Source organism: Pinus tabuliformis, chromosome J, assembly GCF_031772625.1.
Source record: "Pinus tabuliformis cultivar Carrire ecotype Pingquan chromosome J, CPIR1, whole genome shotgun sequence".
NCBI classification, from domain to species: Eukaryota; Viridiplantae; Streptophyta; class Pinopsida; order Pinales; family Pinaceae; genus Pinus; species Pinus tabuliformis.
In genome coordinates, this window is record NC_142295.1 from 1,509,223,164 (window position 1) to 1,509,367,342 (window position 144,179).

The following is a 144,179-nucleotide window of genomic DNA, read 5'->3' on the forward strand; positions in this document are numbered from 1 at the left end:
TATTCCTTGACTTTCTGAAAAGACTGCCCCGATACGTAAACATTTACATTCTGGTTGGTCAACTGAGGCCACAAAGGCAGTCCAACTACTAAAAGCTGAATGTCAGAATCTCCCTGAACTCAAACCACCAGGTAATGGTTTCCTTATTTTACAGACTGATGCCTCTGATAATTTTTGGGCAGCAGTCCTTTTTGAACGAAAGGGAGAAGAAGAAAAAGAAGAAGTGTTATGTGCATATGCCTTTGGCGAATTTTAAATTCACCAGAAGAATTATTTTCCAGCAGAAAAAGAAACCCTTGCCATATTCAATGGTATATATTACACAAAAATTTGTCACTATGACTATTTGCAGTTAGTATGGCTCCATCAACTGTCATACTATCCTCCTTGGCAATTCTTATACCTCTTCTCCTCATGTCAAACTCCAAGAAAGAGAGAAAGTCCTTAAAAAGTCAAATAACTCTGGTTACGCAGTTTCTCTTAACCTTACCTGCGTGTACGCACCCCAAGTTCACAATACCTGTGTACTTGTACGCTATGTTTGTAAAGGGGTGGGTGCGTACTCCTGTAAAGGTCAAAAGGTGCGAGTTTTACTTCAAAAAGTTACTTGTGGTCGATTCTAGAGAATTCTAGAAGTTGGTTTGACGTGTATTGAGCGCCTCCAGATGGTTCATGTATCCCTATGAAAGAGGAACTTATCCCATCAAGAGGGGAGCTATCCCATTGAAAGAGGGGCTTATCCCATTGATGGTGGACCTGATTAACTTCCTCCAAAGCATTATAAATACAGGCATTGGGCCAGAGGGAGGGGAGGTTGAAAGCTGAACATTCCTAAGGGTAGATGCTGCTGAAATTAGGACTCCCTTATAGAGCTTGAGAGGAGAGATTCCCATCCTTTCTTAGCTTCATTTGGAAGTGGGTGAGCTGATCAAAGTAAAGGAGAACTCTTGCTAGACCCTGGGAGGGACCCGCACAACACCAAGGCACTGGTTGTAATGGTTTCTTTTGTTTCCACTTAATACAATTAAGTTCATTTTTCTCAACAAGTTGTTATATATAATTTGTTTCATATACTCCTTGGTCTTTATGATGAATATGTTTTATTTTATGAGTTATTCAGGTGCTATGTAATCGTTTGCTTGTTAGTGAATGCAGGTTTCAAAGAGAAGGAGGAGCTCATCTGGATCAAAGAGGCTGGACTGCTACAAACAGCGTTGGACTAAATGTATGCTTTAAACACCTGGTTGCTTGTATTTTAAATGCATATTTAGGGAAAGATAGTGGTTAATTGTCTTGTTTGTCACTAGAAAACCTTAGCTTCTAGGGAGGTCAGTTTTGTCCGCAAAATTGACTCTTTCCACATGACAAAATGGCGACTCCACTGGGGAATCCATGGATTTGATTGATTTCTCTTTTGATTGATACTTTGATTTCAGAAAAGTCGATTTCTTTTTGGTTTTTGACTGATTGACTGTGAATTTGGGTGTAATAGCTTAGGGTTAAGTTAGATTTTATTTTTCTTGGTTTTGCTAGCAGTACGCACCCTCTGCGTTAAGCACAGTGCGTACTTGTACGCACTGCAGCTTTGTACACAGAGCGTACACGCACCTGTGCAAACAGGCTGCCTACGTACCCTGTCAAAAGTTGAGAAATTTCCAATTTTTTCCTTTTTGCCTCTTAGATTTTGTTTATAATTTGTTTTTTGCTGCCCAGATCCACTGGTTACCTGTCAAAAGTTTTCATCTCAGCTTGTTTCATTAGTATCAAGGGTTTTAGTGAAGTTCATAGAAGTTCTGGCCCTAGGTTTGATTTTTGCATTGGTCCTGTAGTGACTTTGGCTTTAGAAGTTGTAAAACCTTGGATATCCCTGGTCTTTTCAGTCTTCTTAGGAGTCGGACCTTTCATAAAATCCACCTTTGTGAGAAACCTACCTTTGTGTTGTCTCTTTGCGGAATTTCGAGAAAGCTTGTTGGTTAAGCTGTGAATTTCATTCTTAAGAAAAAGAACAAAAGATTTTGATTTTTGTTTTTGACTGGTTTATGATTCTGCATGAACTAGTCCTTGGTTGAATTGTAACTGAGTAAAACATCCTGGAATTATACTTTGTAGGCTTTTGCCTCATTAGATTTGCTTTTAGGTGAATTTCTCTTAGATTTGATTTTAGGTAAAATTGATTTGATTGTCATAGATTTTTTAAATTTGATTTTTGTTAAGTAGTTTTACATGCTTTGTTAATATAGGAAAAAATACAAAAATCTCTTTTGAAGAAAAGTTTGTTTTAGTAGCATTTGAAGTCTTTGAAAAGAAAAAGGAATTTTCGTGAAATAATTAGTGGTCATGCGTTGTATGCTTTGGAAAAGATAAAGAGATTGTTTCTTTGATTTTCATTGCCAAGAAAGTTGTCTTTATATCAATTTTGCATTCTCCAACTCTCTTAGCTAGGGAATTCATTGAAAAAGGAAAGATAGTATAAATCATCCTAGGTGCATCTTTTTAGTGGATTTGAGTCGAGTCTACACACCATCAGTTTCATCTCCACTACCTTTTGTCCTAAAGAAAAGCCATAAAATTAACGCTTAAAGTAAAATTTACTTAGTAACTTTTTATTTACTAGGGCTTTGAAACACCAATATAGATCAGGCTAGTGTCTTGGAGTAGGAGAGTAATTAACTCTCCAAGACAACAAAACCAAACAATTAGCTCATCTTGTGGTAGGATAAATCCAACTGTTACATTTATGCTCTAGGAAAGCTCCTCTTAAAGGAGAAGCATGAGATCGTGTCTGAACCAGTGAGGGGATCAATCCTCCTTCATTGGGAACGACGCTAGATACGCACGTACTACAAATGGTAAACCTCGGATTATTGTCGAGGAGCCTGGGGTCACTTGTCGGTAAACCTTGGATTATTGTCAAGGAGCTGGCAAGGGGATTGAGCTTGATACTCTGCCCTTGTGTGCTATCGGATCGTAGACTGTTCCCCCAGGTATATTTGTTGCTGTTGGTGACCTTAGTGACCATTATATTTAGGGTTCTACCCAAGGTGACGGTGGAGGGAAGATCCCACTGTACCTGGAGCAGACGTCGGCTAGACTCACTTGGATTTTCCGGGGGGTTCACTTCACTCGATACGGTTAAAGTGGAGGAACTTATGCCGGTCTATTCATTAAGCAGGTTGCCGGGGTAACTGTTCCACCCGCCACTTCTGTACTGAATTTGACGATGTTGGACTTCATCACCAACTAGTGTTTTCGGTCCGGAAGGCTACTGTTTGTGTATGGTTTGACGCCCTAGATTCTTTAGGCGTGTGATTCGAATTTGTTTGGTTCTTTAGAGACTTTAGGCGGTTTTCTTTGAGATTTTACTTTGTTTGCGTGTGCAGTAGTTAAAAGTTTTTAACTGTGGCTGAATTACCGAGACAGTCCCGTAGACTTCGGGGCCAGTCTCCTGAGATTGTAACCGTGGCCGATTTGTTGAGGAAGTCCCGTAGACTTCGGGGCCAACCTCCTGAAGACGTCCCGAGTCATTACGAAGGTTTGAAAGTCCTTGTAACTCCTAGTGGCAGTAAAGTAGGTTCACCTGAAGAAGGAGAGTCTTCGTTGGTAGTTCATCCTGATTACCAAAGTCTAGAAACAGGTTATAATCCCGAAGCTATTGCAGTTTCCGAGCTTGCTGGTAGTTTTTCATCTACTAGTGATATAGGTGAAGAACCTGAAATATCTGAACCTGTTACTCCAACTTCCAGTGCTCCTGATTCACCTAGGGTAGAAAGAGTCATCACCGAAAATCTTCCTTCTGGTTTGATAGCTATTGAAGAACTTGTTCCAGAAGAAGAAGTAGGCGTCCCTATCCCTAAAGATCAACCTACTATTGATCTAAGGGAGCGTGAATCCATTTTTTACAGTCCACCTAGAAGTACTACTTGGTATCTTTCGTTAACTAATTATTTGGACAACTCAGGGTCAAGTTTTTCTCCACCTCGTGCCCCTTATCCTCCTGGAGGTATTTATACTCCTGTAAATATGTCTGGTCAGTCATCCATGTTTACTCAATCGTCTGAATCTTTCTTGTACGGCGGTCCTTCTGTTCCCTCTGGGTATCAGTCACTTTCTGGTACTTTTGCGGGAGCATCTCCTCAACCCATTGAACATGGGTTATTAACTGGAAACAATGGTAATAAACCGTTGGGCTTAGGAGACATTTACATGATGTCAGGTTCAATTCCCAGTTCTCAACCTCAAGGTGGCCAGTTACCGCCTGGGGGGCAGCCTCAATTAACGCCTAAGGGGCAACCTCAAGGTACACAAATTTTGTCTGGGGGGCAACCTCAAGGACAGTATGTACCCGTCGTGCAATACATTCCTCAAGGTCAACCCCAGCCTCAATATGTACCCCAAGGTCAACCTCAGTATCAATTTATACCTCAAGGTCAACCCCAGTATCAGTACTTACCTCAAGGGTATCTACCCCAAGGTCAGTACTTGAGTCAAGGTTATCAACCACCCCAAGGTCAATCTTATGTTCAAGGTACGAGAAATGTACCTTTCAATTATCAATCCTACCCTCAATCCGGTTATGGATCTCAATATCCTCAACCTGTTATGGGTCAATACCCCGGAATGAACATAGTGTGGGATCCATCGCAAGTTAAATAGGTATTGCAGCCAAGTGTACAGTTGTCATCTCAAACTAGACAACCCTTAGTTTCTGGTTCACCCCAGCAACCAGTCCAGTCTAATGTTCAAACTTCTGTACCTTCGGTAGTTTCTCAGTCTGGGCCTATTTCACCTAGTACTCCATCTCAAACGACTGCTGCAACTACCGCAACATCTGTTCAATCTACCCCGCTTACTTCTGGAGTATCGATAGCTCCGGTTTCTACTGTCTCTGTAACTACTCCTCAGACATCTTTACCATTGTCTGGATCCACGATTCAAACTACGGTTTAGATGCCTATAGGACAACCTGGTTTAAGTATGGTTGTCACAAGTCAACCACAATTCACTTATCAACTGTACCAGGGACAGTACCAATACGGGCCTGCTATCCAGCAGCCAGTTTACCAGTATCAACCGTATCCTGGGTACACTTATAAACAACCTCAACAACCCCAGTACGGTCTGGTTAATCCTGGTTTTCCAAGAGGATACAATCTACCGAATGCGATTCCTATTCCTAGTTATCCTGGATATCCTCCTCCTGGGACTGGTCTCGTGACCCAAAGCTTTAGGGATCCTAATTGGCAATTACCGTTTATCGCAACTTTGGATTTACCAGACTTGTCGCGCCTAACGAACGATCCAATAAATTATCTTCCGTTTTGGCCGCCAATGCCAAATAAGTTGCCCAGTGACATACCAAAGTTCGAAGGTAAGTCTGGAGAGGACCCGTCGAATCATGTGATGACTTACCACCTCTGGTGTGCCTCTAATTCCATCTCGGATGATTCGATCCGCTTACGTCATTTCCAGCGTACTCTCATTGGTCTCGCGACCAAGTGGTACATTGAGTTACCATGGGCCTCTTTTTATAATTTTAGCCAATTAGCTACCTCATTCTTAACTCATTTTTAGTTGCCGGTCAGATATGATAATGGCACAGAGTTACTAACTTCATTAAAACAATCGACGTCCACGTATATTTCTGATCATATTCATGAATGGAGACGTCGAAGGCGGTTAGTGAAAGTTTTTATCCCGGACCAAATCCTAGCTGAATGGTTTGTTAAATCATTGTTACCGAAGATTACTGAAGATGTAGCTAAGGCCGGAGTAGTTACTGAGGAGCAAGTGATTGCTCAAGCGCAGTACCTTGACTTAGTTTACACTCAGTCAGGTACGTTACACGAAAAGATCCCAGATCTTCCTAAGTCAAATCAAATTGCTGCTGCTCCTTCGGGGTCTCATGCCGCTGATGGCATGATTGGTACGGTGAATACTAAAAGTAAGAAGAAATCCTCAAAGAATTCTTCTCCGATTATAACCTTACCAGACTCCCCGACAGGAGAATCTTCTGCTGAAGTTTCCACCGATATTCACGCTATCGAGTCATCTACGGCTAAATTAAAATCTGGTGGGAAAAAGAAAGGTAAGAAGAAGAATAAGGCAGACAAAACTCCAAAGGAGAAAATTGAAAAGTTGGAAACCAATGACGAAAAGCGCAAACCTCGATATCCTTGTCTTATTTGTGAAGAGGATCATTTTACAAGAGATTTCCCTCATCGGGCCGAGGTTGTGAAAATCGTCAAGGGTTCCCCAACTCCTATTGTTTTGAAAGATCCATTTCCAAAGCAGGAGAGTAAGATGATAGGTTCTTCCTCGAGTGCCAGTGAAGAACCCATATTGATGATGTCTCATGTAAGGATTGCGACTCGATCGCAAGATTATGGTGGTAAAAGTCCTGTTGATGGAAAAGAAGCAGAATCTTCTCATTCTCATCCATTGACCTCAGCTCCCGGTTCCGATCCACTACAGATCGAGAAACCTAACCCGGACTTAGTAATCAAACCGCCCGCCAAGGGTGTACTTTGAAGGTCTGCTTTCAATCCACATGCGAGAGCGGCCCAGAATTACAACATTGTTGAGGATTTAGCTGTTTCACCCTCAGCAATGTCGGCTTTGGAAGTGTTGCAATCATGCCCAGTACAACGCAAATTACTTTTGTCGGCTATAGAAGCTGTTGATGTTCAGGACCCGAACCTAATAATCTTTGATCTAGAAAATAGTACACCGCGTTTACCTCATCAAATGGCTTTCCAGATCCCAGTGATAGTAAAATACAGGCCTATTCATCGGACTGTAATTGATGAGGGAGCTTCCACGTGTATTATGTCGATACAATGCTGGAGATCGCTTGGTTCTCCTTCACTAAATCAATCCCCGACAATTCTTAAGGCCTTTGATGGCCGTGGGCTTCATCCGTTTGGCATTCTACAGGATTTGCCTATAGGGGTTGAAGGAAAAACCGTTAGTCTAGATGTGGAGGTGGTTGATGCCCCTCTAGACTACAACCTTCTCTTGGGTCGAAGTTGGTCTTACGCTATGACAACGGTCGTTTCATCGGTCTTCAGAGTAATAAAATTTCCATATAATGGCAAGATCGTAACAATAGACCAGCTGGCTTACTTTTCATCCGACCCAGCCTCTTCAGAGAGTATCCAGCATGTCGGTAAAACGACTATCCCTTATAAGGATGTTGGAGTAGGATTAGTTAAAGATGCCGGTTTACTGGGAACTTTTCCTTTTCCTCCAATCCACGCCTTGTCTTCGTTTGCATCCATTCATATGATTACATCAGATACCATTGTTTATGACGATCCTTGGATCGTTCCTTCTAAATCTGAGATAGACTCATTTGGTATTGCTATGCCTTTGAGTCCATATGAAATTGCCTATGAAGCCGTGCAGTCTTTTACCGACCCGAGTTCAACCAAAATCGACCAAATGAATGTGGTCTGTGAGGAATCACTTTTCACGTCAACCTCGGAGTTAATAACGTTTCCCGAAGTTGTGTCATCTGACGAGAAACTTCATGAAGTCCTGTGTGTAGATGATTTACCATGGGAAGATCTCCATCACAGATCTTCGTTTTTACCTGAGGATGATCGTTTTGAAAACGATTTCTCATCAATCTTTACAGCTGAATATGTCAAAGAAGCTCAGAATCCAATGAAACATCCTGATTCAGAGCTGAATTTGGGAAACATTTCTCGCACTATTCCCATTGACATTTCAGTCAAGCCTGGAATTGTTGAGCACATTCATATAGGTGCCTCGTGTTCAGATGACGAAATTCAGACATACAAGGCCCTATTTCAAGAATTCCGCGACGTGTTTGCCTGGTCCTATGAGGAAATGCCAGGAATTGATCCCGCGATTGTTGTCCATGAGATCAAGACTTACCCGGACGCTAAACCCGTCCGGCAACGTTTGCGTCAGATTCACCCACAAAAAGCGGCTGCAATTAAAGCAGAAGTCGAGAAGCTGTTGAAAGCAGGTTTCATTTATCCGATCCCATTAACGGATTGGGTATCGAATATTGTTCCGGTTAACAAAAAACAGGGAACAATAAGAATATGTATCGACTATAGGGATATCAATCGAGCTTGTCCCAAGGACAACTAGCCAACACCCTATATCGATCAAATAATTGACGATTGTGCCGGCAGTGAAATATTTTCCTTTATGGATGGTTTTTCCGGTTACAATCAAATCAATATTCTACCTGCCGATCAACCAAAAATGGCTTTCATTTGTCCATGGGGGACATTTGCTTATTGCAAATTACCTTTTGGGCTTAAGAATGCCGGAGCTACTTGTCAAAGGGCGATGTCTTATGCGTTTCATGACATCAAACACATTGTGCAACCGTATCTCGATGATTTTCCCGCTCATTCATTACATCGAGCTGACCACCTTGTCCATTTACGAGCAATCTTCATGAGGTGTAGGCATTATCGTATTCGGTTGAACCCACACAAATGTGTCTTCTGTATAGAAGTGGGACGATTGCTGGGATTTGTAGTTTCGAAAGCCGGCATTCGCGTCGATCCCTCGAAGGTAGAAGCTATCATCAAATTGCCTCCTCCTTCAAGTCTTCGCCAACTCCAAAGTTTGCAGGGGAAAGCAAACTTTTTACGACGATTCATTCGTAACTATGCCGAGATTACAAAGGGTTTTACCCGGTTGTTGAAACAGAATGCTCAATTCTCTTGGGATGAGATAGCTCAGAAATCTTTTGATGCACTCAAGCACGCGTTGACCCATGCACCGTTGCTGCATCCTCCCAACTACAATCAGGATTACTTTTTGTACCTCGCCGCCGCTCATTCCATCATTGGAATGGTCTTAGTTCAGGAAGACGAATTCGGAACGGAACATGTGATATATTACCTTAGTCGGACGTTAAACCAAACTGAGCTAAAATATTCACATGTGGAGAAATTGGCATTGGCAGCCATTCAAGCTGTCCAACGTTTTCGTCACTACATTTTACTCCGTAAAACTACAGTCATTTCGGATTGCAACCCTATGATTTACATTTTGACTAAACAATTGATAGGGGGAAAGTACTCTAAATGGATTGTTATCCTGCAGGAGTTCGACTTAGAGTTTGAGAAATCTAAGTCTAAGAAATCTTTAGTTTTTGCAGAGTTAATGTGTGACTTCCCGCGTGCTGACACAGAAACTGTGGCAGAGGAACCCATTGTGGACGAATCTTTGTTTCTCATCAGCACTTTAGATCCGTGGTATGGGGATATAATCGTTTATCTCCAGACCCAATCCTTTCGGCCCAAAGTCTCAAAGTCAGAACGTCGGAAAATTCGATTCTAGTCCCAACAGTACAAAATTATTGGAGATACTCTTTATCGCCGTGGGGCGGACTTGGTTTTTCGACATTGTTTAAATCACGAGGAGGCTGAAAGGGTTCTGAATGACTGTCACTCTGGAGCGTGTGGCGGTCATATGTCTGGGTATGCCATAGCCCAAAAGATATTGTGCGCTGGCTACTTCTGGCCGTCCTTATTTAAAGACTGTATTACTGTGGTCCAGAAATGCCACAACTGTCAAGTGTTTGATGGCAAGATGCGCACTCCACCTGCTCCTCTCCACCCTATAATTGCCGTTGGTCCTTTTGCCAAATGGGGTATCGATTTTATTACATGTAACCCTCACTCAGCCGGAGGGCATTTGTATATCATCCTTGCGGTAGATAATTTTACTAAGTGGGCCGAGGCGATGCCTACATTCAAGGCAGACGGCAAGACAACTGCAATTTTCGTATTCAATCACATTATTGCTAGGTTTGGTGTCCCACAAGCGATAATCACTGACCATGGGCGCCATTTTCGAAACGTTATGATGACAGAACTTACAGGCCAGCTTGGTTTGCGTCACGATAGCTCAACTCCTTATTATCCACAAGCGAATGGTCTGGTTGAGTCCATCAACAAAGTTTTAGTAATCATGATCCGACGAATCATTGGTATTCATCGGTCGAATTGGCACAACATGTTATTTTCCGTGCTTTGGGCGTACCGAACCTCAGTGAAAACATCAACAGGGTTCACTCCTTTCCAACTAGTTTATGGTTTGGAAGCTGTGCTGCCCATTGAATGCGAAATCCCGTCACTTCAAATGGCCGTCGAATTACTTCCAGCTACTTCCGAAGTATCCACAAGTGAATTGTCTGGTTGAGTCCATCAACAAAGTTTTAGTAATCATGATCCGACGAATCATTGGTATTCATTGGTCGAATTGGCACAACATGTTATTTTCCGCGCTTTGGGCGTACCGAACCTCAGTGAAAACATCAATAGGGTTCACTCCTTTCCAACTAGTTTATGGTTTGGAAGCTGTGCTGCCCATTGAATGCGAAATCCTGTCACTTCAAATGGCCGTCGAATTACTTCCAGCTACTTCCGAAGAGGAGAAGCATTTATTATACTTAGCTCAATTAGATGAGACTCGACGTGATGCTGCATTGGCGATCGAGACTCATGCAAAATGTATGAAAGCTCAGTATGATCGAAATGTGACCCCTCGAAATGCGTATATCATCCTTGCGGTAGATTATTTTACTAAGTGGGCCGAGGCGATGCCTACATTCGAGGCAGACGGCAAGACATCTGCAATTTTCATATTCAATCACATTATTGCTAGGTTTGGTGTCCCACAAGCGATAATCACTGACCATGGGCGCCATTTTTGAAACGTTATGATGACAGAACTTACAGGCCAGCTTGGTTTGCGTCACGATAGCTCAACTCCTTATTATCCACAAGCGAATGGTCTGATTGAGTCCATCAACAAAGTTTTAGTAATCGTGATCCGATGAATCATTGGTATTCATCGGTCGAATTGGAACAACATGTTATTTTCCGCGCTTTGGGCGTACCGAACCTCAGTGAAAACATCAACAGGGTTCACTCCTTTCCAACTAGTTTATGGTTTGGAAGCTGTGCTGCCCATTGAATGCGAAATCCTGTCACTTCAAATGGCCGTCGAATTACTTCCAGCTACTTCCGAAGTATCCACAAGCGAATGGTCTGGTTGAGTCCATCAACAAAGTTTTAGTAATCATGATCCGACGAATCATTGGTATTCATTTGTCGAATTGGCACAACATGTTATTTTCTGCGCTTTGGGCGTACCGAACCTCAGTGAAAACATCAACAGGGTTCACTCCTTTCCAACTAGTTTATGGTTTGGAAGCTGTGCTTCCCATTGAATGCGAAATCCCGTCACTTCAAATGGTTGTCGAATTACTTCCAGGTACTTTCGAAGAGGAGAAGCGTTTATTATACTTAGCTCAATTAGATGAGACTCGACGTGATGCTGCATTGGCGATCGAGACTCATGCAAAACGTATGAAAGCTCAGTATGATCGAAATGTGACCCCTCGAAATTTTTCGAAAGGAGACCTAGTGCTATTATATGATCAAGCTAACGATAAATTCGATGCTGGGAAATTCGTTCCTATGTGGCATGGGCCCTATATTGTCAAGCGAAAGCTAGCAAAAGGGGCCTATGAGCTGGTAGACTTTGACGGGGACTCTTTGGGTAAACCCAGAAATGGACTTTACCTAAAGAGGTATTATGCTTAAATGATGGGTATGGAGATGTTAGTTAGGTTAGGTTTTTCTTTCTAGCTGGCGTGTTTGTTAGTTTAGACAGTGTGCTTAGCTTAGAAAGTGTGTTTTTCGTCGTTATTCTGCTTATCTTGGTTTTACGCTTGATGTTTGCAGATGTCGATGCCTCTCCAAACATACATTGGATTTGCTGATGGTGCTTGTCGTAGTACACGGAATATCTCTTCCGCAGCCTGGGTTATCTATTCACCCTCTGACGAGTTAGTTTCTATGCATGGGGTGAGCCTCGGTCAAACAACAAACAACATTGCAGAATACAGTGCAGTGATTGAGTTATTGTCTGAATCTATTTCATTTGGGATTCGGAGTTTGATAGTGAGGTTAGATTCTGAACTCGTTGTATTACAGCTTAATAGAGTGTATGCCATTAGAAATCCAGTGTTATTAAGGTTATTTTTGAGAGTGCATCTCTTGGAACGTGAATTTTATTACATTGAATATCAGCATATTCCAAGGTCTTTAAATACATTAGCAGATGCAATTGCTTCTCGAATGTTAAACAGACATTTGCAATAATCATACATGTAAATTTAAAAACATTTCATCACACATGTTTAACAAGATAAGCCAGTAATAATGATATATATAGATAGGAGTGTGTCAAAAAATACATCGTCTTCGATCATAGGTTGAAAAACACCTTATGATCGGCAAAAATGATAAGTACAAAAAACCAAAATGTCACATGTGTCTACAAAAGTGACCGTCCAATCACTGGTGATGCTCCCTATACGACACCACTGCACGAGCCACCCTACACAAGAACCTCCTAAAAGGTCCTGGGACTACGACTACATAGCGCTAAAACCTGATAGGAATATCATCTATAGTAGTCTCTGGTATGTCTGCTGTAAGACGCTCTAGGTCTTGTTCCAACTCAGCCAGGGTCTCTGTGGCCTCGTCCCGTGGGGTCGGTGCCGCTGCAACTGGTAGTCTCCTCTCGAAAGGTCGGAGATTGGTTGGACGACGTGGGCCTACATCTGCATTTTGAAAATTATTACTATCAGTTTTGAGACGATATAAAAAACAAAAAAATATAGATAATTTAAAAACTTGTGAAAAATGAAGTACCTGTGTCATCCCATTGTTCTCCTGGTGGAAGAACCATGTCCGGATCTCCACGAAATTCAACTCCGGCATAAGGAAAATCCTGTATAGAAAAGATCTGGTCCTCCAACCAGTGAAAATACTCCGGAGTAAATCGGACAACCTCCGTGCCCTCGTCAGGATGACGGGCCATAACCACAACCCATCGCATCAATTTAGGCTCTCGGAGAGGCCCAACCTCAATAGTGAGCTGCTGTGGGATTAGCATCGGAACCCTCTCTAAGGAAAAACTCACAACTAAAGGCCCATAACCAAAAGTCTTTAGCTGTCCGTTTTTGGTCCTAGTCAGTTGGCCCTTTAAATTGGCCAACACAGCATCACACCAGTTGAAAATGGTGCCCCGATAGCAATCAATCGCCATCCGCATCTGGGATCCAGTGGCAATGTGTAAAGCGGCAGCCCCGCAAAGTCTGGTAACTGTAGAAGAAATCACCATAAGTTCAGGTCGGGATATAGTTTTGATCTCTATCCCCTTCTCCTGAGACTGAGTTTTACACCACTCTTGTCGGAGACTAGCGATGGACTGGCCACCCGGCCTAGTCCCGAACAGAGTCAAGTGTTCGCCTCTCTTGGGCAAACCAGTGAGGAAATAAATATCTGAGGGCTCTATCTCGAGCTGGTGCCCTCCAATGTAAAAGCACTAGTCCTGGACGTTCCATCTCTCTACCAGCCACTCTAGAAAGCGCACCTGGGCCCTCATGCCAGGTATGGCCCAGTATTTGTAAAGGCCGCATGCCTTCAAAGAATCAATGGATGGTTGATGATTAATGGCGGCCAAATCAACATATTCGTGCTCTCTCTCGCGCCAATCAAGCATGGTGGGCAATCTACACACCAAAAAACATCTGTTAGATTCAATGAAATCAAAAAATTTTGGTCCATTTTGAAGAAATTGGGGTTTGAAAATTCGTTTTGCGGGGTACGCACCCTGCCTTTAGGAACAGGGCGTGGGTACGCGGCTTCCCTTAAGGCAAGGTGCGTACGCTCGGCATTTTCCCAACTGAGAAAATGTCGGGGTATGCGGGTCACCAGTGGAGCACTTGTGTACCCCGAAAGGCGGACCTTGAAACCCCATAGCCTCCAAAAAATAAAACTAGGGCCTAAAAACAAATTCTAAACGGATGAAAATGAAGAGGAGGATGTTGTAGAATACCTGAAAGAGACGGCGTTCGATTTCGACGGTCGGATTCTCCGCAATGTCCACGGGAAGTTTCTTGCCAAAAGCCCTTTTTCTCTCCTCAACAGTAAAATGGTAAAAATGAATTGGTAAAAGCCCTTTTTATAGGTTTTTTGGGTAAATAAATGGTAAATTTGTTTATTTTTCACCATGAAAAGGTATTTTTCAAAGTATTTTTATCTATCTTTAAACAGGTATGAGTAATGTGTTGGTTTTTGTGCAGGATAAAAGGATTTTCAGGGAAAATTGTCATTTTTCACAAACAAAAACATCAGAGTCATCTTTAAGCCCTTTTTTGACTCCTAAAACATGAAAAGATTGCCGAGCGTTTCTTTTACACTCGTTAAAATGGAATTAAAAGATGGTCCTCTTATAGCCCTTTTCTGACCATAAAAACAGGAAAAGATTGCCGGATTTTTGTCATTTCAAATTCGATACTAGAAATAAAACGACGTGTCCTTGATCGCTTTTTACTTTTCAGGACAAAGAAACTAATTATGAAAGTACTCCTTGGTCGTAAAAGATCAAGCGATTCTCTCAAGTATTATTTTATACTTTTTCGGGCTTGGGAGACACAAATTTACCAAAAAGTTCAACCCTGGAGTCTTCTTAAGTTTTTCAGACTCTCTAAAATTGAAAAACGCCGAGTTTCTCCTAGACTGGACTCGTTAAAATTTCACAGTAAAGGACCTGTTCGATTACAAACAAGAACAGACCACTCCTTCTTAGGGTTCGAATCTAAACTAAGTTGGACTCATTCGAAGGATGAGCTTATAATCAAGCATATGTTATCCTCCTCAAGCTTGTAAAAAATAAAGAGGTACTTGCCAGAAATGGTGGGGGAAAAGAGAGAAAAATGAGCCTATTTGTTATCCTTTGTCTCAGAAGAAACCTTATCACCACTCTTGAACACGACACTTTTCATTCACCTGGGTTGGGAAATCCTTTGCCTAACAGTTGATCAAACCACATTGAAAATCTTCAACTGGTTCTAGGTATTAACTTTGGGTCAATTGTCACCAAGCCATCTGTCGTGTCGTTATGTGTTCAAGAGGTCACTGCAAATAAACCATTCATCTGCAAAATACCTGTCATCCATCTCGACCATCCCTGAGTAAGTCCTTACAGCTACATTTCTTCAACTTGATCTATGATTTTGTGTTGTGGGCTTGCCTGCAACGGGTCGCTTTCTATCGACATCAGCACATTATCTAGAAAGATAACCTAGAAATCATCAATACCTTGAAATCTGCATGCATCAATGGCAGGTTTCTCGCCTTTGACGACAGTTTACATCATTGACTTTCGATCGAAGGATTCCGTGACATGTTCGACCTCAACGCATTCATTCACATCTCATGGATTGTACTCGATACTTTGAGAACCATTGACATCACTGGTGGTCTCTCTCACACTTGTTAACAATTTACATCATCGACTGGTAATCAAGTGGTTTCTACCATGTTCGACATCAACTCATTTATTCGCATGGGTAGAATCGTACCATTTTGGGAAGTAGAAATGAAGACCCTGGATCTAGTTTCCACCATCCAGGCTGTGAGGAGTTTTGTATTCATTATATAGTGGACTAATCATAAACAGGTGGCTGCGTCCATACCGTGTCTACAAGGGTCTATGATTATGATGTACTGCGAAATCATTTCTATATCAGAGCAGTAGTTAGTTTGTTAGTTAAAGTTTTCAATCTGAGTATGGGAATGCCTACCTCAGCGATGATATGATCTTATATATGTATTTTGTGTTGAATATTTACAGGTTCCGACTGGGCTCTCCACAAGATAATCCTTGAAATGATAAAGTACTTCACCCTTCCTAGATGATATGAAACCCTAATCTACTACAGGCTTCGCACTTTAGGGGGCAATCTGTTACACTAAAATTTGTCACTATGACTATTTGCAGTTAGTATGGCTCCATCAACTGTCATACTATCCTCCTTGGCAAGTCTTATACCTCTGCTCCTCATGTCAAACTCCAAGAAAGAGAGAAAGTCCTTAAAAAGTCAAATAACTCTGGTTACGCAGTTTCTCTTAACCTTACCTGCGTGTACGCACCCCAAGTTCACAATACCTGCGTACTTGTACGCTCTGTCTGTAAAGGGGTGGGTGCGTACTCCTGTAAAGGTCAAAAGGTGCGAGTTTTACTTCAAAAAGTTACTTGTGGTCGATTCTAGTGCATTCTAGAAGTTGGTTTGACGTGTATTGAGCGCCTCCATATGGTTCATGTATCCCTATGAAAGAGGAACTTATCCCATCAAGAGGGGAGCTATCCCATTGAAAGAGGGGCTTATCCCATTGATGGTGGACCTGATTAACTTCCTCCAAAGCATTATAAATACAGGCATTGGGCCAGAGGGAGGGGAGGTTGAAAGCTGAACATTCCTAAGGGTAGATGCTGCTGAAATTAGGACTCCCTTATAGAGCTTGAGAGGAGAGATTCCCATCCTTTCTTAGCTTCATTTGGAAGTGGGTGAGCTGATCAAAGTAAAGGAGAACTCTTGCTGGACCCTGGGAGGGACCTGCACAACACCAAGGCACTGGTTGTAATGGTTTCTTTTGTTTCCACTTAATACAATTAAGTTCATTTTTCTCAACAAGTTGTTATATATAATTTATTTCATATACTCCTTGGTCTTTATGATGAATATGTTTTATTTTATGAGTTATTCAGGTGCTATGTAATCGTTTGCTTGTTAGTGAATGCAGGTTTCAAAGAGAAGGAGGAGCTCATCTGGATCAGAGAGGCTGGACTGCTACAAACAACGTTGGACTAAAGGTATGCTTTAAACACCTGGTTGCTTGTATTTTAAATGCATATTTAGGGAAAGATAGTGCTTAATTGTCTTGTTTGTCACTGGAAAGCCTTAGCTTATAGGGAGGTCGGTTTTGTCCGCAAAATTGACTCTTTCCGCATGACAGTATACAGAAATTTTAGCTTTACTTAGCTCTCGCCAGATTTTTAATCAGAATTGATTCTATGAATTTTAAATATTTTCTGGTAGCCAAGATTTCTAAACAGCTTGCACAAGGACGACTCTTGGCATGGAAAATGTGGTTCCAGATGTATGATTTTGATATTGAATGGGTTCCTGGTAACTCCAATTATTTAGCTGATGCTCTTACCAGAGAAATGAACAAAGCTCATGTTCACAGAGATATTTTTGATCTTCCTGGTAAGACTCCTATGGATGACAGCTTTGAAACCTTTGTCAAAAGATTCCAACTTCTTGATTTTGTTCTTAATGATGTTGTTAAAGAAATCAAAAAGGTTGTTGGTCTGAGACTTAGAAGAAACCAATGGATACAACAATGCCAAGCATGGCAGACTAAAAATGTTGGTATTCTTTTAGGCCTAGATGAAGATTTGGTGAAGGTATATCCTTTACCCAATATGAAAGTAAAGCTGTTTTTCAAGACTCTTGATGATTACTGGACCAAAAGCTATACTGATGACATGATCAGAGTTTTGCAGATTTTGAATTATTATCAAATAATTGGAGGAGTTGATTTTGCTTTTGCTGTATATACTACTGCCAAGATGTTAGATTTAGAAGAGATTAATATGAATGAGAAAGTTGAAAGATTTTTGAAATCATTAAGAATTCCTAATCTTTTTGAGGAGTTGGAAGTTGCATTTCTTCAAAGCAATGACGAGAATTTTGCAGGAACAAATTCATTTCCCTAGTATGAAATTTTTGCACCCTTTGCAGATTGGGAAATCCGAAATGGCTTATGTCAAAAGAAGATGCAAACAAGAGCTTCTCAATGTGTAGAAAGATCATTACAGTATTTGAGAACTTTCTCTGCACCATGGGATTATCAAAGTATGGAATTCAGAACTCCTATAGTGCCAAATCCTTTTGCACAGGTATATGGTTCGCACAAAGTTGAGGCTTCCATGATTGCTAATAATCAAGAAGAAATCAAGAAAATTACATCGTGGCTTAAAGAATTCCATACCCTGAAGCTACCAGAAAAATTGTCATTAATCAGAACATTGGAAAAGCTTCAAGGAAGATTTGGTGTTATTAAATTGTTAATTAATCAAAAGACTTTCATTACGATCAGTGTAATGTCTGGAAATTGGACTGATGATGTAGTTTGCCTGATCAATTTGTTACTATCAACTTCAACATGCTCCTCTATGATTTTTGAACTTGGGTGGCAACAGCAAGAAAATATCAGCCATAATTGCAAGCTATGGGTCCAATATGCCATTGAACGATCGGTTAGTATGTTCCAAATATTCAAGTGGGAATTATTAGATGGAGTGGAGTTGTCAGTTCAAACAATGCCCGAGTTTCGTAAAAGTAAAAAAGATTCTTTCCTTAACATAGAAATCGATCCACTTGCCTATGTTAACAGATGGACTAGCGCTGACAATGAATATGTTTTCCCTCAAAAGAATCTTTATGTCACGACAGATACGATAAAGTTTGACACAGGACAAACTTCACGGGCACCACTCAAAGGCGAATCTTCTATAGTCATGGCCAGCTCAAAAGGAAAAGAGAAGGTATCCGAGGAAAAGGAAACATTGTTCATAGACATGTACCAAGATGCTCAAGAACAGAATAACCCCACAGAATGACCCCACATGGGAGGACGAGTATTTGAGGTGGCTGAATACTTCTTGGTTAAAGCAAAAGCTTCCATCTCAATCATCTGAAGATCATGATCCAGGATCAGATTACGACAGTGACCGAAGTCCGAAAGGACCTTGGTAGCATCTTACTTTTTGTTAGTGCATTTGTACTCGAGAATATTGGGTAGACACCGTCTCGGCTAAGAAATGTTGGACAAGGACCCTCAATAATTCTCATATGCTTTTAGTTCTATATATAGTGGATTTGTGTGAGTAGTTAGGCATCGAGTGCGAGTGTGTGAGTGTAAGAGTGTTTGTATTCTGAGCTCTCAGAGACCAGAGACTAGAAAGCTCTACTCTTGAGGCTTAACTTGGTATGTAATATTTTGCTTGAATTAATACTGAAGCCTGTTGGGCCGCCTGTCTGAGGACAGTTTGTTCCAAGATCATCTCAAAGAAGGAGATTGTAAAGCGCGTTGAGGAAGCGAAAGGGTCGCGTGTGTCCGCGTATATCTCAGGTTGATGTGAGGAAGTTCTGCTTCAGCACACCTTTCAGAGGTTCAAGTAAGTTACGGAGTCCATCATCTTTTAGTGCTCTCCTAAAGTGAAGTATTGTAAATAACCTTGATTACAAATAAAATTTTTCCATTTATTAAAATTACTTAATTTTTAAATTTCTTTCTCAACATTTAACCATGCTTATGGTCATTCCATTTAATTTTAATCATATTGCCATAAATTATGGAACATGGTATATGTTATTTTATTATATTATTATTTAATTTGCCATATAAATATTTTTGTTGTTATTTTATTTTATTAATGGAATGAAATTTAAGTTATAAAACTTTGAAATGTTAAGCTAAGTTATAGTATAGAAATCTTGGAATATGATTGATTTTGTTTCCTAGTGTATAATTAAATGTTTATATTTATTGATTTTGTTTCTTATTGTATAATTAAATTTTGTGTATTTTGAAATGTTTATATTTATTTATTTCAAATATATTATATAAATGGTGTTTCTTATTTCACTTTAAATTAAATGCTTTTTCACAAAATTATATTTTTTAATTTCTAATTTATTTAATTTAGAAATCAAATTTTAATTTTTTAATTTTCAGAAAATTAGTGTTTGTTTTATTCTTGCAACTAATTTACTAGAGCTAATTTATGATATCTTTGATTTTTATAATCATGTTTATAAATAATTCACATTTGATAAAAACAAATTTAAATAAGGAAAAATTGTAATTTCCATTGGATAAAGATGAAAATTACATGTTGAAGGTGCTAAAAAAACACATCAAAAAGATTGTTGACTATTACAACCATATCACGAGTTCATGTACATATATATAATTTGCATATGCTTTTGTACTAAAAACAAAAACTGTAACAAGGCATAATATCCAACCGATTTTATAAACAAAAATAGTTAGAGGGTCTCCATCAGGTGCATAACACTATCCAAAAACCAAACTGCTTCGAAATAGAAAAAATTGTGTATCCATATCTTTCATGAACAACATCCACCTGAAGATCATCGACAAAAGGTCTATTATAATACTCATAACTGTTGTTCCCAACGTGTTCTAGAATCTTCTATACACCCCATGCTTGCTGCGCACCTTCTTTGTAAAGTCCATCATAAATAATGTTTCTTTGGACCCTGTAAATATGATGACAAGTGATAATATTAAAATTCCTTTTAATCATCATAAATTCCTCTAGGATAGGACCGAGTGTGTGCACATGATAGATACAATGTTGATAAAACCAATCTATAGCCACTCAGGAATCAACAAAAACCTGCAATATTTGACATCCTTTCTTAAAGGTGAAGAGAAGAAGAAATTTTAGGATAACAAGCTCAACATGAATATTGGATCCATGACCCAAACCACTCTTTATATTTGATGGGCCCCATCAATAGGTATATCATAAGGCCCATTTTTCCATCCTCTAGCCTATAATTTCCTCTTTCCTCGCATTTATTGACATCTTTTTTACTATAATGTGCTTAATAGGGAGACTGAAGGATGTTTGTTATACTTCATGGCTTAATGTGGTTAATGTTTAGGAAAAGAATGATTTTGAGTGCATTTACTATGCAAAGGCACGTTGGAGGAAACTAGAGGAGATGTAGGAGGCTTGTACGTTACATTTACTCACCTACAACTTAAGGATCTACTAGCAGCCGATGCACCCAAGGAATTGCAAGGATCTAAGGGAGCTAAATCCATTTTTTTAGAGGTTTTGCAGGTGCTACACAGTAATTTGTCACTACCTTCCTCCCAATCTTCCTACTATGTCATGAGTCCAAAATCATTCATGCTCATGCTCTCTGATGTTGCCAAATGACCCACTTTGCCAAAGTTTCTACCTCATCGCGTCTGTTGGCCAAATAAACGCACTGATGAGCACTCCAAAATAGTCAAGAAGTGCTGCCATCGCGGAAGTACATGTCATTCCCACGATGGTCGAATTTCAAGTGACAGTGCAACCGTTGCTGGTATTTTCCCGCAATGACATGACTAGCTCCATTATGCAATAGTGATGTCAGCGCGGCAGACCAGTTATGTTCCCATGATGATCCAGTTTGGGCGAGTTTGTTCCAACATTCGGCCTTCCAGATGACTCCAGACCTGGTTGTTGGCCTTGTTTATGTCGCCCTCCTTTCTTTGGCGTGGCTATTCCGTCATTTGTGCTACCCTCCTTGGAGATAAGCTCATCCTCCCACCATTCATGGAGACTCCTTCTCCTATTTAAGCTCACACCATTGCTATGAGCTGCTAGTTTTGGAATTCTTAGTCTTGGGAGTGTTGCTGATAGTATTGTGAGCTTGTTAGATAGCTGGTGTGAGTGTGACGAGTGTGGGATTGTTTAAGAGCTTGAGGAAGGTTGTGAAGTGCCTTTGATATTGTGTGAAACTTGTGTGTGAGAGAGACTTGTAATTTGGGAGATCCATCTCTAAGAGTGAATGCTTGAGGAACATGCTGGTTGGACCCTCATGAGAAGGCTTGTGACGTCAAGACCTGGGTTGTAAGCTTACTCTATTTCATATTTAATGCAATCAATGAAGTTTTCCTATGGCTTGTATGCAATGTACTAGATAGCTCATGACTTCTTGAATTTATGGGTAAATAGTTCTTTGTTGTATTCGGTTACGTGCTTTTTTGTATTTCCTTTGCTTTGTTTCAGGTTGATTACTCATTAGGAGAAGAAAACGGAAGCTGGAGCAGCGCAACGGAACTCCATCGACCACCGGTTGAGGTAGGCCTCCAACTTGAACTATTTAAGGAAAATTGTTGTTGATTTGTCCTTGTTTGTGACTAGACCCACTCTAGGGCTAGAGGGGTTGCCTCTGTCCGCAGAGGGAACACTTTCCTGCATCACAAATTGGCGACTCCGCTGGGGAGCTGGCCTTTGTTCTTTTCTTGTTCACTCTTGCCTTGAGTTTTTGTTTTGGTCTCTTTTCAAGTTTTTGGGGATTAGTTGTCTGTTTTCTGAGTTTCCTGGCCTGATCTGGGAAATGTCCTTATTTGCTTAAAGATTGATTGTTTTTGATTTGGGAATTTTTGGTTCGCCTGTGGCTGTTTTTGAACATCATCGCGTTTTTTAACTTAACAGTTGTGCTGTCATCACGTCACCCTGTTTGTAATTTCTTGTCGATCGCGTTATTACACCTAACAGTCACGACAGTTCTGTAAATCGGACCATCGTGGGAAAGGCGTGTACTTCCGCGCTGACATCACTTTGTTGCGACGTGTTGTTCTTTATCAGTGCTTTGTTGCTGTGTATTGCCCGTGCTGATTGTTGTAGAATTGAATTTTTTCAATTTTGCCTCCTGAATCCGTCAGTCTTGCTAGTCCCTACTATTATCACTTGGTTGATGACTTGTTTTTCACTGTCTAGAGGTTGAGGCACTCTCTTGTGAGCTTTGTTGGACAAATCTTTCCTTTTTTCTTTGTGACCTAGTTTTATTGTTTCAAGTCCTTTGGATAAGTTTTGCTTCGTTGCTTGTTTGCAAAGATTCGTTTGCTGTTTGCTGTTGGTTTGATTGAGCCTTCCCCTTTGCTTACTTTTGGTTGATTGTTTAGTGATTGTTATTGGACCAATCTTTCCATTGTTTCGATTTATCTTCACTACTCGGACATAGATTACAATTGTTTGGATCAACCGTTTTTCCAAATTTGTTTGTTGCTTATTGGTTTCTTTAGATTAAAGGCATCAAAATCAAAAATATTGCATTTCATTTAGCATACAAAAGTGAAATTAAATTTACATTTCAAGTTGCATATTGAAAAGAGAATGATTAGATCTCTAATTAGTAGTATCCGTGCTTTTTAAGACTTGATGTCTGCTTGCATTGAGTGACTGTTTGCTGCCTTGGTTTTCTTGGTTTTGGAATGATCTCTCTACCCTCCCATAGGTAGTTGTTCATCGAAGAAAAAGGATATTTCATTCATTTTAGCTGCATCCTAGGCTTTGATATATACATACGGTAAGGCTTGAAAACTAAAACATAATCCAAGATCAACTTTAAAATGAACTGAATAAATCTAACAACGCATTGGAACATAACGCACACATTTAGAGGTCTAGGCTAGAGACGTGCTCCGGCGTCGTTAAACCTAGTCACTTTTGTTTCCACTCAAGGTTGGGTGATTCCTCCTTCTGTGACTCAATAGTGGTCTAGTACGGATTTGTGCTCCCATGTATTGTCGAGTATATGGGGAGACCCCACTAGGTTATCATCCTTTATCCATAGGAAGCTGTGTCTGCCACCTTACAAGCTGTAATGCACCGAACACAACATTCGGGAAGATTGACTACCATACGGAAAGTCCTTGGTTTTCATATGACTGCCAAGGTGTATATGCAGTTTTACGGATTTGTTTGGTAAACCTTTTGCCTAGTTCTCCAGAGTAGTCACTTTCGTTCCTTTTTGGACTCCCTAAAAGAAAAGGTCCATCTGAGCACTTGTCACTTCAGGCTCATTAAATATTCGAAGGCGACTAGAGTCATCTTTTGTCCTTTTCTCGACTCTTTAAAAATGAAAAGGTCAAGTTTTGTTCCTGTGTCTTAAAACTTATTCGGCCACAATTCACATTTACCCGGTTAGATCTTGTTTGCATTAGCTTGAGTAGGGTCCTTTCTCGTTAGCTTGCCTAGGATATTTTGAAGTTGTCATCCTGGCAGATTCACCGATCTTGTCTCCCGTTCCAAGTGACCAAGGGTCTCCTTCCTCTGTTGCTCCCGAGCTACCGGTTGTGAGTGATACTCTCCCTGTTATTCCGAGTATCCAACTGATTAACTCTCTTGCTCCAGACTATGAGACTTACGAGCTTCATTAGAACCCCATTTGGGAGCCTTCTGAAGAAGATATCCATCCTACTCCTCCTGGTGTTTCGGTTCCAATGTCTTCTTTTGATATGGAGGACACATCCCCTGTCACAAGTGAAGAATCCGTTGCGATGAGCGGTGAAATTACCACCTCAATGGAAACTACACCTTTTCGTATTACCTCTCTTGGTGTTACGCTGCCTTTACGCTATAAGGCGTTAAGGGATGTTATGTCTTCTAGGACTCCCTCCACGAGTTCTATGTGGTCACACACCATCACTCCGACCTCAGAGTCCTTTATTCCTCAAATTCACAATGTGTCTGTCACTTCCGTCCTGACTATTCCAACTGTTTGTGTGGCTTCTTCAACCCCCGTTGCCGGTGCCGTTACTGCATCCTCAGTTGTGACCGCTGCAGCTGGACCTTCTTCAGGGTCAGCTTATAGTGGCCCATCGGCATCCGTACCTGGAGTTGTTAATCCTACGTTAAATGCCCCACCTTCTTCTGGTTCCATTCCAGCAGGGGGGGCATACGATCAGTATTTACAAGTTGTCCAACATCTGGGCTTGCAAGGTCCGTTCCATTACTATGATCCCGTAGGACATCACCTTTATCTTGCCGAATCCTTGCCATCTCAGCCTACCGTTGAGGTCTCGGTTCCATTATCAGTTGCTTGGGGCACCACCACTTATCATGGTGGCCAAGTATCGCCTGCACATATTCAAGGACCACCTAATCAAGGCCAACCGTCTTACGTGCAAACCTCTCAAGGGCAGCAGTATTACGGGCAGTCTTATCCTGGGCAACCTGGAGGCCCACAAGGACAACCCTTTCAGGGACAACCTTCAGCCTCTGGTGGTCCGTCTTTTACCTATTTTGCGCAACCTTATGGTAATCTGGGACAACCTTACATGCAAGCCGGTCAACCTTACGTTCAACAAGGCCAACCCACTGTCTAGTATGGTCAAATGTCTGGACAAGTCGGTCAGCCTTAAATCCAATCAGGTCAACCAACTGTCCAGTTCGCTCAACCATCCGGTCTGTTAGGACAACCCTCAGTTGTGCAAGGACAACCCAACACCTAGCAAGCTCAGCCTTCTAGGCAGATGGGCCAATCTCAATCTCAACTGGGTCAACCTTCTGGCCAGATGGATCAGCCTCAGCTCTCTCAAGGACATCCTTCTGGGCTTGCTCAACCGGGCACTCAAATGATTGTTTCTTCTCAAGCCTAACCCAGTTTTCAGCCCCAGGCTAGGCCCCAGACCCAAGCCGGTCTTCAAATGTAGGTTGGATTTCAATATCAACCAGCCTATCAAACGCAACCTACCTCTCAGGCTCAGTTTGGAACCTAGCCGCCTTATGGTTTCCAGCAATCCCAAGGGAAAACTCAATTTTCCCCGTATCAAAATTATTAACAACTGCAGGTGAGTCCTTATCAGAATTACCAGCAACCTTATGTTGCTCCTATAGGCCAAGTTGGTAATCAATGGAATGCTGGGGGGAAAATCCAGGGTCAGCCATCCTATAACCCCTATGGACAAAATACTTACGGACGAAACCCTCTGGGGCCAAATCCGTCTGGACAAAATCAATGGGGGCAACCGCCAACTGGCTAGAACTCTGGTACTCCTTCCTATCCGTAGCCCCAGATGTCCTTTAACCCTCAATTACCCTTTTTAGCGACGTTGGAATTACCGGATGTGTCCAAACTGACCAATGATCCTATTCTTCATAATCCGTATTGGCCACCGGTTCCAACTAAGATTCCTGGTGATTGTCCCAAATTCGATGGTAAAGCTGGAGAAGATCCCCAAGCTCACATCATGACTTATCATCTATGGTGTTCATCGAATTCGTGGCTTGATGGTTCGATTCAGCTTCACCTTTTTCAAAGGACTCTCACCGACTTTGCTGCTAAATGGTATATTGAGTTATCTCGCGGATCTTTTCAGGATTTTAACTCGTTGGCTATGGAATTTTTAACTCATTTTCAGTTGCCGATTCGATATGAAACGGGCACACACCTCCTGACATCCTTAAAATAGACAACAGCTACGCATATCTCTGATCATATCCATGAATGGAGACGGCGTCGTCGTTTGATTAAGTTTTGGATTCCGATCAGCTTCTCACCAACTGGTTCACGACTTCATTCGTCGGTCCGATAGCACAAGACATTGCTATGGGGCATGTGTAACTGAAGAGCAAGACATTGTGTGCTCTCAGTACCTTGACTTGGTTTACTCCCAGTCTGGTACATTATATGATTATTTTCCTGATGCCCCGAGACCAGGAACTTCCAAAGCCCCGCTAACACCATCTGTTGACGGTATCATTGGTTCCATTAATCCGTCCTCAAAGAAAACTTCTGTGAACCCTGGGAAGCAAAAGTCGAATGCTCCGAATGAAAATACTTCTTAGGCTGTATCCAATTCTGGTAATACTTCTGAGGTTAACGTCGTCCAGTCCACCACGGCGGACAAAGCCTCGAAAGGAAAGAAGAAGGGAAAAGGGAAGAATAAAGTGGATCAACCTAAGCAGGATTCCCCTAAACCTCTACCCGAGGAAGGTGCCAAACGCAATCCCAAGTACCCTTGTCTTATCTGCGACGAGGATCACTATACCAAAGACTACCCGAGGCAGTCTGAAGTTAGTCGTTTGTTGAAAGGTGCTCCCGGGACTCTTGCTGTGCTCAAAGAACCTTTTCCCTCACAGCAAATGCAAATGGTGGCTGATCCATCTCAACCCTCTTCTTCCTTTGGTTCTCAAGTATTTATGGCTGGGACAATTCCCGTCCACATCAGTACTCGGGCAAAAGAATATCCGTCGCCTGCCAGGAAAGAGACTGAGGTCCCCTTTAGTGCTCCCCCGTCCAGTTTTGGTCCGCTCCATATCGAGAGACCTAGCACTGAGACGCCCATCCGACCCCCTCCAAAAGGTGTACTCCAGAAATCTTCTTACAACCCTAATGCTTGTGCTACCCAGCACTACAGCATCGTTGAGGACTTAGCCCAGGCTTCGTCAGCTATGTCCGCCTTAGAAGTACTCCAGGGCTGCCCCTCTCAGAGGAAGTCCTTGCTATCGACCATCGGTGGCATAGACCCGCCTGACTCGGATCTGATTACTTTTGACCTTGAAATCCATATACCGAGATTGCCTCACCAAATCACCTTCCTCATACAAGTCATTATCAATTCCAAAATGATTCATCGTAGAGTCATTGATGAAGGCGATTCAACTTGCATCATGTTTGTTGCTTGTTGGAAGGCTATTGGTTCTCCGACGCTGAGCCAGTCTCCTACAACCTTGGAAGCCTTTGATGGGAGAGAGTCTCGCCCTTATGGTATACTCCAACGTTTTCCCATTACTTTGGAAGGGAAGACGGTCGAAGTGGAAGTTGAAGTTGTTGATGCTAATCTTACCTACAACCTCCTTCTGGGACGTAGCTGGACATACGCCATGCAAGCCGTGGCTTCATCTTTATTTCGTGTCATTCATTTCCCTCATCAGGGGAAGATCATCACCGTAGACCAGCTGTCCTTCTTCGCCTCCTCTTCCGAAGGAAACGTGCCTTTTGTGGAGCATACCTCCAAACCATATGAGAGTGTGGGAGCTGGACTTTTTAAAGATCCTGCCCTAATGGGTGTTTTTTCACTCCCACCTCCTAACGTCGCTCCTATCAATATGATTTCCATTCTCTCTGATCCGTGGGTTCTTCCCCCCGCTAATCAGGTAGAATCTTGGGGCGATGAGATGCCGTTGAGTCCTGCCGAGCTCAACTACGTCGAAATCGTTGCTGCATCGGCTCCCCCTTCTGAACCTGCTCCTTCGAGCAGGGCTCCCGACTCATACGCTCATTCCCCTTGGCTTGGAGATGACGCTTCTTCGGATCCTTTAAAGGAAATATTTCCTTATGATGAAGCCATTATTGAGATCATGTCTCTCGAGGAATCTCCTTGGTCTAATCATCACCATCGTTCCTCGTTTCTCCCTGACCACGAGGAAATGCTTACCCGTCTCGAGTGGTTTGCTCCTTGTCTCCCATCTCAACCCCTTCAGACACCCATTCAAGTTTATCAAGTGTCTTCTGATGGAAATATGGGAAACATCACACAGACCCATCCCATCGACATCTCTGCGAAACCAGGGATTGTCGAGCATATTCATATTGGAGTCACTTGCACTCCGGAGGAAATTCAGCTCTATACCGCTCTTTTTCGCGAATTTCGTGATGTCTTTGCTTGGTCCTATGAAGAAATACCCAGCATTGATCCTACCATAGTGGTGCATGAGATACCTACGTATCCAGGTGCTAAGCCTGTTCATCAACGTCTACGCCCTGTGCACCCCCAAAAGGCTGCAGCCATTAAAGTGAAAGTTGAAAAGCTTCTTAAGGCTGGTTTTATTTACCCCCTCCCACTCACAGATTGGGTCTCCAATATTGTCCCTGTGAATAAAAAATAGGGTACCATTTGAGTATGTGTTGATTACCATGATATTAACCAGGCTTGTCCCAAAGATAACTTCCCCACACCCTTCATTGATCAGCTCATTGATGAGTGTGTTGGGAGCGAAATGTATTCATTCATGGAAAGTTTTTCTGGGTATAACTAGATCAATATTGCGCCTTCCGATCAGCGCAAGATTGCGTTTATCTGTCCATGGGGCACTTTCGCCTACAAAAAGCTCCCTTTCGGTTTGAAGAACGCCGATGCTACCTTCCAACGTGAAATTTCCTATGCATTCCATGACATTCGTCACATTGTACAACCATAACTGGATGATCTACCAACTCATTCTGCAAAACGTCAGGACCATCCCGCTCATCTTCGCGAAATCTTTCTCCACCGTCAACACTACCGCATCAGGGTTAATCCTCACAAGTGTGTCTTCTGCGTTGAGTTAGGCAGAATGCTCGGGTTTATTGTCTCCCGAGAGGGCATCCGTTTGGATCCCCTTAAAGTTGAGGCTATTCTGAATCTTCCTCCCCCTGCTTCTTTGCAGCAATTGCAGAGCTTGCAGGGCAAAGAAATTTTTTTAAGACGATTCATTCCGAACTATGTCGAAGTAGCTAAAGGTTTCACACGGTTACTGAAGCGAGATACCCCTTTTCATTGGGATGTCGTCGCTCAAGAGTCCTTCGAGCGTCTCAAGGGTCTCCTTGTTTCTGCTCCATTGTTGCGTCCTCCGAATTATCATCGCGACTATACTTTGTATTTGGTCGTTGCCGATACCACTATCGGCATGGTTCTCTTTCAAGATGATGATGATGATACTGAGCATGTCATATATTATCTCAGCCGCAATTTTTTAGATACGGAAACTCGATACGCTTACGTCGAGAAGTTGGCATTGGCCGCCGTTTGTGTCGTCCAACGTTTCCGCCATTATATCTTGTTGCGCACTACGACCGTGGTTTCTGATTGCAACCTGATGACGTACATTCTGTCACGTCAGTTGCTGGGGGGCAAGTACTCGAAGTGGATCGTCATCCTCCAAGAGTTTGACTTGGAATTCACCACTGCCAAGTCTAAGAAATCCCTTGTCTTTGCTGAGTTACTTTGCTCTTTGCCATCTCCTACCGCGCCCTCTCGGTCAGAGGACCATATCTTGGACGAAACTCTGTTCCTAATTAGCACCCTCGATCCTTGGTACGGGGATATCATTGTATATCTGCAGACGTCCTCTTTTCGTCCCGATGTGTCTAAGGATGCTCGGCGACGGATTCGTCATCAGTCTCAGCCCTATCGTATCATTGGGGACACCCTGTACCGTCTCGACGCTGACTCCATTCTCCATCGATGCCTAACTTTCGAGGAAGCTGAGCGAGTTTTGAATGACTGCCATTTTGGCGCCTGTGGTGGTCACATGTTCGGATATGCTACTGCTCAAAAAATCCTCCACGCTGGTTATTTCTGGCCCTCCATCTTTAAGGATTGCATTCTTGCCATCCGCTCCTGTCACGAGTGCCAGATATACCAACGAAAGATGCGTGTGCCTCCTGCTCCATTGCACCCTGTTATTACCGTTGGCCCTTTTGCAAAATGGGGCATTGATTATATGACCTGTAACCCTCGCTTGGCCGGGGGGCATGGGTATATTATTGTTGCCTCGATTACTTCACAAAATGGGCCGAGGCGATGCCCACATTAACTAAAGACGGTCACACAGCGGCGCAATTTTTGTTCAACCATGTTATTTCACGGTTCGGAGTCCCTCAGGCCATCATCACTGATCACGGAAAGCATTTCTATAATCACATGATGACTGAGCTAACAACCCAGCTAGGCTTACGGCATGATAGTTCGACTCCATACTATCCTCAGGCCAATGGCTAGGTTGAAGTCGTCAACAAGGTTCTTGTTACGATGCTTCAACGTACCATTGGTATGAATAAGTCTAACTGGCACTTGATGTTGTTCTCCGCTTTGTGGGCCTACCGAACCTCTGTGAAGGATGCCACCGGTTTCACTCCATTTCAATTAGTTTACGGACTGGAGGCTACCCTTCTAATCAAGTGCGAGATCCCTTCATTGAAGTTTGCCGTCGAATTACTTCCCAACACTACTCTGGTAGAAGAATGCCTTCTTTACCTAGACCAGCTAAACGAGACCCGTCGGCTAGCCTCTCTAGCTATCGAAGCACAGAAGAAGAGAGTGAAAACTCACTTCGATCATACTGTCCATCCTCGTTCTTTTGTTGAGGGAGATTTAGTCCTGCTTTACGATCAAGCGAATGATAAGCTGGGGGCAGGAAAACTCGAGCCCATGTGGCTTGGGCCTTATATTGTAAAGAGAGTTTTGCAGAAAGGGGCCTACGAGCTAATTGATTACGAAGGGAATCCTCTCGATAAGCCCCGAAACGGGCTATACTTGAAAAAGTACTGTGCATGAATTCCATGCACTTTGGTTTGTACATACATGTGTTTTAGCAGGTGTGTCATGTGTGTGTGTTTTCATGTTTTTGGCTTGGTGTGAAGGCGTGATTGCTGCTTATTGTGTCTTTTGCTTCTTGTGCAATTTTCTGGTGCACCTTACGTTGGTTTTGTTGATGGTGCTTGCCGCAGTACCCACAACTTGTCCTCTACGGAGTGGGTGATCTACGATCCTCACGGTGAGTTGTTCGATATTCAAGGTGTGTGTTTAGGTTGTACCACAAACAATGTCGCTGAATATAGTGTTGCGATTGAGTTACTGGCCGAGGCGATTAATCTCGGTATTTGTACATTGGTTGTGAACCTAGACTTTCAACTTGTTGTCCACCAGCTCAATGGGCGATATTCCATCAGAGACCATCGCATTTTAAGGTTGTATTTACGTGTTAAATTGTTAGAGAGGAATTTTGATTTCATTACATATCAACATATTCCACGACAATTGAACATGTTAATTGATGCATTGGCTAATCATGTTTTAGACAAACATTTGCGTAACATGTAATCAAAATATCATACAAAAAAGCATGTAAAACACAATAATAGACCATAAGAATATATATATATATATATATAGTGTGGTGCACCGAGGCGCTCAAAAATAAGTGTACATGTCCAAATAGAGTCTGTGTTCTCTCTACATCTGAGACACATGTCTCTCAAAAATCACCAGCAGGAAATAAAAACCTAGGTGTCTATTGCGGTGGGTTATGCTCCCTATAGTGCACCGCCGCTCATGCCACCCGCCTCAACAGGCGGTGCATCCTAGGTTCCACTCCTACTGTGTGGATTTGGGACGCTCTGGGGACCTCCTCGATACCCATGTAATCTGGAATCCTTGCTAGCAGGCCCTCAAGGTTCTGGATCACTGTCTCCATCGTATCATCTTCTAGAGGAGCCAGGGCTAGTGCTCCAACGCCTTGCGCGTCCCTCCGCGCCTCTGGAGCCAGTCCAAGGGGTCTCACTAGTCCTACATCTACATACCATAGCGTTCGTCATTAGGACATGTACATGAAAAAATAAAAAACATCATAAAAATAAAAATAAAAAAATGTGATCAAGTGTCTTACCGCCGTCATCCCACTGCTCTCCAGCGGGCAGCTGCATGTCAGGATCTTCGCGGAAGTCCATGCCGGCATATGGCCAATCCTCCACGAAGATCGTCTATTGCTCTAGCCACTCTCAGAAAAATATCCCCCACGCCACTGGTCGTCCGCCACCTCCTCATGGCATGACGTGAGCCCATCACGTGGCCCTCGTCTCACGTGGCCTGGGTAAGTCCAAATCCATGTATTACAAGTGTAGTGCCGGCACCCCCTCCAGCATGAGCGGGACTAATATGGATCCATAACCAAACTGCTTCGTCTCTCCTCGACGACAGTTGGTGAGTTGCCTCTTCATGTTTGCCGCTACTGCCTCTGCCCAGTTAAACATGGTGGGATTGAGACACTCGAGGGCCAGCCGGAGATGGGTCTTCGAAGCCTCATGTTGGGCTTGGGAGCCCACTGCCCGTGTCACCATGAAAAGCATAGCATGAAGGATTACATCCTCCACTGTTGGGATTGCCACCTTCCCACTCCTTGACTTGCATGCCTGTGGGCACACTTGAGCCATCAACATATCTAAGGTATCACCCCCGGGTCACTACCCCTCCAGAATGGGCCTCTCACCTCGACAAGACAGCCCGGTCAAAAAATAGATGTCTGTAGAATCAAACTCGATATGGCCTTAGATGATAAATTTCCCATCTGTGGGATTCCAGGCCCTGATCAGTAGCTCCAACAAGTCAGGTTGTGCCCGCAGGTGTGGAGTTAGGACAAATTTGAGCAATCCACATGCCCGTAATGCGTTTCGGCACCCCGCATCGACAAAAGCTTCTATATCATTGTTATCATGTGCACATTCTTGCCAGATGACTGCCATTATAGCCTGCAGAATGAGAGAAATTGAATTAGCACTTATTTTATAATTTTCAACGCTGAATTTGCATAAAATCTTAAGTTCACGACGTCATCGCAACTATTTTAAAACAGGCGCGATGATGCGATGTAGCCAGTTCAAATTTTTTGTGATCATCATGGAAGTACATCACTTTTCCACGATGATCGGAGCATGCCCAGTGTAAAAAATCTTCGGTCATTGCGGACCCGATAGGGAAAACCCACGATGACCGAGCGGCGGAACGCAGTTTAAAAACCTGCCTAAACTACCACTTGGAACATTCAAAACACATGAAAGAAGCATCAAAATGAAGCACAGGGCAACGTGTGTCTACCTGGAACGAGTTTCGGGACGAATGATGCACGGACAGGGCCGAATTTCGCTCGCCAACCTCAGTGTTCCAAAGTGCTCCATGGTAAACTGAACAGTGCTATGGTAAAAATGAATGGGTTAATTCCTTTTTATAGTGATTTTTGCAAATTTAAAAGTTACATTTTGTAAATGTGGGTTTTTCTCATTGTTTTACCATATGGATAGTCAAAATATGCTTTCTAACTATGTTTTAATATGCATTGTTCATATTATCTCGAACGGGTTTATGTGTGATGTGTTCTTTGTGCAGGATCTCAGATAGTGGAATTACGACAGTTTTATACACACTTGATCCCGAAAAGTCGTCTTTAAGCTCTTTTCCAACTTGAAACATGAAAAGATGGCCGAGTTTCCCTCTTGAATCGTTAAAAAGAACAAGAGGTGGTCGCCTTTAATCTCTTTTTACGACCGTTTAAACATAAAAAAGATCGTCGGGCTTTTGTCGTTTCAGGCTCGTTATTGGTTACGAAACGACGTGCTTCTGACTGCTTTTTTACTTTTTCGGGTTGAAGTTACTACTTACGAAAAGTACTCCTCGATCGTAATGGTCAGGCGGTTCTTTCGAGTATTGTTTTATACTTTTTCGGGCTCGAGAGACACAACTCTACGAAAAAGGACCCCCCTGGAGTTTTCTTTTCCGTGTCTTTTTCAAACTCTCTAAACATGAAAAAGACTCCGAGTTTCACCTATGTCGGACTCGTTAAACCCTGACGACATTGGACTCGTCACCATGACGGGACTTGAGCTTCTCCTTCCTAGGGCTCGTTAAACTATTACTAGGTTGGACTCAACAACAGGTTTATCATTGATTGTCTATGGCAGCTAGTCACTCTTGAACATCGACACTTTTGCTTCTTGTTGGGTTGGGACATCCATACATTGTCATTTGGCCTTCCGTGGGTTTGGGTTATCTTTCTAGCCTCATTCCAATCGATTCATGCCGTCTCCTTTGAGCCTCTGATCCATTGATGCCTGAATGCTGCCGCATCCCCCCTCGGAGTCGTGTCACCGACGTGTTCAAGAGTATAATCCTTCTGCAGTTTACACCCTCGCCTTCTCCTTTGGTACTCTATTTCGCCATCTACCACTTGTTCCTTATCTCGTGTCATTGATGGGGGAAACATTATGGCTCTCCTGCGATGGGTCGTCTCCTGTCGAGTTCAGCTCATTATCCAGGAGATTGATCTAGAGATCCCCTTTGGTACCTTAGAGCTTGCGTGCCTCAATGGCAAGTTCTTCGCACCTGACGGTCGACTTTCATCATTGGTCGTCGATTGGGTGATTCCACAAGTGTTCGACTTCAGCTCCTTTTTCACACTTCGTGGATTGTGCTGGACAGTACCTTGAGAGCCATTGGCATTATTGGTGGTTTCTCTTGCGCTTGTTAATGGTTTTCATCATTGACCGGTAATCAAGCGATGTTCTATCATGCTTGACCTCAACACATCTATTCGCATGTTAGGATTTGTACTATGATCGGATGGGTTCAAGACCCCGAACTCAGCTTACACATGTTTGGGCTACGTGGATTGGTTTTATGATTACATGACTCATTGATGGATGGCTGCGACCATACCTGAGTCTTCATGGATGGTTGCGACCATACCTTTATTATCATCATGGTCTCATTAGCTGGGTGGCTGTGTCCATACCACAGACCTATTTCGTATGTCTTTTGGATGGCTGCGTCCATGCCTAGACTACATGTAATTCATTATCAGAGATATCAGTTGTACTTGCGTGCAGGTTCTTCCGGATGGTGTTCCAGTTCAGTCTGTTTCATAAAGCATTTCACCCCTCCCTCTCTCTCGGGCTTCATACTTTAGGGGGCATATGTTACACAATAATTTGTCACTACCTTCCTCCCAGTCTTCCTACTGTGTCATGAGTCCAAAATCATTCATGCTCATGCTCTCTGATGTTGCCAAATGACCCACTTTGCAAAATTTTTTGCCTCATCGCGTCTATTGGCCAGATAAACGCACTGATGAGCGCTCCAAAACAGTCAAGAAGCGCTGCCATCGCGGAAGTACACGTGATTCCCACGATGGTCGAATTTCAAGTGACAGCGCAACCGTTGCTTGTATTTTCCCGCGATGACATGACTAGCTCCGTTATGCAATAGCGATGTCAGCGCGACAGACCAGTTATGTTCCCGCGATGATCCAGTTTGGGCGAGTTTGTTCCAACAGTTGGCCTTCCAGATAACTCTAGACCTAGTTGTTGGCCTTGTTTATGTCACCTTCCTTTCTTTGGCGTGGCTGTTCCGTCATTTGTGCTACCCGCCTTGGAGATAAGCGCATCCTCCCACCATTCATGGAGACTCCTTCTCCTATTTAAGCTCTCACCATTGCTATGAGCTGCTAGTTTTGGAATTCTTAGTCTTGGGAGTGTTGCTGATAGTATTGTGAGCTTGTTAGATAGCTGGTGTGAGTGTGACAAGTGTGGGATTGTTTAAGAGCTTGAGGAAGGTTGTGAAGTGCCTTTGATCTTGTGTGAAACTTGTGTGTGAGAGAGACTTGTAATTTGGGAGATCCATCTCTAAGAGTGAATGCTTGAGGAACATGCTGGCTGGACCCTCCTGAGAAGGCTTGTGACGTCAAGACCTGGGTTGTAAGCTTACTCTATTTCATATTTAATGCAATCAATGAAGTTTTCCTATGTCTTGTATGCAATGTACGAGATAGCTCATGACTTATTGACTTTATGGGTAAATAGTTCTTTTTTGTATCTGGTTACGTGCTTTGTTGTATTTCCTTTGGTTTGTTTTAGGTTGATTACTCATTATGAGAAGAAAATGGAAGCCGGAGCAGTGCAACGGAACTCCATCGACCACCGGTTGAGGTAGGCCTCCAACTTGAACTATTTAAGGAAAATTGTTGTTGATTTGTCCTTGTTTGTGACTAGACCCACTCTAGGGCTAGAGGGGTTGCCTCTGTCCGCAGAGGGAACACTTTCCTGCATCACAACAAGGAAGCAATCCTCTTTCTAAGGAGGTTTCCCCTCAATAATTTTTGTATAAATAAGCAAACCTAAGGTCTTAATAAGATTCAAACTTTTGGAGCAAATAGGAGTTACTAAGAGCTAAGAGCTTGAGATTGTCATTTTCATTCCCTTTACATGATATATTTGAACCGTGTTTTATGTAAATGAGAAGCTTGTTTTTACATTTCATATGAGTTTGTTTGAAAGGGTGGAATCCCATTGGGTTAGGGCCTAACCTAGAGGCTCTAGTCTCTCTCTTTGTGTATTTTATCCCTACATTACCTTTGTTAGCAACATCTCTTTTCTTTCTTGATAAAAAATTGCTTATAAAAGTTGATGGTGTAGGAATATCTACCACCTAACTTGTGGGAAGTGTGGTTGAGGAATATTTATTGGCAAGCCAAAAACATATGGTTACTCTCCTTTGTGATGGTTAGATCTTAGATTAATTCTCTTTTACATGCTCTATTTTCTGCATAGTTAGGGACTAAATCACAATATTCTTTGAGATTTTATGGATGTAGGTCATATTCTTGTTACAAGTTAGATTGTATTTTGATGAAAATAAAATTCAACTCATCCTTGTTTAGTTCATTTTGCTGCAATTTGGTTATTAGTTTGGCATTCTTTTTAAGTTGAAAAAATGATTATTTTTTTGGTGTAGGTACTAATAGTGATTTGTACGGTTGGCATATTCATCCTTCATTCCCACTACCATCATCAACCTCTTTCTTCTCACCTCACAACACCCTCAAAACTCTGCCACCAAAAGTACATTTCTGGGTCATTGAAGGAACCGTGTGCCTTTGTTTTTGTGAAATATGGGCCTCTGAGAGGTGTTGAGATTGGAAAAATCTTCATATACCTTCATATACCCTTTCCCACCTTTATATCACATTTTCCACCCCCAAAATGCTGACGGATCCAATCCTGTAGCAAAATAGGGCAATCTTGTAGCACTATGTAAACTTGACTGGATTTGCTCCAAAATATTGATTTTTTCCTCTTAGCCTTGAATAATGTTCCCTAGGATATGAAACCATGATTGAGGAGGACCAAAGACCACTTAATTCCTGCCTTTTATTCACTGCAGCATAATTATGCAATTAGGGCGAGAAGATAAATTTCTGAATTTGAAGTTACAGAGATGGCTTTCTTGATTGTCCCATGAAATGCGTAATGAACTATGCCACTAAAGCTAAATATCCTCGAACGCAATGAATAAAGGTAGATTTATCCATACAAAGTGGATCAAGACTATTTCTTTTGAATTTATTCTTCTTTTAGGGTTTTAGTTACAAGCACTGTCATTGCACAAGTTAGTTTCCTTTTCAATGCAACATTTTACATTCTAAAATTAGATTAATGTTTATAATCCTACGAGTAGTATAGGATTTACATTTTTCAAGTAGATTGATGTTTCCAATTCTGCAAGTAATATAGCCTTTACATTCTTGCAACTAGGGTTATCATTTATATTTTCATAAGCAACATCTTCATTCCTTTTGCAAGTAGAATAGTATTTCCATTTCTGCAATTAGAATATAACTCTCTTTTTATGCAATTTCCTTCCTTGAGTCAACTGATAGAGTGGTATTTGTATGGCTTGGTATGGTTCGTTGCTTAAAGGTGGCATGAGTATAACTTAACTTACTGTGCTTATAACATTGCCACCTCTTAAGTTTGTATGAACCCCAGGTTGATAATTAAAGCTGGTAGCCTTGGGAGTTGCAACACTCTTGTTGCAATACTGAGGCTCATCACTTTTTTGGCGCCGTTGATGGGGAGGTTTCCAAGTAGGTGTTTTTTCTACTTAGAAGTTGCCTTTATTTTTAATCTTTCTGTTGTTTTGCATCAACAATTTTTTATTTGAAAAATTAAAAAAAGAGGAAAAACACAAATTCTTTCATGCCTCGTAGGATTAGGGATAATCAAGGAAATTTCTACCAAAAACCCCCACCACTTCAAGTGGTCAACCATCCATCTTCTATGGTTACTGTGAACTTCCCACTCTAACCATATGGGAGTTAGAGAATTATTTAGGTGAGCAACCAAAAATCTTTGAAGAACCCACAGGGAAGGAAGAACCTATATCACCTATGAAAAACATGGTTGAGAATAGGAAGAATGAGATATTTCGTATCTGAGAGATGAATGGGGAGGCCAAGATGAAGAATATAATCCCCACTGCTCTTCCACACTTCCATGGACTAACCTCTAAGGACCCTGACAAATTCATGTTCAAGTTTGTTAATGGTTCTAGGACCTATGAGTATATTTCTAATGAACGAAGGTTGAGATTGTTCCCCTCCATGATGACAGATGTATCCTTGCGCTAGTTCATGGGCCTACTTAGAGGTGGCATCACTACCTAGGCACAAATGCAACAAGCCTTTAATGAAAAGTACAAATATTATTTCATGTATAAGGAGACAAAATAAGAAAACCTTAGGATGATCCTTGAACTAGATGAGTCCTTAGAAGATTATGAGGAAAGGTTCCAACTTAAATTAACTATAGAATGGCTAACAATACCCTTCACCTTGAATCTTTCAAGATTGTACTCCTTCTAGGGATTAGGGAGGATGTAATGGAGACCCTCAATATGCTGTTTGGTGGAGATATTTACCAACTAACCTATGATGGCATTAAGACAGTTTTCAAGAATCATTCTAGGGCTACAAGGAAGAGAGGTAGGTCTGGTGAAGGCCTGGTCAACTCTTCTGCCTCCACCTTGACCATCAAACATGAGATAGGGAGCATGCTAGAAGACTTCAAGAGTGAGATGTTGCACACTTTTTCCTTACAGATGCATACTATGTAGATTAAGAGGAAGCAAGAGGAATTAGAAAGGGCATTAGCTATCTTTTGCCCAAGATGCTCCAAGAGGCACCCCAGAAATGAATGTCCAAAGAACACCATAGAGGTCTACTTTGTGTGTGAGGAGAACCATGAAACAGATAATGTCACTCTCTTCCAGGCCTGAAGGTTGTACACCAAGGGGCGTATAATGGCTTAGAGCAACTTTGATTCATCAACCAAAGGAGGCCAAAAGGCCCTCAACCATACCAGCAATGCATGTAGGGTGTCGAATATCCTTTTTACAATCTAAATCAGAATGCACTCTTCCAACCTTGGTATCCTTCAACTCACTCATCATGGTCCATTCCCCCTCCTTGGTCCTATACTCCTCAATACCTTCCTTAACTTGTCAATCCACCTTTCTAGCCATATCGGCCTCAATTTCCTCAATGGGGAAACCATTCATAAGGATGGAGGCATCAAGCAACGAAACCTCCCACCTTAATGCCTCCTCCTCCACCTCAACCACAAATAACCCACGATAACCCACCAAATAAACCTTAGATGCCTACCAATCCAAATATGAACTCGAACAATAAGCAGGCACACCAAGTCTATAGTGGGGGAACATTCTATCCTGCTTATGTTGTGGAAATCCAAGAGATCAACCTTTGGTTTGAGAAGGTACTTCCAGATGCTCACCCACATTCTCCACTTGAAGATCTTGAATAAGAGAAGGAAGATAGTGCCCCTCAACCCAATAAACCTCCCTATCCTGAAAAGTTGCTCCAACCTAAACAACACACCCAAGAAGAGATTGAAATTTTGGGAGAATTAAATAATTTGTGTGTTAATATACCCCTTCTCCAGGCCATCAAAGATGTCCCCATTTACAACAAGCTCATCTGGGAAGAATGTTTGAAAAGGACTGGAAGAATAAAAAGAGATGCCCACACTATCAATGTTGTTGGGAAACTGTCTTATCTAATGTTGGGAAGAGTAATCTCCCTAAAGTACTTGGATCCTGGTATCCCAATAGTGGATGTGCTCGTTAACAATATTGTAGTCCACAACACCTTGATTTATCTTGGGGATGCAATCAATGTCATGACCAAGGAATCCGTGCTAAAGATCAACCTCCAAGGAGCCTTGAGGAAGACAACCACAATGTTGTAGCTTGCAGATAGATCCACAATATCCCCCGAGCGAGTTATTGAGGATGTGATGGTGATCCAAAAATGAAATGAAGGTATTACTGAATGAATTGCATGTTAGTTTATATATTCTTATGCAACGAATTGAAATTTAAAGAACATGTAAACTTGATAAGAATTTTTAGCAAAATAAAAGAATGGAGACTGAAAATAGAAGCAATAAAAAGAATACAAGTTGATAATGGAGTTCACCTCTCCTGGGCTACGTCTCTGGGTCTGCTTTGAGTGTGACCACTTTATGAAGATGATAAAATTATCAATTATATCTATTTACAAGTTCCATCTCGTAAAAATAATGCTCCCAATGCGTTTAGAAGGCCCAAAAACCCCTGTTAAGGCTCTTGAAACGCTCAAAACGACTACCATATGATCTCAAAAAGCCAAAAATACTCCCTATCTGCAACTTAAAACAAAATGGTTCTATAAACTATTCAACAAACCCCCACCTGCCCCCCCAATGGCTCAATAGTTGGGTGCTCTGGTTATATAGGTGGAGGTCAGGTGTTCGATCCACAATAGGTGCTATCTTGTTGAATGATTTTTGGTCAGTTTCAATATATATGGTAAAGATTGTTTATAATATGGCGGCACTGCTATCCAATATTGTGGATATGGAGGGCTCCGCCATATCCATTTCCCCAAACCAGTGCCAAACAAAATTTAAATAGAACATTTCTCCCATATTTCTCAAGCAACACTGTAAGCATAGTGGTAAAACGAGATATTGTTTGTCGGCAGGTCCGAGGTTCAACCCTTGTTGAGTGCATTTCAATAAATTTTGGTTCACTCCACAGGTCCATGTGTCACCCTCTAATTGGGCCATAAGGTATCAATCCATTCGTCTACATTCCACCAACCATACAATTCCATTTGTAGAGCTTTGGAAGCGCCACATGTCAGCTGGAACCGTGAGCCTGAAACCCTAATTTAATTGTTGACCTTGAGCGTTCACCATTGACTTTGACCTGTTGACATTTTGACATTTTGCCTTGTTTGGACCTGGAATTTGACTTGCTGTAACTTTTTCATACAGTTTCCTTTCTCACCCGTTCAAGTTGTGTTGGAATTAGAGCGATGAGAACTACACATTGAACCTAGTTTCAACTGCATCTGAGAAATTTGATTTTTGAACATTTTCTAGAACTTTGAGCATCTTTTGGATCTTCTAGATAACTCCTCTCCACTGGAAGCTTTTGGAACACCAAAATTTTGGTACTACATAGCAAATAGGTCAGGATAAATCTCCCTCACCTTCCTAATCTCAATCCATCGTGCTTTTCTTGGATTGGTACCTTTCAACCCCACACAAAGGTACTCCACATCACCCTTGCGTGAAGTCCTTGTCTTCCTATCAAGAATGGTGTCCTACTGCAGCTCATACATGCATTTAGGGAAAAAATATTCTATGGAAGGTACTGTTAGTTCCTGTCAGTCATGTTAGTCACCAGCGATCAAATATGCTCTTTCAAAGTTTTTTGCTAGGGAGTTAGGTCAAATTTGTATGGTTTCAAATGAGTTTTTAAATAAAATTTTGATCATTGGTTGGTGTGTCTAGGTCAGTTAAACTCTCTACAATATTCATGGTTATCATCATTCATCACGGTCATGTCATCATTTAGGTATTATAGGTCATGGATTAGTTAAATAATCATATAGGTCTTGGTCTAGGTCATCACTTGTAATTGTCATCATTATGTCAGTTTTAAGCTAAGAAAGCCATGTTTATGGTCTTGAATCCACACATAAGGGAGTTAGCATCTTAGGAGGCACATGTAATAAAGATAAAGGTACTACCTTAGTTCATAAAGGTATTTCTTCAAAACACCTCATTTTTGGTTTCAAAATGAAGGATGATCTCATGTCATGACATATGCAAAAAGTGAATTTAACTCTTATAAGAGACCATACAAGTATTTATTTCACTCATTCCATTGGCATTGAGAACTAATTCAATATAAAAGGCCATATTAGTACAACAAGCATTGAAGGACACTCTCAAAAGGTGATTGGCACCCCCTTCCAAAGCTCCCTGCTTTGTTTTCGGCCAATCACGTTGCGTTTTTTACCCTTCGTTATATTTTCACTTCTAGAGGAAAAGAATACATCTCCAGAGGTTTTTTATGGCCAATGAAGGTTCCATCAACCTATTGAAAAGTAATTTAAAGCTCTTTCCACCTCCTATCAACATTTATTTCATCTTTTCAGTGGAGAAACCCTCCCACAGTCCCCATGCTACGTTTTTGGTGGGTGAGCTCCATAGTTTGGGTTGAAAGAAAATATACCTAGTTCACTACATATTCTACCCTTCTCCACACCCAAATAAACTTCCCACAACCTTTCTTACCCTTCCTCCCTCATTTCCCTAACCCCTAGACCTAACCCTAGCTTCTACACTGCATTTTTGGTAGTTTTAGGGTTAGGACTATGTTTAAATTCCCTACAACAATCCCTTCACTATTTTCATCATTTTCCACCTCCCTAAACTTCCTAACACATCTCCCTACCTCCCCAATTTTTCTTACCCACATATCTCTTCCCTAACCCCTTCATTCCCTCACCTAAATATACTAATCCCAATCCCCTACTCCCTCCAAGTACTCTGTTTTTACCATCTCTTAAACTAGGGTTTTTCTTTGAAATTGTAAACAATGGAGGGAGGAAAGAAGCCATACAAAAAAGGAGGTAAGGTGTCAAGGTTTGAGCCACTTGACACCAAAGAATTGAGGTCTTCAACATTTTCCATAATATGTTTCCAAAAGGTTGGTTGTTTAGGGTTTTGTGAGCAAATTCAGCAAGCGGGATACCATGCCAAGTTGACAAGCCTCATTGCCAGCAAATTGAAAAGAGGAAAAAACACAATATCAGGGATAGACTTCATCATATCAACAGACATGATTGGCATAATTTTAGGGTTTTGAGGTCATTTGCCACACATAGGGACAATCTTACTTCAAAATCAGTTTCTGAAGTAAGGAAGATGAATTTAAAAAAAAACGAAAGAGGGTTTTGTCAATAATAGACCAAGAAACAAAAGAATCCTTTAGTTTTTACATAGGTATCATATATTGGGAGATATGCAACTTTCTTGGAGACATATTTCAGAAAATCAAAAATTTCCAAGTTAATTTTCTATTTTAGTCATGATTTTATGGCACGGATTTCGAGAAAATGAAAATCAATTTCCAAATCCCGAGAGAGGTTTTTATTCACAAAATCCTTATCTACAAAAAATTCTCCCAGTTTTGCAAAGAATTTCATGGTTAGAGAGATATTTCTCTATATTTGAGGCCTATTTTTGCAGAAAACCCATAAATTTTACATAGTTTTTTGTCCAAAAAGGTAGCGTGCCCCATGCTATGTTTTTGTTGGAGGCCTCCAAATCATGAAAATTTTGCATTTTTGTATTCCTTATGACTTGAACATTAAAGTTATGTAACCTAAGATTCATTTTAGTAGCTTTTTCTAGGTCAAACAATATAAAAATTACCAAAAAAACACCTTTTTGCCATGTTTTTCAGAGGCACACTACATTTTTGGAGTAGCTGTGGGAGAATTGAATTTTTGAGGTCTTGGAGTAGTATTTTTTAGTGCTTGAGGATCCTATGATGTAGTAGACATGAAAATATCTCTCCAACATTTTACATATCTTGATTTGGAGCACAAGAACCCCTCCAAAAGCCTTTTGCAAGCAACATGCTATGTTTTCAGGCAATTCGCTACATTTTTGCATGGAAGTTTTTTTTTTTTACTTTCCTCTGTCAATTTCGAGTTTTCTTGATGGAATTTATCATTTATGGTGTTGTAATGATGTATTGGGGTGTAATTATGTTTGTTAAATTAAAAATTGAGTAGATTCATGCTTGTAAAGGTTTCCATGGTCAAATGAATCAGTTTTAGGCCAATTTGGGAGTTTGTTTTAACCTCCCTAGTCATTAGGTTTGGTTAGAGAGATTTGTGTAAACTGATTCTATATTGAGGAATTCGACCCCTGAGAGAGGGGGATGTAGTTTTTGGTCTATATGTAACCCAATCTAAGCCATAGAGAGGGTTGGATGCTTGAGAGTCTTTTGGAGCCTTTGTACTTGATCACTTTGTAGTAATACAAGCCAGTTGTAGCTATTATTCAGGAATTCATGTGGTATGATCTTGTGGTAGTGTTTTTCTTCTGTGATTCACTTTTATGAATTTTTAATGTATCTTCTTTCCATGTCTATGCTTTCAATGATCTTCCTATGAGTTTGATGAACATAATTCTTAAAGTTTAAGCTCTGTTTTGATAGGAATTTCATCTTTATGTTATCTATCTTCTGATGAATGAACTCATGCTTGCCATGCCCATTTTTACCTTATGTTTTTCGACCCTACACTACACCGAAAAATCCTTGAAGTGCCATTGAGACATACCTACCTTTCTCCTTTGTATTTATGCAACTGAGTTTTTCCTAAAACCCTAGCCTCGGTTCCTTGACCCATGCTTCATCTAGAAAAACCCTAAATTTCAAAACCTTACATGAGCTAAAATATCTAGCATAATCTATTTTTCCCACTCCAGTCATATTTGGCTGTGAGCTTTATAGAGAGAACCCTCTCTGGTTTAGTAGGGCTAGCTACTAAACCCTAAGTAGTTTGAGGTTACCTCCGTCGATCTCCTTTCAGCCTTGGGATATTGTGGAGGATAACGGGTACCTCAATACTTTCCTTTTGATCCATGATCATAGGAGGCTCATATAATCTCAAGTTTTCAAAATTTATAACAAAATAGATTTGCATATAAGGAGGTAAATCTGATAAAAAAGCATTATTACCAATCTTTTCTAAGATTCTAAATGGACCATATCAGATCAATTTGAGCTTTTTACCTTCTCCTTGTAACCTTTCTTTGTTGATGTATAACCAAACTTGGTCTCCCACCTGAAAATTGTGATCAACATGATGCTTATCATGCCTGACTTTGTACTTGGCTTAGCTCTTTTCCAACTATTCCTACACTATTTTATGTACCAACTAGATTTGTTCAATGAAATGCTTGGCTTTCTCCACATCACTATGTCCATCAACTGCAATAAATTTCCCAAAGATTAAATCTAAAGGAGATTTTGGTAAATAACCATAACATGCTTTGAATGGAGATGTCTTAGTCTATGAATGCTTGGCATGATTGTAGGCATGTTGAATGTAGTGTAAGTGCTCATCGAAAAGCTTAGGATGTTTCCTACAGTATCCTTAGTGTAGATGTGCCACTTTCCTATTCACCACTTCTGTATGGCCATCGGTTTGTGGATGAAATGTTGTTCTCTTCTTCAACTTGGTGTCCATCATTTCCCATAAAATTGACCAAAATTTCCTAATAAAATGAGAATCTTGACTAGATACAATAGATGTGGTGAGGAGCCTCAGCATTGCAACAAGAATGTTGCAACTCCTAGGGCTACCAACTTTACTTTATCAACCCAAGGTTTCATACAAACTTGGAGGTGACAATGCTATATACACAACAAATGCATCATTCTACTCATGTCACTTATCAACTGGGGCACTTGACCATTAGGGTTCTAGACCATTCCTCTATTGGAATAAAGGGAGTCTGACTACTGACAGTGGAATGTAAAACTAGTTCTAGTGTAGGAAAAGTAAATGATGGTCAATTCAGGAAATGAAATATGCTAACTTGTAAATGCTATGATATGACATAAATAATCTAGCTATGAAATGACACAAATTTCTTACAGGAAGGAAACTATGCTAACCTTGCACTTGATCATCTAGTTACCAAGGCTGCTTGAAAATAGAAAGTTAATCTATCATTTCAGAATTTAAACATTCACGCATTAACTATCTCATTCACACTTGCAGAATAAATGAAAGTTTTAATTGCTAACTTTAGAAATATAAAAGCTAATGTTATCTGATCTTGCATAAGGGAAAGGAATGAAAATGTTGGTCTAGGTGGCACTTCTGGTCATGGAGTCCAAGTTGAGGGGTTAACCTACTCCTACACTAGGCTATACTACCATTTCAGGTCAAAATAGGGTCAAAACATGCAGCTACATGTTTGCTACAGGAAACTGCTACAAGATGTCCTGAACTGCTACAGGATGTTTTGTACTACTACAGGAAGTTGGCTGAGCGGTTTTGAAGGGAAATATTGGTGAGAAGAAGTGTTGGAAAGGCACATGATAGTTTTGTAAGGTGTAGGGGAGGTGAACATCACCCAAGGAGAATCCCAACACTTAAAGAAGGTCGGATCTACCCAAGACAACTTACTCATGGTGGCTGGAAAACAGAGGTTCGGAGTATGGGTTGGTATGCTTCAATAGAAGGTGGAGAAGATCTAGGTGGAGTTGGTTGGAGGTCTCCCTTCCTATAGATCAACAATCTCTGCAATAAAACATGTTTCTCTTTTCATTTACAAATTATTTCATGTCAACATGGAAAAGATGAGTTGAATTTAGAAAGTCTAACCTAACTATTGTTAAAGACTGGATCTATGGAATGGACTACCTTCTAAGCTACAACAATCCTAAGAATCAAACTAACAATTGCAAATATTTCCAAGGAATCATAAAAAATTATCTAGCTAAGAATTAACCTTAACGTAGGCAATGAATAAAGGACAAACTATGTTTTTGGGTTGTGAGAGTTGGGTCCCCTAATCATGACCCCATAAGGGATATGGGATAGGGGTCATGTTCATAATATTTTCTGGTATATTTTCCTTCAGTAGACTGTGACACTAATTTGCTCTTCAAGATAATGAAAGCCCGGATAAGCAATAACTTAATCAACTTTATAAGCTAAACATAAACATAAATAAACTTAAATAGTAAATCAACATTCTAAGCTAAGAATATAGATACAAAGGAGAGGAACTTCTGCTGCTAGGGTTGGGCCCTAACCCAAGAGCTTCAGCCCTCTGAGTCAACTCATTGCTAGATCAAAAAATAATTTCTCATTATCATAAAAATGTCAAATACATCATAACAATAATAGTCAAATGTGCTTCAACTTAATGGCCTCTTGGCTACAATAAAACTTTGAATCCTAATGAGTCCCTTAGCTTTCTTATTTATACAAAAATGGAGCTACCAACAACTCCCTAGAAAATAGGGATACTTGGCTCCCTAACTCGAGAATAACTTTTCCTTGATTGGCACTAGCTTGGCTGCCAGTGACACTGAGCTGATGAGATAGAGTGGGAGAATCTTCGAATGATCTGAGGAGTTAAGGAGGGAGACCACTTCCTATAATCTCTCTTGCTTGTCTAATCCGAGTCCCTGCACTCAAGTCAACTCAAAACTACTTCAATTTCTTGCATTTAACACACATTAGGCCATATGACATAGTAGCTCACTTTTACTATTCTCACTAAGAAATATATAATAAAAGCTGTAAATAAATGTGAGAAAAGACAATTTAATAAGACGGAGATTGGAATTGTGACCCATAGAGTTTACTTATTGATGAGCCTCATCATCACCCCCCTACTAAAACTGTTGCTCATCCTCTGAGCAACCTAGTCATCTATATCTATATCCTTCATAACCCTAGTGGCCTCCATGACATCCCAATATTCTATGGATGGTGTCTCTTCCTGAGGATAGAACCCTTCATTTTTCTCTATCTCTTCTCACTGCTTTATTTTCTCTTCTTACTTCCTACCTTCCAGCGAAACCAACAACAAATTTGGACTAAGCTTATGTCCAATCCAATTGATATTCAGTCTTTGCATGGCCTTTTTATACATGGGTGTTCTCTCTAATGCATTCCTTAATCTCTCAAGAGAGAGATACTCCCTGATCCTAAGACTGTGTGGCATGTTATTCCATCTCCTTTGGCATGATTGTTGGCTCTCAATCCAAAATAGTCTTCGAGTGTCCTCAAAATGGGATATGGCATGTTCTTGGTTAGCTGGGTATCTTGGTGAAAGTTGAGCATCATTGGAAAAGATGTTGTGGTTACTGATTAAAGCACTTGAATTTATTTTCTATGACCTAATGTAGAGGGGTTCCTTTTCCTCTTTTTTCTACTATTCTCTTCACCTCCTGAGCTTGGGCTTCCTCATGACTCATCCATGATGCAAGGGCCATCAGCTGCAAGTCTCCAAAATTTGCATTAGGGTCCCAAAATTTAGGTCTGTTAAGGAAAGGTTGTGCAGATAGAATTTAGATACCTTGGCCTTGTCCTCAAGGGTACTCTTGTCACACCAATCAATGAACTGCATATAATCTTGGAATGACATGGTCCCCTACTATGCCAATGTATTAATTTTGAATTGCATCCATTGGTCCTTGAGATAAAGTGCATAGGATTTGGATGGCATTTTGCAGTGAAGTGCCTCCATGGAGAGGCTTGCCATGGTGGCCAATTGGGTCTCCTTTTCTTACAATTTTCTCCTTAGCCATGTGTTTTCTACTCGCAACTATGTTTTCATGGTGTATTCTCTATCTCTCAATTCACTCAACTCCTTATCCATATCTAGGATTTTTAATTCCACAAGGCCCATATCTTCTACTTTCTTTGATTTACAATATGCATCTATCGATGTGTCCTTCCTCTTTCTTTTTCAAGTTCAAAGAAGAGAGGGATTGAAAATTTTTATGGGATCACTGTGCCTCATTCAATGAACTTGTAGTAGGAGCTCAAGTTAGGATGTGGGCTAGGCTCATGTAGCAGTATAAAATCTCCCTCAACTATTTTTTGAGAAGCTGCCCCCCTCTTGTGCTTGTGGTATTGCTTATTTTCCTCCTTGTTGCCCCTGCTGCTCTTCCTGTAGAACTTTCTACCTTTCCTATAGCATTGCCAGTGTTTCCTGTAGCACTGTTTGGGGATCCTGCAACAAGCCTTTTCCTTTATGTTGGAGTGTTACAGGTGCCTTGGGTTACTTAGATGAGGCTGACCTGGTGAGAAAATTCTTGACATAGGTAATGGTAGTCTTTGGGGTTGTTCCTGGTGATGTGAATTTCTCAACCTTCAGTCCCAGGGATTCTAACTCCTCATGTTTACTTGGTGATTCTTCAATTATAATAGGGTTTTTGTGGGGGTTTGTGGCCTCCCTTGCTTACTCCTAGTTCTTCTTCTTGTTTTGAAATAGAGGGGAGTTTGCATCTACCTTTTATTTGTGGATTTTATGGGTGTTATCAAAGCAACTAAGGCAGTATCTCCCTCCTTTTCAGTGGGTTTAGGAGACAACCTTCCCTGATCTAGGGATATCTTCTCCTCTTCAAGTGTAGTGGTCTTCTCAAGGTTGGTCTATTTTTGCTGTTCCTCCTCTTCTTCTCTCTTTTCTTCTTCCTTCTCTTCTTCCTCTGTTTTGTATTTCTTTGCCTCTTCTTCTTCTTCTTCTCCTTCTCCTTTTTATTATTCTTCTTCACTTGAAGTTGGGTTCTCACCAAGTGCAAGGACTTGGTCCTTGAGGAATGCTTCTCTGTCCATATCTCTGAATGTGGACCATAGGACAGGGACTCTTGATCTACTCAAAGCATCCTGTACTATCAATTTGATGAGACCATGGTTTTCTAACTGTTGTTGCTTTCCATCCTTCACCTTCTGGGTCATGTCTATGATTGACTGTAGCATAAAATAGGTCACACTTAATCTTCAGGCTATGGGAAAATTGGTTCAAAATCTCAATTCATGGAGCAACCTAAACTGGTAGCCATAGACTACACTTAGTCTCCCTTCACAAGAAATGTATTTAATGATGTGGTAGGCTATCTCATCCTAGGGATAGGGAAGAATCTCCTTTCTGATCCCATTTTTGTCTTCAATTGGTCTCTCATCATTGGTGAAGAAATTTTTCTTAGCAGAGGTGTTGTTGGCCTTGTATTCCATTCTCCAATTGACCCCTAGAGGAAGTGTTGCCACTCTGCTGATTAACTCAGGATTGATGGTAGTGGACAACCCTATTACCATAATTATAGCACTTGTTATTACTTGAGGATTTAGTGCCATGGAAAACTCATAAGTTTTATCATCATCATATCCCTTGAGAAACTCAAAGAAGCCTAACCAATGATGCCTCGTGAAGATGTCTACCAAAGGGGGATGAATGTGAATTCTTGATGTATTTGTGGGCTCTCTTCTATTGAACCCCCCTCCCATTTTCTTCTTTGGTTTCAACTAAATACATGAGGTTTTGTAGGATAGCTTCAGTATGAATTTCAGGGTAGCTGAGAGCTAAAATTTTTAGTGGATGAATGCAATTACTACAACTCCTTATAGCCACACAAATTTTCCGTTTACACTACCAAACAATTTTTAATTCCCAAGCTGACTATAATTACTAAGATAATGCAGAGTGTATCAGTTATGAAAAACATGAACAGAGGAGAGATAAGCCAATCACTTCTCACTGTAATGCCTGGGATTTTGAAAACTTAGGACCAAGTTGACCCTAGGCACACCCTTGAAGACTTCCTATGGAATTTCAGTGGTTCCTGCAGCTTCTTGTAGGTTTCATTGCTTCCTGTAGTTGTTTCCTGTAGGATGGCCATAGTAGGGTTCTACTATTTCGATGGCTTCCCAAGTTGGTCCCTATCTCCTTGATTTCAAAATGAGCAAAGAATGCATGAAAGTTTGGGGTTTTTATGCTATTTATGGTCGAGGCTCGGAGTGCTGTGCTGGATAGAAGTGGTACAAGATTTTCTAATTGGGACCATTGGCCCACCATTGGTGATCATTCACTTGCTCCTCGTAATCATCACCCACTCCCTCTTAACTAATTTTGACCACCTTTCTAACTGATTCCCACTGATGTGACATCCTTATGTGGTATGCTTACTGAAAGACCAATTTTTGATCATGAGCTGAGGGTGGCCAAGTTAACAGGCCACCTCTAGCTTATATAAAAGACCTTTCTTCGACATTTACACATTTTTCATCATATCGTACCTAGGGAAGAGATGAGTAAGCTACCACACCTGAAACTACATTTTTCTAATTAGCACATGCTTGATCCAAATGGAAAATGGCATCAACCCATGGTATTCATCCACCCATGGAATTTACCCATGGTATTGTAAGTGGCATCCACTCATGGTATTTATCCACCCATGGTATTCATTTACCCATGGAATTGACCCATTGTATTGTGACATCCACCCATGGTATTCATTCACGCATTGAATAAACCTATGGTATTGTGACATCCACCCATGGTATTCATTCACCCATGGAATTGACCTGTGGTATTGTGACATCCACCCATGGTATTCATTCACCCATGGAATTGACCTGTGGTATTGTGACATCCACCCATGGTATTCATTCACCCATGGAATTGACCCGTGGTATTGTAACTGAAAAATACTATAAGTAACAAGTCGCATTTTGTAAAAGGACAGATTGTCCACCACAATGTAGTCCTTACAATTATTATCTATTTTAATAAAAAGTTTCTTTATGGTTTTTTTTATTGGGAATTATCCTATTTTTCTTTTGGAATTTCAATTTTTCAGATCTTGGGGGCCTCTCCCCCATGATCCATTTCAATTTTTTAGATCTTGGGGGCCTCCCCCCAAGATCCGGATCAGTGGTATCAGAGCAGGTTATGATTCCATGGGAATGAGGGTTTCATGCATATTTCAGTTTCAAATTTTTGCAGCAATATTCAACAAACTTCAGGCATGCGCTGCGACCTCCACAGAGCACTTTCTTGGGCCAAGCAGGAAGAATTTTTCTTTTTTTTTCATTTTTTTGCAGGATTTTTTTTGGGCAGCGAGTTTGTAGATCAGATCTGAAAAATTTGGTACAATATTTACAAAAAAAAGATCTGGATTCCTTGCGAAAAATACCAAAATTCAAATAAAAATAGGCCAAATTGGAGTCTCAATGAGGGAGATATTGTTGATTTAAAATGAGCTATGTTGTAGAATTTTTATCTGATGACAACTGGTGGACGATGACTCTCCTATCATTTTTTGAAGTTTTTGTACAAAATTTCAGAAAAAGGATTATAAATATGATCTCCTCTTGAAAAATCACCCAATTTAAAAAAAAAATGGTCGAATCGGAGTTCAGATGTGCGAGATATCTGTCATTTAAAATCAACTATTTTTTCAAAACTTTTGTGATGGCGGAAAAAAATTACAGCGTGAATTGGAGATTCTAGGGTGTCCAGATAAGGATTTCCAACACATGGGAAGATGCAAAATGGTCCTTCTGCTTCCAAAAAATGTTTATAATAAATATTCTGAGTTATATTGACTGAGTTATGTCCATTTTAATTCTGGAGCAACATTCGGAGCGGCTTCCCGTTGGAGATGTGCCCTCCCACCCCACTTTAGTAGAAGCTTGCTTCACATTCATCAGTTTCAGCATAGAAACATTCGGCTTGGGTTATTTGGAGATGTGCCCCCCCCACCCCAAGCTATGTAGGCACATTCTACTTTATCAATAACCAACATCATGGTTATGGGTCAACTGCACAAAATCCTTGTCATCGAAGTCCATTTGCTAGGACTAACACTGTTAGTATCTGTAACAGCCCAAAGTAATTATAAAATTATTTTCCTAATTAAAATCAGAATCAACAAATAATTACATACCTATTTTACTTGTGATCGATGTCTACTAGATGACAACAAAGTTTTGGGGACGACTCTCCACCCAACAGTAGGCTCAATTGTGCAAGGATTTACTACAACTGGCCACCCCCGAGCCCTCAATCAAATAATACTGCCAGTGACTCCTAAGTCTTAGAACACCATTCTCCCAAGAGACTAAAAGATAGAAATTTGGAAAGATGGAATGCATGCATGCCTCTCATCTCCCTCCCATCTATTAAATAAAACAATATTGAAAGGGAAACCACATGCACACACCCATGTGTCTACATGCAACTTTCTTTTGATTTTTAGTTTTCTTGTTTTATTTCCTTATTTTTTGATAGTTTCCTTTTCTTGTTTTATTTCCTTCTTTTTTGATAGTTTCCTTTTCTTGTTTTATTTCCTTCTTTTTTGATAGTTTCCTTTTCTTGTTTTATTTCCTTCTTTTTGATAGTTTCCTTTTCTTGTTTTATTTCCTTCTTTTTGATAGTTTCCTTGTTTTATTTATTCTTATCTCGAGCTTTAGTATGGTTATTATTATTATTTATTTTCTTTGTATATATTTTTAATCTTATTTATTATTTAACATTTATGATTTATTATTTTTATTATTATTAAGTGATTTATTTATTATTTATTAATTATTATTATATTATTATATTATTATTTATTATTAAGGGGAGGGATATTACATACTCTCCCACTTTAAGGAACTTCATCCCGAAGTTAAGTTGAATTTTTTATTATTTATTATTTAATTTACTTCATGTTGTCAACACCCTCTGCTGAACTAGTATAAACAGCAAGCATCGAAAGTCCCCAACACCCCGAGAAATCTCAAGGAATCTCTGTCCTTTTTCCCACTTTCGGCACCAGGCATAAGCCTGACTTGGTCTGTATCCTAGTCCAAGGCTGGCCCCAAGGCTCGCGCCTAACTCAGACCTCATTTGCCCCAAGGCAGGCATCCGGTCCGGTACTCAATGACCCCGGGCATCTCGCAAGGCTGGCCCACTCCCTCCACAACTACTAAGGTGCACAGCCCCAGGCATCGAAGTCCTTTACATCCCTTCTAGACTTCGGCATCCCAATCCAATAACAGGCACCTAGCCTAGAACATCAGGCACTTGGCCTCCTCAAGATGGTCCCATAGCCCTTCAAGAGCTGTCCATCAAGAGCTACACAAGACAAAGGAACCATTGGCATATGTAGTGTTGATTGAGTTTTGTCCCCAGTCCATATGGTGTTACTTATTCTCCCTCGTGCGCATGGGCTCGCACGAGATCATCAAATAAACTGGCCCTTTCAACCCATTTGTGGAGTCCTGTCAATCCTCACACCTCAACATGCAACCAATGCATTAGCTATACCATCATAGTATCATAGAAAATAATCCACATGCCAAGTTTTGCATGTCATCATGAGAACATTCATCATTTTAATCGCAACATTATGAATGATAACGAATTGCATGCTCATGCATGTCATAAATTTGTACACAACTATCACATGAATTCCATCATAAGTTAGAACATCAACATATTTGCATCAAGACATATCATGACTTCACATAATAACTGAACCACATGTCAATAACCTCATATTATAGCATCATAATTCCTGTGCCACGTTATGCATATCATATCCATCATGAGTATTCAACATTAAATATCTATAATCACGTAGTAAATGAATATAACATCATAATACCTATGCATATCACTATCATCATAAGGATACATCATCACTATAAGAACCACATGTACATCATTATCCTCCTACCATTATATCACGAAACATCGTCAATATGAGAAACATCTCAATACTTATCAAATATAGAATAATACTCTATAAGAATTCTTATCACGATTCATCAAAAAAATCAATTTCATTTACTTTACAAACATTCAACTATGAACTAAGATTATTCAACATCCATCTAGGCTCTATGTTATCTCATCAGTGTTGGAAATAATACTGAGAGGGGGGGGTGAATCAGTATTATCTAATTCTTTTAATAAATCTTCTTTATTTGTTCTTTGAATTGTTTTTGCATGTCAGTACCATAAAATAATGAGCATGAACAAAAGAAAACAGATAGTCACACCAAAGAACACAAGATGTAAGGTGGAAACCCAATGTGGGTGAAAACCACCTGCTGCAATATGTCTCTATCTTCTTTCAAATTAGAAACTCCTTTTACAATGGTTTTGTACTGGTGCAGTCCTTTACTAGTACGCAGGCTGCAACCTGCAGAGAGCTACAACTCTCTCTCTCATTTTCCAGTCTCTCCTGGAAGGGAGCTACAACCCCTTACTTCTTTTCTTACAAGAACCACTTTTCATAAATTTTCAGACTGGATCCATAAGCATCAAATAATCATCAAGTATAAGAGAATCACCCAGTCAACTGTAGTAACCAGATCAACAATAATAGGACCAAACCCAGAACACAACAATGATAAACAAAGATTTTAAGAGAAGTAAGCACCCTGCTCAACTGCTCGCCTCCTTACGTAAGCACCCTGCTCAACTGCTGGCCTGCTTACAGTACTCACCTTGCTCAACTGGTTGCCTGCTTACAGTACGCACCCTGCTCAACTGCTAGCCTGCTTATGTACGCACCCTGCTCAACTGCTAGCCTGCGTTCCTCGCTCTGAGTCCATTGAACTGCCTGCGGGCCTCCGCACCTGCAACCCTTCTGTGCCTGCGTATCGGCGCACCTGCAACCCTTCTGTGCCTGCGTACCGGCGCACCTGAAACCCTTCTGTGCCTGCGTACCGGCGCACCTGAAACCCTTCTATGCCTGCGTACCGGCGCACCTGAAACCCTTCTGTGCCTGCGTACCGGCGCACCTGAAACCCTTCTGTGCCTGCGTACCGGCGCACCTGAAACCCTTCTGTGCCTACGTATGTACGCACTTTTCTCTCACTGTACCTGCATACCTTCGGGCATAGATGATTTTAAGACTTTAAAAATAACCCAGACAGTTAGATCTACAGATCTGAACATGCGCCGAAGAGATCTCGGTCCATCAGTAGATTCGCCTTCTTTAGATCTAGACCAGATCTAGCCCTCATAAGATATTCAACCAAAAACATGCTCAAGCCAAATGATCTCCTTTTCTTTATATAGGAAATCTCTTCCTTAAAACATGGATCAATACCACGAGCCGACACCATAATAACCCAATACCGTCGGCTAAATACCAAGAGTAAAACATAAGAAAACCCCACATGTGAATTTCTTTTCCTTGAAATGTGTGCACTGGGGGTACGCACCTCCTGAACGGCTGACCTGTGGGTATGTACGCACTCTATGTAACTCCGACCTGCGTGTACGAACCTTATGTAAGGTGTACCTGCGTACCCCTTATTTTCTTCAATATTTGATAGCTGATCATCAATCTCTGCTGCTGACTTGAAGTACTGTGATCTATCACCTGAATGGGTTGCCATCAAGGACAACACTTTAGCCATAATGCCAACAATCTCCCCCTTTGGACTTGATGGAAACCTCAAAACATCAGCTTCATTCTCCCCCTTTGACATCAAGGGCAAAGGGTTATGCTCCCCCTAAGAACATGCTCCCCCTGAATATGAACCAGATCTACAACGAAGAACCATAATCCACCATGAAAGAGATAGAGACATATTGCAGCTACTTCCAAGATCTCCTTCTGCACATCCTCCATAATGCCAACAATGCATTATATGCTCCCCCTGAACCTGTACCATCAATCAGAAGAGGTTCAGCAATAAGATGATGCATCAACAACCCCCAGCTTTTGCCTGAGGTATTCAAAAGTGTCTCTGGGCAATGGTTTGGTGAGAATATCAGCAACTTGTTCCTTAGAAGGAACATACTCCAACTTGACCTTCTGTTCAAGCACTTGTTCCCTGAGAAAATGATACTTGATTGGTATGTGCTTGGTTTTTGAATGCATAACAGGATTCTTTGAGATGCTGATTGCACTTGTGTTATCACATAAGATGGGGATTGGTGGTGTACAAGTGATTTGAAAATCCTGCAAAGTCTGCATCATCCAAAGGAGTTGGGTGCAACAAGATGCAGCAGCAACATATTCCGCTTCAGCTGTAGACAAGGCAATCGAACTCTGTTTCTTGCTGAACCAAGATACCAGTCTGGAACCCATAAAGAACGCACCACCACTTGTGCTTTTCCTGTCATCCACGCTTCCGGCCCAATCTGCATCTGTATAAGCATGAAGTGTAAGATCTGTATCTCTAGGATACCATAAGCCATAATTTTGAGTCCCTTGAAGATATTTGAAAATTCTCTTCACTGCCTGAAGATGAGTCTCCTTCGGATTTGCCTGAAATCTTCCAACTATTCCAACTGCATGCATGATGTCTGGTCGGGTACCTGTCAAATAAAGTAAACTTCCAATCATAGATCTGTAGGTTGGTTGATGTACTGCTGCAGATTCATCATTTGCACTGAGGCTACATCCTGTGACCATGGGTGTACATACTGGTTTTGCATCTTCCATACCATATTTCTTCAAAATCTGTTTGAGATAAAAAGATTCCTCCTTCTTTTTGTTGGATTTGCAAACCAAGGAAATATGTCAGTTCTCCTAGCAAGGACATTTCAAATTCTTTCTGCATGACCAAGGCAAAGTTTTGACTCATAGCTTCTTCATTGCTCCCAAAAATAATGTCATCTACATACACAACAAGTATTAGCAATTTGTCATTTTCAACTTTTATATAAAGATTGCTATCTGCCGATCCTTTTGAAAATCCTTGTTGATGAAGATATTTGTCCAAACGGTAGTACCAAGCCCTTGGAGCTTGTTTGAGACCATAGAGAGCCTTTTTCAATCTGCATACAAGATTTGGATCATTTCCAAGAATGAACCCATCTGGCTGTTCAATGTACACTTCTTCTTCCAAGTCTCCATTCAAAAAGGCTGATTTCACGTCCATTTGAAATACTTTGAAGTTTTGAAAACTTGAGAGAGCAAGGAACATTCGGATGGCCTCAAGTCTTGCAACAGGAGCAAAGGTTTCTTCAAAGTCTATTCCTTCTTGCTGCGCATACCCTTTACAAACAAGTCTGGCTTTGTTTCTAATTACTTCTCCATTTTCATTCAATTTGTTTTTGAAGACCCATTTTGTCCGATAACATTCTTATCTTTTGGTCTAGGAACCAGCTCCCAAGTGTTGTTCTTTTCGATCTGCTCAAGTTCTTCATCCATTGCTTTCACCCAACATTCATCTTTGCATGCCTCTTTCACATTTTGTGGTTCAGTAGAGGAGAGTAATGCCAAATAGCTTGAAGCTTCTGCAACTGTTCTTCTTGTTTGTACACCTGCTTCTTTCTGCCCCATAATCTGAGATTCTGGATGGTTCTTCTGAACATATCTGGATGGAGTCTTTTCTTCTATTCTTGTTTGCTCCTCTGGTTCTTCTTGAGGTTCTTCTTCTTCATCATTCTGTCGTTGGGGGTAGCCTTCATCTTCTTCGATGTCTTCATGATGTACTTGCCTAGGAATGTATCCCTTCTCATCAACCACTACATCAATGCTGTCAACAATTCTGCCAAGTCTTTTATTGTAGCATTTGTATGCTTTGCTATGTGGAGAGTAACCAAGAAGAATGCCTTCATCTGCTCTAGGTTCAAGTTTTCCAAGCTGCTCATCAGTATTCTTGATATAGCATTTGCTCCCAAAGATTTTGAAGTGCTTTACTGAAGGAGTCCTACCACTCCAGAGCTCATGAGGAGTTTGAGTGCTGTTCACCCGGACATTTGTTTTGTTGAGAATAACAACTGCAGCATGTGCAGCTTCACCCCAGAAAGTTGCGGGAGTTCCTGACTCATCAAGCATAGCACGAGCCATTTGTTGGACTGTTCTGTTCATTCTTTCCACAACTCCATTTTGCTGAGGAGTTCTTGCTGTAGAGAATTCTCTTCTTATCCCATGTTCTTCACAGAAATCGAAAAATTCATTTGAAGTAAATTCCCCACCTCTGTCGGATCTGAGGCACTTAATTTTGTGACCTGATTCATTTTCAACCAAGGCTTTGAAGGATTTGAATTTTTCGAATGCTTCATCTTTGTGCTTCATAAGTCCTAACCAGACAAACCTGGAGAAATCGTCAATGAATAATATCAAGTATTCTTCTCCTCGAGGTGTTCTTTTCCTGAAAGGACCGCATGTATCTGTATGTACTAGCTCAAGAGGCATGCTAGCTGATCCTTCTTTCTCTGGAAAGTTAGTTCTGGTTTGTTTTCCAAACTGACATGATTTGCATATGGTGTTGTCAGGAATTTTGATATCTGGAAGATCGCGAACTGCCTGATATTTGCATGCTTTCCTTATTTGTGAAAAGCTTAGATGTCCCAACCTCCGATGCCATAACCAGTGCTCATCATCCTTGCTCAGATAGCATTGTTGTTGTCCTTCTTCAAATATGTACAGATTATTTGGAGTTCTTTTGCCTTTGATCACTGTTTTACCTGTATCAAGATCACGAACAAGACATCCATTTGATCTGAATATAACCTCGGTTCTTTGATCACACATCTGGCTGACACTTAGAAGATTATGCTTCAATCCATCAACATACAAAACATTTCCAGCCTTGACCTTTTCTTTTAACTGAGCAATGCCTTTTCCTTTTATAGTTGCAGGAGTATCATTTCCAAAAGAGACTTTCTTTCCCTTTTCTAGAGTAGAATAAGACTCAAGTTTTTCTTTATCACCTGTCATATGCTTCGAACATCCACTGTCAATGTACCATAGATTTTCCTGTCCCTCTGCATAAAATGCTATCCCACATCTTTCTGTTTGAGGTTCCTTTATTCTCCATGTTTTGGTGCTTGAGGCTTGTTCCTTTTTCTGCTGAAACCTGCTCCTGCATTCAGAGTCTTCATGACCAAAGTTATTGCAAATAGAACATTCAACTTCATTTTCAAGAACCGAAAAGTTGTTATAGGTCCTTTTTGTAATCCCCATCATACTTCTTTGTTTTTGAGCTTCCCTAGTCATGATCGTTTTATATGCAACACATTGAGCTGCTTTGTGACCAAAGTTATGGCAAGAAAAGCATTGTCCATTGAAGAAACTTCTGCGGTTATCGAATCTACCAGCCAATTGATTGTAATTTCTATTGTCATCTATTCTTGAACCAAATTGAGAAGATTTTACCTGTGGCTGGTTGTAGCTTTTGTTCACCCTTAAGATGGATTGCCCCTGATAGTTTCTGTTTGTAATTCGTCCCTGCTTTACCTGATGATCTTCATTGTGCTTTTGCTCATTTCTTCTTGCTGCATCAAGATAACTTTTTGAGGTGGATGCTTGAGAAGTTTCTCCATTATAGCCCAGACCTGTCTTGTTTAGTGGAGACCGCTGCACATTGATAATCTCATCCAAAGTTTCAGATCCTTTGACAAACTTGAGATTAATAGCTTTTGTTTTCTCAATCTCTTTTCTAAGACCAACAATTTCACCTTCTAATTTTTCAAGATGTTTTTCCTTTTCATCAATTTGAAATTGTAGAGTATCAATGATCATGTTCTTTTCTTCTATACATCTCTTGAGTCTAGTAATTTCATCATAAAGGTTATCCACATCTATAGCATCCATATAATCATCATCTTCAAATGCCATTAACAACTTATATTCATTACCTTGTTCATCTTCATCACTGTTTGATAGACCATCACTATCTTCATGAGTGTAGTAGCTTTTCTTATTTGCATTCTGTTTCTTGTTCCATCTAGCAGGTTCCTTTCCTTTATCCTTATAAGGACATTTTGCAGCATAATGACCTACTCTTCCACAAGCAAAGCATTTAAAAGGTAACTTACCTCTGAACCTTCCAGAACCCCTTTGAAGATTTCTGACAAAATTTGATTCTTCTTCCTCTTCTTCTGGGACATGGCTCGCTTCATAATAATCTCCTTTGCCTGATGCCTTGAAAGCAGCTTCTCTTCTGTCTGATGGACCTCCCTTTCTCATTTCATAAGCAGTTAGAATTCCATGTAGCTGAGACATAGTAAGAATTCGTAGATTTTCCTTTTCTTCTATTGCAGATACTTTAGATTCAAACTTGGGGGACAATGATCTTAGAACTTTTTCAACCACAATAGCCTCTTTTATTTCTTCACCCAAATTTTTCATACAGTTAACAACCTCATCTACCCGAAGAAAATAGTTAGCCACACTTTCATCATTATACATTTTGAGAGTCTCATACTGAATTCTGAGAGTTTGAAGTTTAGCACGCTTTACCTGTTCATCTCCTTCATAGCTCGTGACAATTTTGTCCCATATCTCTTTTGCGGATTTATAGTGCATTACCTTCATGAATTCTGATTGAGATATACATCCTAATAGAGTACTGACTGCTTTCGCATTTGTTTCATACTTCTTTTTCTCGGCTGCATCTGTAGGAGTAGCTGAAGGAAAAGCGTAGCCTGTCTCTATGATGTCCCAAACTTCTGTACCAAGAGATTGAAGATAGGCAGTAACTCTTACCTTCCAATAATTGAAGTTTGTCCCATCAAAAACTGGTGGCCTGATTGATGCTTCTCTCTCGTAGTTTCTCATGATGAACGATCTACCTTCAAGCGATCAAGCTTCTCTGAAGGACCTGCTCTGATACCAATTGTTGGAAATAATACTGAGAGGGGGGGGGGGTGAATCAGTATTATCTAATTCTTTTAATAAATCTTCTTTATTTGTTCTTTGAATTGTTTTTGCATGTCAGTACCATAAAATAATGAGCATGAACAAAAGAAAACAGATAGTCACACCAAAGAACACAAGATGTAAGGTGGAAACCCAATGTGGGTGAAAACCACCTGCTGCAATATGTCTCTATCTTCTTTCAAATTAGAAACTCCTTTTACAATGGTTTTGTACTGGTGCAGTCCTTTACCAGTACGCAGGCTGCAACCTGCAGAGAGCTACAACTCTCTCTCTCGTTTTCCAGTCTCTCCTGGAAGGGAGCTACAACCCCCTACTTCTTTTCTTACAAGAACCACTTTTCATAAATTTTCAAACTGGATCCATAAGCATCAAATAATCATCAAGTATAAGAGAATCACCCAGTCAACTGTAGTAACCAGATCAACAATAATAGGACCAAACCCAGAACACAACAATGATAAACAAAGATTTTAAGAGAAGTAAGCACCCTGCTCAACTGCTCGCCTGCTTACGTAAGCACCCTGCTCAACTGCTGGCCTGCTTACAGTACTCACCCTGCTCAACTGCTTGCCTACTTACAGTACGCACCCTGCTCAACTGCTAGCTTGCTTATGTATGCACCCTGCTCAACTGCTAGCCTGCGTTCCTCGCTCTGAGTCCATTGAACTGCCTGCGGACCTCCGCACCTGCAACCCTTCTGTGCCTGCGTACCGGCGCACCTGCAACCCTTCTGTGCCTGCGTACCGACGCACCTGAAACCCTTCTGTGCCTGCGTACCGACGCACCTGAAACCCTTCTGTGCCTGCGTACCGGCGCACCTGAAACCCTTCTGTGCCTGCGTACCGGCGCACCTGAAACCCTTCTGTGCCTGCGTACCGGCGCACCTGAAACCCTTCTGTGCCTGCGTATGTACGCACTTTTCTCTCACTGTACCTGCGTACCTTCGGGCATAGATGATTTCAAGACTTCAGAAATAACCCAGACAGTCAGATCTACAGATCTGAACATGCGCCGAAGAGATCTCGGTCCATCAGTAGATTCGCCTTCTTTAGATCTAGACCAGATCTAGCCCTCATAAGATATTCAACCAAAAACATGCTCCAGCCAAATGATCTCCTTTGCTTTATATAGGAAAGCTCTTCCTTAAAACATGGATCAATACCACGAGTCGACACCATAATAACCCAATACCGTCGGCTAAATACCAAGAGTAAAACATAAGAAAACCCCACATGTGAATTTCTTTGCCTTGAAATGTGTGCACTGGGGGTACGCACCTCCTGAACGGCTGACCTGCGGGTATGTACGCACTCTATGTAACTCCGACCTGTGTGTACGCACCTTATGTAAGGTGTACCTACGTACCCCTTATTTTCTTCAATATTTGATAGCTAATCATCAATCTCTGCTGCTGACTTGAAGTACTGTGATCTATCACCTGAATGGGTTGCCATCAAGGACAACACTTTAGCCATAATGCCAACAATTAGTGTTATTAGTGTTATGTTTTCATCAAGATATCAATTAGTTTTTCAATAATCATTTCCACTTCTTCAACTAGGAAGTTGACCATTTACACCATAGGTATAATCATCTAAGTACATCGTTAAATTTCACATGAGCCTCATCATCTTGAGTCTTAATCTCTTCCCTAAGGAAATTCTAGTGAATTTAATTTAAGATATTACTAGTGATACCATCATTATTTAAATCATCTATCTTAGAATTAAAACCCCTTGATTTTACATCCATTTACCCTTTGGCTTACTGATTCCAATACCACTATATGCAATTGCATATAATTACTAGGTCATCATGATTTAATTTTATATCATGCGTAATTTACTTGAATGAGGGTTTGTTGATCCATGTTGACTTATACTGACATCATTTAACAATTATCATTTTCATCTAAAAATATTTCCTTATCTCGTCAAGTTCCTATCTCAATACCACATGATTACTTTATCGTAAATTCACTCTTCATCAAGTTGGACAAGAGATTCTTGCTCATTAAATAGTATATTTATTTTAGATTTTGAAACAGTTGGAAATACTACTATCATTGTCCATGAAAAATTTAAATGTGTGGTGTTAATCCTCTTTTAACGCTTTGGGAACAAAAGTTCTTCACATTTTGAATTATGTAGATCATCACTATGACAATTACCAATCATGTTTCTCACTATTCTTCAATATTAAATGGATACTATTTTAAGGGCTATAATTATTTCTTCCAATTTGACTTCATTTGACGTGTACTTCTTAGGGGAGTATACTTCTATTCTCATAGTTGTGTAAGTAATCAAGTATGGTTCTCATCCTTGCACATTTTCTGAATTCAAGTATTACTAATGTGAAAAATACCTTCATAGTTTAAGATGTATTTCCATGAATTCATCACTTGATCTTAATTTCATGGAAACATCATCAATCTATTTCCTTTGTTCTATGTTTATATCTTTGTTTTAAACCCTCATAAAAATATTAAAATCCAACTTTTACCAATTTCCAAAGTTCACAAGAATTTGAATAAGTAAGATAATTTAATTTATAGTAATTATGCTATTCTTGGAAAAATATAATTCTAATAATTTATCAATTATAAAAGTAAAATAAAAACTACATAAATATATGTGATTTGTATCTGATCCTCCCAATATTGTCATAAACTTACTTGTTGAGATATTAAACAATATATAAACTTAGCATATAACACATCATAAATTTTATATACATTGAAAAGTCATAGTATTTAATTACTCAATAAAATAATAATTATCTAATTTAATAATTATCTAATTATCAAAAATGAATTTTTAGTTTAGATATTATTTTTGTTAGTTTAATCAATATGAAATTCAGAGAGAAATGATTGAGGTCATCTTCTCTCGCTCTTTCTCTCTCTCTCATACATATGCACACACATTTATTCATTATCCTTGCTTAGATGACTGCTGCAGCCACATTATCACGTAGATATATTAAGCTAAAGAAAACTAGACCACTGCAAAAGCAAGTCAAGATTGTACCATCACTAATTCATCCTTGTATCAGTCAATCGTGCCAACTTTAATGGAATCTACAATGCTAAGCTTCCAGATTCCCTTAGCTAGATTATATGTTTCTTGATTTAAGTTGTTTATTTAAATGTTCCTTCATCTTATTGTATGTAAAACATGTCCTGCATTTTGCTTTACCAAAGCTTACGATTCAATGTTCATTAGAAAAGTTGGAACTATTGCAAAATCCACATTAATGATTCAACTAGTGGACTATTTTATAAAATCACCAACCCAGACCAATGTTGAAAATAAATGGGGCTCATAAATATTGCAGCTGGGGTCAACAAATCAGAAAATCAAGAAAAATCAGAACAACTTAGTTAAAAATCAGTATGCAGAATGAGCAAATCGCTGGAGCACTGCAAAGACAATGTAGGAATTAATAAAGTAACATAAATTCAGAGTAATTCCTTCAAAAAATTTCTTTCAATCTGCTGTGTTGGTGCAATGTTATTCTACTTTTCAGGAATCAGAGCACATAATTTGGAAAGAAATAATAATTTATTCAAAAGATAGAGAGAAAGTATTAACCATACTTGAAATGACATTTGAACAACGCAATGTATATTTCAACTATAAAAGGAAGAGATGATCATTAATTGGGAAAAGAGATTCATGAATTCAAAAGTCAACAGAGAGTTTATTGGCCTGACATTTGTATGGAGCAAATCGTACTTCAAACTCACAACGCATAGTGCTTCACGGAACAGATTCATAATTTTATTTAAACATGTCAATCATATTTGTCTCACAGATTCATAATTTTATTTGAACTTGGCAATCATATTTGCATTTTCAAAAAAATAAAAAAATAAACAGTGAGCTGGTAAATCTGCGTATTTAGAACACCGAACTTGAAAAAACTATGAGGGATTGTCATTTTCATCATTAATCCATGTGCAATTTAGCAGTCAAACATAGAAAAAAATTCCAAAACAAAAACTTCTGAAAGTGCCTTGCTATTAAAACCCTTGTCTTTTTGCAATAAGTCCATAAGTTTGCACCAATGTTAGGACGCTAAGTTAATTTCAGCACTATTATTTAGTTTACCCGAATAGTTTGTTCAACTTGTTATTACCGTGGATAAACATGAGTGCCCCGAAAGAAAACAAACCAAAAGAAATATTTAACTTATAACCAATCAACCATACTGACCCTGTATCCCAACAGACCAATTGAACAAACCAGAAAACTAACCCACAATCCATTAATAAATAAATGTTTCAACTATTCCATCACCCAGAAAGTATACTCACAAAACAACCAGTCAACAATTAGCATATTTGACCCCAGCCATCAACTAAATATCCACGAGGTATAAATAAATTAAAATTGCAGTGATCAACTAAGAGGTATATGCGTTATGAGCATGCAGACCTTGAGAGCCCATCTACAAGCTACAGTCAGACCACGAGTTAGTATTATTAATTTTAATTATTATTTGTTGAATTGCTAACTGTGGTGAAACTTTGTTAAAAAAAGTGATGTGTAAGTGCTTTTAATCTTTATTAATTCATATAATTAATCCCTATAACAGTAAAGAATAGATATAGCATATCAAGAAGGTGTTGCAGTGCGTGTCCACTGAACTAACTAATATGTATCTGGAGATCAAGAGAAGGATAGATACTGGTGTTGTGGATAGACATTCTTCCGATTTCGCTCCTTATACGAATTTCCCTCCCTCGGAAATTCATGCCTAATCTACTTTCCAATATCATATGGTGAATGGTCGAAGCATAAAACATATTTTTCTATTAATTCCAGTTCCTTCTCTTTTCTATATATCGTTTGATCGTATGAATGGAATGACATGAATGGGATGCATTCAATATAAGGCTAAAAGACTAATTGCTTGGACACTAAGAGACTCTCTCTTAAGCTAGTTTTTTATGGTAAATTGAAAAAGATAAGGTGGCATGGGTAGATGAGATAGAGTCTGAACCCGGCCTTCCAATAAGTGGTAATTTAAGGAAGGAAAGGTGGCATAGTCAAGATGATAGAGAGTATTAACTGGCCTATCACAATATGGAAAATTCAGGAATAAAAGGTGGCATAGGGTATGCATAGAGAGAGAACGTAGCCTATCCAGATGGTAAATTAAGAAAAGAAAGGTTGCTTCATATATAATAGAGAGTGCTCACGCGATCCTATCAAGATGGGGAAATGAAAGAACAAAAGGTGGCCTGTGGGGATGGTAAATTAAGCAACAAAAGGTGTTATGTAGGGTATGAAGGGCTCTTACTGTACAGACACTAAGGCTTGTCTCTAAAGGCTTTCACTCTAAGGCTTTCACTGAGACTCGCATTGCCTTTTAAAGCATTGGTTAGATTATAGCAAAGTTTCCCGATATTCATAGATAGGTAAATCACCGAATAGCAAAATTTCCCGATTATTCACAGATAGAGAAATCACCAAACCAAGAAACATGGACAATTCCCACGCACAACTAGTCGAATGCAGCGATTACAATTATAAAAAACCTATGCACAACGACTCGAATCCAGGGATCATGGATCTAAACTTCTCACGCACAACTCCTCAAATCCAGGGATTGCATTTTCTATATTAAGTTTAAAAGAAGTGGAAAGAGTAGGAGTATGTCATTGCATAGATTTAGGCGAGTATTTAAATGAGATTCCAGTTGGAGTTAAAGAGCTCGTGAACATGACCCTTTGCATTACGGAAAGGAAATCCTAATCTCTGAGTTTCCTAAGATTATGCTCCCCACTGAACACTATGAAAAGCCTTAAAGACAACATCTAATTTTTTCTGTTTATAAACCCTTTGTATAATGTTTCATGGTATTTGTTATCTTTCTGTCCATGGAAACTTCGTATACTCTTTCATGACTTTTGTTTAGCTGTTGAAATTAGAGACCTGTGTGACGTGGTCATCAATTTCAAAGAGAACTTCTAAAACCACTGCGAACGAGATATCAAGACTGAAAAATATTGAAAAACTATGAAGTGTCTGAGAAATACTATTGTAATCTAAGAGAGAGCTTGTGCAACGGAGTCGGTCAGGTTCAACATTCTTTAATTCTAGCTTTATATTAAATTTCAGCAACTATAACCAGAGACATGATAATCTTGTTTTGTTGTCATATTGCTTAATGGGAACGCGATCATTTACACACAAATAAAGTCTATAAGTGGATCTGGGTCTATGAGGTTAGCCAATGCAAGAAAATCACTAGATTTTGGAGTTAGAAAATCAAGAAATTATAACTGAGAAAAATCAAGAAAGTTGTTGCAAGTGAAACCTGCTTCTGTGAGAGCATATATGTATATATATCCTACTGTTGTATATAGATTCAACTGAGATTTAAGCTTTGCTTTGGATTTGGCTTTTCAATTAAAATATTTTTATGAATCTTTGATTTTATTTTTTCAATAAAATAATATTATTGATAATTATTGTAAACAATAATAAAAGAAAATGATAACATGATTTTTCTCCATAATTTTTTTTTTGGGAGAATATTTTCTCATGAAAGTAATAAATATCAAGAAATAATCAAAATTCTCTACATTAAAATGTCCATAGGCCTTAAGTGTTTTAACCTCGCTCTGATACCATATGTAACAACCCAAAGTAATTATAAAATTAATTTCCTAATTAAAATAAGAAAAATCAGAATCAACAAATAAGTACATACCTATTTTACCTATGATCGATGTCTTCCAGATGACAACAAAGTTTTCGAGACGACTCTCCACCCAACTGTAGGCTCAATTGATCAAGGATTTACTACAACTAGCCACCCCTGAGCCCTCAATCAACATACTACTGCCAGTGACTCCTAAGTCTTAGAACACCATTCTACCAAGAGAATGAAAGATAGAAATTCGGAAAGATGGAATGCAGGCATGCCTCTCATCTCCCTCCCATCTACTAAATAGAACAATATTGAAAGGGAAACCACATGCACACACCCATGTGTCTACATGCAACTTTCTTTTGATTTTAGTTTTCTTGTTTTATTTCCTTCTTTTTTGATAGTTTCCTTTTCTTGTTTTATTTCCTTCTTTTCGATAGTTTCCTTGTTTTATTTATTCTTATCTCGAGTTTTAGTATGGTTAGTATTATTTTTATTTATTTGCTTTGTATATATTTTTAATCTTATTTATTATTTATTATTTTTATTATTATTAAGTGATTTATTTATTATTTATATTATTATTTATTATTTTGTATTATTTATTAATTATTCTTATATTATTATATTATTATTTATTATTTATTATTAAGGGGAGGGATATTACAGTATCACAGTTGGTCACAAGCATTACAGGGTATTTCTATCCTCGAATCTTCGTTTGTCATGGTTATGGGTCATCCACAAACCCACACTTCATTGAAGTCCATTTGCTAGGCCACACACTGTTAATATCACAATTGGTCATAAGCATTACAGGGTATCTCTATCCTCATATCTTCGTTCATCATGGTTATGGGTCATCCACAAACCCACACTTCATCGAAGTCCATTTGCTAGGCCACATATTGTCAATATCACAGTTGGTCACATGCATTACAAGGTATCTCTATCCTCGGATCTTCGTTCATCATGGTTATGGGTTAACCACATAAAACCCTTCTCTTCAGTGGATCTTCATATTCAACAAAGGCTTCGCAGGAGGGAACTTCACGCAATGGGGACCATTGCTTCTTAAGGAGGGAGGAATGATCCAAATGGAAAATGACATCAACCCATGGTATTCATCTGCCCATGTTATTCATCCACCCATGGAATTTACCCATGGAATTGTAAGTTGCATCCACTCGTGGTATTTATCCACCCATGGTATTGTAAGTGACATCCACCAATGGTATTCATTCACCCATGGTATTGTGACATCCACCAATGGTATTCATTCACCCATGGAATTGACCCATGGTATTGTGACATCCACCCATGGTATTCATTCACGCATTGAATTAACCTGTGGTATTGTGACATCCACCCATGGTATTCATTCACCCATGGAATTGACTCGTGGTATTGTGACATCCACCCATGGTATTAATTCACCAATGGAATTGACCCGTGGTATTGTAACTGAAAAATACTATAAGTAACAAGTCACATTTTGTAAAAGGACAGATTGTCCACCACAATGTAGTCCTTACAGTTATTATCTGTTTTAATAAAAAGTTTCTTTGTGATTTTGTTTATTGGGAATTCTCCTATTTTTCTTCTGGCATTTCAATTTTTCAGATCTTGGGGGCATCTCCCTCAAGATCCATTTCAATTTTTTAGATCCTGGGGGCCTCCCCCCAAGATCCAGATCAATGCTAGAGTAGTTAACTTCTGTGCTGCTGCTCAGGGAAGTGCCTCCTTTCTCTCTTTTTATGTTTTTCTTTTGGCTCCCGTATAGTTGACTGCTTGTCCTGTTCATGTGTGTAGGTGCTTGATATCCTTTTGTTGTTGCTGCTATTATGGAGTCTTGCTAGGAAGAATAAGGTGTCCATGGATGATGGTACTCCTCCTCACTCTAATTGGGAAGACAAGCTAAGTTTCAAGTTGTTTACAGTAGTGGCACAAGCTACTATAGGAGATCTTGTAGCTGCTACAGGAAATCCTATAGTAGCCCCTTTTCCTCCATTTTTAAGGTTTTTTCTCAGTGGAATGGTGAAAAGTGGTGTAGGGATTGGAGGATGATAGCAGATCTTTGGTGGAGTAGTGAAGGGCTATGGCAATGGAGGACATGTCCTCCCTTTTTTAATTATATTTTCTTTTGACATTTTCTTGTGTTTTTTTTGAATGAGATAGAGCTAGATATGGGTATGGTGATTTGAATCAGGGGTGCATGGGTGATAGGTGAGTGGTTTGATGAATTGTAGGGTTCCTAATAAACCTAGAATATGCATGCAGGATGATTTTATTATTGGGTTCCCTTTCCTGTAGCATTTCAGGACATCCTGTATTGCTACAGGAAATTCCTGTAGCACACCAGAAAATGCTAAAAAAACTAATTTTTGAGGCCTGATAATGGATATGAGTGGTAGGGACATGGTTGGCATGGATGAGATGGAGTGGATGGAGGGAGAAATGGAATGAAACTGAGCATGTTGTCCCTGTACCTATGCAATTTCTGCTATCTTCAAAAACCTACAAAATAATAGAATTTATTAATGGATAGGTTGGAGTTCCTTGTCATGGTATTTTTTTGTTTTTTTATCTTTTTCTTCTATTTTTTTTAGGGACACATAGGTTGCCTCAGGAGAGGTTTTCAACCTGCCTACCTACCTTGGGCACCTCAAGGGAGGTTTTCACCCATGGATCTTTTATTTTTCTTTTTTCTCTTTTTTTCACTCCTAGGCTGCCTTAAGGAGGTTTTCAACCCAAGAGCTGGACTCATATGCCTCATGGAGGTTTTCATCCAGGCCTATTATTGTACTTTTTTCTTAATATTTTTTTTTCACAAATAAAAATAGTTTTCAAAAATTCTGTGACTTGGAAGCTAGGAAACTTCCAATCACATTTACCTCCTTGTTAATGGTGCTGATGAACTCTTCCCTAGACATAAATATTTTGTAAGCCTTCAACCTGTATCCATTGACAAGCAAGGGAATACATTCCTCATCAATGGTCCTGATTTGAACAACTCCATTATCATGGAACTTCTCTATCAAGTATGGGCCTAACCACCTTGTCATCAATTTTCCTTTGAAGTCCTTAAACCTGGAGTCATATAGCAGAGCCTAATCCCCTTCTTGAAAAACCTTGTCCTTGATGTTATTTTCATGCCAAAACTTCCTCCGTACATGGATAACTTTAGTGTATAGGAGAGCCTACATCCTGAATTCATCTAGGCCATTCAATTGGAGTAGCCTCTCTTGTTGTGCCTTTGTAACATCCAAATCCAATTGTGCCGCCATTCTCAAGGTGTTGTACTCAAACTCAATGAAGAGCAACGTCTTCTTTCCATATACCGAGTCATAAGTAGTGAAAGCACTAGTTGTCTTCCAAGTTGTATTGTCAGCCCAAGTGGCCTTCACTAGTCTATGTGACCAATCCTTTCTGCTGTTGTTCACAACCTTGGTGAGGATGCCTTCTAATGCTCTATTGGTGACCTCTACCTGTCCATTGGCCTAAGGATGAAAAGTAGTAGATGTTCTCTGCTTTATCCCATGTTGTCTTAACAAATTTTTGATCAAATGTGATGCGAATTGATCTCCTTGATCAATGACTAGCTCTCTAGGCTATCCAAATTTGTAAAACACATTTTCCCTCAAGAACTTAGCCACTTTCTCCTCTGTTGCTACCTTGACGGCCTTGGTCTCAACCCACTTTCTCAAATAACCAGTGCATACAATTATGTAATTTTTATGCCTTGATGGTGGATCAATTGGCCCAATGAAATCCATGCCCCACTTGTCAAACAACTCTAAAGCCATCTGATGTTGCAAGGGAATTTCATCCTTTGGATTAGGTTTCCCCACCCTCTGGCACTAATCACATTGACTAGTGTAACTTGTTGCATCTTGGTGGAGAGTGGACCAATACTAGCCAACTTGCATGATCCAGGTGGATATTGGTGGTCACTTGCCAATTCCACTTGGACTCCCACCATTGCTTCTTTCAGTTTTTTAGTTTCCTTAATTGTAGCACAGTTTACTATTTTTAGTAGTTTTTCGGGTCTTAAAATTCTGGAGCTGTTTTGAGGCCCTAAACGACATTTTTTTGGAAATATGCGCCAACGATTTTTATTATTATCTAAAATCATCTTTTTCGTCGTAGTCCTCGGAGAGCTCTTTCCAACAGGCTATCATGTGCAAAAAACAGAGATAACATGACTAGGTTGTGACCCCGGGAAATTGGTTGTCCAACTCACCCTAATGGGGCCCATAAACTCTTGGTGTTACCTCTCCTAGGGTTAGGGTTTTGGTTGTTTAGGGTTTGATCTTATTGTTCAATTATAAAAAGGTCCTTGAGCCTCATTGTAAGGAGTTTAGAGGCATGTAGTCGCCACATCTCTTCTTAGAGATAAGCTACCATCGCCCTAGCTGGTTTATTTCCATTCCTGTTTGTAAGCATATTTCAGTATTTTACATTAATGAATGAAGTATTATTTCCGCTACATCTGTTATGAAACCAGCTCACAAAAAGATAGAAAAGATAGATGAACGCCTTATAAATAAGCCTCTTCAAGGGGGCAACCTCCTTTACATTACACAAATGAACAATTCTTGGATGATACAAATGACAAGACCTCCTTTCTATATATAGGAGTCTAAGGGGTCATAATATAATCAGAGCCGACATAACAATAATAATGTAAGGGCACAATAATAACAATAGTGGGCTTTTATGGGGCACAATAATAACAATATGGGGACTACATGGGTACAGCAATATAATAAGGGGGTTATACTAATAACAATAAGGGGTGACACTAGTAGTAGAGGGACATAACATGCCCCTCTCCTTCAAAAAGTGTTGTCCTCAATGCTTCAGTAGTTCTTGATGCTTCTGTATAAAATCCTTGTCCTCCCATGTGGAATCTTCAACGGGTAAGTTCTTCCACTTGATGAGGTACTTTGAAATTGATCGATTTCCTAGCTGTCGGGTTCTTGTTTTTGTGACCGCTCCAGGTTCCAATACGATTTTTCCTTCCTCTTCAAGTTCTTGCAATATTGTTTGAATTAGGATATTCTGCAACTTTTGAATGAGCGGCCACACTTATTTTTCCTTCTTCCATTCATTCCTTGCTTAATTTATCCAATCTGGTTGGATAATAGAAATAGCACAAAACAATGCTTCCACATGCTCATCCTTTCTTCAGAGTGCATCTGCAACAAAAATTTTCTTCCCTTTTCTGTAGATGATGTCAAAGTCATAACCCAACATATTTGTGACCCATTTTTTCTATTCTTCTAAAGATAATATTTGTTCTAAAAAGTATTTAAGACTATCATGATCCATTGTTACCTTGAAGTGTCTTCCCATTGGGTAAGATCACCATTTCTTAAGTGCGTGTAGTATTGCCAACATTTCCTTCTCATAAATAGCTTGCTTGAGATGTAGCCATAAAAATACCCAATCACCTGCATCAAAACCTTTTTTACTGTGATGTTTATCTACCTGTTGTTTCATTCGATTCTGCACCAAAGTGGTGTTATCCTTTAAAAGTTGGAGAACTTGTTGTTGATGCTTGATGTGATCTTTCACTGCTTGAACCTTTTTCTTCTTGATATGTCCTTCTATCTTGAGAGTTTGAGGAGTGGTAATTTCTTCCAATGCTTTACAAGATATGGTCGGATTCATTTCTTGAAGCTCGATGTGATCTTTCACTTCTTGAACATTTTTCTTCTTGGTATGTCCTTCTATCTTGATAGTTTGAGGAGTGGTAATTCTCGCCAATGAATTACAAGATATGGTTGGATTCATTTCTTCTTTCTCGATGTGGTCTTTCACTTCTTGAACCTCTTTCTTCTTGATATGTCCTTCTATCTTGAGAGTTTGAGGAGTGGTAATTCTTTCCAATTCTTTACAAGATATGGTTGGATTCATTTCTTCTTTCTCTGGGGTTGGGTCCTGGCATATATCCTCTTCTTTTGATGTTTCTTGATCATTTTCTTCCTCCTCTTCATACTCTATGTAAAATAATTTCTTCACAACACACTTATGAACTTTAGTGCATTTGTTATCACAATTGTAACAGAGCCCCTTTTCTCTTTTTTCTTCCAATTGTTGTGGTGTAAACTTTGTAGTTGTGGAAGGCTAGGAGAAGAAACACTTCCATAATTATAGTCGTGAGTGGTGGGATTCCTTGTTTCCATAATTTTGCTTTCAATTTTTCTTGCTCACCTGAATGCCTTCTCCAATGAATCAAGTTCCCAAAGACAAACCTCATGTTGAATGTTATCCTTGAAAGTACCTATGAAGACATCAATCCTTTGCTTCTCTGGAATATCACTTACCTTTATATTCAATTTTTGAAAGTCTTCAATGTGCTTTTCCATTGAACACTTTTGTTTGAGATTTATCAATTGGCTAAAGAAGGTGTTTCTCTTTGTATCCTCATAATGTGCTATCATTTCCTCCATGAAAATTGACCACGTAACAAGTGGTTTATGAGAACAAAGCCCTTTATACCATAAAAATTGATCCAGTTCTAAACATGAAGATGCAATACGTACCTTTTGTAATAGTTGCACCTCATGTAGATCAAAATATTGCTCCATCTGTAGTATCCAATTTACCAGATCTTTGCCATCAAACTTCCTCATATCTCCTTTTTTTGATTTTAGGAGCTCGATCTTGAAACAAATATAACTCTGTAATTTTGGCTCTTCTAGTTCTGAAATTACGCTCTGCAGTAGCCTTCTGTATCCTCTTTCCAATGTTACCAGTCTGATCAAAATTGGACTCTCCAAGAGAGAGTTATGCACGATCTCCCAAGATGACATGATTATATACCTTTTTAGAAGTGAAAACTTGTATGAAGTGCCATGTGTCACTGTTTTGACCTTTGGATCTGAAAAATATACACAAGAAACTACAGTCCGTTCTCTTTCTATAGCTTCTTACGAAATTTCAATTTGATGTTCAGAGAGACAGTTATGATGATTTTCCCAAGGTGACCTGTTTGGAATGTAATTCAGGGGTCTGCACAAACCCTAACTTCCTTAGACTATATATCCAAAATTTTAGCGAGACAGGATCTAAAATTCAGAGCCGAGTTTCAGACTGATTTCTTCTCAAGTGGGGTTTTTTTTTCACTTCTGAAACTTCGCAAAAAAATAGTTATAGCGAAAATTCCACGATGACCTATTTGGAGCAGCAAAACCCTATAATCCAAAGTTCCGATACCAAATGTTATGAAACTAGCTCACAAAAAGATAGAAAAGATAGATGAATGCCTTAGAAATAAGCCTCTTTGAGGGGGAAACCTCCTTTACATTACACAAATGAACAATTTTTGGATGATACAAATGACAAGACCTCCTTTCTATATATAGGAGTCTAAGGGGTCATAATATAATCAGAGATGACATAACAATAATAATGTAAGGGCACAATAATAAAAATAGTGGGCTTCTATGGAGCACAATAATAACAATATGGGGTCTACATGGGTACAATAATATAATAAGGGGTTGTACTAATAACAATAAGGGGTTACACTAGTAGTATAGGGGCCTAACAGGGTTACTATTTTTAGCAGTTTTTCAGTTCCTAAACTTCTGGAGCCATTTTGAGGTCCTAAACGACGTTTTTTTGGAAATATAACGCCAAAGATTTTTTGCCTAATATCATTTTTTTTGTCATAGTCCTCGGAGAGATATTTCCAATGGGCTATTATGTGCATCAAATAGAGATAATATGACCAAGTCGCGACCCCAGGAAGTTGGCTGTCCAACTCACCCCAATGGAGCCCATAAACTCTTGGTGTTACATCTCCTCGGGTCAGGATTTTGGTTGTTTAGGGTTTGCTTTTATTGTTCAATAATAAAAATTCCCTTGAGCCTCATTGTAAGGAGTTCGAAGGCATGTAGCCACCACCTCTCTTCTTAGAGATAAGCTACCATCGCCTTAGCTGGTTTATTTCCATTCCTGTTTGTAAGCATATTTCAGTATTTTACATTAATGAAATGAAGTATTATTTCCACTGCATCTCTGTGTTTATGGTTATCTCTGTAATTTGTTGCGTTCCTATTTAAATCCAGATCATTGCATTACCTTGGAAGCTATCCTCTTAGTAGCAAAGTGACCTCCACAAGGCCCATCATGACAGGCTAAGAGGATGTCAAAGACTTCCTCTTCCTTGACACACCTCCTCAAGATTTGATCTGGGCCCAGTTTGAAGAGATTGCCTCCAATCCAAGTGAATGGGGCACTCTTCCTTACAATCTTGCTCTTCTCCCTGGATGATAGATTTGGAGGGAACTTTGCAGCAACTAGGTAGTTGGCTATGTCAGCAAACCATGGAGAGAGAACTGAAATAGAAAATAGGTGTTCATCTGGCAGCTGGTCATCAACCATCCCTTCTTCACCTACAGGCAAAGCAAGCCTAGACAAAAAATCTGCAACTACATTTTCTTTACCTGGCTTATCAATGATGGTTAAATCAAATTGTTGCAACAAAATAAACCATCTAATAACTATATCATTCACATCAGGCTTGTTCATTAAGTACTTGATATCATCATGGTTAGTATGCACAAAGGTTTGATAACCAATGATGTAGTGTTTGAATTTATTCAAGGAATAGACAACAGCTAGGAGTTCCTTCTCAGTCACAGTGTAGTTCAATTCAACCTTAGACATATTTTTGCTAATGAAGTAAATTACGTAAGTCAACTTGTCATCTATCTGTCCTATAACTTCTCCTACATCTTTTTTAGATGCATCAACATGGATGTGGAAAGGAAGTTCCCAATTTGTGCCTCTAAGTATGGGCACAATATTCAACTTATGCTTCAAGATTTATATGGCCTCTTGGAAACTATCTGACAAATGAAATTCAAAGTCCTTGGCCAGCAGTCCAAACAATGGCGAGGCTACTTTGCTGAAGTCCTTGATAAACCTCCTATAGTATCTAGTTAAGCCCAAGAAATTCTTGACATCCCTCTACTTTTGAGCAGTGGGGACCCTTTTTATGATGGCAATTTTATTTGGGTCCACTTGTATTCCTTTCTAGGATATTGAATGAGCCAAAATAGTCCCTACATTCATCAAGAATTCACACTTAGGACTCAGTGATAGGTTCATTTCAATGAACTTATTTAGTACTTTCCCCAAGTTAGAGAGAGCCTCCAGGAAGTCAGACCCATAGGGAGTGAAATCATCCATACAGATTTCTACAGAGTCATGGACTAGCTCAACAAAGATGCTAAGAACTGCCCTTTGAAAAGTTTCAAGGGCATTACATAATTGAAAAAGAAGGACCCTATAAGAAAAAGTACACCAAGGACAGGTGGAGCTGGTTTTATTTTGGTCCTCTGGGATAATTTGGATCTGATTATAACCACTGAATCCATCTAGGAAAGAGAAGAACTTCTTCCCTGCAAGGCCATCCAAGACTTGATCAATGAAAGGTAGAGGAAAATGGCCTTTTTTGGTGGCTTTGTTTAACTCTATGTAACCCGCATAGATACTCAATTTTCCATTCTTCTTTGGGACCAAAAATAGAAGGGACATTGACTCACTATCTGAGATGGGGTAAATGAACCCTGCATCCAACAGTTTCTATAACTCTTCCTTCACTATGTATTTGAGGGTTGGGTTCATTCTCCTATGAGGTTGGCACACTGGTTTTCATCCTTCCTTGATGTAGATGTGGTGAACACACACCAAAGGATGCATTCCCTTCATTTCCTTATATCTCTAGGCAAAAGCATCCAAGTGCTCTCTCAGCATGTTGCACAACTTCTCTTCTTGGTTTGCTGAGAGAGAGGGGTTGATTTTCAATGTTTTAGATGGACCAAATTCTACCATTTTGACATGAGCAGGACTAGGGTCAACTAGGCATAAATTAGTCCAAGGGTTATCTTCAGATTCCTTCACCAGCTCATCAAGAGGCATGGTGTTGGGGGGCTGGGTCTGGAGGATTTGATCAATGAGGTCATCTTCATCAGGTTTCCCCCCTCCTATAATAACATCTAGGGTATAGATTGGATAGGATGTGGTATGATATACTTCATCTTCATCTTCCTCTTCCAACCATAAGGGTAGGTCATGCTCTAGGGATGGTTGAGTAGGAGGGTATAAGACCAACTGTTTGGACAAATGCCCATTCTTAATGGTCATGTTCCCAGCTCTGCAACTTATGTAAGCATCAACAGTGGCTAGCCATGGTCTTCCAAGGATGAGAGGATAACCATTGAATTTGGTATTGAGCTGGAGAAATAAGAAGTCAAAAGGATATTGTTGGGAGCGGGATCCCCCAAGGGTAGTTTTGGGGCTGAAAGCCCATGTTTAAGTCAAATTTTGTAATATTATTGTAAAGACTCCACATTTTGTGGTCATGGAGCACAAAGGTTTTATGTGTCATAAAGGGTAGTCTGCCCTTAGTTTTGTAAAAGTAAAGTCGGCTATAAGAGAACTACCCATGGTCCGCGGACCATGGGATTGTATAAAAAGAGATAAGCTCTAAGTAGTTGGAAGAGATAGACAATGATGGATGATGTAATAAAATCATAGCTTTAGAGCAAGAAGTCCAAGTCTTGGGTTGTAGTGTAGGTATATGCTCTGCCGCTGAGTGCACAAAGGCCTAGGGTAGAAGTCCGCAACTAAGTGCACGGGTCCCTGCAGTTGTGTGTGTAGGGCGGACAAAGTTTGTAACCACTTGGGAGATATTAATAAAGAGAGATATTCTACAATTTATGTGTCTTTGTTCTATTGATGCATCTTGATATGTTATGTATGAATTTCTTTATTATGCTTATATGGTGCACGAATGAATGCAATCACATTGAATAACTAAACGCATATACAAATAGCTGTTTATGTAGGGATAACTATAATTGTTTGATAAGATAACCCAGGAACTTAGATCAATTGGGGAATTTGTATGACACGCTACCATAGCAGCGCGAAAGTACCTAAGCAGCAGGCTTGGGCTACACGAAGGACGATCGTATCCTTTCACGGAGGTATTGAAGAATGGAATGCAAGTTTTGTTTTGCAAGCCCTAGAGCGAAGCAACCTACCCGAAGGCAAGGATAGAGGTAATTAAACAAATCACGACCATCTTATGGTGTGGAAAATTGGTTCCACCATCCCCCCATACTGCTTCGGGTGAGACTTCAGTCCGCGCTCCGCGGGTTGATGCCGAAAGGGTTTAGGTCGATTTTGAGACCTATTAATTTAAGATTTTGATTAAATAATTAAAAATTTGTAGTATAGTTGAAATTTTTCAAGATTTTGAATTTCGTTTGGTCAATATTTCAACGTCTTCAATCCATAGTTACCAAGATTCGTTGATACCCAACCTAATAGGTTGATTCGGTTCGCAACCTAATACGTTGATTTCAATATGGTACGAGATTTTGATTTATGAAATTAGTTGAAGTTGGCAGCGAGCGCACTTCCCTTTTCTAGTCGGACTTCACATTGTCCCCGTTGTTATTCTCAGCCAAGAATAGAAATTGGTTTGTTGGAGAATAGTTAATGGATGAAATAAACAAAAACTTAAATCCTTGGTGGTGGACAAGAGTAGTTATGATGGCCTCACACAAGTGGTAAGATATTCCCCTAACCCCTCTGCATTGCAATAACTGATAGAGAAGTGGAAATGATGGTTGATGAGTGGTGGGTAAGCAATGGGTTGTAGAAACCATCACTGAAGGAGGTTTTCATGTCACGAGCAATCACATATTTCCACCCCTAATCCTCGAATAACGGGGTTTTCATTATAGTTCAATACCAAAATTTGAGGGGGAAGAGGTAACCGGTTTGAACCCTTCCTCTAATTTGATTTGTTTTATGGAAATTTCCAAGTGAAAAAGGGTGAGGTAGGAAGAGGTTAGGGGATCAAACCTCTCCCTTTAAATTTGTAGGTACATAAGTGCATCTAAATATTTTAAGAGAGATTAAGGCTTAGGCTTGTGCCGAGAAAATATTTGAATCTCTTTTTTCTTGCAAAATTTACCTAAGAATCCACTCAAAAATAACTTATACAATAATATTTTGAAACAATTATCCTATTAAAACCAAACTCATCCATGACAATTTAAACTAACAAACAAAATTTGAATTACACTCAACCTAAACATAAACTAATCTTCAATAATAAAAAAGTCCAAACTAAAGCACAAATTCAATTATTTCCTCCGGAATATCCAAGGCAAGACATAAACTCAACTAGCAACTTCAAAGACATTCAATCAAACAACTCAACTAGCAACTTGAATGACATTCAATCAAACACTAACACTCATACCAAAATTGCCCACAATACTAAACATACATTGAACCAATATATGATGTTTTAGAAGCCTTAATTGAGGAGATGAGTTAAGAGTATTTGTTCATTGTTATTGGTTGATCTATTATAATCTATGTTTAAATTCTCCTGCCCATGGATCAGAGTCACGAAGCCATAACATCCTCTTTTCTCAATTTTTCTCTTTTTATTATTATTTTTCACGTGTCAAGTCATTTTCAAATTTGATTTTGATGAATGGGTCTCACAATACAAAACTACGATGAATTCTTTGGTATGGTAGATGTAAAACTTTTATAATAATAAAATTCCTTTAAAAGTTTATAAATTTTAAATTAATAAATCTAAATAAATAAATGCAAATGTCACAAACTTTTTATCATTACATACGTAGATACGAATCTGATAGCAGAAATGACGTTCCAATCCTACCTTGTAATCTAAACAGCGGCGTTCCATTCTAACTAACGTGTTACTGGTTTTAATTAAGCATTATGATCTGAGATTATTTATTATATTTGTTGCAGGTATTTAGTTTTTTAGGTATTAGTGTGAGATTAAAATTTTATGTTGTTTATCCATAATTTAATATGGTGAATTTAATTTTTGTTATTTTTATAGAATTTAATAAGATTTTGATTAGGCCAACCCAAATCGACCTATTAATTTATTTAATTATCTAATTGCCGCAATATCTATATAATTTAATAAGATTTTGATTAAATAATTAAAAATTTGTAGTATAGTTGAAATTTTTCAAGATTTTGAATTTCGTTTGGTCAATATTTCAACGTCTTCAATCCATAGTTACCAAGATTCGTTGATACCCAACCTAATAGGTTGATTCGGTTCGCAACCTAATACGTTGATTTCAATATGGTACGAGATTTTGATTTATGAAATTAGTTGAAGTTGGCAGCGAGCGCACTTCCCTTTTCTAGTCGGACTTCACATTGTCCCCGTTGTTATTCTCAGCCAAGAATAGAAATTGGTTTGTTGGAGAATAGTTGTTAATTTAATGATAATTTGTTTGGAATTCAACTAAAAGATTTTTTCTGTGATCTATTATAAGGATTAATTTAGACATATTTATTGATGAATAAATTTAGATTGAAAAAGAATAATGATTAACATATAAATTTTTTGGTATATGGAGATCACTTGAAGCTTATTGATATCTATTATCTCATTTTTTACCTTACACTTGAGTTTTAGGATTTTGTTATTCATATTAAAAAATATTACTTACATGTTTTCCCATTTTCTATCTTTCATTTTTTAAGATTATCTTAAATAGATTTAAATGGTTAATATTGAAAATAAGACTAGCATAAATCCATCTTAAATACTGATTTAATATTAGTCGAAAGGAATCCAATTTCTTTGAGTGCAATTTTTTTTATAATTTATATTATTATTATTATTATTAATTTCTTTTTTTTTAATTTTAACTTACACAAACAAAATTTGAACTTTGATAATTATCGCCAATTCAAACGAGAAACATAATCCATCGTGAAACTATCATGGGAACCAAAAGATGATGCATTTTGTCTCATATAATTCTTCGATCACGTTCCATTATTTGTTCCTGGCTGCATGGGAAATAACTTAGGGATTGAAAGTGTGATTTTGACTTCTATCAACTTGCAAAATTTTCCATAATGTTTACCAAGCTCTATGAAAATATTATTTTGAATGAAAATCGTGAAAGAAAATTAAATTTTAATATTTAAAATTCAAAATTAATGAAATGACCATTAATTTTTTGTTGAAAGGGGATTGATAAAATATCTTTTTACGCCGGCTTTGCTATCAATCAAATTTACAATCATTTTGACACAAATAAGGAAAGTAAAATATGATTTTTATTTTTTAATTTAATTTAATGTAAAATATTTAAATCATATTTTTAAAGGCATATTGAAATTTGAGATTTTAATTAAAAATTTATATATGTATATATCTTTTTAATTTAAATCATAGGATTTCTTATGTAGTCAAAAAAAATATATAACTCTAATAAAGATATCTATATTTTGGCATTGGAAATTGAATTATATTTTTTTATTAGAAATTGAATTATATTTCATATATATATATATATATTGTTGAAGTAAGAGTCGTTTTTTCTATTCACTTTTAGCTAAAAAATAGTTTATATATAATATAACCAACCCAAAGCTCAAGAGGGTCTAAGAGTTAACTAGCACCCTGAACTTTGGGTACTGAGCCAACAGCTCGAAAACCGGGTCAAGAGCCCACAAAACAAAACAAACCGCCTAAACCATTCGATCCGTCTTCTGAGAGTTGACGGATGGGGATCTCTAACAAAACGAAAAAAAGTAAACTCAAAAAGTCTTCAAGCGGACCCGATGATGAAATAGAGACCGCAATGAAAAGAATTTAGGTCTGCTATGGGGATAATCATCGAGCAAGTTGTCAACCCTAATTCCACTGATCCCAACCTTGAGGAGAAACGAATGAGGAAGATAACTCGGGCCCTCCAACTTGCACAACGAACCTCAGCCGTTGGTATGCTTCTACTAGATCCAGCGGCTATAACGAATATCGGGCTGACAAGAAGTATGAGGAATACCCGCTCGATAAGGGCGATATTCTCTCTACTCCGTGAGCCACATGCTGAAGGTATTTAGCATCGGGCGCGTTCCTATTAAACCACTTAGGGTAATTAGGACGCTCGAAAACCGCTTTAACTATAGCGAAACTCTTTTTGCGGTGGTTTTGCTTCATGCTCTTCCATTTACTCTGCTTTTTGGGTCTTCTTCTTGATGAACCCTTATCGTCCATCTACTTGATTTTCAATTAGCTTCTTCTCCTTCCTACACTGATAGTGCTCCCTGTCTGCGTTTGCCAAAGTGTAGCAATCCTCACATAGTTTCCCTAAGGGAATCGACTCCCATGAACTCTTGTTGTCTCTTATACAAAGCACCCCTTCATTTGCCAGCCGATTCACCAATATATTGGCGTTTCTGCGAACATGAAAAAATCTAAGAGTTCTAAGGAATCTTAGGTGAGATTGAATGCAATGATAGACCTGCAGAAGTCTCCAGTGGTTTGAAACTTTATCTAGTGTTGTGCCAGTGCTTATCTTTTTGACCGAATTAATTGTTAATTCAAAGTCTGCCTCTATGATTGTGTTCTGTTAATTGAAATCAATCAGAATTTCTAAGCATTGCTCCATGACCATGAGTTCCACCATATCATTGGTGGCATTCCCCAAATGATTATGAAATATGACTTTATTTTACCATTTTCATCTCTTATGACTCCTCCATAACCAACATCCCCAGGGTTCCCTTTTGAGGCTCCATCTATATTGAATTTCAAAAAGCCATGGGGAGGGGGTTGCCAGAAAGGCTTTCCCTGTGTAGTCAGTCTTGCGGTCTTGTTCATGCCTTAAGGGGCAAGGAGCTGGAGCCCCAACAATCCTAGAATGTGAGCATCCTGGTGACAAGGGGGTTTCTCGGGGGGATGCTTTAGCATTAATAGTTTCTTTGACTTGCTTTAAGATTTACATAATGATGCTTTGGGTTGTGCCAGATTTATCCTTGAAAATCTTGTTGTTACATTCTTTCCAAACATCCCAGATCAAAAATCCTGGAATCAGAGTCCAGGCTGTGTTGACTGTCTCATAATTTGAGAAGTATTTGCTCCAATTCTTTAAATTTCCAGTGATGTCATTTTCGTTCCTGTCAGTTCGTCTGAATATTGAGGCCACCCAGTTCCATAAGGTGGAGGTGAATGAGAAAAGGTTGAGAAGGTGATCCATAGTTTCTTCCTGCACACCACATAACTGGCACCTTGATGGGCCGACAAAACCTTTCTTTCTAAGATTTTCCCAAGTCAGAATCTTCTTCTGTTTTACAGGCCACATGAACATTTTGATCTTCATCCAGTGTGGGTTCTGCCATAGCTCCTTTCATATCTTATTAGGGCTTGGATAGTTAAGTCCGGTGGCAATTCTTTTGGCTTCTTTGAGGTTAAAGTTGCGCTCACTGTTTCTCCCCCATATTAGTTGGTCATTTGAGGTTGAAACCAAAATTTTCCTCTTTTCCAGGATTGCTTCAAGAACTTCAGCTTGGGCCTTCAAAGGGGTCTCTTCATTGTACACTGGTACCTTCCATATTCTCCATTTACCATTGTCCTTTGTCTGATCCCAAAAGTCACTTACCCTTTTCAGTCCTTTATTGATGGTATCCTATTTGATAATGTCTAGTCCTTCTCTACATAGGTTAGGTTCCTGCTACCAGTTATCCTCCCAAAACCACGCTAGATTGCCACTTCTGATTTCCCAAAAACTATGATTCTGAACTAAGGCTTTGTTCTCCCAGGAATTTTTCCAAATGTGGGAGCCCCCGATGTGTCCTATCATTCAAATGTGGTCCCTTTCTTGCCAGTCCTTTGCATATTTCTGTTTCTAGAGCTTAGCCCAGGGCTTTCTCATTTCCTTTATCCATATCCACCAAAGTTGTGCCCCCAAAACTTTGCTTAGAGTATCCAAGTCATGGAGGGCCAAACCACCATGGGTTTTGGGTTTGCATAGCTTTTCCCAAGCTACTAGAGCCCATCTCCTTTTCTCTTCCCCTTTACCCCAAAGAAAATCTCTTTGGATGTTCTTGACTTGATGAGTAACTACTTTTGGGACCGGGAGAGCTGAGAACATGAAAATTGGAATGGTTTGCAGGACAACCTTTGTAAGAACTAACGTACCTGCTAAATTCAAAGATCTTCTTGTCCATTTACTGACTTTGTCCTTCAATTTATTAGTCATTGGCTCCCAAACTTCCTTACTCAGAGGTTTGTCAGTGAGAGGTATTCCCAGATATTTGGAGGGAAGATGATCTCTTTGAAAACCTAGAATTCTTGAGAGATTTCTCTGAATAGAAATGTTAGTATTGAAAAAAAAAACTTTATATTTTGTGTGGCTTACCTCTGTGCTAGCATCCATGGCAAAATCGTACAGGATTTGTTTGAAAGCTTTGGCTTCCTTGACTATGGGTGTGCCTTGTAGCATGGTTTCATCCACAAATTGTTGATGAGTCAATGTGTCCCCATTCTGGGTTAGTTTGAGTCCCTGCATTCTTCCTTCTGCCTTCTCTAAATTGATCACTTTGCCTAATCCTTCCATCATGAGAATGAAGAGGAAAGGGGAAAGTGGATCTCCTTGCCTGAGACCTCTTGAAGGCCAAAAGGTTCTGGATGGAGAGCAATTAAGAAGGATTGAACAATCAACTGTGGTAACCAGGGCCATGACCCATCTTATCCAGTTGTGGTCAAAGACATACGCTTTTAGAACCTCTCTGATGTAAGACCATCTAAGCTTATCATAAGCTTTCGCTACATCAAGTTGTATGATCATGCCCACTTGCTTATTATTCTTGAGAGAATGAACCACTTCGTGAGCTTGAATGATATTATTGAGAATTTGTCTACCTTCCACATATCCAGTCTGCTCCTTTGACACGAGCGTTGGAAGAAGGGGTTTAAGTCTGTTAGCAATAATTTTAGAAATGATTTTGTACACCACATTGCATAGAGCTATGGGTCTAAATCTGTCTGGTGTCATGGCTTTTTCCTGCTTAGGGATTAAGGCTATGAAGGATGCATTAGGCGCTCTTAGAATTGTTCTTGATTTTCTCGAATCCTCCACCACATCAAGAATATCATGTTTGACTATTTCCCAACATGTTTTGAAGAAGTCTACATTGAAACCATCCAGGCCTGGGGCTTTCCCATTGTGCATCTCTTTGATTAATTCAGTAACCTCCTCTTCAGTCACTGGCCTATTAAGATTATAATTATCTTCCCCGGTTACCAGTTTTGGAATATGCTGAGTGAAGCTATTAATAAATTGAGATATTTCTATGATAGTCTCCTCTGCTATGCTTTGAAAATGTTGTACCAGTACAGACTCCATTTCTTTGTGAGTATTTAGTTCTTTCCCTTGAGGATCTATGAGTTTTGTGACCTGATTATGTGCCTTGTGTTCCATGGTAGACTTGTGAAACAACCTTGTGCTTATTTCCCATTTTTTAATCCATTGCACTCTTGATTTCTATCTCTAGAAGATTTCCTCCTGCTGGCATCTGTCGTCCCATTCTTGTTGAAGAGAGTTAGCTTGCATTTTCCTTTCCTCTGTGAAGCCTTCTGTGATGAGACTTTGGTTAGTTTCCTGTAATTTCTTTTCCACTTCTCTTTTGGATTTAAAAATGTTGCCAAACTCATTTTTGTTCCATTATTTAAGCCTTACCTTGATGAGTTCGAGTTTCTATTGCAGGAGGAACATTTTTGTTCCTTGTATGGGCATGTCTTCCACCCACCATTTCCTAATGTTAGTGATGAAGTCAGGGTGAGTAAGCCAGATATTTTCAAACCTGAAAGGTCTGTTCCTCAGAGTGCCAATACATGAAGCTTCTAGCTGAATAGGCCAGTGGTCCGAGCCTCTGAAAGGGAGGATAAGAGCAGTTAGGACACGGCCATTGAGAAGGAGGTCCTCCAAGATTATGAACCTGTCTAGTTTCGAGGCAACTTGAGAAGCTTCTCATCTCTTATTGTTCCATGTGAAGGTGCCATTTATTGTTTCCATGTCTACCAGCCTCATGTTGATTAGGAGTTCTGGAAGGCAATGGAGTCTCTTCCTAGTGTTTTGGTCCCTCCTTTTTTTTTCCATGAGAGATCTAATCATATTGAAGTCCCCTCCTGTAAAAGCTCCTCCAATGAGGTGAGGAGACTAAATTTGTCTTCAAGTTTTTGAGGACCATAGACGCTTGTGATCATGTAACATTCCTTGTCCCCCAAAGGTTGGATAACCATTGAAAGATGGTTCCTAGATGCCTCAGCATCCAGGATACCAAATTTCTAAGGATTCCAAAGAGTGAGAATACCTCCTGTTGTATTATTTGCTTTGACTTCCAAGTACTCATATTTAATAGGACATTTGTTATGAATTTCTCTGATTTTATCTATTTAGCATTTTGTTTCCTGTATAAACACCATATCTGGTTTTCCTTCTTTTATTCTATTACTGAGATTTCTTTGTTTCCTTTTACTTCCTAGTCCCCTCATGTTCCAGGTTATGAGCTTCATAATGATGGGTTTGTAAAAGAGTAACTGGTAAGATCTTTCATCTTGCTTGAATTAATCATGAGTTTCCCACACTTTATCAACAATTCGTTCCCTCTCTTCCTTCCTCTTTTCTTGCTTGGGTTCTTGGTGGAGTGTCCTAATGTTACCTCCATAGATTTAACCCCTCTGTTCTCCTAGCTCTTGTGATTCCTTTTGACTCCAACAGCCTTAGTTTGAGATCTTCAGAGTAATAGTTGTTGTACTCTATCAAACTCCTCTTGTGGTAGAGAGTCAATCCCTTTGTTGGTTCCTTGCTCTAGAAACTTTTCTAGATCAATATTCTCCCTTTCAAGAATCTCTTGAAGGTCGTGGTCCTCCATGCCTCCTTAACTTGGGGTCATCTCATGGTCCCTACTGAGTTCCATAGTGCTTGGTAGCTCCTCCTTTTGTTCATTGTTTCCATGTATTATTTCCATGTTATCCTCTTTTTCCTTCTCTGCATGATTGTCCTTCGGTTCCATGTCCATTCCATTTCCCCCATCCCCTTCTTCTTCTAAAATCTTGAAACTGTTATGACTTGGTGGCTTGTTCTCACTAGGTTTCTCTTGGTACTTTTTACCCCCTCCTTTCCCTCTACCTCCCACTTTGGTGAAACCTTCAGGGTCTTTTCCTGTGTTGACTTTAAAATTGTCCTCCCTTTTTTTGAGTGGGCACTCTCTGAAGAGGTGCCCATGTTCATGACATTTACGGCATCTGAATGGGACATGTTCTTATTCTACTGCCTATAGCCATTCCTCATCATAATCCTCTAGGATGACTTCATCAGGGAGTGCTCCCGATAGGTCCATCTCTACACATATGTGGGTGAAGGAGTTATATTTACCTCGGAGAGTCACCTCTGATATCTTTATAAAATGCCCTAGTTTATTTCCGATAGCTTTTAAGGATTCAGGCAGCTAATAATCTAAAGGTAAGGAGTATAATCTAACCCATACCAGGACGGAAGCGTTTCTCGCTTCGGGACAAAGTTCATGACCCATGGTCACATGTAAAGGCCATCAACATCATAGAAGTAGGGTCCTCCTTCAAAACTCTCTCTTTGTCCTCTAGGTTAGTGAGAACCACTGTGAAAAAACCCTTGGACCCAAGATGCAGATTTATTTCTCCCTTAGGTTTCCAGTTGTTTCTTATCCAAGTGTACAGAGCCTTCTCCATAGGCCATATGCCCATAAAATTACATATGACCGCGTATGTCACCATGTAATCTCTATGCACCTGTAGTGCAGGGTCATTTAGGACCACCCAAGGTTTAATGTTTTTCTTGGGTTTACAGGGTCCCTTTGTAGATGTGTTCTCAGTTCTCTTACTATTGTTTCCTGATTCTGTTTCTCTCCTGACTTCCTTGTGGATCCCTTCCTGTTTATGGGATTTTCTTCTTTACGAATTTTGAGTGCTTGTTTTCTTTGTTTCTGCCTCCGTTGGTTTCCAGAAATTGTTCAGACTCGCCTCCTTTCTTCTGTTTGATACCACATTACTGTAGGAGGGAGTGGAGCTCCCCCCTTTGTGCCCCTCCTTTGTTGCGAGCTTGCACCTGTCGCTCCCTGTTCAAAACCCTAGCCTCCCACACCACCTTCCTTAGTATCTCAATGGAGTTACTTCAATTCTTGTTCCTCGTAGAATTAATTCATATGTATATGTATATATATATATATATATATATATATATATATATATATATATATATATATATATGATTAGGATTCATTTGAAATTTATTTTCTTGGCCATCTATATATATTCCCTGTGTGATTCCTAAGAATGAAGGAAGAGTTAGCACATAGTTCTGCTCGTTATATTGAAATTAGTATTTTAGTTGACAACTTTTTTTCCCAACATTCTGAACCCTGAACTTTAAGTGTGATTCATTTTCTAGATAAAATGATTAATAATGAATAGCATTAGATGGTTTGAGAAATAGATAAAATAATCTCAATATGATAAACATTCTGAACCTTGAACTTTAAGTGTGATTCACTTTCCAGATAAAATGATTAATAATGAAGCGTATTAGATGGTTTGAGAAATTGACAAAGTAATCTCAATATGATAGATCACGGAGAAAAATTTCAAATTAACATACTTATCATAACAATTTTAATATTATTTTTCCTTGAATCTATCACATTGAAATTATTTTTGTCAAAGAACCATCCAATATGATTTATTTTTGGAATAAAATGGTGAATTATATTAGATAGTTCAAAACATTGGCAAAATAATCTAGATCAGGGAAAGAATTTCATACCAACATATTTACTAGAATAACCACTTAATATTATCTTTAACAACTTTAATATTATCTTTTCTAAATCTATCACACTAAAATGATGAATCATATTGAATGGTTTGAAACATGGGCAAAATAATTTGGTTGTGAAAAAAATTTCAAATCAACAGATTTACTAAATAACATTTTTAATATTATCTTTTAACACATGAAAATTATTTTTGTCACTACTTTAAACCAACTAATATATTTATCTTTGAAATAAAATAACCAACCATAATAAATCTAGATCATGAAAAAGAATTTCAAACCAACATACTTACCACACTAACAACTTTAATATCATCCCTTCCCATCCATTACATTGAAATTATTTTTGCCAATATTTTTTTGACATTTCTAACTACCTATTATTATTGTTCATCTCCAATAATATTTATCTTACCCATAAAATGATAAATCACACTATATGGTTCCAAACATCAATTATTTTTGCCAAAAAAGGAAAAGTAAAATATAACCTAACCTCAATGTGATGAATGAATCTGGGAGAAGATGAATTTCAAGCCAAACATACTTACCAGAAGAACGGCTTTAATATTATCTCGTGAAGGTTGGAACTCTGCATTTTTATCGACAGAGGCTGCAATTAAAACATCCACAAGATCTCGTGGAGCGTTGGCGTCATTCTGCGCAGCGTGATCATCAATTACTTTCTCTAAGAAATCGTCCTGCGACTTCCTTACTTTCTTGAAGCGACGGCTGAAGCCTTGGAGATCCATCCAGGCCAAGTATGGTATGTAGTCTCCGATGTTAAAAGAACCAGACAATGCAACAATTTCTTTCACCATTGATACAAACCCTATGTTGCCAATTATGTCATGGTCACTATATTTTCTACCGAAGGCCATCCTGCACATTATGTCAGTCACCAGACCCGACACCATCTCAGTAATGTTTACAGGTTGATGAACTGAATTCAGAAGAGAGCGAATCATGTCGGAGACTTCCTCTTCTCTTATGTAGCGGAAGTATTCTATGCGCTTAGAGTGGAGCACCTGTAAAACACGGACCTTGCGCATCTGCCTCCAATAAGGCCCTAACGGAGCAAAGACCACATCCGACGAATTATAGGTCAAGTATTTTGCAGCGGCGTATGGAGACCTGCTGGCGAAAATGCGGTCATTGGTCTTGAGAAACTCCTTGGCCATATCTGGAGAGGAGACGACCAAGGTGAGGGCGGAGCCGAGGCGGAGAGACATGAGAGGCCCGTATTTCTTAGATAGCGCCGCCAGAGCGCGGTGGGGAAGGTCTCCCAGCAGGTGAAGGTTGCCGATGATGGGCAACGGAAACGGCCCCGGAGGCAGCCTCCCCTTAGGCATGCTACCAGATTTTCCATTCCTCCCCCTGAAAAGGAAACTCCATGCCGCCACTGTCAATACAAAGATAAAAGCACTGAGTAGTTTAATATCAAAGTAATTACCTACGTTCCACGAAACTGGGAACTGGTGAAAACCCAACTCCATCGCCATGATCAATCTCAACTGCGCACGCTCACTACTTCCAACACAATGAACTACTGGACATATTTTTCTGTAGAGTGGTGGAAATACTTATAGGCTGGTCGAACATGCATAAACGTCAGGTAACTGAATTCTGGTTGTTGGAATATTAATTCCAACTGCACATCGGTTTTGGAAAACCGGCCCGGTCTCCCCGCACCGCCTTTGGCAGAAGGCTGTACCCGCAGAGGAGGCCCCGACACAATCAGGACGTGCCACGCGTCCCCTGTACAACAGCTTTACCGCTTGCTCCCCGGACGTTAAGGGTCGATTGGTTTGCCTGAAGACGGTGTGCGAATTGCGTCGGATCAGGTCACCGGACAGAGATTTTGCCCAACGTGCGAGGACGTTAACGCACAGTTTTCCGGCCCACGTCAAATCAGATTTTGCGTGGAGTGTTCGATTTTTTTTGTTGACCGCCGAGAAGGGAATTCAATGGTCTTTAATGTTTTACGTAGATTAGGTGGAGGCCCTTTTAATATGGGTATGGGCATGTTTTAATATATGTTTTTTTATATATGTTTTTTTTATGCTGTAGAAAAAGGCCGACGTGAGTTAGTTTTTATGTATATGTATGGTGGCTGCGCACGGTGGTGCGTTGTATTTTTTTTTGGAAATGTATTGTGATATATGCCTGCGCGCGGTGATAAACTTGTTTCTTTATATGGAGAATGCACAACAGTGCAAGGGCTCAACTAGAATAGGACTGTAATTTTTTTTGTTCATGGAAATGTATTGAACGCACAGCAGTGCGAGAAGTTAAAGAAAAGAGGGACGTAATGGTTTTATTCGCCATTGTAAAACATAGGAGCAGCAAGAAATTGTTGTTGTAATACCCACAGCAGTGGAAGACCAGAAATGAGGAGAGAGAGTTTCTCCAGTGAATCTCTCTCTGCGCAGAGGATGAAGTTTGTAACAGTTTTGTTTTTAAATCAACAGAAATGTTTTATGGCTGTGTAATGGACTGTTATGAGTCATTTTGTTTTTAATAGCTTTGCTGTGCAAAGGTCCTGGAAGAAATGGAACAGAGCATTGGCTCTATGATGTTTATTTTGTTTGGTTTTGGTATTTTCCCATTGCAAAAATTCCCAACAGTGGTATCAAAGCTAGTCCAGGCTCTTTGATGGTGACAGAGCTGGTTCAGGCTCTTTAAAAGTGTCAAGGAAGCTGAAGGAAAGACTCTTGTTGCAGCAGAAAAAGCTTCTCCAACAGTGTGAAGTCTCAGGAAAAAGAACCCAGGTATTCCTCAAAGTTTTTTTTCTGTGTTGTTGTTGAAGAAACAGTCAGTGATTTAAAAAAAAAAACACAGTCAAGTATTTGAAGCCTAGTTAAGAATGGCAAGGTCAAAGAAGAAAGCCTCCAAACCTGCTAAAAATGTGTCTCCCTCCTCTACTAAACTAGAAGGCAATCCATTTGAATACATTCTATTTGAAGCTCCAAAGTTTGATGGAAACTTTAATGTATGGGAAATAAAAATGAGGGCTTTCTTACAGTTTCAAGGGAGTGAAATCTGGGAATCAGTGATTGATGTTAGCAAGATGGATAAAGAATCCATGGAGTATGATGCACAAGCAGCAAAGACTATCTTGGATGGATTGCCTGATTCAGTGAAGAGGAATCTTGGAAAATATACATCAGCAAAGGATATATGGGACAGACTGCATGACCTTCATGCAAAGGGAACACTGACCATGACCATGAGTGAAGAAGAAAGTTATGAACCCATCATAGAAGCTGAGAATGAGAAGCTTGACCTCATCAAGCTTCAAGTAAGAGAAAGGGATGAAGAGCTTGCCAACCTTAAGAAGGAGCTTGACCAATGCAAGAAGAAACACCATGAAGAAATCATATCCATGACAAATCAGCTGAATGGAGCAAAGAAGCAAGCAGATGTCTTGACAAGTCAACTTGAACAAAGACACAAGAGAGTGAATAAGCTTGTGGAAGAGATTGGACAGTACAAGGTAGAGGTCTCCTCCCTTAAGTCTGAACTACAAGAAGCCAGGAAGCAGGCACAAGAAGCTGAAAAGAGAATGGAGAGCAGTCAAGCAGAACTCTCCAAAATGAAGACAGATATTATCTCCTTCAAAATAGTAGCAGCTGAAGCTACTCGTAGCAAGGAAGAAACTGAGGGACAACTAACAAAGAAAAATAATGAATGTGAAAAGTTAGAAGAAGAGATTGTCCTCCTAAGGAAGAAGGTTGAAGGGATGAACAAGATCATGAAGAGCTCTCAAGCTTTGGATGACATGCTTAGCTATCATAGATCTCCATCTGATAAATCAGGACTTGGGTATGTAGGTGAACCCTCAAACAAGCATGAGGATGCTTTAAGCAAAGGAGATGTGAAGAAGCCACAAAGAAGGTGTGATGCTCCTAGTTCCAGCAAAGGCAAGGAGAAAAATGAAGGCAGCAATAGAAGAAATCCAGCTCCAAGTAGAAATGTAGCTGATGGCAAGAAGGCAAGAGGCAATGGTGATCATCAAAGGATCTCAAGGCAGCAAGGGTTCAGAAGTGCATCAAGGAAACCTCCATCTCCCAGGTACCAAAGTTCATTTTTTGGTTATTGTTATGCTTGCTCAAACTTTGGTCATATGGCAAAAGACTGTAGAGCATTTCATGGAGATAGATGTTGTGGTCCCCGACAATCTCCAAGAAATAATTTCACTAGAAGAAATCATGAAATGTTATTCATGAACAATGTTGAATGTTTCAAGTGTCATAACATTGGGCATATGGCACGAGATTGTAACTTGACATGGTCTCTTACACAAGCTAGACCCATGCAAAAGAAGAAAGTTACAAAAGTATGGAGAAGAAAGGAAAGGAAATCTGAAAGCCCCTTGAACTCCCTAGTGGATCTAAATTTGTTTTGAGAAGAGTCTGCCAAAAGAAGACAAGCATACATTAAAGGGGAGCTTGTAATTTTTTTTGCTGAACTGTCTTAATAGTCATTCTTTAATGAAGACTTCTTTTTATAAAGGAAAGACATGAAATCAAATTTGCCATAAGAGCAGAGAAGAAAAAGGGGTAGCGCTCAAATGTGAAGTGCAACAGTGCAATAAGAAAAGTATGCAAAGCATGGAGACCCTCACAGCAGTGGGAAGATAGAACATAAAACAGCAGTTTGAAATTTTTTTTGGAGCACATGCATTGAAATGCATAGCAATGGAATGTAGTTTTCCTTTTATGTAATGTGAGAGAATATACTCACAGCAGAGTGAGTATAATACACAGCAGATGGAAATGTTTTGTATTGGGAATGAAAATGCAAAGCAATGAGAAGAAAATGAGAAGAAGGAAAAACGCAGCAGAGCATAAATGCCCAGTGGCTGAGAATGCAATGAAATTTTTCACACAGCAGTGAAAAATGTAATATTTTTTTTGTATGCAATGCAACATGCACAGAAATGCCTAAAGAAAAACATGGACAGCAGATTTTTAATGCACATGGGTGAATGAGAATGTGTGTGGCAGCAGAAAATCGAAAGGAATTGCACAGCAGTGCATTATGAAAATAAAAAAAATGAAGATGAAGATTGTGTGAAGCAAGGGTGTAAAAAGAAAAGGCAGCAGCCCGTGTTAATTTTTTTTGTTGTGTGGAGAATGCAGCGCAAAACAGCGTGAGGATGATTTCTCTCTATGTGCAAGTAATGGAGAGTAAAGAGTTAGTGTATGGGCACACAGCAGTATGATGAAACAAAAGGCAGCCACAGTGCAAATTGCAGAGGCAACGCAACAGCAAATAAAAACCCAGGGATGACAGTCTATGGTTATGGGTATGGACAGCAGTGAATATGAAAAATGCAGCAGCAAGAAGTTATGGACAACAGCATGATGGCAAGAAGGAGAAGCACACAGCAATGCAAATAAGAAAATGCAGCAGCATGAAGTTTTGTTGAAGAAATGAAAGGTAATGGACAACAGCACATGTAAAAGAATTTTTTTTTCTTTACAACAGTATATGTAACTGTAATGAATGTGTTGTTCATTGAATTGAAATGCAATATATGCAACAGCAGTGAATGTAAGAAATATTTACACACAGCAGTGTAAATTTGTAAGTTGGGACAGTGTAATTGTTCCAGAAAAGACAGAGTATTTTGTCTTTGAAAAGTGCACAAGCAGTGCAAGTGTAGACACAGCAGTGTGGGGTAGACACAGTAAAGAAGATGGCACAACAGTGCAGCAGAGAATATGCAGCAGCATAAAAGAACAATGTAATGAGTATGCACAACAGTGCAATGAATTTTTATTGTTTTGAAACTGCATCTAAGGCAGTGTTTGGCAGTAATCCCTCTGTGAGAGGAAGTGAAGTTCTTGGTGAATCCCTCTGTTAAAGAGGAAGGTGCTCTTCAGCACATTGTTATGGTGAATCCCTCTGTCATGAGGAAGGTGATCTTAAGCATAGTTTCAGGTTAATCCCTCTATTAAGAGGAAGACAACTTTGTTTGTTTGTGAACTGCATCAGAAGCAGTTGGTGAATCCCTCTATGTGAGGATGATATCTTTGTAACAGCAGTATTGAGGAATCCCTCTACGAGAGGAACTGTTTGGGTATGTCCTAATGCCCAGCAGTGGAAATTAAAGGGGAGTGTTGGAATATTAATTCCAACTGCACAACGGTTTTGGAAAACCGGCCCGGTCTCCCCGCACCGCCTTTGGCAGAAGGTTGTACCTGCAGAGGAGGCCCCGACACAATCAGGACGCGCCACGCGTCCCCTTTACAACAGCTTTACCGCTTGCTCCCCGGACGTTAAGGGTCGATTGGTTTGCCTGAAGACGGTGTGCGAATTACGTCGGATCAGGTCACCGGACAGAGATTTTGCCCAACGTGCGAGGACGTTAACGCACAGTTTTCCGGCCCACGTCAAATCAGATTTTGCGTGGAGTGTTCGATTTTTTTTTTTTGACCGCCAAGAAGGGAATTCAATGGTCTTTAATGTTTTACGTAGATTAGGTGGAGGCCCTTTTAATATGGGTATGGGCATGTTTTAATATATGTTTTTTTATATATGTTTTTTTTATGTTGTAGAAAAAGGCCGACGTGAGTTAGTTTTTATGTATATGTATGGTGGCTGCGCACGATGGTGCATTGTATTTTTTAATGGAAATGTATTGTGATATATGCCTGCGCGCGGTGATAAACCCGTTTCTTTATATGGAGAATGCACAGGAGTGCAAGGGCTCAACTAGAATAGGACTGTAATTTTTTTTGTTCATGGAAATGTATTGAATGCACAGCAATGCGAGAAGTTAAAGAAAAGAGGGATGTAATGGTTTTATTCGCCATTGTAAAACATAGGAGCAGCAAGAAATTGTTGTTGTAATACCCACAGCAGTGGAAGACCAGAAATGAGGAGACATAGTTTCTCCAGTGAATCTCTCTCTGCGCAGAGGATGAAGTTTGTAACAGTTTTGTTTTTAAATCAATAGAAATGTTTTATGGCTGTGTAACGGACTGTTATGAGTCATTTTGTTTTTAATAGCTTCGCTGTGCAAAGGTCCTGGAAGAAATGGAACATAGCATTGGCTCTGTGATGTTTATTTTGTTAGGTTTTGGTATTTTCCCATTGCAAAAATTCCCAACACTGGTCTCATTACTTACAGGATGGGGGTATGGTCAGAGTCAACACACGTGAAATTATGGTCCAGTTGGGGCCCGGAAATCACCTTCCACGATTCTCTTTGCACGCGAGCTAGACTTTGGGCCTCCATTAATCCTGCCACTGGTCTCTCTGCATGTCTTGAAAAGGTTGCAAATATCTGCGCAGAATCATATCTCAACCTTCACGAAATATGGAAATCACGATATTACAGCTATAATTATTTCAAAAGTGTCATACTTACCGGATTGAAGGAACAAATCACCCCAAACCACTTAAACAAACTATGTCACTATTACATATTATATAGTATAATTATTTCACAAATGCCATATTCTTTGACTTACTGAACTAAAGAGAAACTAATGATAACCAAACTACTCAACCAAATTGTCCTCTGACCAAAAAAACACAAATTTACATAAAAACATCTGAATTAATGTTTTTAAAATAATAATTATCATGGAAATTTTGCCATTCTCTAAATTACAAAACATATCGAGGGTGTTGAAGTATTTCTTCTCTTCTAGAACTTGGATTTTTTCGTTCAAAGTCTTTTCGAAACCTCGAGCGTTGAAGGCTGAGAAAATAACAGTGCCCCGCATACAAATTCTTATCTAAAAACATTTTCTGCCCAGAATCATATCTCAACCTTTACGAAATATGGAAATCACGATTTCCTATTTTAATGGAAATCAGAATTAAAATAATGGGTGAGTTTTAAAGATAAATTATAAGTAATTTTTAAAGATATATTAAAATTATTATATCAGAGATAACTATTTTAAGAATCTTATACACTTAAACTCATTATATATAATTATTTCAAAAATGTCATATTTGAACTTAGACTATCCTCACCGCATCAAACAGATCATCGCCATGCCATTTAGACAAACTACATCACTATCATCATTATATCGGATATAACTATTTTAGAAGTGTCATATACTTGAACCTGCTCAATTAAAGAAATAAATTGTTACCAAATTAGTTAGATAAATTTTCCTTTTAAGAAAAGTACAAATTAATATAAAACATCTTATATTTATTTTATCATATCAGAATTAATGTTTTTTTAAGCAATAAGTATTTTTTGGTTAAGAGTACACTACTACACAATGGGTGTTTAAAAAATAATATTTGAGACAATGTTTAGGTAAATTGTTTTAACTTGAGACAAAGTGTATTGTCTTAAATATTGTCTTTAAGCAGGCAAATTAGTCATAGCAATTTGTTTCTATATATAACACAAATATTATTGTCTCTTAGAGACAATTTCATTTTTGTCTCTCCACAAACAATAGTTGGGATTAAAGACAATATGTCTTTATAGAGACAATAAGTCTTTAATGCTAGTTGTTGTCTCTCTAGAGATAATAAAAAAATTATATTTAAGAGCAATATAATATCACTTTTGTCTCTTTAGAAACAGTATATAACAATGAATCTAGAAAAATATCTCACCATTGAAATAAATCAATATAAAAAATATGTAATTTAAAAATCAAATACAATATCATTCATTAATTCATATTAGGGCATAGTGGGTTCGAACCACCACCCTCGGTGCTCTTCCATTAAGTTAGCATCATTTAAATAATTATGTGAGGAGTTATAGCAATCATTGAAATTGCATATGTAGGCATTGATTTAAAAAAAATGCTCAACACATAATGGCACAACTTTTATAAAATCTATAATCATGCAACACCTATTTTTAACTTAATAAAAAATAACTCAATCAGTTAGTTAAATTTCACATCCTTGTAGAATGAACCACACAACAAGATAATCAATCACAATAATTTACAAACAATTTAATCTATTCCTACAAAGAAAAGTAACTAGAATTAGCACAAGCTTGTTTGCCACAACAATTAACTCTCACATTGCTTTTTGCATTAGAATTTGTCAATAAATAAATACAAAAAAGGGTCGGGAAAAGGCTTCAAATGGCTTCATTGACACCATTACCACTTGGTTTGATTGATTACAACAAAATGAATGGTTCTTTTAACCCATTTGAACTCACTCATGTCTGTATGAAAACCTCATTTAGAAAATTGAATGGTTCCTTTAGCCCAAGCTACGCTCCTCCCTACTCTATCTATATGAAAACCTCGATTTTGTTATTTGTCAACTGATTTTAATACAAAAATGAAAACAGTGAAAAGTCTTGTACATGATTTTAGATCCAAATTAATATAATTAAATGCATCAGACGAAATATTAATTTCATCTTAATTAATTAATATTTACAGGAACACTTACAGAGGAAAATCTAAACAGTGTAGCAACATGGAACTGAAAAAATGGGAGTTTATATATCTTTTTGTGGAAAATAGCAAGAAAAAATGATAAAAATAGAATCCTAAAATTCCAATTTTAATTTGTCCTTGAATTAAAATTGTGAATTAAATTCGAATTTAGTCTCACCAACTGCTTGAAAATTAATTAATTAATTCATTATGGATTAATTAGTTGGAGAAATTCAAGTTAGAAGTCTTTGTGAAGTCATGCAACAGTTATCCCTTAAATTAAGGAGATTATCCCTTAATTAAGGAGATAAAATTGTGTTCTATTTGAGTTGTAATTAGTTAGCTCAGTTTACTGAGTTAACTCTAGTTAAATTAGTTCCAAACTGTTTGAGGAACTAATTGTGAGTTCAGTCAGTTAATGCATGCATGCATCCAACTAGTGTACTCCAGGTAACTGAAGATTCTCTCATCAGAAACTCATGCATGTCGATTCAGAGAAAGACCCAGTTGAGCTAAATCTCAAGGACAGGTTACTATTAGTTGCATGAGTTTTCCTATAAAGGAAACTCATCCATGCAGAAGGAATAAGGTTCCTTGAGGATTGCGCAGTTTTACAGGGTGTGAGATTAGTGTGAGTGATTAGTGTTACACTCGGTAATAGTTGGATCACCCAGGAGAAATAGTGCAAGGAAATAGGAGCTTGGAGGGCAGAGGAGAAGGCTTGTGAGAAGCTTTGACTGCCTGTGAGCATCCAGGAGGATTGTACTGAGAGCTGGCTAGCTGCGAGAGCTAAATCTTTGTGTAATCTTGATGTATTTCCACCTTGTATGATAATACAGATAGCGGGGTTTTTAGCTGAGGCTTTCCCCTGAGTATTCTTCTGTGTTTCATGTGTATTGATTCTTCTTCTTCTGGCTATATCTGTTCAACTCGATCTTGCTCAATATTTAAGCTTCCGCAAGGCAAATTGATAGTAGAAGTAGATTATAGTATTTTGCTTTGGTATATTGCATTATCAGGTTAATCTACAGTTAGATTTTCTATATGGTCTCGGAGCGAGATTTGTATAGAATTTGCAGAATTTCTACATGGTATCAGAGCTAGCTAATCTATAGAGAAATTTCTAAATGGTATCGGAGCCAAGTTTATCAAAGAAAAGGTTATGAGAGTTGTGAATAGTATATGGAGAAGAGCATTCGAAGTTTGAAGTTTGGGATCGCAGGTACAAATCGAATTCATCTCATACTTCATGTTGGTTAATGGCATTCTATGGCTTGAGACTCGAGTATGCCTTGAAAGGCAGCTCAGATTACATATCATGGAAGGATAGAATGGAAGCGGTATTAGAAGACAATGGTTTGAAGGATTTCATTGATCAAGAAATCCCCAAGCTAGCTACAGGGAATGCATAAGAATTGGTTGAATGGAAGAAGTGTGTGGCAAAGGCGAGATGGATTCTTCTGGAGGGAGTTCGAGACCATATTGTCTCGAGTCTCCATGGGAAGGAGACTCTTTTGCAATGTGGAAGACATTGAAGGAACTCTATCAGAATAGTAGCGACTAGAGGAAACTAACACTCAAGGATAAGCTTTGGAAAATCAAGATGGAGAAGGGTGATACTATTTCTACATATTTGAACAAGCTCACCACCTGCAGAGATGAGCTTGGTAGTGTGGGAATAACTACTACTGATGATGATATGGTGAGCCTTGCTCTCCTCGGTCTTCCAAAGTGCTAGAATAGCTACCAGGACTCATGAATGGAAGAGAGAAAATGTTGGATTGGGAATGACTGTGGTTGGATCTCATGCAGGAGGAGATCAGGAGGAGCACATGAGATGGTTCTTCATCCAAGGATGATGAAGAAAATCTGGCTTTAGCAAGTAAGACAAGGAAAGGGAAGGGGAAGGCGTTCCATTTCGAATCAAATTCTTCTCATGGAGGGAAGAAGGTTGACAAGTCTAAAGTGAGATGCTTTAATTGTCACGAGATGGGTCATTATGCAACTAATTGCCCATCGAAGAAGTCCAAGAAGGGATCCTCGAAAGGATCTGAAGGTGAGGCATTAGCCTATCAGTTCTAGATGGACTTCACCCTCATTACATGCATGGTGTCATCAATGATGGGTTGTGGTTGGTTTCTTGATAGTGAAGCCTCATTCCACATGACCGCTGATTAAATTTTATTGAGTACCTGGGAGGAGAAAGACCTCAAGATGCGCATAGAGATGGGTGACAATGAAAAGTATAGTGTTTCAGGAGTGGGCACGGTTGCTTTTCATAGGGAGCATGGAGCTCTTATCACCTTGACAGATGTGAAGTATGTGCCTGGACTGAAGAAGAATTTGGTATCGATCGCGATGTTGGAGGAAAAATGCTATGATGTTGTTTTCAGTAAGGGAAAGGTTTTCCTTAGACACATCACCACGAGACAGGTGAAACATATTAGTTCATGAGTTAAGAACCTGTATGCTCTTAAGGTTTAAGATGCATAGAAAGCCTTGAGGAGCAAGGCAAATGTTAAAGACTTGGTGGTTGAGAGGGAGAGTAAATTACCTCTCAACATATAGCCCCAGAAGAAGTCTAAGAAAATTGTGGAGGAGCCACAATTGGAGATGTTGAGAGGAGACCGAGTGGAGGCATCCACTCATGTAGAGACCTCCAGTAGGGGGGAATTTCGAGCCAAGTCAGCAAAGGGATCACATGTAGCCATATCTCCAGGTGTGAGGTGGGGTGATGTGAAGTGATAATCCCATGAAGGTTGAAATTGGGCAGGGTCCATTAAGAGGTTTCATCTCATGGATCGTACCTTGCTACGGGAGCCCAAAGTACATAGTAGCGGGAGGAATCAGTGGGATTGGTGCAATCAGAGATAAAAGTGACAGAGGCCAGAGCAGTCAGATACTGAAGAGCGTAGAGAAGGATTGACAACAATGTAGAAAGGCAGAGTCAGCAGAAGCGCAGAGTTTTTAGTCGACAGAGGCATTAGTAGTCAGAGACTTTGATGACAGAGGCATCATTCTGATTTAGGTTGGATGTTTTTTTTTTTGTTTCTGGAGATTGTTGGAGCAACAACACTAGAGAGAAGTGTTGCATGCAGAACATTCCAAAAGGTTCAAGATTGGGATTGAGTTGAATTCCTTTCTTGTTGAGAGGGAGTGTTGAAAATAGAAACAAGAAATGATAAAAATAGAATCCATAAATTCCAATTTTAATTTATCCTTGAATTAAAATTGTGAATTAAATTCGAATTTATTCTCACCAGCTCCTTGGAAATTAATTAATTAATTCATTATGGATTAACTAGTTGGAGAAATTCAAGTTAGAAGTGTTTGTGAAGTCATGCAATAGTTATCCATTAAATTAAGGAGATTGTCCCTTAACTAAGGAGTTTGGATTGAGTTTTATTTGAGTTGTAATTAGTTAGCTCAGTTTATTGAGTTAAGTTCAGTTAAATTAGTTCCAAACTATTTGAGGAACTAATTGTGAGTTTAGTCAATTAATGCTTGCATGTATCCAACTAGTCTACTCTAGATAACTGAAGATTCTCTCATTAGAAATTCATTCATGTCTATTCAAAGAAAGACCTAATTGAGCTAAATGTCAAGAACAGGTTACTATCAGTTGCATGAGTTTTCCTATAAAGGAAACTCATCCATGAAGAAGGAATAAGGTTCCTTGAGGATTGCGCAGTTTTACAGGGTGTGAGATCAGTGTGAGTGATCAGTGTTACACTTGGTAACAATAGGATCACCCAGGAGAAACAAATTAAGGAAATAGGAGCTTGGAGGGCAGAGGAGAAGGCTTGTGAGAAGCTTTGATTGCCTGTGAGCATCTAGGAGGATTGTACTGAGAGCTGGCTAGCTGTGAGAGCTAAATCTTTGTGTAATCTTGATGTATTTCCACCTTGTATGATAATACAGATAAGGAGGTTTTTAGTTGAGGCTTTCCCATGAGTATTCTTCTGTGTTTCATGTGTATTAATTCTTCTTCTTCTGGTTATATGTGCTCAGTTCGATCTTGCTCAATCTTTAAGCTTCCACAACACAAATTGATAGTAGAAGTAGATTATAGTATTTTGCTTTGGTATATTGCATTATCGAGTTAATCTACAGTTAGATTTTCTATATGGTCTCAGAGCGAGTTTTGTAGAGAATTTGCAGAATTTCTACATGGTATCATAGCTAGCTAATCTATACAGAAATTTCTACACTTTTCCATCTCAATGTTTGGTATTTCCCAATTAGGTTGTGGATTAAAGTCCTGCTTTATGACTCTAGTATCAAACAAAACATTTGTATTGCTTTGTTTCAAAATCTTTGGAAGCCATGCCCAATTTTTCTCATGTGCTACTTTACGAGATTCACTAGAGAAATTAAAACTTTGCTTAGCATCCATATTGATGAATATAAAAGGTACATATATGATATCTTCTGTAAATGAATATCTACCGTATATAACCTTTTACTACATACATTATAGCTTTCGTGGGTTCCCCTAGTTGGAATCTCCACTTTGTATCATATCGTGAAGATTTTGTGGGATATGATATTTCACTTTGTGGATGGGAAAGATTAAAAACCTTGATCAACACTCCGAGGGCTCATCCTATATAAGGAAGCATTAGCCTCAGTTTAAGACACTTGTATCTTGCGATGACTGAAGACCAAATATGACCATTATTTAGGGGACTTTCGAATCCTCCTATCAATGCATCTTCAAACTTATTGTGTCTGGCATCAAGAACATAAGTTAAACATGAGTTATCTAACCCTGGTCATACAAGAGGACTAATCCCAAATTGTATGAGTCCGATATGTATGTATTTGTAATCATGACTCATACCCCATTCTACATCTTCCTTTCTAATGAGAGGAATTTGATATAAACTTTGACTAACAGAAATGGGAACATTTATAGAGGAAAATCTAAATAGTGTAGCAGTGCGGAATAGAAAAAAATGGGAGTTTATATATCTTTTCCATCTCAATGTTTGGTAGTTCCCAATTAGGTTGTGGATTAAATTCCTTTGCTACGAATCTAATATCAAACAAAACATTTGTATTGCTTTTGTTCAAAAACTTTGTAAGCCATGCCCATTTTTTCTCATGCGCTGCTTCATGAGATTCATTAGAGAAATTAAATTTTTTCCTAGCATCCATAATGATGAAGATAAAAGGATTAAAAGCACCTGAAAATTTGCAGATTTGTAATCATGGGTCATGCCCTACGCCCAACAACACATTTCCTCGGCAACAATGACACTTATCACGGTAGACACCTTTAGATTTTGCTTGCAACAGATACATTTCTCCTTATATTAACAATGAAGTGGGCACTTTTAAGGAACAATGCAAAATATTTATTATAAAATCCCTACTCACCATAATGTGGCTTATCTCCGACACTACATAGCCTCCATGATAGGTAAAATACGTAAAATAGTTCAACAATCACTATTTTCACAACACTTTGCCATAGATACATTGTCTCTATCCGCACTTCACCAACACATTCTTACCATTCTGAAGAATGAATGTGCTGCCAACAAATCTCGTAAGAGTGTCAAAAAGCAGTTGCATTTCAGCCCCACCATCTGTGACTCCTTTACTGAAACATATCATTTTGGATGTTATAAGAACCAATCCAGAAAGGGTTCTCAAAAAGACCAAAGTGGTAAGTGGTCTTGTAGATCTCGACCTCCTACTACCAAGAAAAAGAAATATAGGTCAAGATCTCCTAGAGCCAGAAGATCACAATTTGTTTTCAAGAAAAGGTCTAAACTAGCGAAATAGTCTAAATGCTTTATTTGTGGTTAGACTGGTCATTGGACCAACAGATGTCCCAACAAAGGAAAGAAAGGAATCCAAAAAAGATTTCCAAATTTTTTAAATCCTCTTATGACCTAGTTGATTGGGATTTATTTTCTCAGATAGATTCCAATTTTGAATGTTTTTCTGTACATAGTATTGATTCAGATAATAGCTATGACATTGATGAAAAATTCAAAAAGGTTTCTCTTTTAGATAATAATAGTGATAGTAGTGAGTGTACATATCTGTCCAACTGTTTCATGTTTTCATTTTATGATCTCCAACATCAAATTGAAGAAATCTAGAGATAAAAGGCCTCTCTTCATCCTAGCTTGATTATTCCTCGAAGACACTTCCAAGAAAATATTGACCATTTGCAGAATTCTATTCCTCACAAGATAACTGATGGAGAGGACTTTGAGATTTTAGATTGGCATATAACAACAGAAGCATCACAAGAATCCACTGGTAATATTGCAGAAAAATTATTGGATAAGATTAAAAGGGTAGAAGAAGATCTCCAAAGAGACATAAACGAGATGAATCCGCTTGCACAAAGGATTCAAGACAACATGCAAGAACTTGATAGTCTGAACTCATGGTTTGTTTCTTCTACTTTCCTTTCCTATCAAACTCCATTACTATTAGCTAATCAACATAGTAATGAAAACATTCATGACATTAGTGGTATTGATGATAGGATGGTCATCCATGTAAAAATGAAAGTGTTGGGCTACAAAGAATACATTCTTGATGCACAAATTGATACTGGAGCTATGAGAAACTGTTGCAAATTCAAGGCCATTCCTGCTTACTATTGGAAACCCACTCAAGTCCAGTTTAGAGCAGTTAACAAACAACTAATAAAAATTCCATATATTGCTCTAGACTTTCCAATACTCTTATATCACAAGAAGCATATGTAAATTTATATAATAATGATACTAGTGTTGATATGTTGCTTGGACATGATTTTATGGAAAAATTCATGCCAATTACCATTGAAAAGAACATGATAATTTTCAGCATTCAAGGTGAAAAGGAGCAAGTCCCTACTAATAGTAAATACACACTCAGAGTAAAACCTGATGAGGTAAGAAATTTCGATGAAGCAATAACAAATCTTTCCAAGATACAGAAAATTGTCAAGCATGCAAAAATCCATGGCCCTACTATTCTATTTGATATTGTAAATAATTTGAAAAATGAATGTACAATCGAACACCTTGATGCATTCTGGTTTAACGAAAAATATTTTGTCTCACTTCCATTTCAGAGAGAAGGCTATGTCAAAGCACAAAATGCATCATCAAATCACATGAGGTCATATGAACATGAGTTTTTTAAAGAAGAAATTAATGACTTGATAAAGAGAAAACTGATAGGACCATGCATGAGTTCTTGGGCATGTCTAGCTTTATATGTTAATAAGAACTCATAGAAAAAATGTGGAAAAAGGAGGTTAGTTATCAACTAAAAAGCTCTAAATGAAGCTCTTGTGCCCATTAAATATCCTTTACCTAATAAATAAATGTTGTTATCAAAGATCGCCAAATAAAATGCATTCAGTAAGTTTGATCATAAAAGTGGGTTTTGGAAAATTGGCATTAATCCTCAAGATAGATATAGAACAAAATTTGTGGTATGTGGAGGATAGTTTCAATGGACAATTATGCTATTTGGTTTGAAGAATGCCCCATAAAAATTCCAAAAGAAAATGGAAGGTATTTTTCGAGACTATTCTTTTATCATTGTCTACATAGATGATTTGTTAATTTTCAGCAAGGATATTAGTGAACATAAAAAATACTTAGAGATATTTTACCAAGTTTTTTTCAAGCATGGTCTAGTTCTTTCTGCCTCTCCAGATAAGTTCATTATTGCGCAAACCCAGATTGAGTACTTAGGTTTCATATCCCAAGGAAGAATAGAATTACAACCACATGTATTGAATTATTTATCAAATTTTCCAGACTATTTTCCAGATGTTAAGACTGTACAAATACTTTTAGGATGTTTGAATTACATCAGGCAATTTTATCCAAAGCAGGCCACAGATACAATGCTTCTACAACAAAGGCTAAAAAAGGGAAGCAGTTGGAATGACCAGATGACCAAACCCATAAGAAATATAAAGTAGAAAATCAAACAGCTACCACATTTGGCTCTTCCCCACAGTAACCTATCATTCATTCTTGAAACAGATGCCTAAGATTACTATTGGGCAAAAATCTTATTGCAGAAAGATGGAAAAAAGGAAGAAGTGTGTGCATATGCCTCAGGCACATTCTTAGACGCTAAAAAATTTATCCTTCTTCCCATAAAGAAATTCTACCAATAAAGAAATTCAGATTGTTCCTTAAAAGTGTCCACTTTATTGTTAAGATAGACCTCAGGCACATGAAAGGAATGGTGCAAAACAAAAGATTGCTTGAAGAAGGTAATTCCATAATTTTAAGATGGACTTTATGGTTAGATGGATATGACTTTGATATCATATATAAAACCAATAAATATAATTATCTTTATATGGCTAGCTGCAACTGATCGGATCATGGACACGTAGATCAAGAATAATTGCGAGGAGAAGATCCAACTGTATTGAGTTGTCAAATCCGGCCAACTCCTGCACCAAGGAAAATGGCTCACTAGGGACCAAGTCCAGCAAAGGTTTCCTCATCTCATGGAGTAACTCAACGCGAAGGAGACCATTGCTTCCTAAGGCGGGAGGAACGATCCAGGTGGATATTGGTGGCCACCCGCCTATTCCACATGGACCCCCACCATTGTTTCTTTTAGTTTTTTAGTTTCCTTAATTGTAGCACAGTTTACTATTTTTGGGAGTTTTTCGGGTCCTGAACTTCTGGAGTCATTTTGAGGCCCTAAATGACGTTTTTTTGGAAAGATCTCTCCAAGCAATTTCTAAGAAATAGCATTTTTAGTTGTATTCCTCTGAGAGATATTTCCAATGAGGTGTCATGCATGCCAAACAAAGATAATATGACCAAGTTACGACCCCGAGAAGTTGGTTTCCCAACTAACCCCAACGGGGCCCATAAACTCTTGGTGTTACATCTCCTCGAGTTAGGGTTTTGGTTGTTTAGGGTTTTCTCTTATTGTTCAATAATAAAAAGGCCCTTGATCCTCGTTGTAACTCAATTCAGAGACATGTAGCTGCCACATCTCTTCTCAAAGATAAGCTACCATCACCCAAGCTAGTCTCATTTCCATTCTGTTTGTAAACATATTTCATTATTTGATATTAATGAAAGATACTGTTATTTCTTCTGCATCTCTGTATTTATGGTTATATTTGTAATTTTTTGTGTTCCTATTTAAATTCAAATCATACTAATAGATGGAATATGAATAAATTGAAATCATATGCTTGCGAAGAATCAGTCCACCAACACTTTTCATGTTTTCTTTCTACTTCTCAATAATTTGTTTATGTGAGCCTTCCCTTAATTGTAAATTTGAATTTATTCTCATTCTCTTTGATGTTGAATCGCTTTTATATTTCTCCATTGCATCATATTCTTGTCTATTTTTCCTAAGTACTTCTACTTTCCTTGTAGTCTCCATGATATAATCCATCTCTTTCATTGTTGTCCCATTATATCGATCCACTACCATTGTTGCAATAGAACTCACTATTTAACTTGCTATGCTTGAAATAATCCCATTCAATATCTACTTCTTATGGGCTAGTTCTTTTTAATTACCTTGTCTTACATTTGATATAACCTGATGAGTTTGTAGAACCTATTGAACTTCTAACAAGCTCTTCTTATTTGATAATATCCCTATTTTCATATTAACATCATGAGTATAAAGCGCGAAGATAACTAAAACTCGCAAGTTAGAAGTAACCTTATATGTATGACAAGTCTAACCCTTCCCTTGTATAAATTAAAAGATTTCATAAATTTCTCCACCATGGGTAGGATCATAAAAGAGAAAACTTTAGTAGGTAAGAAAAAATAATATTTTAAATTTTTGTAGCAAAATAATAAAGAATGAGTTTAATATTTGCTTAATATACTCCAAAGAAAAAAAATAAAGAGTTATGAAAACTTGAAGCAGGGATGGTTGATCTCTAAACCAACTACCCTATTACTCTAAAATCAAGATTCAATTGAAACATATGTTGTCATTCTAACCATAATCTTAGTGTGTACTCGTAGTGTACACATGTACAAACAACAAATATGATATCATCTAAAAAAATTCAAAATCGTTTTTTTAACCTTGATTTTGGAACAATCCTTGTTCACTCTAAAACCAAAAAAGGTTTTTCCATGCTAATAAATTGTGTACAACCCTAAATTCTCAAAATTAGAAAATTGGTAATACATAATCACATAAATCAAGTAAGATTGGTAACTAAAATATTTTAGTGAATTGAATTAAGCAAATTGATCATGGATAGCATTGGATAAATATTTGGCATAGCTTACCAAGTTGGACTATGATATCCTAAGATAAACTCTAAGAGTGTGTCCTCAATAGTATATTCATTATTATATCCCATTATCAAACAAGACATTGAAAGTTGAGAAAGAAATGTTAGAAGAATAGTGTTAGTTGAGGAATGATCAAATTTTATAGTAACAAATTCACCAATAAAAATTTCCTATAGGAAAATTGAAATATGTAATAAAAAATTCTTTATTAAGGGATTTTTAGCTATTGGGTATTAGAAACATTTCAAATATGGTATCTAAATAAATAAGAAAACAAGTGTAATATGTAGCGTTGTTGGTTTGTATTTGTCTCTTATGTAAAAAGAAATTGACAACTTAATTAAAGTAAAATCAATAAATAACTAAAATTGTAAATAGACAAATGTCTTCAACAATAAACAAGTTGGTTTAAATGATTATATTAAGAATAATCACATTATATAAAATATTAGTCACTAGATTGTTGTTGGCATGTGGCTACTAAGAAATTAGTCACTAATCATTTAAAAATCCATGAGCTAAACTTTGGTAATATGCCTAATTTTATATTTCACATTTCTATCTTCTTAATAAATTTACAATTTTTTAATAGCTATAATAATTATTATATTTTGGCTTTTAATTATTAAAGTGATATTAATAAAATGATTATTAATGGTATTACTTCATGTTTTTTATTTTTGATTTATTATTATTGTTTAAAAAATCACATTATATTAAGTGATTTATTAGTAATTTTTAAGAAGATAACATAAATATGTGAAGTAAATTAAGTTGTATTTTTAAATATACAATAGAGATTCTTATAGTTAAAATATAAAATATTTGAATAATGTGTTGCTTAACATAAATAAGGGAGATGTATAATTATGTCTATAATTAATATGAAGTTTACATATAACATTTTAAGAATCAACTTAAATATATGTTAGCTCTAGATTCATCACACATAAAGAAAGAACAAAATTTGAGAAAAGGTTTGTAGAATTAAGTGTCAAGCCAGGAAGTAACTCCATTAAGCAAAAATTATTTGACTGTCTTATTCCATCAGGTAGGTGTTTATTATATACATGAGGGAGAGACTGTTCAGTTAATATCTCGATGATTGTTCATATTTCTAATTTATTTATTTACATAAATTCACCCACTCACAAGGATTAGGTGTCAACATTACCCCCCTTAATCTGAAGGGATGTTGGTGAGTCCAAGCATCATTCTGAATCGTTCAAGCTTTTCTCTTCCAAGTGCTTTGGTGAAGATGTCTGCAATGTGCTCATTTGTGGAACAATGACGGAGATGGATTGTTTTGGCCTCAACATGGTGTCGAATAAGATTATATTTAGTATTGATGTGCTTTGTTCGATCATGGAACTTTGGGTTCTTAGCCAACTTTATTGCAGAGGTATTGTCAATCATGAGTGGAGTGGATTGAACTTGTTTTACCTGCAAATCTTCAACAATTTTCCTGAGCCACAAAATTTCTTTTGTTGCTTCAGCTGCTGCCATGTATTCTGCTTCTGTTGTGGAATCCGTGGGAACTGATTGTTTGTGTGATCTCCAGGAGACAACTCCTGATCCAAGACTCATAGCATATCCTGAAGTTGATACCCCAGTTTCTTTGTCTCCATCAAAGTCTGAATCAGAGTATCCAATCAAACTGAAGTCATCCACCTGTGTATACTTGATTCCAAAGTCTTGAGTTCCCTTCAAGTACTTTAGAACTCTTTTTGCACCAGACCAATGTCCCTCACAAGGCTTTTGCATAAACCCGAAGAGGATTCCAATAGCAAACGAAATGTTTGGTCTGGTAGTAGTTAGGTAGTTGAGACTTCCTACAAGCTGTCTATACTTTGTTGCATCCTCAGATTCTTTTCCTTCAATAGATGTGAGCTTTAAGTTTTGTTCCATTGGAGTAGTAAGAGGATTACACTCTGACATGCCAAACTTGTTCAATAGATCTCCAATGTATTTATTTTGAGAAAGAAATATGGACTTTGGATGTTGGGTTACTTCAATGCCAATATAGTAATGAACATATCCCAAATCAGTCATTTCAAAACTTTTCCCCAATTCCTTCTTTATGGATGCAACGTAGCTTTCATTGTTCCCTGTCATCAAAAGATCATCTACATATACCACAAGATATACAACTGTTTTTCCAACTTTCTTAACAAATAAAGTTGCATCATCAAGATCAAAATGTTTGAAATTGAGTTTCAGAAGATACTCAGTTAGTTTTTCATACCAGGCTCGTGGTGCTTGTTTGAGGCCATACAAGGACTTCACAAGTTTGCATACTTTATGTTCATGTCCTTTCATAGCAAATCCTTCAGGCTAGGACATAAAAGCATTCTCTTTTAGATCTCCATTCAAGAAAGCATTTTTTACATCCATTTGATGGACTTTCCAACCGTTCTGAGCTGCTAGTGCAAAGAGTGTCCGGATGGTAGCCCATTTTGCTGTGGGGGCAAAAGTCTCCTCATAATCGACCCCTTCCTTCTATGCAAAACCTTTTGCCACAAGCCTAGCTTTGTGCTTGTCAAGTGAGCCATCAGCTTTATACTTGTTCTTGTAGACCCACTTGTAGCCAATTGGTTTGGTTCTTAATGGAGGATCAACCAGCTTCCAAGTGTCGTTCTTTATGAGGGCGTCATACTCCTTTTGCATCACTTCTTTCCATTCATCATGAGAAGCAGCTTCTTTGAAGGAAGTTGGTTCAAAATCTGTAGACAAGTTCAATTCACAATCATAAGAAACATCCACATCGGCAGTTGAATTAGAGTCATCTACATCACCTCCATTTTGCCGGTTTGAATTTCTGGTTCCTGTCTTTCCGTCTTCATTAGGATGAACACTTTCAAGTGTCTTTGTCGCCCACTTTGGGGGACCTTTTTTTGATGGTCCAGGCTGCTCCGTTGATTGAGTTGGGACTGAATCAAGATTGAGTCTCCCAACTCTATCAATCACATCACTTAAAGCATCATCCGTTGTTGGAGTTTCATGCGGGGGAGAGTGTTCTTTAGAGATTCCACATGTTGATCTAGTATAGGAATCCCCCCTTCAAGATGTGGAATCTGATTATCAAATTCTTGAAATGATTTTGCTTTTGCGAATCTATCCAAGAGATCAAGTTGCCGCTCAACAACCTTGTCAGTTTTGGATGATTCAAGGAAAATTACATCTCTAGATACAACAAACTTCTTATTTACTTCATCATAGAGGCAGTATGCTTTGGAGGTGTTTGAGTACCCCAGGAAGATACACTTACGAATTCTAGCACCAAGTTTGTTTCTATGTACCTTTGGTATCAAGGCATAACAGGTGGAACCAAAGACCCTGAGATGCTTTACCGAAGGAACATGTCCATACCACATTTCATATGGAGTCTTGTTTCTTATAGCATTAGATGGACATCTATTCTTTATATATGCAGCACATAGAACAACATCAGCCCAAAACATTATCTTTACATTTTTGAAGAAGAGCATGGATCGTACCATATTTAAGATTGTCCTATTCATTCTTTCAGCTACACCATTCTGTTGGGGATTATAAGGCATAGTTGTTTGACGTTTGATCCCATGTTGACAAAGATAGTTTTCAAATTCATTTGATGTGTATTCTTTTCCACTATCAGTGCGAATAGACCCAATATGAGATTGTACAACATTTTCAATCCATTTATGAAAATTCTTGAATGTTTGAAAAGCATCAGATTTGTTCTTCAATAAATAAACCTAACACATTCTAGTGTACTCATCAATAAATGTCATGATATATTTATTTCCATTTGCAGAAGGAACATGCATTAGACCACATAAATCTGAATGAATGAGTTCAAGCTTCCTATGTGCTCTTGAATGTGAATCATGAAAAGACTGTTTGCTATGCTTTCCTAGAATGCAAGCATCACATTGCTTAAGTTTCCTAGTAATTGTAGGCAAACTAGCAACAACATTTTTCTTCAACAAGAGGAGGCTTTCATAGTTCAAATGTCCAAATCTAGCATGCCATAATAAACTTGATGGAAGTGTACCTTCTTCATGATGAGAATTGTATGAGAAATGTTGTGCATGAGCAAAGGCTCCTTGCAGCTTGATAAACCTTTCTTCTTCTATTCCCCTCATGACAAGTGAGTGGTCAGATGCTTTTCTTACCTAAAGCTTGCCATCAAACATATGAATGGAGTGACCTTGCTGGTGGATGTGGACCAACGACAACAGGTTTCTCTTAATCTGTGGGAGATATAGAACATGATGCATAAGAAAGTCTGGAAGACCAGGCAATTTAAGCCTGATTGTGCCAAGCCCTAATGGCTTGATTTTTGATTGATATGCAAAGTATACTACTCCATCAACATTGTCAATGAAATCTTCAAAAAAATCTTTTCTATGAGTCATGTGGCAAGTTGCTCCTGAATCAAGCAACCAATCATTTTTCCAAGAAGCAAGTGAAGCATTAAATAAATCATCATTTACTCCAATGTTACATTGTGCCACAACATAGTGAGCAGATTCAGGTGCTTTACCTTTGTCTGTATCATCAGTTTTACCTTCTGTTGGTTTCTTTTCTACTCAATTTTGTCCCATGGTAGCTTGCATGTAGAGGCATCATGTGATCCATCTCTTTTGCAGCGAATGCAATGCAAATCTGCCTTTTCTCCTTGAGAATGTCTGCACCCTTGCCTCTGAAATATCTTCCTCTTTCTCTTGAATGCATACTGTAACAAAAAATTACTTTTGCTGAAAAACTTTACTCTTACTGGAAAAAAATATAGTTCTGATGTGACTGGGCAGCAAACTCAAATGTTAAAGTATAGAATATGGCATTATACTAAGTCCAAAAAATACCCTCAACAGTATAAAGCACTGCGTCCACTAAAAGGCCGAAGAACATAGAACAGACGTATTTGGACTTTCAACTTCATTCATAATATTGTTCTCTTTCATATAAAAACAATAATTCCAATTTGCAATTATTAGATATTGTGTCACAACTTGATCATTCAAAATGTATCACCGCATGATTGTAATCTTCAATAATAGGTCAGCTACACAAACGAATTCTAACAACACATAATCCAGCCAAACAAACGCCTCGGGAGGCGCAGACGAGCTCAAGAAATAAGCAACCTCGTTTCCCGATCGGGCATGGCACTACAAAGTTTCTACTGTGAGTGGCATCATGATAGCTTCAATAATCTCCTCTTCTCTCCTTCCTCTGCAGTATTTTAATTTGTGACAAAAATACAAGCAAGACGTTACAGGATCTCAAAAAAATTAAGTGACATTTTAACAGTACCAAATTTAAGGGCTGCCTACTAAGCCAAAAAATGGCCCTTTCTGCGAGCAAACAAGGAGCTGGAGTAGATGTGTACATGCAAAGAGTAGATTCAATGAGACTTTGTTAAACACGAGCTCAAAATCAACACAACCCAACCGATTTCATATATGTTACAGCGTTGATATTCTGGTGGCTTTGAATGATACCAATTGTGTAACAGGCAACGAATTTAACGTAGTAGAGGGGTTGATACCAATGCGTAGCAAGCAAAAAATTAAGGAAGAACGCAGTTGTGTGCTGCAGCGAACTTCGAGTTTGTGAAATCGTCAATTCGAAGCACACAGTGAGTGCTTATTTCGGTGTACACTAATTGTGTGAAAATGACCCCTGCGCGTTTCAGTTTCTTGTGCATTATCCGAGGTATTCCAAAGCCGATTATGAATTGATGCCCAAGTGGCAGCTTGATAATATTTTTCATGAATACGGTTTGCCCATCAGAGGAGATTTGCCGTTCAAGCGGAGTTACGCTGTGGGGAGGAAGCTTTCTGAGAAAAAACTCTGGATGGACAGCGCATGAAACGCTAGGACAGTCAGGACAGCATGGAGAGGAGTGAGCAAAAACTATGTCAGGACAATGCTAATAATTACCATGAAATGCTAGGACAGTCAGGACAGCATGGAGAGGACGCTTTCTGAGCAAAAACAAGGACAGTCAGGGCAGCATGGAGAGGACGCTTTCTGAGCAAAAACTATGTCAGGACAGCGCTAATAATTACCATGAAATGCTAGGACAGTCAGGACAACACTAAAATTATCATGAAATGCTTATGGACAGTATGGAGGGGGCAACTACCATGTCAAGAGCAGCTAATTATATCGAAGAGTAGCTCAGCTATATGGAGAGCAAACTGGGAGTTACAAGGGACATAAAAGCTAAAAAGGAGTTGGCTCTGATACCATGTCAGGCCAAGCAGTAACTCCATTAGGCAAAAATGATTCGATTGTCTTATTCCATCAAGTAGGTGTTTGTTATATACATGAGGGAGAGACTGTTCAGTTCATCTCCCGATGACTGTTCATATTTCTAATTTATTTATTTACATAAATTCACCCAATCAAAAGCATTAGGTGTCAACATTAAGAACTTAATCCCTCACAATGCATGGTAGCTAATACATTTAAATGAAGTGTTACTTAGCATGAAATAGAAGTTTAATATTTTTTGTAATAAACATGGAGTTGACAAGTGACATATTAATAACTAACATAGATCCATATTTAATGTAAAATGAAAAATTGAAAAAAAAAAATACACCCCTATAAATTTGACCATTTTTTATGCACCAATTATTTTCTAAAAACATATATTTATAAGCTGATCATTACTTTTGCATCAATTATTTTCTAAGAACATATATTTACAATCTATCAAATTTTAAATAAATATAAAGTAAAAAATAAATAAATAATATATATACAATTTAAAAAATCAAATTTAAAATAAATTTAACTATTAAATTTTTAAATAAATGTAAGTAATAAATAAATAAATAATAAATATACAATTCAAAAAATCAAATTTGAAATAAATTTAACTGAATCAAAATTAACAAAAAATAATAATAATAAAGCTATTATTTTAAATGTAAGGAAAACAAAAAAAAATTATTTATTATTTAAAAAATCAAATTTAAAATAAATTTAACAAAATCAATATATATATATATATATATATATATATATATATATATAAATCAAATAAAATATATTTAACTAAATCAAAGTCTAAACAGAGTGCAAATTTAATCTGTTATTTTGTTAAATTTGTACAATTTGAGGACAGTGGGCTACTTATAAAAGTTTTCAAATAATCATCCAGGTTTGATAAGTGACACTTAGATCATCTTAAACCTCCAAAAGTTTCAACATTGCTGTAATTGTATTTTTCTGATATGACTTGTATTTTTTCATTAATTTTGTGGTAGAAAATTGGTTTTTCATTACATTTTGAGGGGGAACGATTCTGAAGAACAAATTTGGCGGTAATGGCGGATGGTAGAAAGTGATCAGCATAGGGGCGACGCGGGTTCTTGTAGGGTCGTAGAAATCTAGGTATGAGCATACCATCAATGGTATCTCATATAACACAATTACTAAGAAATTTCATGTAAATTGGATATGGGATTTACAAAGCATGAGGTAGCGGGATTTAAATCATGTCATTTAGCTTTCCATTTTGTAAAGGTAAAGAGTGATATTAATTTTTAATATATTTTTTTTAATTATTTATTATTATTATTATTATTATATGATTTTATGGTTATGGTCAAGTTAGATATCAAATTGTTGTATAAGATTTTTTTTATAGATTTGACTATCAGATATCAAATTGACTACTAAGCTAGATATCAAAATCAAATTGGTGTATGAGAGTGATATCAAATTGTTGTATGAGACCTCTTTGTTTGTATAGAGATTTGACTACCAGATATCAAATTGACCACTAATCCATATATCAAATTGGTGTATGAGACCTCTTTGTTTGTGCAGAGATTTGACTACCACATATCAAATTGACTATTAAGCTAGATATCAAATTGTTGTATGAGACCTCTTTGTTTGTGCAGAGATTTTACTACCAGATATCAAATTATATCAAATTGGTGTATGAGACCTCTTTGTTTGTACAAAGATTTGATTACCAGATATCAAATTGACTACTAAGCTAGATATTAAATTGGTGTATGAGACCTCTTTGTTTGTGCAGAGATTGGTGTATGAGACCTTTTTGTTTGTGCGGAGATTTGACTACCATATATCAAATTGACTACTAAGCCAAATATCAAATTGACTATTAAATCTACGAACGTATACATACTCTACCCCTTTCTGGGTCTGAACCTGTAACCTCTTAAGAAAAAACACATGCTTTTAATCATTAAACCCACTGAAATTATATATTTATGAACTATTTTAACATACAATTATTTTAATTTCAACAATTATTTTATGTTTTTTTATTTACCATATTTAAATGTTGACATATAAATGTATGATTTATATGTATGATTATGATTAGTCGAAAATAATTGTTTGAATTTAATCAAACTTTTATTTCCTTTCGCAAATATTATCAATAATGAATTTTGAACTAGAATTTAACTGAACTTTAACAATAATCATAATAATATCCTCGTAAGAAGAAAATTCCAATAATAATCATTAATTGTGTAAAATCAATTATAGTTGTAACATCGAGCTCTAAATGGGGATGATTCTTCTCCACGAAGCATCAAATAGTTCAATGCCTAATTTATTGGGATGGTTGTAACATCGAGCTCTAAATGGGGATGATTCTTCTCCACGAAGCATCAAATAGTTCAATGCCTAATTTATTGGGTAATGGAGTCCTTAACAAATTTTCACATGCGGCATGAATTAAGCATCAAATGTGTGAGATTATCCATTAATCTATCTTTCAAACTTCCAAACGCAGAATAATTATTAACTAATAAATGAGCATTGAATTATTAAGAGCATTGATATGATAGGCAATTGTTTTTCATTTTACTTTGAAGATTGAATAAGTATATGTTTAAGATTAAGTTTTAATTTAATATCCTTTAAAAATTAGTTGTTACTTTATTTCTTGCGCTTATCCACTTGATATGTTGATGAATTATTTCCTTCAATCTACTGATTATACTTTTATGGAAGTTGCATGTCGATAATATTGGAAAATTGATCATTTAAATTTAATTAGAAATAATGAATTGACTTCAAAGAATGCTGCTTATTTTGCATGAGTCAAATATGCCTTTAATGTTTTAGTTATTAGGGAAGAAAGTCTCCTAAACAATGAGCTAGCAAGGAAGAAACATTGATGTCCAAAAAGGTATGATAATGTGGATGGAGATATGCATAATGATGAAACTCAAAGATCTAGATCAAGGCCATGCCCAATTTCAATGCTGTAATGGAGAGAGATTGATATTTTAATGCAAGATGTTGTTAAAATCAAATGAGAGCTACTTAAATGGAAATGATCTTATGAGTAAGATAAGCCTTAGTTTAAAAATTATGCTTTTTTGCCTCGAAAGTTATAGAAATTCCGGTCTTATTTTAAAAAAATCTAGCACGGATTTTTGTAAATCCAAGTCAAAGCTCTCAAAATTCATAATTTTAGGTGCCCTAGAAGTTTTTGATGGTGTTGAATCCATTTCCACTATCAAAAACATGATTCAAACACTGTATCTACAAGATTTTTTGAATTTGTTTTACCTGGATTCCAGCCACTTTTGACCGTCCAAGCAATTCCTCCGCCTCCATAGACGACTCCGTAAACTAAAATTTGTGCCCCATTAAAGATATAGTCTACATAAACAATTGAAAATTATCTTGTTTTTATGTTATTATTATGTAACATACCCTGGTAACCTCACATGTAAAAGCATGGAGTTAGAATTTTTTACACAAATTACCCACAAGTAATTATCCAAAATCACTACTCCACATTCCTCATTAACCATTAGATATAATGTTCATTAGTACATAAATTAAATTGCAATAGAGGACAGTAAGTTGCATAACCATTGACAACCACCGTTGTAGTATATTAACATAAATTGTCTCATGAACCATTCATCCATTTCATGATTCCCTTAACCATATTAATTAATCACATACTTGACATTATGATTTTCACATCAAATAAGGAATCAACGTCATCAAGGATTCAACACCATCAATCTGACACAATAAGCAATCACATCATTAAACACTGATATACCATGGAAACCCCGTAGGGTGAAAACCAGCAAACATTTAATTTTATTATTAAACGCTCATGAGGGTTTTCACCCCTCACTCAATGGCTTATAAGGGATTCCATCCCTTATCCATTGTTATAAAATATTACAATGAAATATCATTAAAATGTCACATAACTAGCTAAAAGCTATTACATTTTCCATGAAACCCTTTAGCTACATATCACCACTCTCTACATCCTTGTGGCATGATTTTTTCATCAATGTACAATCCCGCAACTCGTATTCATGAGCATGGACCGTTAGTTCTTTACCTACCACAATGTTAAACATCATTTTTCTTTGGCACAAACTGCCATCGTTTCTTGTCATTGTTGTCATCAACAAGATTTAGCAACAAGATTAGATACAATATTAATCAATCAATAATCAGTCTCTAAAAGTGATCTTTTAACATCTACTCATGTGCATTAGTTGTAAATATAATATCACAACATGCTTCTTCTAACAATGTCGTGCACAAATAATTATCAAGCATGTCATAATAATTAACGAGTACATTTATTCAAGTAAATACTTGTTTTACTTTCCACAATTCTTATTCATACTAATGCATATTTCTCTTTAAAAGATCTAACCCAATAGTTCTACAAATCTATGTATTTCTTTAATATATATAACACAATAGTTATATCTTCATGCATGTAATAAACTATTGTTTCTATGCTTTTGCATATGTGTTCTTTTCACATAGTTACTTTTCAAGAACCCAACATAGTTTCTCTATCATTTATGTACAAAGTTATTATGCATTTGTTTCCATGAAGGTATCATAAAAAAGTTCTCGTGCATTTGTTTTCAAGAAAGTATCATATTCAACCTTTCTTTTGGGCATAAGAACTAAGATAACAATAATGGTAACCCTTTATTTATTAAACCATGCAATTAAATCAAACTATCCAATATGCAACACACAAATCCTTTACCTTTTTACTCACCAAAACATGTAACTTTTGCAAACTCTTGCAAAGGAATTAACACCATTAACTTATCTTTCATGCATAAAAAGATATATTCTTTCCAAAGAAGGTTCCTATGACTTATCTCTGTGCATTTTATCTATGCATAGGTTATTATATTTTCTCATAACTAAGTATTGTTTTTCAAGAGAACTCTCTACCCATGAAAATATTTCACAAATTACCCTCTTTAATCTATATTCACTTCCAGGAAAACGACTACGAAATCCCTTTTTAAGAAAAGAGAATTCAACCTATCTTTTCTTACATAAACACATATGCATGTTATATAAAGACAATAAATGTTACTTATCTTTTAATGTTGCAAATATATATAATAACCATCTTTTCCTATATATAGTAATAACAATCTTTAGCTACATGTAGTAATATATTTTCTCTACCAAGAAAATATATATATATATATATATATATATATATATATATATATATATATCAGTATTTATCTACATGCAGTAATATACTTTCTTTACAAGAGGAATATATAACCTTAATCTACATGTAGTAATATATTAAATTACCCATACTAAGGTTATTAAGTAAAAACCCTCTGTAAGTTATTCAAATAAAAACCCTATTTTCTTTAACAAGAGGAATATATAATCTTTATCTACATGTAGTAATATATTTTCTTTGCCAAGAAAATATATAACAACAATCTCCTCAAGAACTTTAGATGTCTCATACATCTCTTCTCAAGAGGATATGTTGGGTACTTAACAAGAATCTTGTGTAATTTATCCCAAAGAAATAATAAAGCTACTTAGCTTTTAACACTCTCAATAAAATCACAAAACTATTTAGCTTTTACTGTGCATAAACTAGGCAACAAATATTTTCAAAAGGACTTATATCTCTGCAATATTTTAATGCATAAAAACTTTGCAATACCTTGCAATATTTTGTGGACAAAAATAACGAATTTACTTTAAAGAACATGAACATTATTGGCCATATCTTTCTATGTGAGAGATTAACTTATCTTTTCAATTGTACCACCAACAAGCTATCCAAAATGCAGATAGACCAATGGGAAATCCAAAGGCATTGTGAACAGAAACACTATGAAGAATACCTGGTATCACGTAGGAATTTGCAGAGGGAACCAAAAGCGAGATTCTCAATTGTCTGAACATTTAATACTTTGCTTTCAGGGTGCATAATTTTTCTTCCCTCTGTGCATTTTGGTTCAAGAAACATCCACAGTAGTGAGGAGTTTTCTTGGTGATCCACTATCTCCATGCAATTAATCAATGAAAAAACGGATCGTTGCCTATTGTCTTTGCTATCAAGACCAAGATCGCACATAAACATAATATTTATATAATTCTTCATAGAGTAAAACCATCGTAACCTCCCGAGAGAAAAAGTGCGTAAGATGAAGAACTGAACCCCCTGAGCGCCCTCATTCAGTTTTCACTAATATCAAAAATTAATTTCTGTAACTAATTCGTAACTTTTAAAATTACTATTTCATAAGTGTTTGATTTTACATTGAGTTTTCTAGGGACGTTACATATTATGATTATATATCATATTTAAATTGTTTCACTACTACGTAACTTAATATTTCCTTTTATTTGATAAAAAGTTATGATGAGAATTTATGTGTATTTTTTTTTCTTTTATAGGGTTTCAAATAAGAGTAAATGTTATGTAGCTGAGATATATGTCAATAGTTGTTTTACAAATTGGAATTTAATAAAAAGGAGAAAACTTTTATCAACATGCAAATAATATATTAAATAGATTTATGATAAAAGAATGTATAAAACTATATTAAATATTGAATTTTCAATTATAATAGTATAAATGTTTCAATTTTATTTACCTATTATAATTTTTTATTAATAGTAAACCCATAAATATAAAATATAATAATTATATAGTAGTAAATAGTTAATTTAAAAAATTAAAAAAAAATATTTCTTTTGATTAATAATTTTTTATTCATTAAATTTACTCTCTATAATCAGTTTGACATAAATATTTATTTAATAATTGAAATCTAAATATATTTCTTATTTTTATAATTTAATTTAGTGAAAAATACTCAAAACATTGTCTTCAAATTGAAATTTCAAGAGTTTCAATCAAAAGCATATTGAAATTTGAGAGTTACAATTAAAAATACTTGTAATCAAAAGCATATTGAAATTTGAGAGTTACAATTAAAAATTCTATATAAGTACGTCAATTATGTCTTTTCAATATTCATTTACTTAGTATGTGTGATGATAGTGTTACTGAAGTCATTCTATTACCATGTATTTTGTTATGCATTCAATATAAATCTATATTTCCAACAAAACATATATATTTATCCATTAAAAATTGAATTGAATTTTCATATTATATTTATATAAAATTAATTTTATAGCTAAGTGGTATCCCTTTAAGTCAAATTGGGATAATTATCTAATGGTAAATGAAATCTATAAAATATCCATAATTTGATTTTATACTCAAAAGGGTAATATCAAGAATTATTGGTTCTAACTTCTAAATAAAAAGATTATACATTCAACTAAAATTTCTAAAAATTTACTAAAAAGAAAATATCAAAGGGTAAGACATAAATATTTAAGAGACAATGGGATTCCTATTGAATTGCGAGTTATAGTTGGTTTGAGTAATGATTAAAAAGCTAGGTATGTAGATAGCTTAAATCAAGTATAAGAGTTCAATGTATGGCATTATGAGAACCAAACATTTGAAAAGATTTTTCATGCAGAATATGGTGCAGGCGATGAAGCTTTGGTGTTGAGGATATCAGGAGATCGTTCTACTCACATTGGTTGTTTGTTTGACTGTCATCAGAAATGTGGATGACCACCATTATACCTTCATTATTGAACCGAAGACATTTACCAGGCTATGCATGTAGTGAGTTAATAGGATTGATTATTTCTCCATCTTCCATCCAAAGTGAGTTAGAAATATCCTTTACTTCACTGAAAAATCTAACATATTCACCATATGAAGATGTCAAGGTGAATGTACAATTTGTTTGAACGAACCAAAAGAAAGTATCAACAATTTGTTTGAACCAACAAAAAGAAAGTATCAATTGACAATTTCTTCTCGAAATTCTCCAAGCTTAACAGATGAACAATAGCCACATCTTTAAGCTTGCCACTGAGCTTATCAGTGTCCTTGGTGAGGATTGATGGTAATTTCCACAAAACTAGACCACTACGTATCCTCCCTTGATGGTGATTTCATGAACTGGTATTAGTTATTTGATTTCAGATCTCACATTGGTGGTAATCAACATTTAAAGTCTGTGACAAAAGTGAATACCGCTTTGTCCTAAAATACACATTGGTTTGTTGCTAGTGAGAACTTGAAATGGGTCGGGACCAACATAGCCGCTGCGCAAAAAGGAAAAGGTATGTCTTCTAGCGATTAAAGCACAAAGTTCTGTTGTATTAATGGGTCTAGGTCGAATTATTTGAACATGGAGTTTTCCTGTTAATTAGAAATTAAATCTCATTTGTATGCAAAAAACAGGACGTAGTGTAGCTTTTGTATGTCTATTTTCCTGAGGGTGGTTTACAATTAAATGAAGTAAAAATCATGTAGTATTTTCTTGTAACCCCCTCGTATCTGGTTATTGTATGTCTGTCTCTGGTTATAATGGTTGTATAATGCTTTCTCCTTCTTATTCTCTTGGCTAGGGCCATTATAAAAGGCATTCACTAGATATAATCCTTTCACTCCTCTCACAGTCTAAATGATAGCATGCAATTATCCTATAGCTCCCTCATGCCCTTCCTTTCTCCAGATAGATACTTCATGTTTACAGTCTCATCCCATGGACACATGTTGGTATAATTTGATTAAAATTTTCTCTGTATCACGTCCCTGCAAATGCGTTGCCATTCGAATTTGCTATAGGTGGTGGTTTTGCCAAGGTTGGTACTGCATCTATTGTTGTGAGAGTCCTGAGTCCTGAACTGGCTCAGAAGGCGGTTTTTTCACTTACTAGTTATTCTGAGAATGTATTGTTACCGGATTCCGACACTGGAAATTCCGGGGGAGTTTTCAAAATTATTTAGGTTTAAAACATAATTGGAACCAAATGCTGGCGCCCATTGGAGGTGACGGGTGTCCCTGGCCCTACACATAGCATACTCTTCCTGGTGTCTACCACTATCCCTCATACATATAACATCACTGTTTTCGGATAGTCTACATTACCGAGGTGATATCTTCCCAATTCACGCATTCGATCTGGTGGCGCATTCAAAAAGGGTTGAGGCGTGAGAATTGTCGTGACTACATGCGGTCAAGTGATCTTTATTGTCTACTGTGGCCTAGCCTATAGTTGGGAAGATAAATTTTCCAAGGGGATGTACCTGTCCTTATGGTTATCCTACCCGGCAGCGTTGACATTCTTTTGGGAGGTGGTCTCCAGGTGGGTTGGGACGTGGGAAATGTCCTCACTACTATAGCTTGTCTTGGTAGGAGAGATGTCATTAAGTCCTGAAGGGAGTACCAATTATTCCATATATGCCAATGGACCCTTTTAAGTCTAACACATCCTTACATGAAGCATTCATCCAAGCCACGTTGGTGGCTGAGTCACAATGCCACACAAACCTGGACATGAAATGGAATGTGGCACGCTCCCCTCGGCTGACAACCCTAGGTGATGGAAAAGACATGTGGGCAGATGCCAGCTGCCAGCTTCAAAATAATTTGGAAGGGAAAAAAGGTGGCAAAAGGTGGGGTGGCAAAAAACAATGTTCTATAAAGATAACGACACCTACACCTATACTATCTTTTGGCCATGACATTCTCCTCGATAGAGTAACGAGTCTCCAGAAGAGGGCCTTAGTAGGAAGGTGGTATTTTATAGAGATAGAAGAAGCCAAGATGAGGCAGTAGCTGGCAGAAAAATGGAAAAGCTTGTTGGGTTATGTCCCCATCGTGGTGAGGCTCATGGGAGGCTGGTACACATTTCATTTTCTAAGCGAAGAGGATCTTAGAAAAATCGTTGCAATGCCATGGGTCAAGGGCCGTGGATTTCTGGCAATGTGTGCATGGTACGTAGGCTTTAATCAATTAAAGAAAACTCCCGGATTACCTTTAGAATTTTGGATGAAGGAAGTATTTAATGATATTGGCAATGCCATTGGTAAATTCATAGACGTTGATCCTCGATGTTTGGGAGCCAAGGATAAAAGGATAGCATGGGTCCTTATAGAAAAGTATTTTATTGAGGCCTTTTCGGATCACATTGAGCTAAGGTGGGAGGACATAAATCTCACACAACACTTGTATTTTTGGGGAATTCCATTCCGGTGCCTCAATTGTCACCAAACAGGACATTTAATATCTAATTTTCCCAAATCAAGACGAGGGTGGCGGCCTTCGTGGGTATGTAAAGAGACTCATCAAAGGATACAAAAGGAGAACAAGTCAGAATGCCTCTCTCCATGTCATGGATATGCCATGAAACACATTGGAAATATTTCGGGCTGAGGTAACTCCTTTCACACTAATCAGGTTTTTTTTAGCCTTCTCCTCCCTCTATAAAAAATGTCTCAGCTCCTATTCCTATTCATGTTCACTCCTCCTCCCTGATGTCAAAATAGTCCAACTCTCATATTGTTGCTGACTCTCCATATCGGGAGAATCACTAGCTTCTTTCCACTCCAGTGTTGCCTCTGCCGTCAATACTGTCATAGCACATTATAGCAGATATTCCATCTACTTCATATGCCATGTATACTCAAGCCCGAAGGCTCCACTCTCTTGCTACACAACCAAATTCTCCCATTGCTAAATCTCTCGCTCAAATATCTCCCGTCTCATCACTAAATAACTCTGTGGATAATGCTCTCAACTTCCTTCTTCAAAGGAAAACCCTTGACCTTAAATCACTCACTATTCATAAGCCAAAGGGATCCAGTTCTCTTGTAATAATTCCCTCCTTGGTAGGGAATATCACTGTGAGGTGTACAAATAACAAAGGCATTAGACACTTCAGAGGTCACCCACGCCAAACCCATACAACCGTGACAAACTCGCCGTATCTCATTGATATCCCCATTTCCTCTCCCATCTCTCCCAGAGAACTTAGAGCATGTATGTCCTCTAACAGGCTCAAATGAACTCCATCCTTTCACTGAATATAAGGGGTTTGGTGGCCCTTCCAAAATTCCTTGCATTAAGAGACATGTTTATCATATCTCATTCCAACATTATTCTCATCCAAGAATCAATGCACTCTACATCACAAACAATTAATTATTTTAGGAGGATGTCTCTGACATGGTATATTGTGGAAATTGGTGCCACAGGCATATCTGGGGGTTTAGAAACTTTCTGGGACCCAAGGTGGGCAAAACTAAAGGCATTTTCCTGCTCGACGGGTATTTTTCTGGTTGGTAACATCAGAGATATCTTAGGAAGAACCCGCATCCTTATTGTGTATGCTCCTTACAAAGAGAGGGAATGTTTTTGGGATACAATGGAGGCAACTGGGATCCTTCATTCATCCTCTCTGATTTTATCTGGGGATCTTAATTATACCCTCGAGGTCGAGGAGCTATGGGGACAATCTAGGGTGGTGGATAAGATGGCACAGAAGCTACGGGACATTATTTTCTCATACAACTTAATAGATATTTGTCTGCCAAATAATGCTCCTACCTGGGATAATGGACGAAGTGGAAACAACTATATAGCAAAGAGACTTGATAAATTTCTTGTACAAGAAAATATGGTGGAAAAGATGGGGGATGTAAGATCTCACATTATTGAAAACTATGTATCATATCATCACCCAATCACTCTCTTCTAGTGCAACACTGATATAAGAGTTGGCTTGCCTTTTAAATTTAATAGAGTTTGGCATGAAGACATAGATTTTGATTCTCTTATTCGATCATTCTGGCTGGAAAGAAGAGATGCAGAGGAAGACCTCTCGTATAATGAAAGGTTTATGAGTAGGCTTCAAATCCTTAAAACAAAGGTAAAAAAATAGGAACAGAAGAAGAAGACAAATCTGAGAAGGGAGCTGACAAATATTGAGGAGGCATTAAAGACCATGCATAGCCAAATGGTCGCCCATTCCCTTCCTGCTGAAGTAAGGGAGAGGATCCATGCACTCGAAGTAGAAAAGAAGAAGATTCTTCAAGTAAGATAGATGACATGGAGATTGAAAAGCAGAGCCATTTGGATTAGTGAAGGGGATAAAAATACAAAGTTCTTTCATCACTTTTCCAATCATAGAAGGAAACAAAATATGATTTGGCAGATGAGTAATGGTGAAGGGAATTGTTATAAGAAACAATAAAAAATTACAGCCTTGGCGGTTTCATAATTGAAAAGGCATATAAAAGAATGGAAGTGGAGGAAGCAGACTCATAGGTATGGGCAGTAAATGAATACCCTACAATGTCATAATGAGGAGGAAAATGTGGAGTTGTATAAGGAGGTTAAGGAGGAGGAACTGATCCAGGCTATCAAATCAATGAAAGGTGACAAAAGCCTGGGTCCAGATGGATGGACTATGGAATTTTTTGTCCACATCATAGACATCTTTCAGGAGGACCTTCTACAGATTATTGAAGAATTGAGAATGAAGGGATTCATACATCCCTATATAAATTCAACCTATATAGCCCTTATTACAAGGAAATCAGAGGCATAAACCTTTACTGATTTTCGCCCAATATCATTATGCAATCTAACATATAAGATTATTTCCAAGATAATTGCCAACAGAATAAAAGCATCCTTATCAAAATTCATTTCACCATATCAATATGGTTTTCTAAATAATAGAATAATCCATGATGCAGTGGTTGTTACACAAGAATGCATGCACAATATCAAGACAAAAAAGATGAATGCAGCAGTAATGAAGGTTGGTCTTAAAAAGGATTATGACTAGTTAGATTGGGGTTATCTGAGATTGGTCCTTCATAAAGTTGGCATAAAAGCAAACATGGCAGAATGGATTATGGGATGTGTAACAACAGTACGTTACACTGTGATAATTAATGGATACCCATCAAAGTTTTTTGCTGTGGGCAGGGGACTTAGACAGGGATGTGATTTATCCCCCTTCTTTTCATACTGGCGATGGATGAACTAAGCTTGAAAATTAAAAAATCTATGAACATAGCTCAATTTGAAGCGCTAAAAATCAAGATTCATATTTCTACCTCTCACAGTTTCTTTGTTGATGATATCTTGCTGATGGGTATGTTAAACAAACTTAAGTGGTATGCACTTTCATTAATTCTAAAGAAGTTTGGAAAAGCTACTGGTCTTGCTCAAAATGAACACAAATCCATCATCTTATATGGATCATGTAACCATGATGACATCAACTATATCCAGAGGTGCTTTGGGGTAAATGCAGTAAATTTAGACAATGGAATGAAATATCTGGGGTACTGCCTAAAGCCAGGAAACTACAAAAATGCTGACTGGATGTGTTTGGTGGAAAGATTCCACTCCAGGATTAAGGGGTGGGAACACATATGTTTATCAATGGGAGGTCGCATCACCCTCACACAGTCAGTTCTCACGCAGTTGGGGATATATTTGGCACACTTGTTCCACATCCTACAGATGATAATAAAACTACTGAATCACATAATGGCAAACTTTATTTGGTCAGGAACAAGAAGGAGTTGCAAATATGACTTGTTCAAGTTGGAGAGGATTACTAGACCAAAAAAACTGGGTGGATGGGATGTTTTAAATCTTAAAATTTTTGGATGGGTGCTGATTTTAAAATCATTATGGCGGGGCATCAACAGTATTGGCATATGGGGAAAGTTGATTCGGTTTAAGTATGTGAAGAATAAGGATTTTTCCTTTTGTATGAGACATGGTGTAACTAGGAAAAAATATGGTTCTCAAATATGGAACAATTTTAATAGGGTCAAGAATATCCCACTCCAGAACATCTCGTGGATTTTTGGATACGGTAATAGTATTATTTTGGGTAAAGAAAGCATAATAGGATCCGGTGAGATTCCACTTGGTACAGTGGAACTAATAAACCACTTGAATAGAAAGGGCATATTCATCCTAAGTCGGATGATCAGTGACTGGAATGGTAATATTCCAATTTGGCGTGACTCCATCCAACTGAACCTTACAGGACAGTATGAATTGGATTGGTTCCAGCTCGTAAAATCAATAAAAGGTGTAGGGATATATTATGACAACAAAGGGGATTGACTCACATGGGCTGGTAAAAAGAAGAAATCCAGAGAGATTGAGGTAGAAGACTTCTATCTCAAATTATGTTTGAAGGAGTTATAGGATGAGGAATATTGTTGGTTTTACAAGTTTTGGCAAATTAATATCCCCATAAAGATCATCATTTTCCTTTAATTAACTTGGGATAATAAGAATCTTACATGGGAAAACTTACAAAAGAAGAATCATCATGGTCTTGGAATTCGTTATCTGTGTAGAAAAGATGGTGAGGATAATTGCCACTTATTCTTACACTATCCAAGATCTATAAGCATCTAGAAGCACTTCACCACCAAGATGCAGATCCCATACATACAGTTTAATACAATTGAGGAATGTTTAAAATGGTGGAGTACACAAAGAAAAAGTTGGTGAACGCTCACCTTGGTTGTCTTCTGGGATATATGGAAAGATTGAAATCAATTGATTTTTGGATCCAATAGGTGGAGAGAGAATGTAATCTGTGAATTCATAGAATAGTGGTTTATATTAGATTAGAGAGACGGCACCAAGCAAAAAGAGAAGGCAGAAAAGGGGAGGGTACAGGTTACCAAATAATCAGCATGTTTTTTTGATGGGGCAACACAAGGAGAGAGATGTGGGTGTGGAATTTGGCTAAAAGTATCAGAAGAACAAGAGTAATAGATTTACTGGAATGAGGGAGAGGGAACACGTATGAAAGCAGAAGCAATAGCCTTATGGGGATTACTATGGTTTATCAAAATTTTGGATATCCCGCAAATGCAAATATATGGAGATTCCAGAAGTATGAATGATCAAATTTTGGGGAAGAATAATATTCAACAAAATTATCTACAAGGTTGGCTGAGACGTATACAAAGCCTATGGAGCACTCTTCATCAATCTTCCATTCAGCACCTCAACAGGGTAAACAACAAGAAAGCAGATGAAATGTCGAAGAATGGATTATTAGCCACAGAAGAAGGTATGCATATCCAAATAAAAATGGGATCAACTGTGACGGAAGTAGGAAACGTCAAGCTGCCAGGATAGAGTTTTGAAGATCAACAAAAAGGAGAAGAACTTATGCATAGTTAAGTACCTTACAACTTTTTGTACCATTTTTTGTAAAAATTTTGTATATGGTCTTTGTATAAAAAAGACAGAAAAAAGATCACTTATATGTAGATATATGTAGAACATGTTAGAGATTAGATGTGCATTTAAGCCTTCTCGTTCCCAGTGTGTGAATCTGAGAAATATTTGGAAGGGGCAGAGCAGTTGTAGAAACTATTTCTCTGTGGCTTATTAGCATATAGCTATAGCTGTGGAATGTTGAGAATTATAATTCCCTGTGTAGTCATATTGTGGATACAATATCATATTTATGATGACGTTCCGTCCATAATTTATATGTACTGTTTTAATCATAATATAAAACAGACGGTTTTTTTCTGCTAAAACATAAATAAATAAATAAATATTTAAGAGAGAATTTTATTAAAATGCATATTGAATTGATTTTTAGTAATGGGTTTATCAATAAAATAAGTTATTTAATTCAAAAACTTCAAGAAAAAAGAGTGCATAGAAAACAAAAAATTGAGATTTAAAACTTCAAAACTACAAACTCAAAATAATAAAAAAATATTATTTAAGAAATTAAAATAAAACAAAATTTGTGCTCATATAATTTTTAATATATATTTGAAAAATGAATAAATAAAAAGGTATTTAGAAAAATGTCATTCATAAATTCCCTCAAACATTTTTTTATAAATTTTGTAGTGAATAAGAATTTTTATCTTCAACAAATTATGTATAATATAAGACTTTATCCAAGGATTATCAAGCTTCTCATATCACCCATAGTCCTCTTTTCATTTATCCTCTTGTATTTTGTTATTTGGTTTGTTACATATGGATAAATCAATTAATTTTGTGTATCATTAGGTTTTTCTTGAATTTCTTGTGGAATTTTCATTAGTAGGATTCTTATATGAATAGGTAGAATGATGTTAGCTTTATAAAATACTTAAAATTTGGAAGTACTAATAAATCCCTTAGTGTTTGTTATAATAAAAAATTATCTATTGAGACAAATCCCACTTATCTTATAGTGAGGCCAATTACAATCTCTTTGGTAACTTAGCACAAGTCATAAGCTACATATACCTTAGATGGTATTGTGTTTAAGGTCATGAAAAGGGGAAGAAAGAGAAGTGGAGGACTTGTGTATGCCCTATTAGGACCACCCAACATAGATATTTTCCTCCCTTAGCTGCTTAGTTTTCCAAAAATGAAAATATGCCTTTTCTTGGGAAGGAGTTATGAGAATGAGCTTGTTGATTTTCAAACCTGTGAACTAAAATAAGTGAACAAAAATATCTTCACAAACTTGTGACATTGGAAAGATAGTCTAAACATATTATTGAGGTCAATTATTGAGTTTGAAATCAATTAAATAGTGAATGGCTTGTGTAAAATTATCAAATTTAGGATTAAAAAATACTTAGGAAAGCTATAGAAACACGATTTAACATGACTAGAGATTGTGAATAGAAAGTGTTTTCACTTCAAATGGATTTAAACTACCCTAAAAATAATCAAAATCACTAAGAAAATGATCTGGGTAGTTGCGTATAAAAATTGGGTTTCAAATCTCAATTCCATCCACTCAATAAGCTATTATAGCTATGGAAAAAGGGTAATTGGCTTCCAAAATAAGATTATCAAGATGTTGGGTGGACTAATGCAAGTTTTGTTATTTTAACTATGTATTGTTTTACGATTTCAATCTAGATAATTAAGCAAGAAAGCTACCACTCGGTTATGAAGGTCCTTTTGAGTAGGCACATATCTTTTATCTTGTAACTAGTATAAGTTGAGTGAGTTGGCATACACCACTTTAAGGGAACAATGAGTTCTCCATGCAGTTTAAAGGAGGGGTTGGCCATTTCTCATCACTAACTCCTTCAGGATCTTAAAGTTCCATAGATGACAATAGGATACATGTGCAAACGAAGGGGCTCAAGGCCACCACAAGGGTTTTTGGTTGAGATTACCTAAGTAGTGTAGTATTCTAATTTTGGTTAAACTATTCACAGTTCAAAGGATTGAAAATATATATTAAACCAATTTGAATCAAAAATTCACTCAATTCATATAGGAAAGACAATTTTTCAAGGGATCCCTCATGAGAATTCCCTAGCTTTAATTATTAGTATTCTAAAAGCTTGTTGATGCATAAATGAAAATACCAACCCATCCATGTAGTAAGATCATGTATTACTTTTACAATCATGCCTCTTTGTTAGAAACACTAAAATTTAAATGCTTTTAATTAATGGGTGAATTCATGAATATAAGTTTACACTTATGGGCTAAATGTGGCGATGAAATTTCAAAATTTTACTCTTTTCTGAAATTGAAAACTTCAAAATTCATATAAGAGTTATGAATTTTGATTCGGGGTAGAAAGACAATTTGTAAAGAATTATGTTGTTGTCTAATGATACTATTTTCTAAAGGAATTATGTCATATGATCTGTCAATTTTTCATTAAATGAAATGTGTGTCCTTGGAAATTTTTGCACATCTTAAGAGGTATTTGTGTGTTCGTGTTGCATAACTTAGTCTAATATATATATATATATATATATATATATATATATATATATATATATATATGATTTACACGGAAAGAACTAAGTTTTTCATATCAAAAATTTAATTTTTATGCAAAAATATATTTTTTATTATTTTTCAAAGTTGGCGAAGTAATATTTCAATTTCAGTTTTCAGACACATGTGTTCAAGTAATTTTTTTTTCAACTATTTAAATAAATTGAAAAACCAAGAGTACTCTTTCGAAAAGGACTCGTAAACGAGATATTAGTATTTTTTGAAATTTTTTCATTGTGTATATTTTATGTTATTGATTTTTTATTCAACCCCATTGAAAACATCCAAAAAAATTCAAACATTATTTTTAAAAGAAATTAGATGAAAAATATCACATAAATTCAAAACTGTGAAACTCATATGTCATTGGATAGAGGACTCCTTCTCGAATCCAACATGATCAACTCCTCAACTTAAGGACAAATTCCGCCCTAATTCTATTAGGGTAAAAAATGGTGTTGCAGAGAAATCTACAAAAGGGCTACTAAAATTGTGATTTTTAAGACCATGGGAGCTCAATCAAGCACTTAAAACATTCTATCGAGCACTTGAGCTATAGAATTCAAATAGCTCGATTAAGGGTTTAAGAAAACCTTGATGGAGCCCTTAATGGGGTTAAACAGATGCTCGATCTAGCTTTAAGGCTTGATCAAGCTCCTAGATAACCTCAGGTTACACAAGAGCTCGACCGAGGGTTTGTTTTAATGCTTGATCGAGCTATATTTAGGCGCTCAAACAACTCGATCGAAGGTTGAAAGATTGCTCAATCAAGCACTTAAAATGGCTCGATCGAGTTGTTGTTTTACACCCAAAATGTGCCCTTTCTTGCCAAAAAGTGTAACCCAGCTTCATGCATAGACTCACATATAACATATATGTATATATGCAAGTACAATAACTATATATTTTTGTTTTCTTTCATTGGATGGATCCCGACCTCTTGTTTTTTAATGTTTTTGGGGTTTTTTGCGCTTTTCTTTTTTTTTTAGTATGTGGGGCCCTTTAGAAGGAGAAACAAGTGAAAAATAAGTAATATATATATGAAAAATAGTGCCAATTCATCCTTCCCACTAAACTCAAGGTTAAGAGAATTATCCATGATGCGAAGAGATTGAATGATCACTTAGTCATAGTGTTATGGAGCCTTTTCCTTTGACTTAGGTGTTGTGGAACTTATGGAGACCTAAGTGTCGCCTTCATGTTGTACTGTTTCACACCATCTTACATGTACCTTTCCCTTGGCACCAATTCAAATTGTGATGAGTGAGATTTGGGCTTATAAAAGTAATGCAGAAGAATAATTGAAAGGCCAATATAGGTGGGGATTCTGGAGATTCTAAATTAAACCGAAAAATTGAAACAAATTCTATAAGTGATATGTTGCTACAATATAACTGAAATAGATTCCTTTGATTTGGTGAAATTTGTTCATAGAGGCATCCAGTTATGCCCCCTTCTAACACCTACCTCAAGGAGAAATTTAGTGCCCATATAACTCTTGAATTTTTTTATGAGAATATAGGTTGAATTACTAAGTAATATGGTTGTAGATGCTTTCAATGCTTTTATCCATGAACATGGTTAAAAAACCACCTTTGCATGAGGAATATATAATATTAATTTTCCCAATAACCTTGAGGATGCAAGAAAAAATGAATTTTTAATATAGAGTTTCAAGTATGTATACAATTTTTTATTTATTAAATATCATATATATATATATATATATATATATATATATATATATATATATACACACACATGCACATGCACACACACACACACACACACACACACACACACACACACACACAAGGCAACAACAAAGAGAATTGAATTAAGATAGGAAGGTATCAAAAATAGATATGTGATGGCGAAGATCTACAGTAACGAAGCATCTAAGCAGTTGTTGATTTGCGGCAATGGAAGGCGTGAGGCAAAGGCGAAGATTTGCGGCAGAGGATATGTCGAGAGAGCGAGCGTCTATAGCTCCCTCCTCCACCATGATGCAAATCAAAACTATTCTTACCTTCAAAGGATGAAGAAAGCTAGGGTTTCACAGATCTCTGCAGTTGAGGAGACTGCAGACAATAGGATTGCATCTCTTGCCTAGTATGCGGATGGACACATCTAAAACATTTTTATAGAGTCAGATAGATTAATAAGCCCTGAGATCTCCCTCTGATTTCTTACAGACAATAGATATGATTTGGTTCCTATCTGCGAAAGGGAGGAGAAGTTCTATATTCTAATAAACTTATTGTTTTGGGTTAGATACACACATGTAGAGATGCATTAATGCACACTCAGATCTACCCTATGCACTGTCTGGTTTTGGATATCTGCATCCGTGATTACACTTGCCGAGAGATCTTATCAACTTATTGAGATTTTTCTCTTTGTTGAATACGCTATCTATTTCATCCAGGCACCGCCGGGAACACATATAACTAGTACAATGCAAAGTCGATCTATTCTAGATATGTCCATTTTAAATCCAAAATTTTTCTCTCCTAGCTAGGTCGAATCAGAATCAAATCTATGCCCACTGGAACCCTTTTATGTGGCTCGACCCTCTTTCATTAGAAAATGCAACACAATATGAATTATTCCCTAAATGAAGACTTTGTTGGAGGCTTTTGAGGTGACATATATCACTGACACTAAAACTGTATCATGCGTCCCCCCTGAATCAGCAAGAATTGGTAGAACATAATACTATACAATTTTTTGTAAAAACCCCTGCTAGAAAATCATCATTAGTTTGGGTACAAACATTGGACAAGGTTTCTCAACTGAAGTAGAACATCATGATCAATCTGGGTTATTCAACGCATCTACAAAACTTGATCTATGGCAACAAATCTCCACAAGTTGATCAAAGTCTACAAGATTACAACATTCATCCCGTGGCCACCATTATCCTAAATCTAAGATTGAGAGGTGGAGCTGCGGGATCAAGTAAGTAAAAGCCAGTAAGTGAGCTTGTCGGATCATGTTTACCCTAGTGTACAAAACCATACAAGGAACATATCAAGGGTGGTCTCTTCTACAAAAACATTCTACAAGTGATCTGGATTTAAATAGGAATGAAACACATTACAGATATAACAATAAATACATAGATGCAGTAGAAATAATACTTCATTTCATTAATGTGAAATACTGAAATATGCCTACAAACAGAAATGGAAATATACTAGCTAGGGAGATGGTAGCTTATCTCTGAGAATAGATGTGGCGGCTACATGCCTTTGAACTGTCTTACAATGAGGCTCGTGGTGGGTTGTGTTATATTCTTGCCACAATTAGCCTCCATAGTTAACCGGGGGGTTAGAGGGGGGGTGAAGCCCCCTCTTCATTGCGCAAATTGCGCAGCGGAGAGGGGTCATAGGGGGTTTGAGAGGGGTAGGTATCCCCCCTCTACAAGGTCCGAAGTAATTCCCCAGGGAAATTTTTTTTGGATCCTATATTAGGTTGGGCAGACCTACCTATGGTTTTGTGCATGGTTTTTGCACATGGTTTTGGATGAAATGATTTTCGGTCCATGTTATTGGATGCTTCGACATGTATATATATGTATTGTAACATTGAAAGGAATATAATGAAAAATCAAGCTGGTAGTCCGAGTTTAGGATCTAGGGGAAAATCTCTATGTATATTTGTTTTATGTGTTATGCTCTCACATTGTTTATTTTCTGTGTTTTAGAATTCATATGCAGGTAATTTATGTAGTGGGTTAAAACCTATATCTCGAATGCCTATTTATTGTTGAGAAACCATGGAAAACCCTAAACATCCAAAACCCTAACCCTAGGAGATGAAGCGCCAAACTATGGGCCCCGTTTTGGGTAAATCAACTTTTGAGGGTCGTAACTCTGGCATACGATCTTTGTTTGACCTGCACAATACATATTTAGAAATATCTATTCGAGGAATACAACTTTGGGATGGGAAGCACCGGTCCATGGACCCATGTTGCTCCCGGTTTTCCCAAAAAAATTCATTTAGGGCCTCAAAATGACTCCAGAAGTTTAGGACCCAAAAAATTGCCTAAAATAGTAAATTGTGCTACAACTAAGGAAACCAAAAAACTAAAAGAAACAATGGTGGGGGTCCAAGTGGAATTGGCGAGTGGCCACCAATATCCACCTAGATCAACAAGTAGATCCAGCAACTGCAACATGGATAGAACAAATTCCTAACACTCCAAGTCCATACATAGTGGAACAAGTGAATTGCGTTCCATAATTGGTCATATATATTTTAGAAACAATCAATCTATGCACAAATTATGAAGCCCAAGCCACCATATGTAGATTTAATAGTTTCTGGCCAAAACTAATGGATCTATTCCAGTGGATCTTGACAAATTGGACAACAAAATATGAAATACATCTTTGTTGTAAAGGATTCTTCATCGTAAAGTTTGCATCATCGGAGTATCAAGAAATTGTACTTTAGGAATGCCCATGGTTTTGGGGATCTACGGGGCTTTTCATTACCCCATGGTTCCCAAAATTTGATGCATACACCATGACTGTATAAAAAATGTCGTTGTTGTTAGACTTCATAACCTCCCCCTACACTTCTAGCATGACCAAGTGCTAGAAGGCATTGTGAGTATTTTAGGATGATACATAAATATAGATACACAAAGAATGGAGGAACAAATCTACACTTTTTCTTGAATATGCGTATAAGTGGACCTCAGTAAAGGCATGCAGGATCGCATACAATTGATACACAACAAGAAAAATTGGACTGAGCTCCTATATTTCGAGAACAAAACATTTAGATGTCGAATATGCCAAAAAATAGGACATCTACAAAACTTGTGCCCTGAAGCCAAGGAATCACCACGAAGGAAGAAGAAACCAAGGAAGCAACCAAAAGGATGGCAATTTCGACCAAATGAGCTAGATGAGGAAGAGGGCGAAGCAGAAAAATTACCCACTCCCAATGTGGAAAAACAGAAATCACAAGGCAACGAAGGAAAGGGGGGAGTATCTGGAGAACCAACTGATTTACAGGTCACTGCGACACAACTAGCTAGGATATCCGAAACAAAGGATTCTAGTGGAGACAAACGTCATCACACAACAAATAATTTTGATTCAAACAAGGAAATCCAAGAATAGAAGAAGGAAATCAGCTAGCCATCGTCTCCCCATCGCCATCTCAAGGAGAATGGCTAAAGGTTGAAAAAAAGAAATGGAGAAAAATTTAATCTATTCTCTTCATCTGACTAGTTTATTATTTTGTTACATGTAATTTTGTTTTCATTAATTTACGATTTTTCCTTGGGAATATATATATATATATATATATATATATATATATATATATATATATATATATATATATATATATATATATATATATATATATATATATATAGGAAATAAAAAATCAAACTACATATTAAATAAACAAAAACTAAAACCCTTGGTGGTGGACAAGAGTAGTTATGATGGCTCCACACAAGTGGTAAGATATGCCCCTAACCCCTCTACATTGCAAAAGCTGATAGAGAAGTGGCAATGATGGTTGATGAGTGGTGGGTAAGCAATGGGTTGTAGAAACCATCACTGAAGAAGGTTTTCATGTCACGAGCAATGATATCTGTGGTTGATAGGACCATTTAGAGGGATTGGGAGGCAGGTGCTTCAAGTTGTTTGATGGTGGTTAGTTGCATGCACTATTTGCGGATGACGGGTGGAAAGCCCCTGCCCTCCCCTACCCCACTCTGCCCCCCCCGTCCCACACACACACACACACACACACACACACACACATATATATATATATATATATATATATATATATATATATATATATATATATATATATATATTTCCACCCCTCATCCTCGAATAACGGGGTTTTCATTATAGTTCAATACCAAAATTTGAGGGGGAAGAGGTTACTGGTTTGAACCATTCCTCTAGTTTGATTTGCTTTTATGGAAATTTCCAAGTGAAAAAGTGTTATGAAAATAGGTCACAAAAAGATAGAAAATATAGATCCATGCCTTAGAAATAAGCTCTTCGAGGGGGCAACCTCCTTTACATTACACAAATGAACAATTCTTAGATGATACAAATGACAAGACCTCATTTCTATATATTGGAGTCTAAGGGGTCATAATATAATCAAAGCCGACATAACAATAATAATGTAAGCGCACAATAATAACAATAGCTGATTTCTTGGGGCACAATAATAATAATATGGGGACTACATGGACACAACAATCTAATAAGGGGGCTGTATTATAACAATAATGGGTTACACTAGTAGTATAGGGACCTAACATGCCCCTCTCCTTCAAAAAGTGTTGTCCTCAACACTTGAGTAGTTCTTGATGATTATGTATAAAATTCTTGTCCTCCTATGTGAAATCTTCACCGGGTAATTCTTCCACTTGATTAGATACTCTAAAATTGATTGATTTTGTAGCTGTCGGGTTCTTGTTTCTGTGACTCCTCTAGGTTCCAATATGATTTTTCCTTCTTCGTCAAGTTCTGGCAATATTGTTTGAACTGGGACCTTCTACAATTTTTGAATGAGTGACCACACTTCTTTTTCCTTCTTCCACTCATCCCTTGCTTCATTTATCCAATCTATTTGGATAATAGAAATAGCACAAAACAATGCTTCAACATGCTCATCATTTGTTGAGAGTGCATCTGCAACAACATTTTTCTTCCCTTTTTTGTAGATGATTTCAAAGTCATAAACCAACATATTTGTGACCCATTTTTCCTGTTCTTCTAAAGATAATCTTTGTTTTAAAAAGTATTTAAGACTATCATGATCCATTTTTACGTTGAAGTGTCTTCCCATTAGGTAAGGTCGCCATTTCTTAAGTGCATATAGTATTGCCAACATTCCCTTCTTATAAATAGCTTGCTTGAGATGTAGCCATAAAAATATCCAATCACCTACATCAAACTTCTTTCACTGCGATATTGATCTACCTGTTGTTTAATTCGATTATGCACCAAAGTGGCGTTATCCTTTAAAAGTTGGAGAACTTGTTCTTGATGCTCAATGTGATCTTTCACTGGTTGAATCTTTTTCTTCTTGATATGTCCTTCTATCTTGAGGGTTTGAGGAGTGGTAATTTCTTCCAATGCATTACAAGATATGGTTGGATTAATTTCTTGATGCTCGATGTGATCTTTCACTTTTTGAACATTTTTCTTCTTGATATGACCTTCTATATTGGTAGTTTTAGGAGTGGTAATTCTAGCCAATGCATTACATGATATGGTCATATTCATTTCTTCTTTCTCGATGTCATCTTTCACTTCTTGAACCTTTTTCTTCTTGATATGTCCTTCTATCTTGAGAGGTTGAGGAGTGGTAATTCTTGCTAATGCTTTACAAGATATGGTCAGATTCATTTCCTCTTTATCTGGGGTTGGTTCCTGGTATATATCGTCTTATTTTGATGTTTCTTGAACCTTTTCTTCCTCTCTTCATAATATATGTAAAATAATTTCTTTTTAGCACACTCATGACCTTTAGTGTATTTTCTATCACAATTGTAAAAAAGTCATTTTTCTCTTTTTTCTTCCAATTGTTGTGGTGTAAAAGTTATAGGTTGTGGAAGGATAGGAGAAAAAACACTTCCATAATTATAATCGTGAGTGATGGGATTCTGTGTTTCCATAATTTCGCTTTCAATTTTTCTTGCCAACCTGAATGCCTTCACCAATGAATCAGGTTCCCAAAGACGAACCTCATGTTGAATGTTATCCTTTAAATTCCCTATGAAGACATCAATCCTTTGCTTCTCTGGAATATCTTTTACCCTCATATTCAATTTTCAAAAGTCCTCAATGTGCTACCATTTCTTCCGTGAAAATTGACCAAGTGACAGGTGCTTTAAGAGAACACAACCCTTTATACCATAAAAATTGATCCAGTTCTAAATATGAAGATGAAATACGTACCTTTTGTAATAGTTGCACCTCATGTAGATCAAAATATTGCTCCATCTGTAGTATCAAATTTACCAAATCCTTGCCATCAAACTTCCTCATATTGCCTTTTCTTGATTTTAGGAGCTCGATCTTGAAACATCTGTAACTCTGTAATTTCAAATTTTCCAATTCTGAAATTGTGACCTGCAGTAGCCCTCTGCATCCTCTTTCCAATGCCACCAGTCTGATCGAAATTTGATTCTCCAAGAAAGAGTTATGCACAATCTCCCAAGATGAATTGATTATATACCTTCTCAGAAGAGCGAACTTGTATGAAGTTCCACGTGTCACTGTTTTGACCTTCGAATCTGAAAAATATAATGAGGAAACTACAGTGTGTTCTCTTTATGTAACTTCTTTTGAAATTTCAATCCGATGCTTAGAGAGAAAGCTATGACGATTTTCTCAAGGTCACTTGTTTACACTGTAATTTAGGATTCTGCAAAAACCTTAACTTCCTTAGATCATATATCCTAAAATATAGTGAGAAAAGATCTGGAATTCAGACCCAAGGTTCGGACTACTTTCTTCTAAAATGGGGCTTTTTTTAGCTTCTGAAACTTTGTAGCGAACAATTTATAGCGAAACTTCCATGCTGACCTATTTTAGATAAATTCTAGAGCTTGCAAAATTCCTAACTTCCTCAGATCATATCACCGAAAATATAGCGAGACAAGATTTGAAATTTGGACACGAAGTTCAGTGATATTTCCTCGCAAATGGCTTTTTTTGTTAGCTTCTGAAACGTCGCAGAAAAAAATTATAGCAAAAATGCCACGATGATCTGTTTGGAGCAGTGAAACCCTAGAATCTAAAGCTCTGATACCAAATGTTATGGAACCAGCTCACAAAAATATAGAAAAGATAGATCAACTCCTTAGAAATAGGCCTCTTCAAGGGGGAAACCTCCTTTACATTACACAAATGAGCAATTCTTAGATGATACAAATGACAAGACCTCATTTTTATATATAGGAGTCTAAGGGGTCATAATATAATCAGAGCCGACATAACAATAATAATGTAAGCGCACAATAATAAAAATAGTGGGCTTCTTGGGGCACAATAATAACATTATGGGGACTACATGGGCACAAAAATATAATAAGGGGGTTGTACTAATAACAATAAGGGGTTACACTAGTAGTATAGGGACCTAACAAAAAGGGTAAGGCAGGAAGAAGTTAGGGGATCAAACCCCTTCCCTTTAAATTTGTAGGTACCTAAGTGCATCTAAATTTTTAAAGAGAGATTAATGCTTGGGCTTGTGCCCAAAAAATATTTGAATCTATTTTTTCTTACAAAATTTCCCTAAAAATCCACTCAAAAATAACTTATAAACACCAATAATATTTTGAAATAATTATCCTATTAAAACCAAACTCATCCATGACAATTTTAACTAACCAACAAAATCTGAATTACACTCAACCTAAACATAAACTAATCTTCAATGAAAAAATCCAAACTAAAGCACAAATTCAATTATTTTCTCCTACATATCCCACCCAAAACATAAAATCAACTAGCAACTTCAAAGAAATTCCATCAAACAACTCAACTAACAACTTGAAATACATTAATCAAACACTAACCCTCATACCAAAATTGCCCACCATACTAAACATACATTGAACCAATATATGATGTATTAGAAGCCTTATTGAGGAGAGGTTTAAACTCTCCTACCCATGAATCAAAGTCACGAAGCCATAACATCCTCTTTTCTCAATTTTTCTCTTTTTCTTATTATTTTTCATGTGTCAAGTCATTTTTAAATTCGATTTTGATGAATGTGTCTCACAATACAAAACTATGATGAATTCTTTGGTATCGTAGATGTAAAACTTTTATAATCATAAAATTCCTTTAAAAGTTTATAAATTTTAAATTAATAAATCTAAATAAATAAATTCAAATTTCACAAACCTTTTATCATTACATACGTACATAGGAATCTGATAACATAAATGACTTTCTAATCCTACCTTGTATTCTAAAGAGCAGCGTTCCATTCTAACTAACGTGTTATTGGTTTTAATTAAACATCATTGTGAGAGATTATTTATTATATTTGTAATAGTATTTAGTATTTTTCGTATTAGTTTGTGTTTGATTAAAATTTTATAATGTTTATTTATAATTTAATATTAGGAATTTAATTTTTGTTATTTTTATTATTATTTAAATTTATTTATTGAATGAGGTTTTATTATGGATTGTTTAGTAACTTCTATTTCTATTAGTTACTAATTTTATTTCTTTTTTCTTTAACTTTTTTCTTTTTTCTATTATTTTTATTTTCATTAATATTAATTTTTCACAATATTTTCAATCTAAAATAATTTATTCTTATATTAAAAACATATTTTAATAAATTTGATTATAAATAATTAAATATATCAATAAAAATAAATATGTATCTTAATATAAACAACATTAGTTAATCAGATTTTTTTATTTTTGGTGATGACATTCAACAATACAATATTTTATTAGTCGTTTTATTTTTGTGATGAAATCTTTGTTTTTGTTATTTTTTGTTGTATTAAACTCTATTTAAACCCTATGTTTAAGTATTGTTTCATTCCAACTTGTTATGACTCTATGTAACACTACTAGGAAAAAAAAACTACTCTAAAAAGAAAGAAAGACTATTTATTTAATTTTAGAAGAGAGAATGATAATGTGTTTAATGATCTTTCATGAACGTACATGCATTCTAAATAACCTTTCATGCCCGGGCCACAGAGATTCTTCAGATCTACTCTTGTTTTTTTCTAATGGTCCCCGGCGTCATCAGATCTT

The 144,179-nt window shown here is 37.7% G+C and overlaps 1 protein-coding gene across 1 annotated transcript; it reads right to left on the bottom strand.

The window, feature by feature from the left end:
* Positions 1-32,548: 32,548 nt before the first annotated feature.
* LOC149233168 (cytochrome P450 71AU50-like) lies at positions 32,549-91,233 on the bottom strand. Its single transcript, XM_089382114.1, has 2 exons — positions 90,283-91,233; positions 32,549-32,749 (listed from the first exon to the last, which is right to left on the bottom strand). Exons 1-2 carry the CDS (start codon positions 91,231-91,233, stop codon positions 32,549-32,551), a joined length of 1,152 nt encoding a protein of 383 aa, XP_089238240.1.
* Between the last annotated feature and the right edge of the window lie 52,946 nt (positions 91,234-144,179).

Excerpts from the sequence above, each read along its gene's own strand:
- LOC149233168 (XM_089382114.1), bottom strand. The coding sequence starts at position 91,233 with ATGGCGATGGAGTTGGGTTTTCACCAGTTCCCAGTTTCGTGGAACGTA. Across the intron at positions 32,750-90,282 it reads ATATTAAAGCCGTTCTTCTG|GCTATAATGGCAGTCATCTG; the intron begins GTAAGTATGTTT and ends CTCATTCTGCAG.